The sequence below is a fragment of the Thamnophis elegans genome, chromosome 8, assembly GCF_009769535.1.
Source record: "Thamnophis elegans isolate rThaEle1 chromosome 8, rThaEle1.pri, whole genome shotgun sequence".
In the NCBI taxonomy this organism is placed as follows: Eukaryota; Metazoa; Chordata; class Lepidosauria; order Squamata; family Colubridae; genus Thamnophis; species Thamnophis elegans.
Window position 1 is genome coordinate 1,065,315 of NC_045548.1, and position 121,896 is coordinate 1,187,210.

The 121,896-nt window shown below is 40.4% G+C and overlaps 1 protein-coding gene across 3 annotated transcripts; it reads left to right on the forward strand.

The window, feature by feature from the left end:
* Positions 1–40,076: 40,076 nt before the first annotated feature.
* LOC116512700 (cadherin-6) lies at positions 40,077–121,588 on the forward strand. Of its 3 annotated transcripts, XM_032223311.1 has the most exons (12): positions 40,077–40,304; positions 80,489–80,783; positions 84,410–84,529; positions 86,525–86,692; positions 89,079–89,266; positions 95,196–95,449; positions 102,050–102,186; positions 111,177–111,311; positions 112,012–112,019; positions 113,676–113,784; positions 114,629–114,880; positions 119,387–121,588. In XM_032223311.1, the coding sequence occupies exons 1-12, from the start codon at positions 40,077–40,079 to the stop codon at positions 119,875–119,877; spliced, it is 2,385 nt and encodes a 794-aa protein (XP_032079202.1). In that variant the 3' UTR covers positions 119,878–121,588. The 3 variants fall into 3 exon arrangements, with proteins under 3 accessions (XP_032079202.1, XP_032079201.1, XP_032079203.1); XM_032223310.1 differs by lacking the exon at positions 112,012–112,019 and having other exon boundaries at positions 111,177–111,298; positions 113,667–113,784; XM_032223312.1 differs by lacking the exons at positions 40,077–40,304; positions 80,489–80,783; positions 112,012–112,019 and having other exon boundaries at positions 84,516–84,766; positions 111,177–111,298; positions 113,667–113,784.
* Positions 121,589–121,896: the final 308 nt, after the last annotated feature.

A 121,896-nucleotide genomic window follows, 5' to 3' on the forward strand; every position in this document is an offset into this window, starting at 1 on the left:
TGACAGGAAACAAGTAGCAGCTTTACCAGCGTGGAAGTAGAAGTGTTGATGATAAATCAAGCTTGTACCAATCAAATTCTTCTTGGGAACCATTTTTCCATTTATATTAACTCCAGGAAAAGTGCACAGTTAAACATTAGTCACAGGAAAGCATTTTGGTATCCATTTTCAGTGTGTTTTTTTTCAAAAAAATCATTCCATGTTAAGTTTCTCTTTCACTTGTGTCCTTACTGAAGATCTGTCATTCTACCAATATTTGTGGAATTATTTTTCTCTATTAGTTTTTTTTATTGTGCCTTCTCCATTTTCAGCTTCACATCTCTTAACAATTATTGTATCAATAAATCTTTGAGATCCTTTACTTTCCGCTTCCCACCCTGAGTTCTTTCCTTAATTACTTTTCCTCCTACAACATTTTCATCCTCTTTCTCCAGGTATTAAGTATCTTCCTACTCTGTTGCCTTTTTAACTCATCTACCATCCCTTTTTCGTTTTACCGACATCTCTTTGCACCCAAATTCTTTTTTTTTTTGTTGTTGTTCTTTCTTCATTTTCACACTGAAATCACTGGGTATCCTTTACACCCTTTCACCCATTTGTTCATACAGTTGTTGGAAGGAATATCCTTCTGGATTCAGATCCAAGTGGGGGGAAAAGGCACCGGAAACATGGAGGCTGTTTGGAAAGATGATTGTAATGGTAGACAGGAACACATGCTTCAAGAAGGAAAAAAGGGAAGAGATGCTGAGAGTGCCTGAGTTTTATACCCTCTCTGAGCTTTTGAATTTGAGCCTGTATTCTGATTGGTTGTCAGACTCCCATGGGGCCAAGCAGCGGCAACTCTGTAGGCTGTTCTGAGTCCCAAGCTTGGTTGGCTCTTGATGTGTGATGATGTAATGAAAGGGCTTTGGGCAATTCCTAGACTGGCTCAGGCTTTAATGGCCCCTTGACAAAGGATTTGGGGGGGGGGCTGAGTTTCTGCCTCCCTTTTAGGGGAAATATTCTGTCCTTTTAATATTTCCTAAAATATCTCATTTTCCTAGGAGACTGGTGGGTACTGACTTCCTAGGCAGTATTGAAACATTTCTTTCTGTGCCTCCAACCTCTGTTACTCTCATGTATTGGCAAATCACTCTCAGGAATACCATGTGAGGCAAGGACCGTGTACTGATCTTTCACCAGCAGTGCGTAGATTTTATTACTCACTATTATATTTGATTGGATTTGCCCAAGGTCGTGTCTCTTTTTACCCGCCTAGACTGAAGCTTGTTTCACCAGTTCCATGACTGGGTCCCTAAAGTTAGTTGCACTGCTTTGAACGACTCTGCCTGGACTGTTTTAATCATTATTAGCGAACTTGTTAGGACTTCCTTGCTCAGTCATAACTTCAGACGATTTGTGAAGAAAAGCAAAACGCATCTGTAGAAGAGTCGAGAACTGCCTACTAGTCCATATCCATAAAACTCGTCCTGATGGACCGGCCTCCTAATTCAGAGTTAGAGTTCAGAGGGTCCTCGATTCACGACCACAATTCAGTCCAAAATTTCTCTTGCTCATTGACCCATTTGTTAAGTTTAGTCCCAATTTATGGCCTTCCATAACAGTGTTGCTAAGTGTTGTCAAGTGAATCACTGCAGTTGTTAAGTTGGTAACGTGCTCATGAAGTGAATCGGGCTTCCCCTTGCTGGTCAGACGGTCGCAAAAGGGGATCCCTGGGAACTGTGACTGTCATAAGTATGAGCTAGTGGTCAAGCATCTGAATTTTGATCACATGACCCTGGGGATGCTGCGAGGGTCGTAAGTGTGAAAAAAACAGTCATAAGTCACTTTTTTTCAGTGCTGCTGTAACTTTGAATGGTCTCTAAATAAACTGTTGTTAAGTCAAAGACCATCTTTGAGATGAGGTGGCGCAGTGGTTAAATGCAGCACTGCAGGCTACTTCAGCTGACTGCAGTTCTGCAGTTTGGCTGTTCAAATCTCACCGGCTCAGGGTTGACTCAGCCTTCCATCCTTCCCAGGTGGGTAAAATGAGGACCCAGACTATGGGGGCAATACGCTGACTCTGTAAACCGCTTAGAGGGGGCTGAAAGCCCTATGAAGCGGTATATAAGTCTAACTGCTATTGCTATCTGTAGTGTAGGGCTAAGATGGCTGTCATGTGCTAATGTCATATGATATTTATTTGTTCAATTTCTACGGCCATTCATCTCCCTTGCAAGCAGCTCCCACACAGAACCTGCCAGGTAGATCGGATGGGATTTGAAAGTCTGGCCAGCCCTGAGTTATGGGAGTGATAATCTTTCACTTCCCAAACAGCGACTGGTCAGGGAAGGCTAAGCTAGGTGATCTGGGAGTTATGGCGTCCTTCATTCAACACAGTCTCCTGCCATGAACTTCAACTGAGAACAAGTACAGAGAACTATTTTCAAAAAAGCTACCTGGTGGATTTTCTGGCTCAGGGATACTTTTTAGAAAGGTAAAATATAATCATGTACTTAAGTAAAACAATTCTGCTTCAAAGCTGTATAATTGCTACCTTCCTCGTTTGCTTCTCTCTTTTTTTTTAATTTTCGAGACTTGAACAAGTAGGAAAATTAGCAATAAACACGAGGCGGATGCACAGTTGAGCACACACAGGCGGCTGCAGAATAACTCTCCTCCTCAGCATCTCTGCCTCGTTGGCTCCAATTGACCTGAGTATTATTTTTTTATAGGTTGCCACTAGCTGCAATCAGTCATGTTTTCCTCAGTTGGAACTAATAATAATAATAATAATAAAATCCATCATTATTGTAACTTCGCATAAACATATACATTATTTTCCTTTCTTCCTGAAGTATTTTAAACTTCACCAATGAGAAACTGCGAAGAGAATAGCTCAATTTTCTCTCACGTTCGCTTAATCCTTCAGTGTGATCGGGGGGGGGGGGGGGCAGGCAAGTTCATGAACTGTAGCTGTGTTTGTCCCTGTATGAAACCGCCTGCTTCCACTGCCATTAAGGACTCGGCAGCTTCCCTCCTCTTTGTCCCACTGCTTTTAATCTCCCGGAGCACTTCAGGAGCTGTGCTCCACTTGTGGACGTCTTTCAGAGATTACTGCTTTCCAGAGGACCAGTCAACCTGCAGCCACCATTGTTTAGAAGGCCCAGCAGGGCTCAGCTTTAACGCTTTCGGAGCAAACTCCTGCCTCAAGTAAACCAGGATGGCAATCTAACAAATAGCTTCACCCTTCATCCCTTTCTTGTCACAGCTTTGTTGGCTTTTAATGGGTTGCAAATTACATAAATAAGCAAAAAATACCCCAAAGAGTAGAAGTTTACTACTTACCAAAAAGATTGGTGTAATACCTTCTTTGCACAGATATACGTGGCAGGTATACATCTTGGCATACGGAGTATTATTTATTGTTGTTGTTAGTTATGAAGTGTCCGACCCATCACAACCCCCATGGAGTATTACAATGAGAGGTAAAAGATCTCTTCAGGGCCCAAACTCCATCGGTCCTTCCTGAATCCTGCAAGCCTTTCTGCGGAGAATATTAGAGGCGTGTTGTTGCAGTGTTTAGAATGCAACATTGCAGGCTAACTCTGCTCGTACTGCCAGGAGTTCAATTCCTTCAATCCTGACCAGCTCAAGGTTGACTCAGCCTTCCATCCATTCGAGGTTGTTAAAATCAAGACCCAGATTGTTGAGGTCATTACGCTGACTCTGTAAATAAAGGGAGACTAGTATAGATCTATTTCAAGCTATTTAGCTCTCATCAGCTAGCCATACCCTTACTGGGATTCAAACCTGGGCTGTATTACATATTAGGCAGATGTGTTAACCACTAAGCCACATGGTTCCCCTCCTTTATCAGCTGAGCCAGGGAAATAGGTATGTATTTAGTGTCACAACCCCTGGTATGCCCAAATATGCCCAAATAATTTATTAATATATAAGATATAATGTACATTAAGTGCAATTGCTAATATTGCACTGAAAAACAGAATTGCGTTTGGTACGTGACACAACAGCTGTCTTATGTTCCAAAATGAAGCATTTGATCACTGAAGAAATGATCCGAGGTATTCATCCATATTTAAATAAAATGCAACAGCAAGATTCAACTAATCCAGTTGGTTCCCATCTTTAGAAATGGATGATTGCTGTCCTGTCCATCTTAGCATGAAAATGTCTAGAGCTGACCCCGTTAATGTAGACTTACTTTGAAATATTCACCTCTACTTTACACAAAAGATAACCAGTTGGCAGGATGAACTTAGTGTTAAGTCTGACATTGTACCTGCCACTGACGCTCTTAGCACATAATAATTCCCAGGTGAATGTGTAAAGTGCTTATACAGAAAAGCCATTGCCTTTGAAGTAATGACAGTTGATATGAAATGTCTGTACATAATATGATTTGTGAATCGTATCTATTACTGAAATTTGGATGGCTCTGAATTCTACTTTAGAGAAGAATCCTTCAGCTTTCACTGAAAGGCTGCCAGGCTATAATCCTCTATGTGAAGATGTCCTATATTTAAAGCGTTGTCTAGTCCAATCCAGTTTTTAAAAGTTTTTTTTTTAAGGCAGAAAGAAGTCTTGAAGTTTTCCACTAACAACTAACTAAGTAACTAACACAGTGTTTCTCAACCTTGGCAACTTGAAGATGTCCGGACTTCAACTCCCAGAATTCCCCAGCCAGCGAATGCTGGCTGGGGAATTCTGGGAGTTGAAGTCCGGACATCTTCAAGTTGCCAAGGTTGAGAAACACTGAACTAACATCAACTGTTGTGTCCAACAACAGACACATAAACAGGAATAAATTTCATCTGGGCATAACAAACCATGATGAGATATGTTGCATTTCTATTAGAGAGAGAGCTTCTACATTTATATCTAGATAATCAATCAGTTTAGAAAACTGTTGCACACAGAGGATGATTAAGACACAAAAATAAATATGCCAATTTTGCTAATTTTCACCTTTTAAAAATGGTTTTTTCCCATGGAAAAAGTTGTACATATGTATTAAGCATTCTCGTTTCTTAACAAAGAAAGAAAGAAAGAAAAAGTAATTCTCAGTTATTTGCACCAGCCAAATTCAGTAAGTATTTTCAGTGGGAAACAAGCCGTACCTGTCATCCCTTAAGCTTTTAACAATAAGGGGGGGGGGGAATGTGGAAGAGGGGAATAAAAGCTGGTAACTCTAATTCAACATCACAAGCATCACAAAACATATATTCAAATCCAGAATTTAAAAGCTCAGGATACAAGCTTTATCTTAATTGGATGGATCAGTTTTTCTTTGTTCCATTGATTTTTTGAGGGGGAGAAGGAAAGAGAGAGAGAGAGAGAGAAAGTTCTTTGAGTATTTCCATAGATCTTGAGAATCTATCTCCAGTTGTTGATCATTAAAGACAAAGAAACCACTTTTGAAACAGTGCATTGATTTCTTTTTGATTCTTTGTAACTGGCTATCTTATTAATAGGGATTTTATTAATTGGGATCTTATTAATAGCGATCTCATTAATAGGGGCCTTATTAATACCACTGTGGTGGCTCAGTGGCTAAGATACTGAGCTCGTTAATCAGAAGGTCAACAGTTTAGCTAGTTGAATCCCTAGCGCCGTGTAATGGAGTGAGCTCCCGTTACTTGTCCCAGCTTCTGCCAACCTAGCTGTTCGAAAGCAAGTAGAAAAATAGGAACCACCTTTGGTGGGAAGATAGTAGCATTCTGTGTGCCTTTGGTGTTTAGTCATGCCAACCGTATGACCACGGAGACATCTTTGGACAGCACTGGCTCTTCGGCTTTGAAACGGAGATGAGCACCACCCTCTGGAGTTGGGAAAGACTAGCGCATATGTGCAAGGGAATTTTTACCTTTACCTATCTTATTAATGGACATTAATAGGCTTAAATTCACCAGTTAAATTCACCAGATACAGTAGGGTGCTGCGATTGAAAAGACAACTTAGATTTTGTCTCTTCCGTTTCAAAGTATACCCATCCAAGTGCACCCATATCCATCAGTGGCATTTTGCTCAGTTCTTTAAAATGATAAAAACCACCTGGGTCTTCCTGGTTTCACTTTCCATAAGTGTGAGACCAAAGTGAGTTCTGAATAGCTCTCAAGGAAGGCCTGATGGTCCTGGCTGTCTCAGTGTTGTATCTGCAACATAATTAAGAGATCATTTGCCTTTGAGTGTAAACCTAGTCGAGATCAAATCAGTTAGGGAAGTGAGATTCCCAACTTGATTTGAAGGAAAGGGAACTGTACTAGTTTTAAGAAATAAGAATTTTTGAAAACATTTTGTGAAAAGATGTCAGCCTCTCCCACCCTCTTAGGTTCTGGCTTCCATTTCATAAGAGGAAGGAATATGGAATGAATTATTTAACTGACACATCTCCTTTTGAAAGAGAAATATGTACTACGAGGCTTTGAGGTGCTCAAGGCTTCTCCTGTGGCAGAAGGAAAAAGCTCCTGACAACTGCAAGGGAGATGTAACCAAAGAGCTTCTCTTTTTTTTTTAAAGTGGAGTGACTGTTTCTGTCAATTGTTTTTCATGAAGCGTCAACAGGTTTCTTTTCCTCCAACTGCAGATCACAATCCCCACATTTAAAGCAATTTGGATGAGTGACAAATTTGGAGAGTAACGCCACCTTCTATTTTTTTCAGAGGTTTTTACAGCAGATCTGTACAGGGAACAGAAAATACCTGGGTAAACAGAAAATAAAAGGTGAGAAGGTGAATTGCAGAGGCATATCTATGCAGCATCTGGTGACAGCCCATATTCTCCTACGGAATTGTGCATTTGATTTCGTGTCAATGCATCAAGATAGTTGACGGGTGAATCGATTGTATTCTATTCTATACATTTTTCTCTTCTCTATTATTGAAGTGTCTGCATGTAACAAACACTAATAGTAAACTATAGCAGTGTAACCACTGCAGATCCAATAGGTCTCAACTGTAATCTTCAATCACACAACGTAGAAGCTTGCTTTTGGTGGCAATAGAAACCACTTAAAGAAATAATGTAAAGCTTCAGAGGATTTACTCAACCTTGCCCGCAAAGCTCGGATTTTTCACATTCAGCCCATACTTTGGGATTTAATTTTAATTTCAGTTTAAAGAGGAGACAATACAAGGTTGGTGAAATGCTACTGTAGCTAAAGAAAATAACAATAGCACTTAGACTTATACACCGCTTCACAGTGCTTTACAGCCCTCTCTAAGTGGTTTACAGAGTCAGCATATTGCCCCCAACAACAATCTGAGTCCTTATTTTACCGACCTCGGAAGGACGGAAGGCTGAGTCAACCTTGGCAGTCAGCAATCAGCAGAATTAGCCTGCAATACTGCATTCCAACCACTGCACCATCATGGCTCTTAGATGGTGGATGGATGGCTAGTCAAGTTTGAGTGATCCATTTCCAATTGTTGGCTTCAAAAATTTAGACAGCCACTAGATGGTAGCAGAGAGGCAGACTTTTAGCCATCTGTTTGCTGCCATCTGATGATCATTCAGATTTTTGCTGGGCAACTCTGGTAACTCTAATGAATTCCATGTTAAGGAACCGATATCCAAGTTTAATGCAGTAAATGCTAATATTTTCTTAATTTTACCAGGTTGGTTCTTTATTAGAATCACTTTCTATACTGACAGGTGCTGCATCTGTACAAATGTACCATATAAGTAAAATATACCACATTATAATCTATTGCTATTAAGACAATATCACTTGGCTCTGGGTGTGCTGGAACACATCCCATGCCATCCCTCCTGGCAACTTATATCTGGTTTTCCTTGCAATATTCTTTCCACCCTGTTGGTGTTGTCACCCTCAAGTTTCCCTTGCTCCTTACTCTTCGGCTGGCAATCCTCAATATCAGTGACTTCTCAGTCTGCCCTTGCCTCTGTGTCCCTGAAAATACACAGTGGCTACACCCTCCTTGTGCCACTGAAGAAAAATTAGTTAGAAAAGGATACATTCAGGGGTGGGATCCTACCGGTTTAACAACCGGCACACGAGCTGCACCGTCTGAGCACTTTACAGAAAACTCCTTGTGACCCTGTAGATTTTCTCCATGGCTTTCTGTTAACAGTCCACCTAACCCAGACATGGATGTAATGGAGCCAATGTCCTTTGCTGCTCTTTGTCCTTTTCTTCTCTTTCCTTCTTCCTTTCTTAGCGTTAGAGCTGTTGCCAGAGATTCACACCAGACGCTTTTAAGCTATACTAATAAACTTGATTATTCTGCTTTAAATTGTCATCATTAAACAACCAAAACAGTATTTCAGCAAAAGGAGCGTGTATTTCTAAATTGTTAACTACAAATGTCTTCTTTTTTTTTAAGTAAAAAAATTAAATAGGCAATTTCAGCTAAGTCATATCTTGGGTGAGTTATGCAGCTAATGAAGTTTTCTTTGCCCATCTGTTTATGTAGTCATTGGGAGGGGGGGATGCAAGCTTCCTTGCTTTTAAGTGCCCAAATTCTTTCTCAGTTTAGAATAAATTACACTAAATAATGGGGAGGGGGTTGAAATGTCTCTCTGTACCTGAAGAAGAATCTAATGCCATCTGACGCTGAATTGTGACTTAAGTAGCTTTTGAATTTAAATGCTTTGAGATATTCCTAGCTTTTGTAATTGTATATATTTATATATCATATAGTCAACCAACATAACCCAATCAGTCAATTCCAAAAATTAAATTATGTTGAAATACCATAAACATTATAAAGTCATGAATCAATACATAACCACATAGTAAAAATAAATAAATAAATTCTGGTGTCAGCACTGAAAGGTCAGATAATTAATTACAATGAAGCCCTTGTGGTAGAACAGAAAGTTTCTGAATTCTTCTAATTAATCAATAAATCTAAGAGTAAGATATTTGGAGAAGGGGATCCCAATAGATTTTATCTTCTAATCTAATGATCAGTGTAGAGCACTCCAACTAAGTTCCTCAGAATGGCACAAATATGTTGCACTCATTTTTTATTCCTTTATCCTTTTCCCAGGTGCCCAATCAATTGAACCACTTTCTTCTTCCTTGTATTTATTCCATCCTACACATCCTGTATTTGTTGGCCTTCAACTTTTAGCCAGAGAAGTTAAGAGATCAACTAGATATGAAGGTGGGTCTGAAGCTCCCCTACCTATTCCTATTAGCTTGTAAACATGGGGCATCTAATGTAGCAGAGTTGGAAGGGATCGTAGAGGTCTTCTAGTCCAACACCCTGTTGAAGCAGGAGACCCAATACCATTTCAGACAAATCACTGTCCAATTTGCTTCTTAAATATAATTGTGCACCCACAACTTCTGGAGGCAAGTCGTTCCACTGTTTAATTGTTCTTAATGTCTGGAAATTTCTCCTTAGCTCTAAGTTGACTCACTCCTTGATTAGTTTCCACCCATTGCTTTTTGTTCTACCTTCAGACGCTTTGGAGAAAAGGTTGACCAGTTCTTCTTCATGGCAGCCCCTTAAATATTGGAACACTGCAATCATGTTACCCCCTCACCCTTCTTTTCATTCAACTAGAAATGGTTGAATTAGAAATCGAAATGGATGGTAACTTTCAGCAGTAGCTGCTATGAAGCCTTTAATGCTAAAGTCCCTTCCTCCTGTTCTCCAGATGAATTCCTGCTTCCCAATTATGACAACAACAACCCAATTCATTTTTTCTGCTCAAGCCAATATTTATTCCCAAAGACAACTTTGTACTACATTCAAAAATACTGGATCACAACAGAGGGTGCCTCTCCTGGAAAGGCACATATTCTTACAGTATGTGTGATTTCCTTCACCGCTTTGCCCAAATAAATGTCCTTATGCTGGAAATACATATCAAGGCAGCCTCACATTCCCACTTCTTTCCATGACCTCTGTCCTCCTTGCCCTCCTTTGGGGCGGGCAGCTGAAGGAATTACCCCTACATGCAGACTTTACCCCTTTTGGCAGTTTTTAAAAAAATAAGCAATCAGATTTGCCTTGATTCTATTATATGCCAATGACAGCCAAATACTTGCATTCTAAGCATTAATTCAGAATTCTTTGTGAAGAAGCAAAGCCACAGAGAGGAATAGGATTAGAGCACAGGTACATAAATGTGTATGATGAAGTGGCAGTTTATCACTGAGGAGCATCTCATTTATGCCTTAACTGTCAACAGATTAAAGGTAGTTTAGTCAATTAAGTAACTTTTAAAAATAGATTAATCAAATACAGAACTGAGAAAATAAATATTGCAGCGGCATTAGCGCATGATATACAGTGCTTTGAGATTAATAGAGGCAATTTTTAGTCATAGTTAATGTGGGTAGATCAGTTGTCAAGAATTTTTTTTTCTTAAAAACATATCAAGAGTTACACTTTTATCTGCATGTGAATAAGGTGTATTTTGCATATAAAAAGAGAGCAAATAGGGTTGTTAAAAATATTCAGTCTTTGACTTACAACCATTTAGTCTTACAACCACTGAAGTTAACAGTGGCATGGGAAACAGTGGCTTACAGCTAACCCTTGCACTTATGACCATCACAGATCTCCATGGTCATGTGATCAAAATTCATTTTGATAAGAGCCGAGGTGGCGCAGTGGTTAAATGCAGCACTGCAGGCTACTTCAGCTGACTGCAGTTCTGCAGTTCGGCTGTTCAAATCTCACCGGCTCAGGGTTGACTCAGCCTTCCATCCTTCCGAGGTGGATGAAATGAGGACCCAGACTGTGGGAGAAATATATGCTGACTCTGTAAACCGCTTAGAGAGGGCTGAAAGCCCCATGAAGCGGTATATAAGTCTAACTGCTATTACTATTGCTATTTGCATGGCAACTGGCATATATAGTTGCAGCCTCCTGAGGTCATGTGATCACCATTTGCCACCTTCCCTGATAGTTTCTGACATGCAAAGTCAATGGGGAAACCTAGATTCATTTAATAACAGATTCACTCAACTGTGAAAAAGAAATAGTTGTAAAATTGGGAGTGACTCGTTTAAAACCTCCTTGCTTAGTAGTGGAAATTCTGGTTCCAATTGTGGTAAGTTGAGTACCATGGTTAATTTTGATGTATTAATTAGGTGGTGTGATTTTGCATAAAATGATTGCTGTAAATAGCTTTTTCATTCAACCATTCTATTATGGGCTACCCTAGTCATACTAAAGATCATATGATCAGATAAGAATTGTGGCAATGTGGAATGTTCTTGAATGATCACATCACACAGACAACAAGTCTATCATAATGTTTTAGTTCGATTTCTATGAAATAAAGGTGAAGAATTGCATTAGAAGCATCTGGCTTTAAAGCCTCACATTAGGCAGAGCCAAAATAAGATTCATTTTAATTCCGGTAAACCTCATTTGTGAATATAGATTTCTAAAATGTGTCTTCATATTACCTTTTTAGCAAGTCATTATTGCATGTTCCACAAAACCTATTTAAACAGAGCCATACATAAAGAGGAAGAATGGTCTCATTTGTAGCCCTTGGACCTTTTGCTAATGATACTTCTGAGTGTTATGAGATCTGAAATTCTGAATTCTAAGAAGCATGTACGAAAAGCTTAACATACAGTTAACCATAGCAATATCAGCAAAATCTGGATTGGACAGAGATCCCCAAATCCCTAGACTTATCTCTCCCTCCCTACTTTTGTTTATAAAAGATACTGGGGGAGCTTTGGCAAATTTTGTATATTTTTTAATTATGCAGAAGTTCTTCAGAGGTTTAGCTACCAACTCTTGAAGAAGGTACAATATCACAGCAAACTGTGGGAGGTCACATCCTCAGTAAAGTTGTTTCAGATTACATATATGAAGTCATATGTAAAATAGCATGTGTGTGTATTTCAGTTTCTAGAAGACCTGAGTGGAATTTTCAGTTTCAGATACTTTATACTTTTGCATTAAACCAAATGTTTATGTCACTGAATACCAGTGGTGGGTTGCAATAGCAATAGCAGTAGACTTATATACCGCTTCATAGGGCTTTCAGCCCTCTCTAAGCGGTTTACAGAGAGTCAGCATATCGCCCCCAACAATCTGGGTCCTCATTTTACCCACCTCGGAAGGATGGAAGGCTGAGTCAACCCTGAGCCGGTGAGATTTGAACCGCTGACCTGCTGATCTAGCAGTAGCCTGCAGTGCTGCATTTAACCACTGCGCCACCTCGGCTCTACTGCTGCAGGCAGTACACCTTGGTATGGGCGTTCTGGAGCCTGTTCCAGTACGGTGCTCTGGAGGGCCCACCCACCTGCCCGAGCTCCTTACCTGTCCTTTAAAGCCTTTGGTGCTTCCGCGCATGTGCATGGCGCATACAGTGCCTGCGTAATGCTCTGCCGAGCAGCTGGAGCATCACCGAGGCTCGTGGAAGCGTCGCAGGCAAGTACGACGCATGTGTGCACCGTGCACGTCCATGTGGGTGACGCCGGGCCCGTTCCAACCGGACCAGTTGGAAGAGGATCTGGAACCCACCACTGCTGAATACAGATAAAGATAAAGATTTGTTCCAAACTTTGTGAGTTCTTATTTTTAATATATCTCAAGCTTCACATTACAGAGAAAATTGAATTGCAAATAACTTGATTGATGTTTGCCCCATCATCAACATACACACACGTTTGTGCCTGTGTGATAGCTGGATAGAAACCTTTTCATATCTCCACTGCGGGTGGATTTTTGGGTTTTGTAACGTCAGGAGTTTTCATATCATAATCCAATTGGAAGAAGAGATGCAAAGGTTTAACTCTGAAAATTTCATCAGTTACCTAATCACTTGAGCCTTATCATATCCATGCTATGCCATCTTAACCGCAATCCACTTGTGCCGCCTTTCTCTTTAAATGAATGATTTATCAGTTCCTAGAAGCAAAGTTGGTGAAGAGGCAACCCTTGTTTTTATATTTCAATTATTCTTCAGTTCAATTGTCTTTCACAGCTTTCGTTCCGGTCTCTCTTTCTTTCCACTGATCTTTGATCCACTTTGATGCTGGATTTGTTCTCCCATAAAATTGGATTTGATTAATGAATGGCAGTATAATCATAGGAATTGGAGGAGATGATGTAAAAGAAAATGTTGAAATGGCAGTCAGAGCATCACGGTTTAAGCCCTGCCACATTTAAACATACTTGTGATGCAGGTACAAGGGTGAGCCTTGCCTGGCATCTTGCTGGTTTTGACGCACCCCTTCAACCCAATGTCCCACAGCATAAAAATGTGTAATGGTGAATCAATGGATTTAAATCCTCCTTTTCTGAATTATTAATTATATCTCATTATTGAAACTTCACACTCAAGAATGGGTTTGGAATGGAGTCATTCAGCTCCTTATTTCCCTATCGCTCTTTAGCATGAAATGAATTTCAATTTCAATTTTAATGGATTTGTATGCCGCCCAATCCCGGAGGACTCCGGGAGGCTTACATAAAAACAGTTTAAAAGAGAAGATATTAAAAATTTAAAATATAAGACAGAACGAATTAAAAAAGGACACAACATGCACTCGATCTTAGTGGTGCTGAAGGTCAATCAAGATCAGCAGCCCCAGGCCTGCTGGAACAACCAGGTCTTAACAGACTTTCGAAAGGCCGAGAGAATGGGGAGGGTCTGGATTTCAGGGGGGAGGTCGTTCCAGAAGGCCGGGAATGCTGATACAGGCTAGTAATCTTTTGAAATATGCAAAATTTCCAATGACCTTGAAGAAAAACCAACCCTGCCTTTCTGCACACTTGAACCTCGACAACCCTTCGGCCTGCCTCTGTATGTATCTTTAAAGTCTAACCAAGAGTGACGTTATGCTTCTAGAATTCAGAAGCTCTCCGTGTCAGGAGTGGTTCTTTATTTCCTGGTTCATTCCGAATTGCATTTGCCTCCCACGGCTTCTGTTAATTGAATCAAATGCAGAGGATAACAATAAGTACAACGATGTTAAGGTGGGGTGAAGACTTAAGGGACAACATGAAATACAATTAATTGAAAGGGAATATATGACTCATCTTCTCCGTAGCCTCTGAATTGAAGTGTGACCATGCCAGCTCACTGGTACAAGATACACAGGAAAGAATTGTTTCCCTTGAAGCTCCTTAAATTCCTGCTATATTTCTGTTTATGGAAGAAAAAAAAGGTAGCAAACAGTTGGGTCCATGTTGAGCAGGCTTTGATGTCCCTTCTTCCCCCACGTTTGAGATGCTTTCCTTTCTCATTTGAGATTTTCCAAATCTCCTAACAATCATTCCTACAGCGGGGACATTATTCTCAGCTGGAAGGCTGGCATGTGTGGCTCAACATTCCCTTGAAAACCAAGCCCTTTTAACTGTAACCTTTTATTTTTGAAACTTTGTTACTGAATAAATAATCTACAAAATCCTTTGATAAGAACATGAAAAGGGCTCGATTGCAGCAGATCAAACATCCTCTCCTCCAAAGTGTCCAACAAATATCTCTGGGGAAGAGACGGGTGCAATAACCCCTTGTAGTATCTCAGCAATTAGTACAGAGAGCCACACTTGCAGACATCTATAACCACTGTGCCCACCTGTGAATCTGTCTAATCCCTTCTTAAAACCTCAAAGAAACTGGGGGTCACCATCACCTTTTTCAGAACCAAATTTAATTTGGTTTTGCCCTATGATAAATGTAAACATTGTCTGATCTTCCCATTGTCTTTTGGCTACACAGGGCTTTGATTTATGAATGGTTTATCGTGGAGTGGTTCTGATTCTCAGCTTGTGTGTTATTAGGATCTGGGCATGTAAAACACGTTACATGGGTATATTCTTCACATGCAAGAGGCTATTCTATTTTTGTTTATTTTGGAGCGGAAAGGCTAAATAAACAGAATTAATTTTCTTTCAGGATTGATCTTGCTGCTCAGATGCAAAGGATGGAGGGTTCCTTCTTTTAGGAAATAAGACTTGTAAGAATTATATTGCTGGTAGAATGCAATTAATCGAGGTCCTTGGATCATAATGACCTTTGTTGATTTGCGTTTATGTCCAAACAGTACAATATTTTAGTCTGGAATATGGGAAGTCTAATTTGGCCACAGTGATTTACCGTTCCAAAAATGCCTTCCTTTTTTATGAAGTGCAATTGTTTTCCTCATGTAACTTGTTACCCCAGCAGTTTCTGCAGGCATTCATCTTGCACACCTAAAAAGTGTAGCAGTGACACACTGGTTTCTGGTGTCTCACACTCCCTGCTCCTATGCTGTGTTTTACGATGAGTCTTGCTTGGCAACCGCAATTCCCAGCATTTCATTTCTTTTCTGTTCCTGCAAAGGTGGAGGGGGGGGGGGGGCGGTGCTGGATTTCTTCTGGCTCACATCTTATGAAAGACATTGGTTAAACCATAAAAATGACCTAAGATATTTCAAAACATTTTACACTCATGCTGGGAAGAGTCATTTATGCAAACCGAATAATTTAAGAACCACTTTCCAGCGAGCACATCTGTCTTTCAGTGGGTAGACCTAATTTTAATACTAATTAATTTTGGAATTTTGTTCCATTTGAAATATTCCCCCTATTAATAAGTTCTTGGTGACTACAAAATACCATATTGCCTCTATTGTTTTAATTGTTTTAAGTTTAAGCATCCCCGTTGCAGCTGATTATATGACCTCAGATAAACTTGTTTGTTTGCTGACTAAATATTAGTTCAGATACTGATAGCAGTTCAATAACCGCTCACATTAATTGAGCCAGGAGATGCATTTCATCCCCCAAACCGACTGCATGAACATTATTGTTTAATTGATTTTCTGAGGGAGGTAAGAAGGAGGGAGGGAGAGAGGAGGGAAGGAGGAAGGAAGGGAGGGAGGGAGGGAGGGAAGGAGGAAGGAAGGAAGGAAGGAAGGAAGGAAGGAAGGAAATTTTAATCACCTACCTAATGCTAAAATAAGAATGCAGAAACAATATAGAAATGGTTCAATCCCCAGAAAGATGTTGGTTGTAGTCAGTGGTGGGATTCAAAAATTTTTACTACCAGTTCTGTGGATGTGGCATGCCTTGGTGGGCATGGCAGGGGAAGAATACTGTAAAATCTCCATTCCCTTCCCACTCCAGGGGAAGGTTACTGCAAAATCCCCTTTCCCTCCTGATCAGCTGGGACTCCGGAGGCAGAGAATAGATGGAGGCAGGGCCAGTCAGAGGTGGTTTTTTCCAATTCTCTGAAGTACTCAAAATTTCCTCTACTGGTTCTGCTGAATACTATGCATGGTTGTAGTACAGAAAGTGCCAGGGAAGGTGGGAGGGGGTGTCTCCACCCTCTTCCCCAACCCCCTCTGGTCCTTGTGGCCAATATGTTGACAGCAAAGTGACCAACCAATGGTTGCTTTGGGAAGAAGGCCAACATTTGAAATCTCTTTAACAGCTGGTGAAAGAAGGATAAGGGGGAAACTTGCCTGCCTCTCAGTGAAGTAGGGTTGGCTGGGAGGTGTTGCCAGTCAATGAGGAAATCTAGCTTATATAGGAAAAAAAGGTGTCTAGTTTTTCCTAAGACTGAACCTCCATTCTGCTTAATGCAAAAAAAAAAAATAATAATCTTAGTTTCTTTTGACATTCCTCCCTTCATTTCAAAATGTGCCAACATCCCTTTAGCTGAAGTGGTAAAGATTGCAGAAATGATATATTGAGGATAAACTATTCATCTGACAGTCAGCTTGATATAGTAGTTTTCAGGCTAAAAGACGGAAGACCCGGAGTTCTACTCCAACCTTAGGCATGAAAGCTGATTGTGTGACTTTGTGGCAGTTATTTTCTCTCTCAGCCCAACCTCACAGGGTTGTTGTTCTGCAGAAAGTAGGAAGAGGAAGGAGAAGTAGGGATAGCACTTACCAATAGCACTTAGACTTATATACTGCTTTACGGCCCTCTCTAAGCGGTTTACAGAGTCAGCCTCTTGCCCCCAACAATTTGGCTCCACATTCTACCCACCTTGGAAGGATAGAGTCAACCTTGATCCTGGTGAGATTTGAACTGCCAAATTGCAGGCAGCTGGCAGCCGATGGGAGCCGGCAATCAGCACTCTAACCACTGCACCACCGAGGCTCATGTAGTTGGGGTGTTCACTGCCTTGAGTTATTTATAAAAATAATAAAGGTGGGATATAAATAAATAAACAATTTGTGTAACCAAGGAAATTACATCACAAATCAAAACTCTGTCTATATAACACAATGGCTTTTCAGAGTATCCGGCTGATGAAATTCTTAATGACAAATTAAATATTTTGGACCCTTTTAAATGAAGTGACCAAGATTAGTTTGGGACTTTCTCCAGACAACTTGAGTGGGGTTCGTAGCTGAGTGGTGACCTCTTTTTCATTCAGAAAGTCTGATTTATCCAGTTGTGTTGTGTTTGGGTACAATAAAATGAAGCAAGCAACGGGTGTTTATTTAGATTTATAGCCTGCCTTGGCCCCAAGGGCTCAAAGCAAGTTATTGCTGACATCTATCATATATAGATTGAATTTCACAGCATAAAAACATTAGGCCTTCCATCTCTCATGTAGCCCTCCTCTTCCACATGCATATTGGAAGGGCAGAAGGCAGCTCCATCCCTTCAAAGGTTTAAATCATAGGCGCTGAAGAGAATTATCTTGTCAATTCTCATCTATTTCTTATTTACCAAGATTGACCTTGACCAAGATTACCAACCATCCTCCAGCATCATCACCCTGTAAGTCTAATAATACTTTAGTGTTGGGAGAAACATTCTGTTTTGTCCCAGACATTTGTGCAGTAAGAAGAAGATGGTTAAATGTAACATACTGATAATAAGAAAGTAAGTGAGCACATTCACACCAAGCCAGAATACCTAGTTTGATTTTTTTCCTTTTAAGAGATAAGAAATATGTGTATTAATGACGCAAAAGCAGATATACAGGTTAGTATCTTTTCATCCTTTCTCTTTTCTGCAGATTTAACTCAATTTTTCTGCCCTATGATATTAAGAGTTGTTTACAGTAATTAATAATAGTGACATTTAGAATTAAAACAAAATAAATTGATAATTTTAAGCTTTGAAACATATTTTAAATAGCCCTCTCTATATAGAAGAATGGCAGAAATTTGGGAGAATGGGTAATCAGTTTTGAATCATCTTCTGAAATGCTGACAGCTTCAACTGGAAGAGCCAACTGGGAAAGCAAATGAGATGCCATTTTCTAGAAGATTCACCTAAAGCTTTCAGGATAGGCTTTCAAAATTGGAGGCAAGTTAAGTTTACTAAGGACCAATATTGACAAATTGCGCACTAAACTCTGGTAATTGAAATAGTCTGTTATTGTCCTTTGGTTCAGATCCTGTTAAATTTTGTGTCTTTTTATGGATCTGGGGAGAAAGTACAGTGTGAAAATGTATATACAATTGTCAAGTCTGAACCTTGAAGTCACGCTCACAAACGTATGTTCTAGTGGGGAATTAAGCTCATTTCTGTAGAAATGTGTACTTCGTGTGTTACATGAAGAAAGCCAATGATTTAAATGGCAAATAAGTAATTTAAAACCCCCATATATGTTAACTCCAGATGACCAGCAGATGGCAGCAAAATTATTGAAAGCACTAATGTTCTTCTGCCATCTGCTGGTCATCCGGATTTTGGAACACCCAACATTTTAGGTTTAGATGTAAGACTCAAGATTGTTTCAGTGGAACTTATGTTGAAGACGTTTTCTTTAGAATGTATATTTTCTTTATTTATTGGTTTAGGAAAACAATAATAAAAGTATCTGGAATTATGTACTGGTTTCGCTAGTCATATTTTAAAGAATGAGAAGAGAAAATGATCTGATGGCAGTTTGTTCCATCTCATTCCTGACACCTGAAATTGTCTCAAGTGAGGAGGAAGGGCCTGGTCTAACCAGTGGTCACAGCCTCCATAGCCAGCAAGGGATTTCTCACCTGAAGCAGAAATAAGCAGGTGGAACAGACTGAGAGAAGGAGGGGAAAGATCCCAGGACCTGCCCAGGAGGCACCAGGAACTTTGAAGGGCAAAACGAAGGCAATATGCTCAGCTACATGGCAAGCAAGAGTGACAGCACACGCAAGGGAGTCATCCCCTTATCCATTTACTTTGCTGACCATTGGAAACAATTCTCCCACCTGGCGGCTACTTTGATGTCTCCTTGCTCTGTCTCAGGTTCCAGGATTCGCAGCTCCTGTCAGCTTGTCCCACCCCTTTTTCCTGAACTCGCATGCCATTGGATAGCTGCCCTTCCCACGTGCTTCTTGTTTCTTATGGCTACCTCTGGACTGGACTTTGGAAACCTCTGGATCTTTCAAGTCTCAACTTTAGCCCTGTTGATGCTGCACCTTGGCTACCAAGCAAGATGTCACCTTCTTTGTTTTCCTCCTGAAAGCTGAACATGACAGCTTCCTACCTGTCTCCTTAGTTGAATTTCAATCCTATCCAGTTATAAATTGCCACAGTGTGATTGCTCAATGCATCCAAGAACATTGTTTATTTATTTACTTACTTGTATCCAGCGTGTCATTCGACATGAGATGGGTGGCAAACACGTAAACAAACAAATCAATAAATACTGCCCTTAATATTTATCATTATTATCACAATTCTTGGCAGTGCTATCGTCTGTTATTCTCCGGGGGTGGGGAGTGGCTATGCTACCTCCACAGTTCAATAGCAATAGCAATAGCAGTTAGACTTATATACCGCTTCATAGGGCTTTCAGCCCTCTCTAAGCGGCTTACAGAGTCAGCATATCGCCCCCAACAACAATCCAGGTCCTCATTTTACCCACCTCGGATGGATGGAAGGCTGAGTCAACCTTGAGCCGGTGAGATTTGAACCGCCGAACTGCAGATAGCAGCCAGCTGAAGTGGCCTGCAGTGCTGCACCCTAACCACTGCGCCACCTCGGCTCATCAATCCTTGGTGCACCCTTGAAGGGACTGTCTGGTGCCCCTTCACCCCTGCCATGCTTTGAGAAACTGGAGCTGATGTGCTGATCTACTGCTGCACATGACTGAATGAGGCAGTCTTTTATTCCGTCTCCCCAAATCATTGCACTTTCTTGTACCTTTTGTTTAATGAAGAAGGTGTAAATTTCAGCTTACTTACGACATAGAGCATTTAGGCAGTAAACATTGCAGTTAAGGTGTCAGAGATCAGGCGGTTTCAGATTGAAAAGTGGTCATGGGCTGTGGGATGACTGTGGGGCCCTCCCTTCCTTAGCTCAAGCTATTTCACAGCCTATTGCAGGGATAAAATGAGGCAAAACCAGATTCTACCAAATCTGGGCCGTATAAATTCAGATGAGCACTAAATAGCAGCGAAGAGCTGTAAAAACATTACATCTCCACCAGAGGAGGTATCCAGCCAGTTCTGACAGGTTCTGGAGAACCGGTAGCTGAAAATTTGAGTGGTCAGAGAACCGACAAATAGGCTGGCCCAGTCCCCGCTGCCCCCCAGCTGATCTTCTTTTGTTGCCTTGAACAGGAGAACAGAAAGCAGGTTAGTGGGGTGAGGAGGGGATAGGAATTTTGCACTATCCTGTCCCTGCCACGCCCACAAAGCCATGCCCACAAAGCCACGCCCACAGAACTGGCAGTAAAATTTTTGAATCCCACCACTGATCCTCCCCTCTTATCTCACATTCGCTTGGATTTTTGCAGCCCTGATTTGATAGTTCTACAAAAGAATGCCACGAACCTCGTCCCCTTGAGTTCGTAAAAGAAAGGCAAGACCCTGCACAGGTAGTCCTCGACTTACGACCATAAGAGAGCTCAAAATTTCTGTTTGTGAGTGAGACATTTGTTAAGGGGCTCTTGCCCCGTTTTACGAGCTTTCTTGTCATAGTTGTTAAGTGAATCACTGCAGTTAAGAAGCCAGTGACATGGATGTGAAGGGAATCTGGCTTCCTCCATTGACTTTGTTGGTTAGAAGGTTGCAAAAGGAGATAACGCGACCTCGGGACACAGCAACGGTCGTAAGTATGAACCAAGCCTCTGAATTTGTTGCCAAGCCTCTGAATTTTGATCACCTGATCATGGGAATGCGGCAAAGGCCGTAACTGTGAAAAACTGTCATAAGTCACTTTTCTCAGTGCCGTTGTTACTTTCAACGGTCACTAAATGAACTGCTTTAAGTTGAGGATTACCTCTATACATAGTTATCTTGCCTTTAACAATCTTGGCCAAAGAAGACAGCAAACAGAATGACACTCTCACATCTCCTAGGGCAGCGATGGCTATGAACCTGTTTGTCGTTGCGTGACAAAAGCATGCACACGCACACCCATGATGCAATGTGCATGCTACCCCCCCCATGCCCCCTGCATGTGCTCCACCCTCCCTGCATGCATGTGTGACCGCCACATGGTCCCACCCCCAGTGCATGCGCAGCCGGCTGGTGGGAGGCATGCAAGCATGCCTGATGGAGCTGAGCTAGGGCAATGACTCGCCCGCCCGCAGGGAAGGCTCTGCGTACCCCCTGTGGCACAGGAGCCATAGGCTCAGCCTCACAGAACCTCACATAAATAGAGTGTGGCTCCTGAGGGGGGGGGGAATTGCGGCCAACACTTTTGTAAAGTGAAGTAAGAACAGGTTGTAGCTGGAGGTCCGAAATAGAGAAGTTCCGAACAGAATCATTCTCTGCTGATCCTTCCGAAAGGTGACTTGATGTTGAATGTTGATTTTATTTATTTATTTTATTTATTTTATTTGGGTTACTTTTCCTCTGACCAAATAGTTCTATGTCTGTGAATACCTTATGATGATACAAGGCGTATTTCTCCTCCCGCTGCAGCTCCTGCGTTGAATTTCATGTGCCGTTGGGTTTGGGAAATTTGCATATATAGCTTGAATCTAATTACAGAAATAAATAAAAAAACCTGAACCCTCTGGAAACATATATAAAATCAATCCCGTGCCAGAAAACAACCATCATCCAAAGTGTGTCAGGGGGTGGAGGGGAATAGAAATCGCAAAGAGTAATATGCTGGTAGCAGCATATTTGCTCCAACCTTTCTGCTAAAGATTTTCTCATTATACTTTAATGAGGTTTGGTGGAAGAAACAAAAGATCAATCCTATAAATTAAAGGCTTAAAAGCTAGTTTAAGGAGGGAGGAGAAGGAGTCGCCGTCTATTGCAATTTGTTTTGGAGGGGTAGAGTGGGTTGCCATTTCCATTCCACTGTCAACCTTCTCCCTCCCAAAAATGGAGCCAGAGCAGGCAGGAGGGGAAAGGGTTCAAAGGGGATTAACTTTGATCTCAAGGGAAGGAGTGACAATACTAAATTATGGCTGACAAGGCTGTGGTAATAAGGAGAGATGTGGTACTTGAAATTTAACTCTTATCACACCACAGGTCACTTAGGGTAGGTAGTGAGAATCTTCCATGGCCAAGTGATTAAAATTCAGAGGCTTGGCAACTGACTCATATTTATGACAATTGCAGTATTGCAGGGTCAGGCAATCTTTTGTGACTGGACGGACGGACGGACGGATAATAGATAGATAGATAGATAGATAGATAGATAGATAGATAGATAGATAGATAGATAGATAGATAGATAGATAGATATTTTGCTCCTGGAAATCAAGGGTTCCAGTGGATGACACATGGATAGTGCATGTTTTTTTCCTATTTCTCTCATTCCATGAGTCCTGGGCATAAAAGATAGTTTGCACATATCTTGTAGTACCTTCCAGATTACCTGGGCTACAAATAGTAGGCTGTAACTCGTGCTGTTTTCCGTTGAACAAAAGAGATATTCTCTTGAAATGCCACATGCCATTTTTAGAAAAGAACTCCCAGTAATAGCATAGTAGAAGCAGAATGAATCAAAGGCCTGATGAGATTTGGAACAATAAATAAGTTGATAACTCCTTGTTGAGGCCTTCCACCTCCATATCCCTAACTTTAATGCATCCTACTGCTAAAAGGGGGGTGGGATTCATATGTCAGTTATCTGTCTGATTGTCATCCCACGCGCCAAACAAAACTAGCAAATTACACGCTAGCTGCAGTCACAAATCTCCACACCTTTGATAATAACATCTCTATATTTAAGTGGATTTGAAGTTCTTAAGCAGGATATTAGCCTCAATCTTTTGAGCTTACTGTAGCTCTTGAGTTATGGCTGGGGAATATTAGCTTATTCAGTAAATCCTAAAGCCCCTGAAATGGTAGACTAGTAAAAAGTGGTATTAAGAAAGCTTCACGATTTTAATATAGAAGAATGGAGCAAAACAGTCAAGATGGTTGAAGGTGGGAGGGAAGGAGGGAGGAAGGGAGGGAGGGAGACTAACTAGAGGGGAGTAAAATTTTGAAAATGATAATGTTCTTTAGATAGTTCACTAGTGAAATGAAAGATGTGATCAGGACCTTTGGCATATCAACAATCTGTCTATGAGAAAAAGTAAGCTCAGTTTCAAATGCCAAAGAAATTAGTGTGGCTTTTAAAACTTTCCTTTCATGAACAACTTGCTGAAGTTAAAAGAAAACCCGAAGACTCTTTATGAGATAGCAAGTGCAGGATACTCGATCCTGCACTTGCTATGATTAGAGCCATGATTGTTTGCATTCATCCTGAACGTGATCTTTTCAAACTTACTTGGCCTCTCCAGCTCAAAATAGCATATTTGCAATCCACTGACCCTTTCAGTTTTATATGTGTTAATATAAACGCGTGGGACACACATATTGGAGAGGTTTCCTTGCTTCCAGGTAGCTGACGCACGCACACAACAGAAAAAGAAGAAATAATATTGTGTTTTCTAGTAATGGAGGTTTTTTTTTTTTACTCTTTTCAATGTTGATTAGTTGTGGATGATTTCTGAAACAAAGTAAGCACACAAGGAAGTTTAAGACTCCCCAGAACACGTGGGTCAGAGCCTGATAGAGAAGTTTAAAAAGAAGTCCATGTCTAATATTGAACAAAATGTGAGATTTGAAGTTCTTATAATTTTAATTCTAAAGAAAATCAACCCTGATTGTTCTTCGAAAGGACAGATTCTGAACCTTGAAGCTCAAATGAGAAGAGAGGATTCATTGGAAAAGGCCCTGAGGTTGGGAAAGACTCAGGGGTGGGTTTCAGGTGGTTCGCGGCGGTCCCTGCGAACCGGTTGGTCGGCGAACCCGGAAGTAAGTAACTTCCGGGAACGCCGAAGGATCCACCCGCCCGCCCGCGTTTCTTACCCGGTTTTGACGAGTTCTGCGCTTCCACGCATGCACAGAATGCATACAGCGCCTGCGCGATCCTCCAGGAGCAGCTGGAGCATCGCACAGGCGCTAGTACGCATCCGTGCACTGTGCGCATGCACGAGGACACCGCCGGCCCCGTTCTAACCGAACCGGTTGGAACGGAGCAAGAAACCCACCCCTGGAAAGACTGAAGGCAAAAGCAGAAGGAAATGGCAGATAAATGGTTAGGCAGTGTCACTGGCACAATGAACATGGATTTGGGCAACTCTGGGAGATGGTAGAGGATAGGGGTGCCTGGCATCCTATCAGTGGTGGGCTTCCATTTTTTTTTATTACCGGTTCGCTCGTGTGTGCATGAGGCTTCTGCGCATGCACAGAAGCATCCGGGCAGGTGGGCAGAGCCTCCCACCACTGCCACTACTGGTTCGCCCGATCCGGGGCCAAACCGGAAGCAACCCACCTCTGCATGCTATGCTCCATGAGATCACAAAGAATCAGACACGATTAGTGGCTGAATAACAACAGCCAAAGTTCTTAGAACTATGCTATAGGGGAGTTTAAGAACATAATGTGGATTTCAATGTGTGCTAAACTACGAGAGGGGAAAGTTCAGTAATAATCAAAAGTCTACACCATCCTGAACAAGCGAATAGGTCCATTGTTTCAAGCCCTCAAGAGAATCAAAGTGCCGGGTATGTATTTTAAAAGTCAATATCCTGTACAAAACAGGAATAAAATACCCCTAATTGTATTTCTCTTCCAGTCCGGCTTTTGGCAACTACCCAGAATGATTGCTGCATTTTGCAGTGGTAAAACAGTCATTACCAGCACAATAAGTGAAAATGTGATTTATAAATTGGAATTCTCTGATTGCTAAGTGCCAGGCTCATTTTCTGTATTTTCAAATAGTTCCTTTAAATGACATATTTATGGGGCTTTGGAAATATTTGAATTTGACTAGGAATCATGCATAGGAAATGATTCATATGCATAGAATTCACTCCAGCAATAACTTCTTATATTTTGCCATTTGCACTGCTGTATTTCACTCACACTTAAATTGCGAATGGGCATCTCCTTTACTGCCTTGGTGTGAGGAACCTCTTAGCTTCATCCAGAGTTCAGACCACATTATCTTGCTCACACCGGGGATTATGAGTTCAGCAACTTTGGATGTGTAGGGGGTTATTGCAGGGCAGAATCGGAGGCGTGTGGAAAAAAACAAACCTTGAAAAATGCCTTTTGTAGATTTCCCCCCACCCTACAGCTTTCATAAGATGTTTTACATTCTACCTTCTCATCTTGAATGAACTGGTTGACACAGATGTCTATAACTAAAGAAGGGTTGGGTAGGAGTAAGAGGCTTCAACCTTTTTACTTGAGAGAAAATCCCAGATTCTCAAATCTTGCTTTTCCAACAATTACATAAAATAACCTTTCCAGAGAAATTAGACTCCAGTTCCTAGAAGTCACAGCTGTTTAAACTGCCTAAAGTATGGTGGTGAAATATTAAAGCAATAGAAGAAATAGCTTAACAACTAGGAAACCAAGCACACAAATATTGGGGGGGGGATAAAAATTAATGTCCTTCCGGGCGAGGGAACCTGAGATACCTGTAGCAGGGGGTCCCCAACCTCTGGGCTGCAGCCTGGTAGCAACCCACGGCCCTTTTGGAATTAGGCTGTGCAAGCAATGGGCGAGTAAGCTTGTGCACACAGCTCTACTTGTGCAAGCAGCAGGGGCACCCACTTCCATGCAAAGTTCCATTTGTGCGAGTGGCGGATATGTGTGCCTGACGCTCACACAAATGAGTGTGCACGCCCACTCCCTGCCCCAGAACCATCCCTTCTTTCCCACTCCCGGTCCACAAAACCGGAAAGGTTGGGAACCGCTGACCTGTAGGACAGGAGATCATTCCAGAAAGTTAAGATTTGAGATAATGCTTTGCTACCTTTAAATGAATCTGAGACTTGTTGATAGTTAGCCTCCTAAAGGAAGATGGAGTATTGTTTAGGCTACATGTAGTCTTCGATTTATGACCACGGTCGGGAATAGAACTTCTATTATTAAGCAAGCCAGTTGTTAAGTGAGTCATGCCCAATTTTAGACCCTGGGGAACTTATCAAATTTGCAGATGATAGTAACCTGGTAGTAGTAACAGCCAACCCCAGACTTGAACACTGGGGCCTAATTAACAAAATGAAATTCAATGTAGAGAAAAGTAAAGTGCTACACTTAGGCAAGAAAAGCCAAAAGTAGACATATAGATTGGGAGAAACCAGGCTTAATATCAGTAACTGTGAGAGGGATCTTGGTTCTTAGTGAACAACCAATTCAATATGAGCCAACAAAGGGGCTAAAGAGCTGTTGCCCCTGTCTCGAAAGGTATGACTGTTGTGAGTTTTTAAATTATATATTGTTATGTTTCTTTTTAAATTTTTGTCTGTATCCCCCTTCCCCGGTTCGAGTTGTGAGCCGCCCTGAGTCCCCCTTCGGGGGAAAAGGGCGGCATACAAATACAATAAACTGAAACTGAACTGAACAATGTGCATCGGCAGCCAGAAAAGCCAGCGCAATCCTAAATTGCATTAACAGGGTGATTCAATCAAGATCATGGAAGGTACTAATACCACTCTCTCAGCGGTGGGTTTCATTTTTTTTAGAACCTACTCTGTAGGTGTGGCCTGTTTTGTGGGAGTGGCTTAGTGGTCATGTGACTGGGTGGGAGTGGCCAAGTCGATGTCACTAAATTCTTTGCCCCAAAGAATGACCTACAAAAAGAAGATATGAAAAAAGGAAATTTATTATTTTTTTGTGCACTTACTACTTAAAATAAGAATGAAATAAGTACACAAAATAATAAAACAGCTACTTATAGAGGAAATATGGCTGTCCTTGCTGGTCTTCAACATTACTGACCACCTTACACACACACTTCCAGCCCCTCTGCCTCTTCCCTCTTCCTGGATTCACTCAGATGTTTTTAAAACTCACAGCCTGTGCACACGGACACACTTCCAGCCCCTCTTCTTGGATTCACTCAGACGTTTTAAAAACCCGCAGCCTGTGCACACACTCTTTTAGCAGCCCCCAACATCCCCCTACCCCCACCTCGGCCACTCACAAGTTCTTTCTTCTTCTGGTTCTTCTTCTGAGATGTTTCCGGCAGCATGGTGAGGATGGGCGGGGCGAGTGAAAGAGCGAATGAGGGGAGGGAGCATTCCGGTATGGGGCCTCCTGACTAACGGGTACAGGAAAGCATGCTAAATTTCACCATCCGGTACGGCTGTACTGGTCCGTGTCAGTTGAAACCCACCCCTGCACTCTATAAAGCCCTAGTAAGTAAGACCACACCTGGAATACAGCATCTAGTTTTGGTCACCACACTATTAAAAAATGTTGAGACTCTAGAAAGGGTGCAGAGAAGAACAACAAAGATGATTAGGGGACTGGAAGCTAAAACATATGAAAAATGGTTACAGGAACTGGGCATGGGTAGTCTAGTGAAGAGAAGAACCAGGGGAGACATGATAGCAGTGTTGCAATATTTGAGGGGCTGTCACAGAGAGGAGGGGGTCAACCTATTTTCCAAAGCACCTGAAGGCCAGACAAGGAATAATGGATGGAAACTGATCAAGGAGAGATTCAACCTAGAAATAAGGAGGAATTTTCTGACAGTGAGAACAATCAACCAATGGAACAGTTTGCCTTCAGAAGTTGTGGGAGCCTCATCACTGGAAGCTTTCAAGAAGATACTGGATTGCTATCAGTCAGAAATGGTTTGGGGTCTCCTCCTTGAGCACGGGGTTAACTAGATAACCCCCAGGTTCCCTTCTAATTCTGTTATTCTATTCTGTTCTGGCCATACATTCATATCTTTTATAAAGTAAAAATTTTTAAGTGTTTTTAGTGCAAGACTGAAAAACATGAGGTAGCAATTATTTTAACATGTACAATAAACAGAGTACCTGTAGCTAGTGCCTTTCCTCACAGTCTGAAAATCCTAAACCAATTATTTTCTCTGCAGTAACTGCCTAATTAAAAGGGATTTAAGGTATGCAGTGTAGCCCCCCCCCCCTCAACACGTTTCTTAAGAATTTACAATTGTTCAGTCATTAGTATTATTGGATATGTGAAGTGTCTAAGATCCAAAGAACCTCTCCTGGTGCTTTCTAGATAGTTTGAGTTAACAATTCTACACTCTGACGTGGTGCAAGAGCATGGAAACGGATGAGTGTATTCTTGAATTGGAAAATTGATTCAAGAATTCTCATATAAGTTACCTATGTAGTCTAATACTTTCTGTAACATTTTTCCTATTTATTTACCAAAGAAGACAACAGTATTAGTCTGTAAATATAATTTCACAAATGCATGATAACTGAAATTATAATGGAAGGTTAACATCACACTTACAAACACAATTGCATCCACTAAATCCTGTTTGTTAAATAATTTTCAAATCCTTATGAACTTGATGTGAGTATAATCAATCTTTGATCCCCACAAATAATTTGCAAAAGAAAGAAAAGAAAAGAACAATCTGGTAAAAATAAAAATTGGACTGTTCTCTCAGAAAAACAAATGATCTAATTACCCTTATAAAAGGTAAAGGTTCCTCTTGCACATATGTGCTAGTTGTTCCTGACTTTAAGGGGCAGTGCTCATCTCTGTTTCAAAGCCGAAGAGCCAGCGCTGTCCGAAGATGTCTCTGTGGTCATGTGGCTGGCATGACTAAACACCAAAGGGACACGGAACACAGTTACCTTCCCACCAAGGTTCTCCCTATTTTTCTACTTGCATTTTTACATCTTTCAAACTGCTAGGTTGGCAGAAGCTGGGACAAGTAACGGGAGCTCACTCCATTATGCAAGACTAGGGATTCGAACCACCAAACTGCCGACCTTCTGATCAACAAGCTCAGCATCGTAGTCACCAAGCCTTATACCTAGATTTAAAACAAAACAAAAAATGTTGATCCAATAACATCTAAGTTTGATCAAGGTATATTTCAGTTTTCAAATGAGAGAAAATTGTTTTATTTACTGTAATAAAAAGTAATGGTAAATCCCAAATAGAAGCGGATTGTGTCCTACAAGAAAGTGCCAGAATTAATCTTTAAAACCAGGACTTTCTAGATATTTTGCTTCTAGCTGCCACAGTCTTTGCTTGCAGAGATCATGCCACCAGAAACTGGTGGGTGTTCAAGTGTAAAACTTCTAGAGGGCATCAGATGCTCACCCTTGTTTTAACATTTGTTTTAAAAAGCTTCCAAATCTTCCATTTTCCTCAAACCTCTGAACCATAAAAAATGTGAACTAAAATCTTCCCCTCAAATAATTCCAATGCTGGAGGCAAGAAGTGACCTGCTCTAGTTTACACACAGACACAGACACACACAGACAGAATAGATAGATAGATAGATAGATAGATAGATAGATGGATGGATGGATGGATGGATGGATGGATGGATGGATGGATGGATGGATGGATGGATAGATAGATAGATAGATAGAGATAGAGATAGAGATAGAGATAGAGATAGAGATAGAGATAGAGATAGAGATAGAGATAGAGATAGAGAGAGATAGAGATAGAGATAGAGATAGAGATAGAGATAGAGATAGAGATAGAGATAGATAGATATGGAGATATGGAGATATGGAGATACGGAGATATGTATTTAGTGTCACAACCCCTGGTATGCCCCAATTATGGGAGGAAGCTAACTGCTTCCATTCTCTGTCCATCGGCTCGTCACAAGAGACCATCCCGACAGAAACACAATATTTTTACTGTTGCCTTTGTTACACATTTGTGTTGTATTTGTGCTGATAAATAAATCAAGGGAGACTAGTATAGATCTATTTCAAGCTATTTAGCTCTCATCAGCTAGCCATACCCTTACTGGGATTAGAACCTGTGCTGTATTGCATCTTAGGCAGATGTGTTAACCATTAAGCCACAAGGTTCTTCTCCTAATCAGCTGAGCCAGGGAGAAAGGTATATATTTAAAGTCACAACTCCTGGTATGCCCAAATATGGGAGGAAGCTAACTGCTTCCATTCTCTGTCCTTCGGCTCGTCATAAGAGACGATCCAGACAGAAACCCAATATTTTTACTGTTGCCTTTGTTACATTTGTGTTGTATTTGTGCTGATAAATAGTAGTAGTAGTTTGGCGACCTGATTCGTTGGAACCAGCGGCAACACAAGCCTGCCATGCCCCTGAACCGGTTCTCTGGGTGCCACCATCTTGTTTTTTTTTGCTTCTGCGCATGCACAGAACAATTTTTGTTATACTATGCATGGGCATGCGCACGCATGTGGCCACCCATGAGCAAACCGGCAGTAGTGACTGCTGGAATCTACCCGTAATACATACATATAGTCCACTTGATAATCCAATACCTTTTACAAACTTTCTTTGCCAGAGAAATAAGATCTCATAAGGTCCAGTAAGTTGACATTGGCATAGGAAAATGTGTGTGTGTGTGTGCGTGTATAATGAAGTTATTTTTTGATCCATATATTCAATATGATTGAACTTCCAATTGTTCTTTTTTCCCCCCTTCCTTTCTGGAAATAGCTTTTTCTGTATATGTGGCTATAATTTAGAAAGGGCTGATCCATGGAGAAGAGGATGACGAAGAAAAGAGGTTTGGAATCTAATTTATAACGCAGAAAATGAAAGAAAGCTTTCAGGGTAATGCTTGTAAGAAACATAATTTGAAAGCTGCCTTGGAGCTGCTTATTTGCTATTTTAAATCAAGTTCATTATGAATGGCTCTGCAGTGCTATGCATCACCAGGAATGGGAACATAAGCATTATTCAAGCTATCCTGTAAAGCGCTGTATCTTCATATTTAAGTAAACAGAATTGGAGGTTTCTGGTTCATTCTTTTCCTGTATCAGGCTTCTATCCTTCCAGTTCATGCTATGTTCTTCATTTTCTATTTTAACTATATTAAGTGCTCCCAGGCAATTCAATGAATCCAACTGCAATATTTATTGCATGTACCCTGCACAATAACTCACCCCAAACGTTATTCAGTGTTGGCAAGCTGAGTGAAGCAACTGAACAGGGACAAATTAGGAACTGCTATAGTGATAGCAATCTATCTATATATATATATATATATATATATATATATATATATATATATATATATATATATATATATATATATATATATATATATATATATATCTCTTCCTTCTCTATCTGAGTGTGTTTGTCTATGTGCAGGAATGGCTTTTCCCTTTTATGACTGGCCTTCCATTTTGCTTATGCTTGACCCCAACATACAACGGCCCCATTATTTTTTTAGCATCTCTGTGATATCCATTGGTGCCCATTGAATAACTTTGAAACTATGGAGGGAGGTAAGAAATAGATCTTACAAATAAAGATTTGTACATGGGACAATTATGTAGTTATGCATTTATATATGCATGTTTTTTTTCTCTTGTTGATTGAAACAATAAATCTATCCTACTGAACACCTGAGTGTGGAATTGTACAACTTGATCAAAGCAAATGATGGTTTGAGCATAATCCTATTAACAGGAGAAAGGGCTTCTGAGACTGTATGGAAGCTTCTTGGGAGATTAACTGGGGCTTTTGAATACTTCTTGTCCAGTTGATTATTGTGTTTGCTCTGAAATAGAAAGTATCACTGACTTCTTTAATTACTCCAAGATCTGAATTAGTACTTGGGTACAGTAGCCAGGGACTATGATGCCCTATTACATTTATTGTAAACTTGCTATCTTGGTTTTCAGAGGGTTTTCGGATTTAGTTGATCCAGTTATAGAAGTGTATATATAATCTCACTTAATTTGGAATCTGAAGTGGAACAAGGCTCTCCGCTAGAGTTAAAGTGTTCTGATGTTTCTTCTCACTGGTAAGCATATATTACAGCTTACAGTTAAAGACCTATATGTTTACTATACAGTACTATACAATACACTCTCTTTCTTTCCAACTTGCTCCTCTGTGCTTTATCTTTTGCTTGAGGAAAGTGAGAATATATGTTAATATGGACTATGGGGAATCTGAAAAAAATGTACTCTCCCTTTGTAAAATATTGAAATGTCACATACTACCTAAATACTCTTCCGAGTTCTTCAGACTGTTTTATTTTTAGTAAAAAGCTGGGCTTAAATAAGTAGTAAGCTTAGTAAGCACTTCTGAATTAATGAATACTGATATCGTTAATTATTGGGTTGATTGGTATAATGGGCACATTAGAGATGTAAAGACAAGTTTCAATTCCCAAAAATAAGATAGGAGGTTTTGAGCTGAATTACTGTATCTAGGTTACGTTTTCTTGCATATACTTATCTTAATTCTTGGCCCTATCTAAGAAGCTCATAATGTTTGTCGTTGCTTTCTATAATACTGATGGTAGGAGCCCAAATTCATTAATCTAATTCTGCACAAAGTTTGGTATCTTGCCCTTCTTTTTCTTTGATGTATCATATATCACCGTATTGTCCATGAAGACAATTATTCAGTTTTATTCCATTAAAGAATGCTGTCACTTTCCACTGAAACGTTTCAGAAGTATCTATAATTCCAGAATGCAAATAATAAAAATAAAACCTTTCTAAAGGGCAGAATTAATGTGGTTTCTTCTGCTCTCTGGATTTAAAGGTTTTTGAGAGAAATTATTTATAAATATTAGATTTAGAAATCAGTTTAATTGATGTTAAGTTTGAGGAAAAAACTTTCTGAGCCACCGCATCCACATACCTACATACATAATACATACATACCAGTGGTGGGTTCCGGATTTAATTCCAACCAGTACGGTTGGAATGGCCCTGGTATTACCCACAGGCACACGTGTGTTGTGCGTGCACACCCATGCATTGCGCGCATGCGTCCTACATGTCAGCGAGGCTTCCGCAAGCCTTTGCGACACTCCAGCTGCTCACCGGAGTGTCGTGCAGATGCCGTACATGCCATGTGCATGCACGGAAGCGCGGAAGCCTTAAAAGACAGGTAAGGAGCTCTGGTGGGAGAGTGGGCCCTCCAGAGCACCGGAATGCTATCCGGTGCTCTGGGCTGACTCCAGTACGTCTGTACTGGGGCGTACCGCCTGCAACCTACTACTGATACATATATACATACATACATTTGAACAAATTGACAACTCTATAGCTTAGACATGACAGACAGACTGATGATAGATAGATAGATAGATAGATAGATAGATAGATAGATAGATAGATAGATAGATAGATAGATGATAGATGATAGATGATAGATGATAGATGATAGATGATAGATGATAGATGATAGATGATAGATGATAGATGATAGATGATAGATGATAGATGATTGATAGATGATAGATAGATGATAGATAGATAGATAGATAGATGATTGATAGATAGATAGATAGATAGATAGATGATAGATAGATGATAGATAGATAGATAGATGATTGATAGATAGATAGATAGATAGATAGATAGATAGATAGATAGATAGATAGATAGATAGATAGATAGATAGATAGATGATAGATGATAGATGATAGATGATAGATGATAGATGATAGATGATAGATGATTGATAGATGATAGATAGATGATAGATAGATAGTTAGATAGATAGATGATAGATAGATAGATAGATAGATGATAGATAGATGATAGATAGATAGATAGATAGATAGATAGATAGATAGATGATAGATAGATAGATAGATAGATAGATAGATAGATAGATAGATAGATAGATAGATAGATAGATAGATAGACGGATAGATTTAAATTACCAAATGAGTTATGTCTCACTAGAACACAGTGGGCCCTTAGGACAGGACTTAGCACTCATGGTGCAGATTGCCTTCATTTAAAAATGGAATCTATTGGGAGTCCCAGAAATGCTTCTTCTCGGTTATAATGGCTGCCCTTTGGGATGTGGTTGCCCCTTGAGATCTGGATGGCCCCCGTCCTTCTGGTACTTTGAAGGGCCCTAATGCCATGGCTCTTTGCCCAGCTTTTGGTGAGGTTCATTGAAGCCCCCTATGGGTTGGGGGTGTTTGTTACTTTTGTCCATTCCAGTCTGGTTTCTGTCACCTTTGCTATCTTTTATTCTTTATTCATGTTTTTATTGTATTTGTACAAACAGTTTTACTTTACTACCCAGAATCATTGGGTAGTGCCGTACAAATTTAATTAATTATTGACAGACAACAGAAAAAGAACAAACAGCCAGGAAGACCTCAATAACTAATTTCACTAATTGCTTCTTCAAAAAAATGGCATTTTGGAAATACATCACTCTGCAGGAATGAGAACAAGCTAAATCTACCAGGCACCCTCCCAACCTTTGGTGTCCTATGGCATTTTGCCCCCCCCCCTTTCCATGCAGAATATTTTGTTCACCGCATATACAAATTCCTCCATTTTCTCTTTTGCTAGGGATCCAATCTGGTCAAATGGCCCAGAATTGCAGATTCATTTCTTTTTATTATTTCCCTGAGCTGAATTATATAGCCACATGATGCTGAATAAAGGGAGAGAAAAGGCACCATGTTTTATTTAATATGCGGTGCTAATGTAAATCTTGATTTGTAAGGATGTGCTCGGATATGTGATTTTTGTCAGATAAAGGTTTCATGCGAAAATAAGTTAAGTAAGATCTTTTACGATTAACTCCCTGCTATGGAGTAGCATATTCTAGCCAGGGAGACATTAAAACATCACATTTAACAGCTGTGGTATCTTCCTTGGAAGCCATATTTCATCCAGGACTGCTCTAATAACCTCTTCCTCCATATCAACACAGTGAAAAACGACCAATCTGAAGTGGAGGAAAGTCCTCTCCCAGGAGCCATCGCTCCCTGGCAATTGACATTTGGAGGGCTGCTTCTTTAAACGGCCGGCCTCTCCATCCTCCGTGGCTCTTCCCAGCTTGACTGAAAGAATAATGGCTCACCGCTGGTTTCCTCTATGGGGGGTAATGAAAAGAAAAGGGGGAGATGCCTCAAACAGGGTGAGCTCCACTGCCCCCTCTCCATGCCATCCAGCTTGGACTAATGACAGAATCACCAGTAGGTTTTCGGATGCTCAGCTCCATACATGCCAACAGAAACTTTCATTCCTGGGAAGAAAAATCCAGGAACCTGGAGTGGAAACAAAACTCATCATCAGTCACTTTCCTTCTCTACTCAGAGCAAGCCGGGTGACAAGCCTGCTGTTTTCTGGCTGCCCAGCAGGAGTTCAACCCGTGGCTGCCCTAATTAACTCACCTGTGGGATGCCTCTTTCCCAGCCCCAGGTGGGGAAGGAGCGTCCATCCAGCCTGCCCTAATAGAGAGGAGGAGTTCCCTACGCCCTATGAAGTTACCTTGCCTGGGTTTAAATCCCTCTCCCACGCAAGTGTGAAAAAGAATCTATCCAAAAAAAAAAACACCCCTCTCGTAAGGAAGTGGAGGTTCATTTTGAAAATAGCTGAATAAATCAGAAGGCTGATTAGTAGCATTGTGGGCATCAGGGCCGCCTTCCTCCACTGCCATTATGCCTACTTGTTTTCCCAGGCACATATATGCACATTGACTGCTGTGAGTTGATTGATAAACAGCACTTTTCTGGGATAGAGTGAGTCACTCGTCCAAAGGATATTTGATAAATTTGGGGTCTTATTTATTTGACATTTGGAAAAATAATCCACACATGCAGGCAAGAAAGAAAGAAAGAAAGAAAGAAAGAAAGAAAGAAAGAAAGAAAGAAAGAAAGAAAGAAAGAAAGAAAGAAAGAAGAAAAAAGAAAAGACCAGGTTCTTTTGAATATTGTTCCATTACTTGGTTCAGAGTTACATGATCAGTAGCAGTTTTTCTAATCTCAGTTTTATCTCTGGTTTATTCCTGTTCCATTAATATTTATTTACAGGTAGTCCTTGACTTATGAGCCCAAAATTTCTGTTGCTAAGTGAGACATTTGTTAAGTGAGTTTAGCTCCATTTTATGACCCTTCTTATAACAGTTGTTAAGTGAATAACTGCCATTGTTAAGTTAGTAACACGATTGTAATAAATATGAGTCAGTTGCCAAAAGTCTGAATTTTTATCATGTGACCGTGGGGATGTCGCAAGGATCATAAGTGTGAAAAAAGGTCATGAGTCTCAGTGCTGTTGTAACTTTAAACAATTACTAATATGGACTGTTGTAAGTCAAGGACTAACAAGTGACTTTGAGCAGTGAACAATCACAAAACAATTAAAAACAGTTACAACACAGTATAAAATTAAATATCTATGGCAGCTGAGAAAAAAAATAAAATAAACGTAGATGTCACCACAGCCAGGAAACACGTCCCAGATCTTCAAGGCCTTGTGAAAGGCCAACAGGATTAAAGTCATCCTCATCTCTCAAGTCAGAACAATATGAGATAATATTAATTTATCAAACTTGTGTGCCACCCTCCTCAGGGTGGCTCACAGCAATGAAGGAAATTACAATAAAATCTACAAAAGATTTGTTTTATTGTTGTGTGTATTTCACATGTACTATGTTGCGCATATTTTTTTTAAATCCAGAGAACGCCTGTGCAGCCATACCTATGTCTAAAATATAAGAGATTTGCTTTCATCTTCATTATCTATCAAACTTTCTGTAACCATTCGTCTATATTTGAAAGTGAATTATTTTTCCAGTAGGACCGTAGCCATAAGCAATATGCTTTCAACCAGTTCTCGGTGACACATTTATCCATTGATATCCAAATGAGATTTGAAATGGAGTCAGTGCTCAGAAACAATTTAGTAGTGTGGGGAAAACACTATTGCCAGTCCTTTATTTTGTACTGATAAAAATTAAAATTTCAGATAATAAAACTTCCAGAATTTTTCAGAGGCATCAGCCGTTGTGCCGTCTGATGGACCTCAAAAGCTGCAGAAGAGAAATTGGTAGCATTTATCTCCTTCTGTCTCAGTTTCACAGCTTCCCTGTTTGCTATCTAACTTATTGCTGCAAGAAAATAGAATTCTTCTACCCAAATAATGTATTTGAAAGGATAGCCATCAGATTATCTTTGTTGGAGAAGTAAAACAAAATGTGAGTTTAATGGAACCATTAATATCTTTTTGCAATAGCATTTTAGTATTCTTTAACTGGATTCACAGCGGAATCCTTAAATGTTACTGATGCTGACTTATTTCTCAAAACTTTTTTACTCTGTCTTTGAAGAAACGATTATTGTATGAGGCATGGGTGGTTGTCAGAAGAATTTTTCTGAGAAATGGAAAAGTGATATTATTTCAGACATTAAAGATTGGGGTTTTTTTGGAAATAAGTTATCCTTTTTGGAAAAGGCAGTGTTATAACTGATGAGAAAATGAATCAACATGTTTTTCTTTGGCATAATTTTTCATGATATTGTACAATGTACAATAGCATTTTTAAATAACTTTTTAAAAACTTTTTTCTATGTGTCAATATTATAGCATTATAAGGTACTTTATGCAGGTCACCATCCCCACTGGTGGAGAGAAGAGAAAGAAACTGAAGTAGGACATGGTTTTGGATCTGGGCAGGGCCAAGCTAAAATATATGATTCATTGGAAGGGTTTTCTCAAGCGCTAGAGAAATCAGGAGGTTCAAGCAGTTCAAATGAGTATAAAGATTTATTGCAAGCTTAAGCTCTCTACAAAAATCTGACCTATTAACAATCAAGGGAAATGAACGGGAATAAAAAGGCATTCAATTGGGCTGGGCTTAGATGGGCACTTAGGAACTCATGACTTATGACACCTTATATACCGCTTCATAGGGCTTTCAGCCCTCTCTAAGCGGTTTACAGAGTCAGCATATCTCCCCCACAATCTGGGTCCTCATTTCACCCACTTCGGAAGGATGGAAGGCTGAGTCAACCTTGAGCCGGTGAGATTAGAACTGCTGAACTGCGGATAACAGTCAGCTGAAGTGTCCTGCAGTACTGCACTCTAACCACTGCGCCACCTCTCTCAGACTCTGCCTGATCTTTTCCTACAGACTTCCTGTTACTGAACATTTGTAACAAATGAAAGTAGTATTATTACACTCTTATTTTACACTACATTTATTCTGTGTCCTTCAAGATAAGAGATAATTTGATCCTCACATTCTATGTCCTATTATTAGCTTCTGCTGGTATGAATTGAATGTGACAGATAAAACAAAACATGATTTATGAAGACATGAGAAAAATGAAATTCTTCAAATATATAACACCCCCCCCCCCCCAAAAAAAAAAAGAAATTCCTTTCCTAGAAATGCACTGCTCAATCATTAAAAGTATGAGGAGATGAATCAATATTTTTAAGAAAAACCTTCAGGACAAATACTGGAACTAAAAATGCACCACCAAAATACCCAGGGTTCTAAATTATTTTTTCAGTACTATTCATTAATACAAACAGGCAGAAAGCTCCCTAGGGAACACGGATTAGACTATGCTCCACCTCATTATCTACGGCTAATCAAGAAATGTACAAATGATACAGTGCATGGTTTACACATCTGGAGGAAGTCTTCACTTATGCCAGATGGTTCTCAATTAGCACCAATTGAAAACCAACTTTTTTGTGTTAAAATAAATAGGGTTATCATGAACCATGTAAAAGACATAATCAAATTGCCAAAAATAATATATTTCAAGTAAGTAGAACAGCAAACAAAATAAATTACACAATTATTCCTCCTACTCAACAGAGAGGTTGCATTCGCTTTATGTAAATGGCAATCTGCAACTATTTGTATTTGTATTTGTATTTATTTGTCTTGTATGCCGCCCACTCCCAAAGGACTCTGGGCGGCTCACAATAGACAAGGGAAGGGGGAAGACTAGACAAAGACAACACTTTAAAAACAAAACCGCAACATTCACAGATGTTTCACAGGCCCCCTGGCCTGCTGGAGCAGCCAGGACTTGGTGGCTTTGAGGAAAGCCGGGAGGGTCGTAAGGGTCCAGATCTCGACAGGGAGCTCATTCTAGAGGGCCGGAGCTGCAACAGAGAAGGCTCTCCCCTGGGGGGGTCGCCAGCCGACATTGGCTGGCGGATGGAATCCGGAGGAGACCTAACCTGTAAGATCTGATCGGTCTATGGGAGGTAATCGGCAGGAGGTGGTCTGTCAGGTACCCAGGTCTGATGCCATGTAGGGCTTTATAGGTAGCGACCAGCACCTTGAAGTGGATTCAGAGACTAATGGGTAGCCAGTGCAGCTCACGGAGGATAGGTGTGACGTGGGTGTACCTGGGTGCACCCACAATCGCTCGCACGGCTGCGTTCTGGACTAACTGAAGTCTTCGAACACTCTTCAAGGGCAGCCCCATGTAGAGCGCATTACAATAATCCAGTCTTGAGGTCACAAGGGCATGAGTGACTGTCTGAAGGGCCTCCCGATCCAGGTAGAGTCGCAATTGGTGCACCAGGCGAACCTGGGCAAAGGTCCCCCTGGTCACAGCCGACAAATGGTGTTCTAAAGTCAGCTGGGGATCCAGGAGGACTCCCAAATTGCGAACCCTTTCTGAGGGGCGTATAATTTCACCCCCCAGCCTGAGAGATGGAATAGTTGGCCAATCTTTGGGAGGGAACATCAGAAGCCACTCGGTCTTGTCTGGATTGAGTGCCAACTTGTTTGCTCCCATCCAGACCCTAACTAAGAGCCATATAATATTCTCTTTGTAGCCATGGCATCTACCTCTTCGTCATCTCTGCTATTGCACTGAGTGCTAAATAGCCTTCTCTAAACTCTGGATAAGTTGTCATTTCTTTCTCTTTCAGAGTTCCTCCGAGACTTGAAGAAAACACATTAAGGAACAAAGAAGGAATGTGATTGGCCTCAGCACAGAGAACTAGCTTACATTCCAGGTTGGGGAGAAACCATCACTTCAGCATCATTCTGTGCTGCCACCATGAGAACTTACCATTACTTTTGGTTCCTGGTTTGGTTTGGTCCTCTTCACCAAAGTTATTCTATACCATTATCCAAAAAGACTACTGGCTTTCCAGAAAACCCCAAAGTTTTGGATTTATCTAGAAACAGCAGGAAAGAGCTCAGTCGTTCCAAAAGAAGCTGGATGTGGAATCAGTTCTTCCTTCTGGAGGAATACACAGGTTCTGATTATCAGTACGTTGGCAAGGTAGGATGTTTCAATTCTTTCCTAACAGTTAAAACAAAGTGGCATGGGACATTGTGCCACCTCAATCCATGTCTTTTGGGGTTAGGGCTGAAAAAGATGAAAGAAATAGTGATATCTACATAAACAACCATACATGGTTAGAACAAAATCTGCAATTTGATTGTTAAAAAAAAACATTTCAGAAATTATACATTGCTGAGTTCCAGCACAGGAAATTAAAACTTTCCCTTTTAATTTCAGCAGAGGGATATTGGCTTAATACTATTCAAGGACCTATTAAAATGTATTTTAGTAGAACTTCTTCCTTCATGAAGATACATGTAAATATTCCTGCTTTGACATACAAGTGAGTTAGAAATACATGTAAGGTTGCCACCATTGATCGTTAAATTAGCTGCTTGTAAATCTGGGGAAAAGGTTTTTGGAAGATTAATTCTCCCCCATTACTAATGTATATAATATCTTCTAGAGTCATCCAAATATCACTGAGCTAAAAGAAAAATAAAATAACAAATTTCATTCACCCTCATTTGCAGGAGAGAAAAGGGGGTTAAGTGACGATATATATCAAAATCTCACAAAGCAAACCAAATGGCTTACATGTTTATATCTAATACCAGCATGCAAATACAAAAAGAGATGGTTTGCCTTATGATGATGCGATGATGATAATTGCTTTTTTTTCATTTTGGGTTATTACAATTGATTCTACACGCCTATGACTTCATATCACTTCAGTGATGGCTAGGGAAGGCCATGAACAAAAGCCATTGGGAGGAAACAGCCTTAGAATACATGATATTCGTATATATTGGCATGTTTGAGGATATGAGTATCATATCCAGTAACACTGATTTTTGGTTGAGCTTTCTTGACTTCAATTTCAGAAGTGTTTTTTTTTTTAATCCTGTTTGTAAATTTTCAATTTCCGGTGAAATCTTGAGGATCTTACGAAAGCTGGCTATGGGTGTAACTTACCAAACTTTCCTAGTTTGAAACTGGCATCTCTCCAGCTTTCTCTGTCTGGTACTTTATGGGACGATTTGCCACGGCCAACTCACAAGTCGCTGAGGGATAACTCGCTGAAGGACAATTTGAGAATTCAATTTAATGATTTAAACTATTTTTAAAAATATTTTAATTTTTGACATTCACATGTCATTTTTGCCATTTTGTTCTTTCTTTGGCATCCTTTCTTTAATTATTATATTCCACCATTTCTTCAATATTAGTGTAACTCTTGTCATCCCATGATGAATTGTCCCACAATGACTTGGCCATGGTGAGTTCCTAGACCCCTTTATAGAAGTATGCATTAACTCCAAGAAAGCCATCTGTGGGAAGCATTGGCTGTTTTTGATCATATGTTGTATGACTTATTTTGTTCTGAAATAATTAACATAAAAGGTAAATGCAAAGGTTCCCCTCACACATATGTGCTAGTCATTCCTGACTCTAGGGGTTGGTACTCATCTCCGTTTCAAAGCCAAAAAGCCAGTGCTGTCTGAAAATGTGTCCATGGTCATGTGGCCAGCATGACTAAATGCCGAAGGCACACAGAACACTGTTCCCTTCCCACCAAAGGTGGTTCCTATTTTTCTACTTGCATTTTTACATGCTTTTGAACTGCTAGGTTGGCAGAAGCTGGGCAAGTAATGGGAGCTCAATCCATTACGCAGCACTAGGGATTCGAACCACTGAACTGCCAACCTTTCTGATCAACAAGCTTAGCGGCTTAGCCACTGAGCCACCATCTCAGTATGTGCAAGTGGAACCTTTACCTTTATAATTAACATACACACTGACTATTATTACTCTTGTTAACTGGTTTTATGAAGTTTTTTATGGTGAATCATCAAAAATGTTTCTATGGAAAGACAACTGTATTCACTTGTTGTTTTCATATTTTTCATTTATTATGTGAACAATAACAAAGATCTCAAGCACGGGTTTCTGGATTTGTGTATCCCTGTAGAATGAATGAAACTGTCCTTGGAAGCAAAATGCAGAGTATTTCCCAAGACATAGTTAGAAAGCTTCGCATTGTTGGGATCATGCTTTGCATCGCAATATTGCAAAATACAGAAGGGAAGGGAAAAAAATCCCATATCATGTCGCTTCCCCAATTTGAGAGTAGTTAATTTGATAAATCATAATTTTCCTGCTTGTTTGAGAGCTCATTATATAATAAGAGCTAGCTGCTTCAGCACGTTTGTGACAGAACCTCAAGAGAAACGTTGCTTCATTTACCAAAATGTACAGGATTTTTTTTTAATGGATTGGGCAATATGGTGTAGATATATAAGCTGAGCATCCTTTGTCTCCCAAAAAGGCTCAGAAAATGCTCCTGCAATCCTAACATGTCCATCAGAACCTTAGTCATTTAAAAAAAATAATCATCTTTAATCTAATGCAGTGTTTCTCAACCTTGGCAACTTGAAGATGTCCGGACTTCAACTCCCAGAATTCCCCAGCCAGCATTCGCTGGCTGGGGAATTCTGGGAGTTGAAGTCCGGACATCTTCAAGTTGCCAAGGTTGAGAAACACTGGTCTAATGTGTCTCTTTGGAACAAAGGTCTTAAAACACTTCATCATTTTGTTTCCAAAATGATTGCAATTCAATTATTAATTATGCTCATAAAATTACAAGGAAACCTTGTTAATTAAAATATGGACAATAAAACCCAAGACTGAGTTTGGAAGCAAAGCAAAGGAAATGACATAAGTGTAAAGCTAGAAACAGAAAGAAAGTTATGTAAGTGGGATTAATGCCATGGCCATCGGCCCTTCACAGTTGGCCTTTCATGCGTTTTTGGGTGCCTGAGCAATTCATGGCTTAATAATTGAACAGTTAGCCATGAGGCATGAATGGGAAATATGTGGAATATGAAGACTAAATCTAAGTGTTCCCGTGATTTAAAGCAAAGTCCATAGAAGTGCAGTGGTGAAATTCAATTTTTTTACTACCGGTTCTGTGGGCGTGGCTTGGTGGGCATGGCAGAGGAAGGATTCTGCAAAACCCCATCCCCTCCCCACTCTTGGGGGAAGGATATTACAATATTTCCATTCCCACCCCACTCTGGGGCCAGCCAGAGGTGGTATTTGCCAATTCTCTGAACTACTCAAAATTTCCGCTACCAGTTCTCCAGAACCTGTCAGAACCTGCAGAATTTCACCCCTGTACAAGTGTGCATTTTAGTCGATAGCTAAATGTGGAAGGAGCTTATATTGTTTATGTTTACAGCTACTTTTTAAACTAAGAGATATTCTGAAGAGTTTCCTTGAAGTTAGAAACAGTTCTCAGCCTTTGTAAGATCTTTTAGTTAATGCTCTGATGAGATTACTTAAGAACGGTAGTCCCCGCTGGACTGATGTGTTATGTGGGAATTAATATGCAATTGAGATCTTCTAACTAAAGAGTGTTTTAAAAGAATAAATTCCAAATTTTAAAGGAGTAGAAGGAAGACAAGCATACCTTCCTTGGGATTTAGTGGCAAATATTCAGAGAAAAAAGAAAATGAGAAACTTTTCCACATGTAAACACAAATTGTAGATCGAGGGAGGTGGTAGATGTTTGATGGCAGAAAGACCTCCCAGGAATTTGAAGATGGAGAGAAATTAAGAGGAGGTGGGGTGTGTCCTACTGCTGGCCGGTGCTGTTTGTGTGAATCAGCTTAGCAAACTCTTTGGAATTCTGAATTTACAATCCGCTGTTGCTGAGGTTTCACTCTGGTTCAGCCAGTCACAGCTGATAACTCTTCGAAGTAGACCAGGTCAGGAAACAGATTCCAGGAATGCTACTTGGCTGTGGTGGGTGTGATAACAGGATTTTGAAAGCCTGTCAGAATTGAAAATTCCACTGGATTTTAGTGCCTGTTGGGAAAGCCAATTTGAATCCAACTCTTTGTTCTGAAAGAATATTTCCAAAAGAAGGAAATGCAAGCTAGCTACGCTTGAGTTATAAGTGTAAAGACAGAGGTGCTGACTTGACTCCTTCTCAATTCAATGAGCCTTGTTCCTTCCTGCTGATTTATCAAGTCCCCTCATTCAAAACAACAGAAAAAAGTCTTCTCCCTTGAATCTTTAGCACTCAGACACATTTTTCTGCGCAAATTCTTTTCACTCATTAAATCTTAGTCCTTTCTAACTCTCTCCCAGGTGAAAATGCCCATCTCTTCACCTGCTATCCAATTCACAGCCAGCCTTTTTTCATAGAATTCTAATTTTTTTTTCCCTAGCCCTTTTTCCTGTAGATACACCCACTTGATTTATCTCCTTGTTCCATCCTCAGTTACTGACATGAATAAAAATTCATTCCATCAATCCATAACAATGCATTGAAATCATAGGCAGCCACAATGTTTGTGGATACGAAGAGAGGGAAAAAGGGTTTCATAAAGAAGATAAACATTTGGTTTTGTATTCACAAACCCAAACAAAGACCCTCAGACGTAGAAGAGGAGCATAAAAATAGAAGTTGAAAAATGGATCAAACCTCATTTCTTCATATTAGATGTGTAGCTCCTTAATATTGATCTGTTTCTTTGGAACTCTCTAGGCAACCTAGAAGAGTTCATTAACCCAACCATCATTCAAGTAACAAGCATCTCATTACACCATCTCTCTTCATTCTCTTCTGTCAAGTGTTCCTCTGAATCCTCCTGCCAGCAAAGACAAGGCTGGTTGAATTCCAAGTTTTAACTTAAAAAAACAACAAAAAATGTAAAATGTTGTACCAGGAAACTTTGCATTTGGCAGAGGTAATGAAATGTGTGAAATATAATACACAGTGATTCTAAAAAGGGCCAGATTCAATTTTCTAATAAATCACGTTTAACAAAATCAAATCCACATTAGCTGCTATTTATTCTTTGTTCCCGTTTTGAGCCTTGGTAAGCTCTTTTGAAGTCGTGAAGGAAAGTATATAAGCCATATGATATTTACTATTGATCCGTGTTAAGTTAATAAAACACTCCAAGAACAAATCAGTGCAAGGAAAGCAGAGGTTGTCCCTCAAGAATAAGAGGGGCGGAAATGAAGCTGGCAAGAAGCTTACATCTCATTCTTAACAGCAGATAAATCCTTGGGCTCAACCTCCAGCATCTCACAGGTTCATTCTTGCAACCTTCTCATTCTCAGATGACAGAATCAATCTGCCTATCGTCATGCACAAATGGCCTGTTCCAGCCATACAGCTGAAAGTATGGAAAGTTCATACTGAATAAAGAACAGAGTGATATAGGCTTCCTCCACTCCCTCCTTCTGCACTGGAGGAAGGAGCAACCCTATTCCCAATCCTTACGTTGGTCCACCAAATTACCATAGTTGATGGTACTGAAGATTTTTGAGAGCAAAGCTGGATGTACCATGCCCATCCTAGTCCCCTTGAAGATCAACAAGTGTGATCAATGTTGTACTATAGCTGTCTATAAAACCCAACTGAAAGAAATTCAAATAATTTGCTTTGTCCACAGCCTTTTGAAGCTCAATCTTAATCAGCTTGGAGGAAAGGGAAGGTTGGAAATAGGACAAAAGGTTTTCCAGTACCGTTGGATACAGCTACAGCTTCTTGAGGAGGGGATGCACCACTCCCTTTTTAAGAACTGGCAGGACCACTTTCCCCTCAAGGACAAATTTATTGTTGCCCAGTTCTAACAACATGTAGTTTTCCAGGAATCCTTGACCATCCAGGCACATGGGCATAATACACTAATGATCACACTTACAGCCTGAAGGACCATGTCCATTTCATCAGGATCAACAAGATCAAAACCTTCCTAGATAGCCAAGACTGTACTTTTGTCAACTTCACAGGATCTTACAAGCTTGACCCCAGCTCACAGCAGATACAGGCAGTTTTATCTGACATGCGTTCAGGGCCGGATTTAGATGAAAAGAGGCCCTAGGCTATTCCACTTATGAGGCCCTTTCACCTCCATCATTACTGTGATATATATCAATATATATCAATATATATCAATATATATATAGCTGGCCTCCCGACGGAGGGCGGCTCTGCTCTGCGGCAAAGGCAGCGAGGCCAGCCGCCTCCCCTGCTGCGCTCAGCTACCCGGCTCGGCCCTCTCGCCCTCACCTGCCTGGCCGCTGGTGGGCTCCGCGTCGAAGGGGCAGCTACTGGGAGCGGCCGTGCCTCTTGCCCGACCGCCGGTGCCGGGAATGTGGGTGGGCTCCCCAACTGTCGCGGCGCTGGAACGATCTTAACCAATACATTTTTATGTTTGTTTATTAGTCATATGCGTAGAATTTCTCCTTATTTTCGGTTCAGTGTTTTAGTGTTCACTGTTTTTAGAATAGTATAATTTTAATTTTGCTAACAATTTGAATGTAGGCCCCTCTTGATCTTGAGGCCTACATCCTATAGGGTAACTAGGCTGAAGCCTAGTTACCCTATAGGAAAATCCGGCACTGTATGCGTTGAATAATCCTCACAGTGGCCTTTTAAATGTTCTTTTTGCCCCTCTTTACAATGAAGAGACCAGTGGTCTTGAACAGGTCCACCAATTGGCTATCTGAAACTATGGTAAGAACAGAAAATAGTTATGTTTTCATTGCCACAAGTTAAGTCTTAATAAAGGATCACATCCACACTTTGTTGAGTTTACTTTTCATTTTCCTCCAGCCACACGCTCTCTCTTCTGTTTCCACGGTTTCCATGATAACCATTCATTCTCAAATGACCTCTAACTAGGTCCACCCAGGGAAGGTGGATTTAAGGTAGATAATACCATATGTCTGAGGAACACCACTGCCAATGTAGTTACAATACTGAGTAGCTCTGACAACTGCCTCCTGCCCCCATCATCCATACAAACACTACATTACACTCCAGCTCACACCCACTCTCACCTGGACAACATGTGATAAAAATCAGCACCAAGTTTGTTTGTTTTTAAAAAAACCAGGCAAACTAAGAGTCATCATTTCTAACTGTTCCATCTTGGTTGCCACCCATCTCTTCACACCATCCACCAAAAGGGTCTCTGTTGATCGTAAGTCTGCTCTGGTTTACAAACCAATTCTTTAGATAGCAGAGATGGAAGCCTGCAGGAGTATTTACCAACAAATGAAATTGACAAAAATATTCTTCTAGTCTCACAACCACATAATCAAGGGGACAACTTGACTTCTACTGAGAGTGGAAGTCTGTCAACAACTATAGGATGCAGATTGGTCCTCCAGAAGATCATTACCCTCCTACCAGTGGGTGCTGTCACCTAAGTGCCTGGACTTTCCAAACACTGTGGTTGAGCATCCGTGGGTTGCTATCGCTGTCAACACTTTGCAGATGATTGGCCTTTGCTGAACATACTGCTAGCACCATTACCTGGTCAGTGATCACCACCAGCTCTTTTGCCTCTGCTGCACCACCTGTTCTTCAACATCTGTGCTGAAGGGCATTTAACCTACCATGTTGTGATGCTACTACCAGTCTCCTTTATGAGCTCTCCATGTAACCTGGCCAGTTCTAGTTGAACGCTGTTGGATGAACACAATATCTTCCTTGGTCACTCAGGAAGCTTTGCTTTTGCCATTTCCTACACCAGAGGTGGGTTGCTCTCGCTTAGGCTCCAATCGGGCAAACCGGCAATGGTGGCGGCGGGAGGATGGCTGCAGAAGCACTGCGCACGTGCGCGCAGAAACTAGCTGGTAGTAAAAATAATGGAGACCCACCACTGTCCTACACCACCATGAATTTTTATCTCAGGGGTATTTGAAGGCCCCTCTAGGTCTCTCTCACAGCATACACAAAGTACCAGTGATGGAATTTTTAAAAAAATTACTATCGGTTCTGTGGGTGTGGCTTGGTGGGCGTGGCAGGGGAAGATTACTGCAAAATCTCCATTTCCTCCTGATCACCTAGGATTCGGGAGGCAGAGAATAGATGGGGTGGGGCCAGTCAGAGGTGGTATTTACCAGTTCTCCGAACTACTCAAAATGTCCACTACCGGTTCTCAGGAACTGGTCAGAACATGCTGAATACCAACGCTGCAAAGCACCAGCAATATGTTTCCTCAATAACTTAACAGAATAATAGAGTTGGAAGGGACCTTGGAGGTCTTCTAGTCCAACACCCTGCTTAGGCAGAAAACTGTATACCTTTTCAGACAAATGGTTGTTCAATCTCTTTTTAAAAACTTCCATGGTTGAAGCATTCACAACTTCTGGAAGCAAAGAGTTCCACTGGTTGATTGTTCTATCAGGAAAATTGTCCTTAGTTTTAAGTTGATTAATTTCCATCTCCTGCTTCCAGATGTCCCATATTTAATATTCACCTTGTCTTGGCACCATTGCCCCCCCCTTTTCTCCCTCTCTAGGAAATAAAATAGTATCTTCTTTAACATCTAATTGAATGCTTAATCGTGCTATATGTGTAGCATCGTTTGGAACACCTGAAACTGACCCGTAGAAGGCATTTTAGAGACTAGGGCTTAGAAGAAAATGTGTACTGTTTTTTTTCTGTGCTTGTTTAATTGAGTAGGGATTGACAAAAGGTACAGAGGTAGGAATCTATTAGTTGATCTCCAGCTCTCTACAGCATCACGATAGAAAGTCAGACTAACTCTGCCTCATGGCTGGCCATGGACTAATCCCTCACTTCCCAGCCAGAGTTTCAGGTTAGAATTCTTGAGTTGTAGCAATTTAGATAGATTTTTACTTGCTTGGGCAGGTCAACAATAGTGATGGGGCTCAGGGAGTCCACTCTGGTTACTGGCTCTGCTTCCTACAGTACCATTTTGCCTTTGCCTTTGTGTTTACTTATTTAGTTCTGCAATTTATATGCAGCTCAGTTCCAATAAGGCTCCAAAGAGCTCACAATAATACAAAAGTAAAAGAGAAAAAATTAAAAGGAGGAAAAAAAAACCATGGACACACCAAGGCCAACAATGCTAACAGCAATAGTTGCCTCCTGTTGAAAGGAGACTCATAAAACTTCCAAAAACATTCTGGAGAATTTCCTGAATAGCAACATAGTTGGTGCTGATTTGGTCTTTCATTGAGCACCAAAGAAGGGAGACCACTAGAGAAAAAATATGTCCCCTTTTATAAAAAAAGGTGATCTGTTAAAACTGGTACTCAAAAGGTGCTTTTCCTACTAGATCTTATTGGACAGGCAGACGTATCCGGTAGAAGATACTCTAGAAGATTCTCAGCAATGAATGATACCTTTAGTAACCTAAAAAAAACCTGAATACGGTCAACCTATTATCCAAAGCACCTGAAGGCAGGACAAGAAGCAATAGATGGAAACTAATCACGGAGAGAAGCAACCTAGAACTAAGGAGAAATTTCCTGACAAGCTAGAACAATTAATCAGTGGAACAGAAGTTGCCTCCAGAGGTAGTCAGTATGTTTAACCTCCAGAACAACTATTTGTCTGAAATGGTATAGAGGGTTTCCTGCTCGAGCAAGAGTCCCTCCTTCCCACTCTGTTATTCTGTAATGGAGGAGGAGGCAGAAAACCAGCCATTGATTTCCCTGCTTGGGCTGCTCCAGTTGCTGAGCAAATAGATACTGGTGGTGACCCAGGAAACATGGTGGTCAACTCCATTTATCTCAGCAATGTCAGGAAAGAGCAGGGAGAAGCATGGGGCCTTTATTGTTCCTGCCCTGTTCCCCTCATGTCACAGACCTTGAATTTGTAACCTCCATTTCAATACAGCAAATGTTATCCTGAAAGAAGGCACCATGCACACTCCTAAGAAAACCTATGTACATCAATGCAAGCTCATTGAAGGACATCTTTGACTGTAGGAACCTCGAGATCCCTAGAAGTGCAAAAATGAAGGAAGAAGAGGAGAAGTGAGCATGCATTGAGCCAAAGAATAATTATTGGAAGGAGAGGTGGAGACTAGGATATGCTATTTTTGGGGGGGTGGGGAAGCACATACGATAGGAACATTCTGCGCCACTCCATTTGCTGCAGATGCAAAGAGTGCATTTTGGATGGTCTTTCTACAGTGTGCTCTGCAACCATCTGCTGTCCTCTGTGTAATGCACATTATTATAAGTCGTCCTCCGAGCCCAAGTGCACGAACGTTTTGCCAACTTGGCTTGCAAGGTTTACAGCGCCGTGTCAGAGTCCGTGGACTCTTTGTGTCTTATAAGCCTCACTGGGCAAATGGTGGCAATAACGCTAAAATTTTGGGACCCCTGCTGGTTGTGATTCACTGGTTTAAAAGGCCCTCTGCAGCCCTGTACTTACGTAATGAAATTCAGGCGGAGAATAAACTTTCCTTACTTTCTCAGAGAACGCCTAAGCTATGTGCTTAATTTCCTCTCCTCCAGGTAGCCCCACGCTCAGGACGGATACAGTCGTGGAACTTCAGGCGCTGATCGTTTCAGGATTCGAACTCTATTTGATTTTTCATTGCCCTGCCATCAGGGAGGAGGCCTCATTAAGCCTTGTCTCTAATAATCAAATTAGCATCATGCAGAGGATATTTCTCATGGGGCGGCATTAGAACAAAATGCAATATTCGCTTCACAATTTCACCATTTCATCCTTCACAGCATCATCACCCGCTTTAAAAATTAACAGTCTGCAGCTTCCTGTGGCAGATAGATTCCCACTGCATAGAAACCTCTGATAATTCCTATCTGTTGTGGTCTTAGCAATACAGCATATCTCTCTCTTGTGCAGGCATATCTGCAGAGCAGGCCGAATTTCCCATTTTGGATCCGAAAGGTGATAGAGGATTGCTTAGGGCTCTGGCGTCCTTCTCCTTTGTTCTCAGCACACCTCCTCCCCCTCTTCCCCCTCCTCCTCCTCCCTTATTCTCAGCATATGACTAATGTATATGTCTACAGAGTGGCCAGCATTGAATGCTCAGCTTCCACTGGGTCACCTTTGTCAATAAGAAAAAGATGAGATTTTCTTTCAAGTGCATCCATCATCTAGTAAGAAGCTGTAACCTGCTGCTGAAGGAAAGAGATGTTTTATTCATTTGCTTCCGGTAAAACATTTGTGGCCTTTTTTTTTTTTTTTTTTTAAATGTACTTTTACCTCCTGAATTCAGATGTCCACTATGGCAGCCTGTGTAATGTAGACAGCATTAGGCACACTCTCTGTAGGGAAACATTCTATGGGGACCAACCTCTCACTAGGTACAAGTAAATGATCTTCTCGTATCAATAGATACCGTATTTTTCAGAGTATAAGACACACCTTTTCCCCTCAAAAAAGAGGGTGAAAATCTGGATGCGTTTTATACACTGAATACAGCATTTTGGCCTCCAAAAACCCTGCCCCTTCACCAAAATGGTCATGGATAGCCTTTAGGAGGCTTTCAGAGTGCTCCCGGGGTCTGCGGAGGGCAAAAACGAGCGAAAAAATGGGTCATTTTGTGCTCATTTTTGTACACACCCCAGGAGCACTCAAGACGCCTCCTAAAGGCTGTGCATGCTCTTTTTTGACAAAAAACAGGTCCATTTTCACGAAAAATGGGCCATTTTTGGGAGGTCTGCAGAGTGCAAAAACTTTTTAAAAAAGTTTGCCTCTTCAAAATCTTGGTGCGTCTTATATTCCAGTGCATCTTATACTCCAAAAAATATGGTAATCCTGCTGATGAAGTAGTTAGAAGAGCAACCCCTTTCTTCATACTCACCCATCCAGTCTGAAAATGAACCAGCTAAAACTTGTATGGTCATCAGTGGACAGAAATGGGACAAGGAAGTTCATATTGCTACCAAATTTGGACTGATTTGATTTGGAATACATAGAAGGAAGAACCCTAACCCTAACCCATAAGTCCATTGCATAAGCAAAGTTATTCTTGACTATGATGTAATATCCAAGATCTTTGTAGCGCTTCTAAGAAAATCTTTTCCCTCTCACTTGGCCATTCTCCAAACTTCAAGGTTTTTTTTTTTTTGTCCTACATTGGTAGTATATAAAATATGGTGTGCCAATAAATTAATATTTCTGACAGAAAGAAAAATCAACAGCATATATTGGTCACCAAGTAATATAATAGAAGGATATTTTTGAGAATTTACAGCCCTTCGGTTTTCAAAACTGTGGAGTAGAGTGGTCGTTTTCTTTCTTCTGTTCATACGTGTAATCTGATATTGACAATACTTAACTCTAATTATGCATTCATTCCGTGATTTTTTAGATTTTAGATTTTATTGGGAATTTATATGCCGCCCTTTTCCCTGAGGGAACACTTCTTCATGATGAATTTGAACTTACAGAATAAAATTCAGAATAACAGAGTTTGGAAGGGGCTTTGGAGGTCTTCTAGTCCAACTCCCTGCCCAGGCAGGAAATCCTAAACCATTTCAGAGGAATGGTTGTCCAATTTCTTTAAAATCTCCAATGTTGGAGCACTGCAACTTTTTGAGGCAAGTCATTCAATTGATTAATTATTCTAACTGTCATGACATTTCTCCTTAGTTCTAGGTTGCTTCTCTCCTTGATTAGTTTCCACCCATTGCTTCTTGTCCTACCCTCAGGACAGGTGCTTTGGAGAATAGCTTGACTCCCTCTTCTTTATGGCAACCCCTGAGATTTTGGAACACTGCTATCATGTCTCCCCTCGTCCTTCTTTTTATTTAACTAGGCATGTCCAATTTCTGCAATTGTTCTTCATATGTTTTAGCCTCCAGTTCCCTCATCATTTCTGTTGCTCTTCTCTGTACCCTTTCTAGAATCTCAACATCTTTTTTATATCATGGCAACCAAAACTATATGCAGTATTCCACGTGTAGTCTTGGTTCTGGTCCTGTGGCTGAAACTCCTTTTGTAACTTTTTTTCCCCTTCCATTTTTTTTAATAGCAATAGCAATAGCAATAGCAGTTAGACTTATATACCGCTTCATAGGGCTTTCAGCCCTCTCTAAGCGGTTTACAGAGTCAGCATATCGCCCCCAACAACAATCCAGGTCCTCATTTTACCCACCTCGGAAGGATGGAAGGCTGAGTCAACCTTGAGCCGGTGAGATTAGAACCACTGAACTGCAGATAACAGTCAGCTGAAGTGGCCTGCAGTACTGCACCCTAACCACTGCGCCACCTCGGCTCTTAAAATGTACGATTAAGAGTTTAAAAATTTTTTGGGGGGGAGGCGACTTTTCCATTGATTTTCACAAAGACATCACTCAGCTATGGATTTTGAATACTTTCTTCATGACCCAACATGACTATGATTGTTTTCTAAGCAAGTAAAATAATAGATTCTTTTTCTTCCCCAGAGTCTCTCTGAAGAAAACGCATTAATTTGGAACTGATAACTAGCTATTTAAATCTACAAGACAGGCAGCTAATGAAAAGAACTTTCATAGAGTTGAAAAAATTAAGGTGAATGGGTTCTATGCAAAAGTCTTAGAAAGAAAAAAGTGAAATCTTTGTTTCATTCATTTTACTGTCTACTTGGTGGTCTGTTCTTGTTTATAATCTGATGGAGATTACACGAATATGCCAATTTTCCTACAAGTATCTCATTATTTGTATTACCCTATAAGGGTATCATTATACATATAATTCTACAAGTGTATCATTATGTGAAAATACCAATTGTCCTAAAAGTATATCATCAATATGTATATGCATAAAATGGTATTTGAACATAGATCTTTTTAACATTTATATTTTATTAATCTATTTGAAATGTTAGTATATATTGCTAGTCCACGTATGATACCATACACTATATATATATATATATATATATATATATATATATATATATATATATATATATATATATATATATATATATATATATATATATATATATATATATATGTGCCCAGTCATAAGAATCTGGAAGCTTATATACATATGTGAAATCTTCATAAAACTAAAAATCATCATTGATCCATTCAACAATAGAAAGCCCTTAAGATTCAGATGTTTAGCAAAAGAGGGTTACGGCTTCCTTATTTTCATCTCTCTCTTAAAGGTTAACAGGGAGGGAGTTTTCTTTACATTATAGGAAAAATAGAAGTCTGGGAAAACATGGCAAAAACAGGTTTCCTAATTCTTGTCCTTAGCTTCATGGATAACTTGATTACGAAGCTACCAACCTGTTCTATATACAACATGTGTAACAATCAGCAAGGGTAACAAATAATCCATTCTTCCATTGCGTAACAAAATAAAGAGTGAAAAATGGAGGAATATATAATTGTATTAATAATTTGATATGCCACTCTTCCCGTAAACATTGGCCTTATACATGCCTATAAACATCTCATCTATAATATTGAGTACAGATAGTTTTCAATTTACAACAGTTCATTTTGTAAATGTTCAAAATTACAATGGCGCTGAAAAAAGGGACTTATGGCAGATTTCCACACTTATTACCACTGCAGCATCCCCATGGTTACATGACCAAAATTCAGATGCTTGGCAACTGATTTCATAGCTATAGAATATAGAATAGAATATAGAATAACAGAATTGGAAGGCACCTTGGAGGTCTTCTAGTCCAATCCCCCTGCTTAGGCAGAAAACCCGACACCACTTCAGACTAATGGTTATCCAACATCTTCTTAAAAACCTCCAGTGTTGGAGCATTCACAACTTCTATGTGATGACGTTGTGACAGTTGTAGTGTCCCAGAGTCATGTGATTCCCTTTTTTGTGACCTTCTGAGAAGCAAAGTCAATCGGGAATCCAGATTCACTTAACAACTATGTCTCTGACTTAACAACTGCAGTGATTCACTTAACAACTGTGGCAAGAAACATCATAAAATGGGGCAATATTCACTTAACAAGTGTTTCAATTAGCAACAGAAATCTTGGGCTCAACTGTGGTTGGGCTATCTGTACAAACAGAATGGAAGGCCAGTATTACTGTAGAAATCATAAAGGAACGCCAACCAATGTACACAGTAAAACATGAATTCTTACACACACACACACACCCTCCCCTCAAAATCACATTATATTTACAGGGAGAAACAGCTTCTCTGCTTAGAGTTCCATTCTCTACCATACATACCATCAAACTTATTTTTGAGGTTATGTGTAAATTATTCCAAACTAGAAGAATGAAATACTGTATTACTTACCCAAACTGCCTCTCAAGGCAAAAATGAAATGGCATATGCATCGAAAGCACTATATGCCACATCACTCTGCCTCTTCATTGACTCCAAAGGAAAGCTATGGTTTTAAAATATTTCTCTTAAAAATGATAATCACCTAATACATGGTTTAACTCCCAATCTTCTACATTAGGATCAGCAGTGGGATTCACTTATCTTCCCTACCAGTTCGCAAATGTGAGTATGTGTGATCGCTTATCTCGCACATGCCGTGTCTGCGCATGCGTACCACTTTCTGTGCATGCGCAGTGTTCTCACATTACGTCAGGCGGGTGGGCAGAGCCTCCCTCAGCAGCCCCTACTGGTTCACCAGAACCAGAGATAGCCAGCTGAATACCACCTCTGATTAGGATGTTCTCCCTCATTAGTTAAAATCTGCGTTAAGAAAAATGTAAGGACCATAGATAGCGTATTGAGAGCAGCATCCCTTTTTTTTGTCCTGTAAGAGTGTTCCTGCTTCTTTATTCACTCTTTATCCTTCAAGGATAATATTATCTCTACAGTATTTTACCTGCACGGGTCTCTCTCTATCATAACTCTTAGAGCATCAGATTTAAAAATTTTCTACTTATCTCAATTTATATTGGCCATAAACCAAAAAAGTATTTTCCTTTTGTTATTAATGCCCCACTCTTCTAGCTACCATTGTTCGCAGGAGTGTGATAGCCATTTTTTAAATGAATAGTCAGAGGATGGTAACATTTTGCTATTGAGTCAAGAGAAGTGGGGACATTATTTCCTTTCTGAATTACAGGTAATAGCGGATTTATAGAGTTTCCCCTTTACGTAAAGCACTTGACTGAGAAGTTCAAAGAGAGTTGCTAGTTTGATTCCAGAGGATCTTTTCATACAGTCTTTTTTCAGCCATAGCCGAAAAATCTTAGAGTGAATAAAAGTGAAGTTCCTCTAAGGAATGGCTTAATGGAAGAGATTTGATTTCTTCTTCTTCAGTTGTGTTTTGAACGCATTTCCACCAGCTGTTTACTTATTACATTACCACATTGTACCACTGTTTAATTCTTGTAGTGAATGCAGGCAAAGACAAGGTTCTTCTTCTTCCTCCTCTTCCTCTTCTTCTTCCTCTTCTTCTTGTTCTTCTTTTTCAGCCCTACATTACCTTTTTTATGTTTCCTGGGCAAAGCTCCAGAGAAATCCCTTTGCCACTGATGTTCCAGGAGAAAGGAAATGCTCAGCTTGTTCCATCAGTAAGACACTAATGCTGGCTTAGGGATTCTTGGAGTTGAAGTGCTTGCTTTTAAAGTTGTTAAGGACAACCATCATTGATATATAGCCAGGTTAGGAAGCTAGAAAGAAGCCAAAAGGAAACGGATTCTGAGGAGTTGAATCTCAACCATTATCAGTTCAAAGACCAGCTGCTCTTCAATCCCAAGATCTAAAGTAAATGCTATACATTTGCACAATATGGGTTTCATTCTATAAAATAACATTTATAGAGCAACTGGCTTTACTAGATCGATCTTGCTGTCCAAATGACTAAACTCAAACTTGGTTGTTGTTGGCTAGCCCTTTGCCTTTATCCTACTTTTAACCAGGATCAGTCAAAAATACTCAAAACCCCACCCCCCCAAAAGCAAAAACAAGATGAAAGCTTCGCTCTCTTATTTTAAATATCCATCTAACTGGTAAAGTAATCTTTCTGATTTTGATTCTTGCATTTGGTTTTCTCAATTTTGATGGTCATGCCCAATAGTTGGATGGACAGGTTAGATAATTTCCCTTTAGCTGGAAAGGGGGCTGGACTGTTTGAAGTAGAATTATTCCCCATTCCCTGCAGAAGAAAGCAACAGAGGGAAAAGCCAGTTGAGTGTATGTAGACTTTGCCCATCTGTGCATTTAGGAAATAACATCTGGTTAGAAGTTGGGTAATACAACAGCCTCAAAGAAAATTGGTTATATTTTCTAGGTTTCTAGAGAAAGCCTTATTCTGTTTGGTGTTGAAATATTTTTCAACATCTGTACTATTTAAGTTACCCTTGACCATTAGATAGATAGATATAGATATAGATGATATAGATATAGATATAGATATAGATATAGATATAGATATAGATAGAGATAGAGATAGAGATAGAGATAGAGATAGAGATAGAGATAGAGATAGAGATAGATAGAGATAGAGATAGAGATAGAGATAGATAGATATATAGATATAGAGATAGAGATAGAGATAGAGAGAGAGATAGAGATAGAGATAGAGATAGAGATAGAGATAGAGATAGAGATAGAGATAGAGATAGAGATAGAGATAGAGATGATAGAGATGATATAGATATAGATATAGATATAGATATAGATATAGATAGAGATAGAGATAGAGATAGAGATAGATAGATAGATAGAGATAGAGATAGAGATAGAGATAGAGATAGAGATAGAGATAGAGATAGATAGATATAGATATAGATATAGAGATAGAGATAGAGATAGAGATAGAGATAGAGATAGATATAGATATAGATATAGATATAGATATAGATATAGATAGAGATAGAGATAGATATAGATATAGATAGAGATAGAGATAGAGATACATACACATATAAAGGTAAATATATAAAATACATTGATCATAATCCTTTAATTATTTTCGATTATTACTTTAATAATTAATAACTTCAAATAATAAAGCAAAATTCATTATTTTTTAAAATAAAAAGCGCAAACCATTTCTTCTCTGGAAATCACCTCTTCAACCTATTTTGATGAACTATGCAGCATGAAAATAATATCTTTAATATGGCCTTAATCTGCTACCATTTCAGTTTCATTTAATGGTTTGGGGTTCTTGTATTACATAAGAAAATGTTGGAAGGAAAATCCATCTGCTTCAGTTCCAAGCTGGGAGAAAGACACTGGAAACAACGTGGAGGATGGAGGCTGATTGGAAAGAAGGTCCATTTATTGGTGAACGGAACCACAAACCACATGTGATTCTGGGACAGTTGTCAAAACGGAGTTTGGAGTGGGTGGGTTTTTATACCTTCTGGATTTCTATGGGGTCATGTAGGGGTCACGGCTGGCTCTATAGGCAAAAGGGGAAATGCAAATCATACGTGTTTGTCTGAGCTAATTTTGTCAACCTTTGGCTTAATTGTGTTGCTTATTATTTTGCTTACCTGAAGTTCCTGCCTGATCCAGTCTTTCTGAATGGATTGCCAAATCTGCATTTCTAAAAGCAGGCCTCCTCAGTTTATGCTTGGGGCAGGGAGACTGAGGCTGGTTTCTGCCTCCCTTAAGGTTTTTCCCCCCCCATTTATCCTTTAGAGGAAATATTCTATCCTGCCTTTTTAATATTCCTCAAAAATATTTCATTCTTGGGGCGGGGGGCTTCCCACAATTGGAAAAGCCTCTCTCTGATCATTCTCCAATATACATAATTTTATTAACCAGTATCAAATCTCCACCCCAATTAGATCTTGAGGAATTTTTCAATACTGTATTCAGATTTGTATATTCCTTATTGATTACTGAAGTGTATTTACTGAAATACCTTCTTTCTCACTACTTGCTCTTGCGGGAAACAGAGAATTCCCAGAGTTGTTTCTTATTGTTGATGTCATGTTTTCAAATTCCAGCTGTGTGGTAAAGCATTGCTTTGAAAATTAGTATGTGAACTTCAGGTGGCGAGGATCTGTATTTATATTATGAGAAGTCAAGCAAGGGCATACAGAGAACATGTTCTCCATTTATTAACTTAGTCTCGGGCTATGAAGTAAAGGAAAATCATTATGTGAACTTTTATTTCAGATGTTTAGATCTATGAGAAATGAAAGGGGATCAGGCAAGGTTGATATTCTTGGATATCTTCAGAAATAATCAGCACAGGGTTTATTTTTCTTAACCAGATTGGCTATGCTAACTTCAGCATGGTTAACTAATACGATGCCAAAATGACAAAAATTGCATCAAAACGGAAGGGCCAGCCTTTCGCACTTGCTTTGCAACATCCCATCCAGGTTCAAAAGGAGCAGAACTTGTGCCTTAATACCTATTTTACCAAGTGCCTCCCCACAGACACCTGTGTATGTTAATTTTCCCCTGTCGGAATGCAGTGGGTACAAGCAGAGAGCAGTTTAATTCAGTATTTCAGTCTTTGCTACAGATAAACATCTTCCCCTTCCCAATCATTGTGATGGGAGAATCCCTGGTGAGCATCTTCAGATGAAAATGAATGTACCGGTATTCGTTCCGTGATGTAGTCAGTCATTTGATTTTTATTCTTTGGTATTACTTCACTTCTCTCCTTTTCTCTGGGAAAAAATACATCTATTACTTTTTGCAGGCAAAATGCCTTCCTCTTTTGCAGTTGTCCTTAGTTCATTTCAGAAACACCCTGTTTTTCCAATCAGAATCACAAAAATCAATGCAGCACAGCCCAATCCACATAGGCTTCTGAGATTCATCTTAATTCTATCTATAATCCTATTTACGTACCTATATTTCTCACACTACATAGACACCTATCAGTTATTTTAAAAAGTGTATGCAAAATTATGGGGTTTTTTCCCCCTAAAACAAGGGGAATTATTAAGATATACAACTAACAGATAAATCATCCCATTGAGTTCAGTGGAGCTTAATCTCTTTAAGAAATATGCTTTAGGAATATGGCATAAGCATATATAAGAAAAGGAAGAGCCATTCTGATGTAGCAGTTAACGCATCAAGAGAAAAAGTGGGAGGCTGTGAGATCATAAGTTCCAACCCCACCTTAGGCACAAAGCCTGCTGGGTGACCTTGGACCAGTAACTTTTTCTCTGGAAAGGACACAATGGCACAATGGCAAACCTGAAATTTTGCCAAGAAAACTGCAGGGGCCTATTCGGTTAATCGCCATATGTAACCAAGTAAGATAGATAGATAGATAGATAGATAGATAGATAGATAGATAGATAGATAGATAGATAGATAGAATGGATGGATGGATAATGGATAAGGGAGAGAGAGAGAGAGAGAGAGAGATGATGGGTGGATGGATGGATGGATGGATGGATAAGGTAGGTGGGTAGGTGGGTAGGTAGGTAGGTAGGTAGGTAGGTAGGTAGATATAATGATGGATGGATGGATGGATAAGATAGGTAGGTAGGTAGGTAGATAGATAGATAGATAGATAGATAGATAGATAGATAGATAGATAGATAGATAGATAGAATGGATGGATAATGGATAAGGGAGAGAGAGAGAGAGAGAGAGATGATGGGTGGATGGATGGATGGATGGATGGATGGATGGATAAGGTAGGTGGGTAGGTAGGTAGGTAGGTAGGTAGATATAATGATGGATGGATGGATAAGGTAGGTAGGTAGGTAGGTAGGTAGGTAGATAGATAGATAGATAGATAGATAGATAGATAGATAGATAGATAGATAGATAGATAGATAGATAGATAGATAGAATGGATGGATGATGAATAAGGGAGAGAGAGAGAGAGAGATGATGGGTGGATGGATGGATGGATGGATGGATGGATGGATAAGGTAGGTGGGTAGGTAGGTAGGTAGGTAGGTAGGTAGGTAGATATAATGATGGATGGATGGATGGATAAGATAGGTAGGTAGGTAGATAGATAGATAGATAAATAGATAGAAAGATAGATGATAGAAAGATAGAATGGATGGATGGATGATGGATAAGGGAGAGAGAGAGACAGAGACAGAGATGATTGGTGGATGATGGATGCATGGATGGATGGATGGATAAGGTAGGTAGGTAGGTAGGTAGGTAGGTAGATATAATGATGGATGGATGGATGGATAAGATAGGTAGGTAGGTAGGTAGGTAGATAGATAAATAGATAGAAAGATAGATGATAGATAGATGAATGGATGGATGGATGGATGGATGGATGGATGGATGGATGGATGGATGGATATAATGATGGATGGACGGACAGATGGATGGAGGGACGGATGGATGGACGGACAGACAGAATCAGTTAGCAGTCAATGAAGAAAAAATAATGATCACATTATCAATATGAATAACAGGTTAATGGCCCAGAACATTCTTAAGACATAAAGGAGTTCTTTTAGCCTTCTTGCTTCACAAAGTGGAGTCATTTGCTCATCTACAGGTAGTTCTCGAGTTACAACTACAATTAAGCCCAACACTTAACGCGGCTAAGTGAAACATTTGTTAAGTGAGTTTTGCTTTATTTTTACGACTTTTCTTGCCACAGTTGTTAAGTGAATCATTGTATTGGTTAAGTTAGCAATATGGTTCTTAAATGAATCTGGCTTCCCCCTTGACTTTGCTTGTCAGGAGGTCAGATAATGACCAGTTGCCAAGCGTCTGAATTTTGATCATGTAACCATGGGGATGTGGGGAAAACAGACATCTCACTTTTTTCAGTGCTGTTGTAACTTTGAACAGTCACTAAGCGAACTGTTGTAAGTCAAAGTTTACCTGTATCTCACTTTCAGCCACAGCTCTTGGATTCGTAACTCATCAGCTGACTTTAACTTCCATTTCACATCCTTTGGTCAGGCATTTCATGGTGCCTTGCAGCCAAAATGGTACAATTCAAAATACTGAAAGTACGTCCTAAGAATTAGACTTTTCCCAAGAAGGAGAGGCATTCCCTTACTTCTGTCCCGAGAATCTAAGCATCGCTCCAATCATCCTTTTGCACATTTTCAGGACTCGGATGGCTGCTTAAGTCATCCCTAATTAGTCAAAGAACTTAAGTCCTTTGTCCTGACCTTGATGTGTGACTGATCATTTTTCCTGGATTCATCATGAATTTTCCATGACTTCCCCCTGGTTCATCCTGAAAAGATTCTGGTTATAACTATGCTGCTTAGTCCATATTGATAAAAGGATTCAAGGGCTCCTCCTATTTTTTATCAATCTTTTGATAAAAGATGGATAAAAGATAAAAAGATAAAGAATTCCTTTTGGCTCTTCTGTTAAACTATGCAAATTATTCTCAATCCCAGCTTCCATAATTGCAATTAAACTCAAATTAAATAACAAGTAAATTATGCGACTATGGCCTGCTAATCTAATATCTCCACTGAACCAGTGATGAGATTCAAAAATTTTTACTACCTGTTCTGTGGGCATGGTTGGTGGGCATGGCATGGCTTGGTGGGCGTGGCAGGGGAACGATACTGCAAAATCCCCATTTCCTCCCAATCATCTGGGACTCAGGAGGCAGAGAATAGATGGGGCCGGGCCAATCAGAGATGGTATTTACCGGTTCTCCAAAATACTCAAAATTTCCGTTATTGGTTCTCCAGAACTGGTCAGAATCTGCCAAATACCACCTCTGCACTAAACCCATGTTCTAATACTTCAGGTACTAGTCCTATAATTCAGAGGAAGTCTCTAAACTAGGCGTGTCCAAACCATGGCCCACAGATCCCATGGGGTCCTGGACAGCTAGTAATACAGCCCCAAAAGATCATAATAAAAATATTAAAAATTAAAGGAAATTTGTTATTTACACACATTAACTACTTTATATATTTTATATGAAGTTCATGGCAAATTTCTGTCCATTCAGTATATCCAAGGCAAGCCAAATGGTTATACACGCTTGCTCTAAACAATGTTACCAATATTCATAGTATTTGCATTGCACATAATGCAGAGATTTTGAGTGCAGCATTTTAATTATTGCTGCAGTTCTTCGCTCTTTTTTAAAAAAAGAAATACAACTTAAAACTTTGCTAAATAGTTCTGCAGTGCAGTGCAAAGCAATGTCGCATATGCTGAAGCTTCTTGTGTCCACTGTGATTCCTTCTGTTCAAGAGATCAATGGTAGCAATCTTCCACACTAGGAGCAGCATATTTAGATAAGGTTAAGGAGAGACAGAGAGCAATTGGCACATGCTCTGAATCAATAACTTGTAACTATACATGTTTAGTCCCTCAAGGTTAATACCTTTCAAATGGTTGGAAATTGATTTAAGTCTTTTCTCAACTAGGGTCAAGTCTCTTTAGTGTACATTTGCATGTATCTTTGAAGAAAAATATACTTTCCTGATTGGTATTAGACCTATAAATATTCAAGTCTTAGTGTTGTCCAAATAGTGAGTTTAATTTATCTTAGACCATTTTTTTTAAAAAAAGGAATTGAGCAAAATCGCTGTCTGTGATATATATTGTTGGATAATGACAAGGGCAGCTTAAGGACTAAGAACACTGGATGATTTTTTTAAGTTAAAAATTGGACAACTTGGCAGAATAACTTTTTAAAGATAAAACAGGCTTGATGTGCAGCATCTGGGATCCTGAAATGTTTGTCTGACCTTGCTCCTTAATATGTAATTCCTCCCCCGGGGACTCCCACAGCAGCGACCCCAACCCTTTGGGCACAGTGACTCGCTCCGCGAACCGGAGAGAGCGTGGTTTTGCATGCTGCCTGCAACCCGCAAATGGGGCTTTGCTTCTTTCTGCCGCCCAGTTGCTAGCATGCCACGGACCGGTGCCAGTTCACAGACCAGTGTTGAGGAGCCCATCCCATAATATCCCTAGTACTTCTCTTAGTCCTCCCTGGCAAGATGATGGACTTATTCAGGTGGCAGGTCTTTAGAGAGTTACTTGTTAGATAAAATGGACCAATGTAGGTCATAATGTGGAATCCATTTGATATATGCAACCATTACACCTCTATGGGATCTTGTCACCTCAAGGCTGGATTATTGCAATGTGCTCTACATGGGGCTACCCCTGAAAAGCGTTCGGAGACTACAGCTAGTCCAGAATGCAGCCGCACGAGCGATATTGGGTGTACCGAGATACACCCATATTACACCCGTCCTCCGCGAGCTGCACTGGCTGCCAGTTGGTCTCCGGATGCAATTCAAGGTGTTGGTCATTACCTTTAAAGCCCTACATGGCTCAGGACCAGCCTATCTGCGAGACCGCCTACTGCCATAGACCTCCCAATGGCTGATAAGATCACACAGGGTGGGCCTCCTTAGGGTGCCGTCAGCCGGACAGTGTTGGCTGGCGGGGCCTCGGAGGAGGGCCTTTTCTGTGGCCGCTCTGCCTGTGGAATCAGCTGCCCCCAGAGGTCCGGACCTCACCCACCCTCATGGCCTTCAGAAAAGCTGTTAAAACCTGGCTGTTCCAGCAGGCCTGGGGCTGTTGACCTTATCATGTAGGGTCCAGCCCCAATGTGAATGTATGTGTGTTGGAGAATTTTAATCTTTATTTTTATTTTTGTTTTTTTTTCTTTTCTTGTTCTGTGTAAGCCACCCAGAATCCTCCGGGATTGGGCGGCCTATAAATCTAATAAATTAAATTAAATTAATTAATTTTACTTTGCAAAACAATACAGACTAATAAACTACCTTTCCCACTCCCCACCCAGTGAATCAGAAATGCCTTCTCCCTCTCCATGTCATTTACCTTTATCTTCCCTAATTTCAACCACTTCAGCGGTATTCATATAACCCGCATTTACCAGAGAAGGAGGCTTATAAAGCCATGTTGGAAGGAAAATCCATCTGGCTCAGATCCAATCCGGGAGAAAGACACTTGAAACAAAATGGAGGCTGGAGGCTGATTGGAAAGAAGGTGCATTTACTGGTGAACAGAACCACCAGGATTTGTGCTTCTGGGGCAGCTGACAAAATGGAGTTTAGAGTGGGTGGGTCTTTATACCTTCTGGATTCCTACGGGGTCATGTAGGGTTCATGGCTGGCTCTATAGGCAAAAGGGAAAATGCAAATCATACGTGTTTGTTTGAGCTAATTTTGTCAACCTTTGGCTTAATTGTGTTGCTTATTAGTTTGCTTATCTGAAGTTCCTGCCTGAGCCACTCTTTCTTAATGGATTAGCAAATCTGCATTTCTAAAAACTGGCCTCCTCAGTTTCTGCTTGGGGCAGGGAGACTGAGGCTGGTTTCTGTCTCCCTCTCTCCCTTTGGAAAAACATAATATCTGCCTTTTTAATATTCCTCAAAATATCTCATTCTTCTGAGTGGGGGGGGGGGGTTGATTCTCACAGCCATTTGGTATCAATGTGGTTATGTCACATGTCATGAAAGATGGGAATGAAGGCTAGATAGCTTTTGCATAAGGCTCAATAACTGATACCAAGAAGAAAGCACAAATAGGCAGGGAAGTTTGATTTGGGAAGTCAAACACGTTAACTACTTGTACAGAAGAGAGTTTACTCTCATGACTGTTCGTCAGCCTCAACTGTCAATTTTCAGTCTCCCCGGAACAAAGAGATTATGTTTACATCGATGGCTTGAATACAACTTGTCCATTGGGAGGCACACATGCAGACTGGCATTCAAAATGACATGCAATCACACAAATTGCCTTATTTACCTGTACAGGGTAAATGATCTGGAAAATCCACATCAGATGGAAAAAATTTTTTTTGACATGTTTCTCTCACAAAGATTGAGGGTTTTGCATTACAGCAAGAAGTTTCAGAGAGATCTGTCTAAAATATGCAGGAAAACCCGACATGGTTGGAATAAACTGCAAAAAGCACAATTTACGGAGTTTTATCGAAGCTGTGATAAACTGACAGTTAACAGCATTTGTATCAAGTGGGGGTTGAAAGACATCATGCTATTCATAGTTGAAAGCTCAGGTACTGGAGGAGGTGCATCTCAGAACAGTAAAGTGCGACGCAGTTCACAGGGATAATGGTAGTAGTGAGCAGTTTGCAAAGTTTCTCAGGTTGTGAGCAGGTCCCCAAACACCAAAAAACCTGCACTACTTCAGGTTACTACAAGGATTGATCTGTCTTGCAAACAATTCATGAAGGTTTTGCAAGATTAATATACTGATGTAGCCTTTCGTGGACAGTATCTCACAAGAAATGTTGGGCTCTGGGATATAATGACCATGATTTGAAGAACAGGTTGTTCGATGTTTTGCTGGCAACTGTGTTTTGCATCTTAAGAGCCGAGGTGGCACAGTGGTTAAATGCAGCACTGCAGGCTATTCAGCTGACTGCAGTTCTGCAGTTCGGCTGTTCAAATCTCACTGGCTCAGGGTTGACTCAGCCTTCCATCCTTCCGAGGTGGGTGAAATGAGGACCCGGATTGTGGGGGCGATATGCTGACTCTGTAAACCGCTTAGAGAGGGCTGAAAGCCCTATGAAGCGGTATATAAGTCTAACTGCTATTGCTATTGCTATCTTTAGAGGCAAAGGGGTTTCCTACACAGAATTGTTGGCAGGCTTATTATGATCACAATCTTCTTAGTTGTGGTGGAAATATATACAAAATGACAAGAGACGTTTTCCAGCATAGGCACACATATTATCATTTGAAATAATTTTTTGGAAGTGCAGATGTTCCACAACTACCTGTGAATGGCAAAGGATCACAGTCTGAAGTGGAAAAGTTTTGGAACTTCCTGAAAAAAGACTAGGATCATGCATGTAACAGCACCTTATCATCCAACTATGAATTGATTGGATGAAATGTTTCTTCAAAGTTTTAATAATGCTTTGTGAACGATGAAAACATCATACTGAATCAAATTATTGCAATGCAGTGCACACAACATAACTCGAACTGCAGTAATGTTATTCTTGGGATTTACTTTGCGTACAAAGTTGGATCTTCCCAAACCTAATTTGACAAGAAATGTTTGGGACAATCATCTGAAGCTGAACAGTCATCTTACGCTGAAATAATAAGGAGTAACCCACTGAGGAGAACTTAGACATACACAAAACAGTTGTGGACACTCAACTGAAATGAGTTACTATCAAATTAACTGTACGCCAATTGCCAGTATCAGACAAATCAATCATTCCTGTTTATTTGTTTTTGTCACTATTGGCACCATCCCATTAACATTTGAAAGAAAAATAGAACTCTTGTCTAGTTTTTAAATGCAATACAGTCTGTATCTTGATGGAACAATTTTTGCAATTTTTACCGACTCCCTGGGATTAGCGTGTCTAGATGTTTTAATAAAAGAAGCAGCAGGAAAACAGAACTTTAATGTCTTTTGTTTTATCAGAGGAAAAAATAAACATTTTTTAAAGTAAAAAGGATATTTTAACATGAAAGAAAAACTAGGTGTAAGCTGACAATTTCATCTATCCAATATTGTTCAGTCTTGATATGATATACCTAGCTGAACTATTTCCTTTGTACACAACAAACTGTTTGCTGCCACAGAAATCTTAGACTTAAAATGAGCATTTTGGAGAAGTAGCAATGCAAATGAAATCAGCGCCTGCCATGTGAAAAAACCAGTAGTTTAGCTTGACAGCAAATCACCTACATCTCCTATTCAGGGTTTGAAATACTTTGTTCTGCATGTTGTTGGTACCAGCAAATCATAAATCTGATCACCACGGAAACAAGAAAACATCCTTAGTATAAATAAGCTGTAAACCGTGACAGATCACATATAGGTTTTGTGGCAATTCTAAAATGCTTGCCTGCTGTGCAACCTCCTGAGTTTTATCATTTTCAAGCCGTCAGTCATCAATGAGCATAAATTTGCCCTCTCCATCCCACTTACGTTTGAAAAAAGACAAAATGTGCCTAGATTTTAAATATAATATAGTCAGTATTTTGGTGGAGAGAGAGGTTTCTGCAATTTTTTTACAGAAGCCACATTCACAGATAATGCTAAGGCATATTATTTGTAACAATTGTTAATACATCTGATAGCTCTTACAGATAATACAATAATGAATTAAACCATTGCATCCTCTCTCTCATCAGGATTTAGGATTCCTTTGATGCTCACCAGCCACTTTAGCTTCAATTTTGTATTTGAGTGTAAACTCTGTTTAAATGTCCCAAAGGTGTTTTTTTTTCAAGGGGCAACTAGACTTTCACTTCTCATCCAAGAAGCTTCTTCAGCTCTGACTGGATGGTGAGAAATGGAAGGATTTATACTCTTTGTAGACAGCTGGTGATTTGCATTCTTTTAGAAAGTCATTGAGGCCACTTGGGGATTTATCTGTGTCTTCGGTATCATCCGAGTAGTGCAAATGGATGTGGAGCCTTCTTGGAACTGCTGAAAGGACATTGTTGTAGACAGGAGATAGATGATGTTGCATCCCTCCTGCTCTGTTGAAAGAGGGCAGTTCGATTTTGACAATAGCAATAGCACTTAGACTTGTATACTAGTTCATAACGCTTTTACAGCCCTTTCTAAGCACTTTACAGAGTTAACATATTGCCCCCAACAATCCGGGTCCTCATTTTACCAACCTGGATGGAAGGCTGAATCAACCTTGAGCCTGTGGGACTTGAACTGCCGAACTGCTGGTGACCCGACCTCTCTTTCAAACCAGCAATCTTCTCTGTCCAAAAAGTGGACTTTTCTGCCTTCAAAGGATTGGCATTTGTCTTTTAAATGCAGATGCTGAATCTTGTCCTGGTGGGTTTGTTCTCCTTTGTTTTTCCATGTGTTCATGAAGTGGCTGTTTGTTTCCCCAATGTACAGATCTGCTTATGGCTCACAGCATTGCATACACCACTGAGCAAGTAGACTGGTTGCCATCTTCTCCTAAAGTGAGATTAATGATATTCTCTTTAAATTATGACAATGACTTCTAAATTTACCTAAAGGCATATAAGCATACCTCTGCAATTTGTATCCTCTTTTGCCTTTTCTTTGTAATGCATTTCTTCTATTTTAGCAGCATCGAAGTGCTAACATGGTACAAAGAGATTATAGATTGCAACGCTGTATTTGGGAATAGCTGCCAATAGAGCTGGATCTTTATCTGCTCCTTGCACTGAATTGCTTCTTCTAGTCAGTGTAGCTTTCTCATTTAGTTAACAGACATGGGAAACGAAAGAAAAAGATCAATTTAAACATCACCTGTGAACAGAATAATTTAGTTCATGGAGAGCTCATTTGTAGCTTTCCGAGTTGGCATATAACTTAACTTTTCCATCCACGGTGAGTAATACAATTCAGCCCAAATTTTTTTGTTGTTAAGTGAGATTTTGTTAAGCGGGTTTTGCTCCATCTTGCCACAGTTGTTAAGTGAATCACTGCCGTTGATAAGTTAGTAACCTGGCTGTTAAGTGAATCTGGTTTCCCCATTGACTTTGATTGTCAGAAGGCTGCAAAAGGGGATAACATGATCCTGGGACATTGCAATGGGTAGAAGTATAAACCAGTTGCCAAGCATCTGAATTTTGACCACATGTTTATGCTACGAAGGTTTCGACTGAAAAATGATCCCAAGTCACTTTTTTCAGTTTCGTTGTAACTTTGAACAGTCCCTAAATGAACTGTTGTAAGTCAAGGACTACCTGTATGTGACTGGAGTAGGCAAGGGAAATGCAGTGATCATGAAATGGTAAGAGCTTCTTAATGTTTCAATGAATTAATCAAAACCGTCTTCGGGGCTATTAATAAATTTCAACCTGATCTTTTTCTTTGGAATAATTTAGGACAGTGTTTCTCAACCTTGTCAACTTGAAGATGTCTGGACTTCAACTCCTAGAATTCCCCAGCCAGCGAATGCTGGCTGGGGAATTCTGGGAGTTGAAGTCCAGACATCTTCAAGTTGACAAGGTTGAGAAACACTGATTTAGGAGAAAGATATACAGGGGAAAGGAGAATCATATACAAACAGCTGAAAATATATGCCAATGTTCATTTGCCACACATGTGCCATGAAACTTTAGCAGCATCTGGATGTAGGAAAATAATAATTCATCACCACCCTTCTGAAACTTTGTCTAACATTTAAAGAGAAAGCGAGTGGGGGAAATAGATTTTTAACAATGAATTAAAGTGATCGATCACATCCTTGGATGAAATGGATTTTGCACACCTTTTCAATCAGGCTTTAGACCTGGATTTGGCACTGAAGTTCTCTAGTCCCCCATTGAACAATTAGTTGTCAAGAAAGAAAAACGGGGAAAGCAACTTTTGGGATGTTTTGGATCTCTCGCTGGTTTTCAATATTGTGACATTCTTCTGGGGCCTGAGTAGTTAACTTTGAAATGCTTCTGTTCCAATATCCAAAAGAAAGTTCTTGAGAATTTTTTTCTTATAATTTTTATATGATGGGATTCTGTACGGTTTCATTTTCTCCCCATGTTGTTCAATCCTTGCAAGAAAGAGAGAGGGGGGAGAGAGAGATAGAGAGACAGAGACAGAGACAGACACACACACACACACACAGAGAGAGAGAGAGAGAGAGAGAGAGAGAGAGAGAGAGAGAGAGAGAGAGAGAGAGAGAGACCATTTAGAGATTAGCAATACAATGTTATACGATACAGGTGAGACATCAGAACTGTTCAACTGGTGCCTGGCTGCTGTAATGGGCTGGATTCCGAACAAAATCCTGAAGCTCATTCCAGAGAAGATAGAAGTGCTAATGAAGGATGGATTCTCTCTCCATTTTTGTGTAATCCAGCTTGTTCTGAATGATGTTAAATTTCCTCTAAAGTTTATCGTTTGGGCAGCTTCTGTGTCCATTTTTGTATGTAGTGGCCGAAGGGTGTTCTATCTGTAGAACATAGCACCTTTCACCATTTCACAATCTATAGTAATCCATAAACTAACAACTTCCTTTTTAGATTACTGTAAAGTATGGAGCTGACTTTGACAATGGTTCGTCATTTTCTACAAAATTCTATGCCTTCAAATGCTCAGAAGTGGCACTTTTTCAACGACATTCCCTAGCAAAGTGGAGTTTGAAAAAACTAATTTTTGGCCAGGGAAAAATGTGTCCATTTCACAAAGTCTTTTAATGATGTGTTAATGCAGCTGTTCAATATTATAAGTATAGTGCTTGCTTTTCATTTTGTTCTATAGTTAATAAAAAGTCTCAATGAAGGTTTTCACTCATTGTTGTAACTGATTGTTTTACATAAAAACTTAAAACTTTTTTTAACGAGAATATAGCTAGCCCCCTCCTTGCTTTTTTTTTTAATTGTTAAAAAGTGAAATACTTCAGAGGACTCTCTCCTACTTTTATGTATGACTCATTTTTTAAATCCGTTTCACCCATTTTTGTAGCCTGCGTTTATGACTTTTGAATAGCTTCTCTTGCTGTTTTATTCAGACTGGATGTTTTAATTTGTGTTATATTCTATGCAATCCATTGAGAGTCATTTGATTGGTTAGGGAAATAGGCCGATAGAGGTAGCCTGTTTGCAATGCCACATCTAACTTTGCACAGTTTATTGTATAGTATGCTAATACCAGATTATATTAATATGAGAAGTGGAAATTGCACATTCTATTCTTATAGAAATTTAACCTTAACCATGGCAAGAATATGACCCAGGAACTATTTTTGACCCTTAGTCCTTAAATTGATGTTATCTCTTCCCCTGTTCATAGCTGAGACAAATTAAAAACGGGTGTTTCAAGAGCATTTACTATTTTTTCCCCAATACAGTTACTGTACTAACATGGACAGAGCATCTGGCATGCTTCATCAAAGATTTGGTTGTAGACAGGGTCAGGAGTTGGGATATGGCCATTCCTATTGGTCATTTCAGGCTTTAGTCGCCATGCCCTTTTTTCTCGAGTCACTGGGCAATGCCCCCCATAATCATATTGTTTGTGTTGCAAGGAAGACTGAACATCTGGCCTCCACTGGTTCCATTGCCCTTGTCCAATTTCATGGCCATTCCCTTATGCACAGTTTTGCTGATATTTTGAACAAGCTTTAGACTTTCTCCAGAGAAAGGTAATCCTGTACTGCATCGAAAAACAATTAAAACCTGGAGATCCAGCTTCTGCCAGATGACACTAATGATTGCATTATAGGTTTTGGTTGCTTTTTTTCACATGAACCACACCATTGCTTTAAGTGGGGGAGGGGTGGGAGTCCATTTTTCCAGATCCAGCCACTTACAACAGCTCCAGAGGTGGGTTGCTCCTGGTTCAGCCTGGATTGGGCAAACCAGTAGCAGCAGTGGTGGGAGGCTCCGCCCACCTGCCCAGAAGCTTCTGTGCATGCGCAGAAGCTTCTCTGCACGCGTAGAAACATTGCATGTGCGCACGAGCGTGCACACATGAGCAAACTGGTAGTTAAAAAAATGGAAACCCACCACTGAACAGCTCCCTTCCCTTCTTCACCAAGGATGATGCTCACGCATTATCAATTCCTCCCAATCCATTTCACCTTGAGACTTTCCTCCACGTCTATGACCTATCATCATGGTTAGTTCTGCATTCTTTCAGAAGAACACTAGACCCAGATTCAGAAATAGCCTGGCTGACTCCATTTCTGCAACCTGCCACCTTGACAGCTGGCCAAGCCACCAATTCTAAGCATTCATCTATATTCACCTCCATACTCCAAGCTCATGAACTGGAGCCAAGCAGTTTAACCTGACCATCTGGCTGTGCCCAACACGAGATCTCAACATTAGATCTTGTTGCTTTTTTCCATGGGTTATTGAAATAAAACATTCCTAACATGACCAAAGTTTTTTATATGGAGATTTTATTTTCTCCTTCAGTGAATCTCCTAAACTTAGGGGGGAAAAAATGGAAAAAGCATGGGAAAATGCAGGTCACAAGTGGAAGATACTGTAATTATTCTGGACACCAACATTCCCCTTCTAAAAAAATTAATAAATGAAGCAAGGTGATTGCACAATAAAAGCTTGAATTGGAAATACCTTAGAAGAAGTTGCCACTACAAAAGTATTAAATGACCAAAACACACTATGCTTATTTATTTAATTTAGTACTGACTTTTAATTGATATTGGCTTAATTTGAAAAGTGGATGTGCCATTTCATGAAACCACAAGAAATCTTGGAATAAAGGCTGAGTATTTTGGTTTACAATACTCATGTGTCTGTGTGTGTCTGTGTGTTCTAGAAATGCTATAATGTAGTATGCTAATGCATCACATAAGTAAAGCAGCATCCCATGGTGATTGTGGGGAAAGACATTAATCCACGTATTTATGTTTAGTTTTATCACATATATTCCTCATATCTAAAGTGGGTTATCTTCTATAGAACATGAAGGTGACATATATATTCCATTTCATTTTACAAAAACCAGAGAGAGTTGTTATGAGCAGATTTACTTCACAGCTGGCTAGAATTTTAACTTTGTCTCCTTGCTTCAAGTGAAAGATCTCTCTTTGTGCTTTAGATTTTAATTGCAAGGAAATGTATAACAATTATTCTGGAAGATTGCAATGAATATGATGGCTTTACAGCTCTGCCAAATGAGCTCTGCACAATGTGAAATACATAATTCATCAGGATGGTGTGTGGATTTTAATTGACTCCACAGATTTTTTTACACGTAAAACACCATATTATGGACATAATTATAATAATGCTATAAATAGAGTAATTTAATAATTATGACATCAGCATCCACAGCAAGCTACAGTCATCCAAAAAAATGCCAACATATGCGTGGTGATGTCATGATGCAAATCCCATCCTTATACCCCATGTCTGAAGCCAGTGCATAAGCTACCGTACTTGGAAGTTGAATATATGTAACTCAAAAGGGCCTATCCAGAACAAATGCAATTTCCTACTGCACAAATTTGACGCAAACGATAAATATATTGTTACTGTTATTTTCCATAATTATGTTGTCTAAAAAGATACTACTTGTCCCATCTCTTAGCCTCAGCAGAGAGAGGCCTCCCAGTTCAGCGGTGGGATTCACTTACCTTCCCTACAGGTTCGCAAATGTGAGCTGGTAGAGACACCACTCACACATTACGTCCGGGCGGGTGGGCGGAGCCTCCCAGAGCCGCCGCTAGCAGCAAAATGGCCTCTCCCAATATCCCATATTTTATATCATAACTCAGCCTGGAGTTCATCAGTTCTAAACATAAACATCTTTTTTTTTAATCCCATCTTTTGTTTTATTATTTCAACATCAAGGGCTACCCATCAGTGTTGTATCTCAGGCATTTACTTTGGTCTTATTATAATCACCTTGAGTTCACTTTTTCTTCTTACATGTAGAATGTTTTTTTATTGCTATTTTCTTGAGAAGTTTTTCATTTGGTAGACTAAAATAGGAGAAAACAAGGGCTAAACTCTTGGTTTAATCTGCCATCCTTAAAATTGTACATCAGGAAAAAAAAAGCAGGTACCTTCAGTAATTCCTTGTTAGCACTCTAAATGAGGTATGAAATAATATTCTTATTTTTGCCTCTATAGCATAACTACTTCATAAGGCTATTTACATTCATATATAAAATGATTAAAAATGTCTGTCTACTACTAGCATTCAAGATTATGTATTTGCTCTAGGAGTAAATGCATTGAAGTAAGCACACAACATTTAAAATCAGAGATAAATTGGCATATTTAGCATATCTTCATGTTTAGCATGCTAGATTTTAAGGGAATTTTTTCCCCCTAATACATATAGTGGCGTCTTAGGAGGGGACAATTATTGGGGTTATAGCAAGTAAAAAGAGACAATTGAAATGTTTCTTTCATGAAGAAAGTCTGAAGAAAACATCTAATCTGAAATTGGTATTTACACTGGAAAGAAACCATCCCAATTTGGAATTCCAAACAAAATGCCAATAATTGGGAACTTCACTTTTATGCCAGTGTCAATGCCATCTCTGAAAGAGGGTTTTCCTAACAAACACATTTCTTGTTTAATTTGCTTTTTGAGTCAATTTGGGGTTATGGCATCAAGCTAGAAAGCAGGACATCATGAATTCTAGTCCCGCTTTAGGCACTTAGCCAGTTAGGTGACCTTGGGTGAGGTCCTGTCTCTTTCTCAACCCTAGAAAAATTTCTCCACCCTAGAAAACAGGCCAGAGCAAAATACTTCTGCATTTCGCCAAGAAAACTGCAAAAACCTGTCCAGGCAGCTGCCAGGAGTCAATACTGACTCAAAAGTACTGACACACACAAATTGTTATTTAATGGCTGCTTTGGTCCCAGCCATTATTATATTCATGAATATATTATCCTGATGATTGATTGATTATGAGCCATCAAGTTGATGTCGACTCTTAGCGACCGCATAGATTGATTTTCTCCAGAAATATATGATTATAGTCACAATCATTTTTATACCTATTGATGTTATTGGCACTTTGACAAGCCTATATATGAAATGAAGAGCCATATTATGTGGTCCACATAATTGGATACTGAAAGAAATTAAGTTTCTCGGCATCCCAAGTACAGAGTTGCCCATTTGAATGGCTGCTATGTAGTAAAATTAAACTTTAGCAAGCGCTATCACCATCCAAACTTTTCACAGTGTCTAAACTGTTTTACAATAATCCCTCTCCTTTTTAAAATAGTTGTTATTATTATTATTATTGTACAATTGTATCACAGCGGCCAGTTGTTTCGCCGGATTTGGCATTGGTTACTAGTCGGGCCCCACCCAGGGGCCTAGGACGTCGTAACATATTTTCGTAATATGCGTGCAGATCCAAGCAGTGCGGCTTTTTGCATTTGACTGATGGTGATTTTGTCAATTTTTAACTGTTTTAAATGTAATTCCAGTGCTTTTGGAATAGCACCCAGTGTGCCAATTACCACTGGAATTACCACTGCTGGTTTGTGCCATAGTCGTTGAATTTCGATTTTTAAGTCCTGGTATCTTGCGATTTTTTCATGTTCCTTCTCGGCGACCCTGCTATCACCTGGTATTGCGATGTCTATGATTGTGACCTTATTTTTCTCAACCAGTGTGATGTCTGGTGTATTATGCGCCAGTATTTTGTCGGTTTGTATACGGAAATCCCACAAGATCTTGACCATCTGATTTTCTGTGACTTTTTCAGGCTGATGTTCCCACCAGTTTGTTGCTGTTTTAATATTATAATTTTTGCACAAATTCCAATGGATCATTTGTGCTACTGAATTGTGCCGCAATTTATAATCAGTCTGCGCGATTTTTTTACAGCAGCTGAGAATGTGATCAACAGTTTCGTCAGCTTCTTTGCAAAGTCTGCATTTGGCATCATCAGAGGATTTTTCGATTTTGGCCTTAATGGCATTTGTGCGGATAGCTTGTTCTTGCGCAGCCAGGATTAGTGACTCTGTTTCTTTCTTTAATGTACCTGTTTTTAACCATAACCAAGTTTGTTCCCTGTCCACTTTATCTTTTATTTTTTCCAGAAATTGACCATGCAGTGCTTTGTTCTGCCAACTCTCCATTCTTGATTTTATCACATCTTTTCTGTATTCTTGTTTTGTCTGTTGGGCCTTCAGTAGATTTTTGTTCTTTACTTCGATTAATAGATGTTCTTGACTTTCTTTTAAATAATCAGCCAGTGCATGTTTTTCTTCTTCAACTGTTTGCTTCACTTGTAATAATCCTCTGCCACCTGATTTTCGGGGCAGATATAGTCTATCAGTATCATCACGTGGATGTAAACTGTAGTGCATTGTCATTAGTTTCCTGGTTTTTCGGTCCAAAAGGTCCAAATCAGTTTGTGTCCAGTTAACTATGCCAGCTGTGTATCTTATAACTGGTATTGCCCAGGTATTTATGGCCTTGATTGTATTTCCACCATTCAATTTAGATTTCAAAATTTTCCTAACTCTGTTGGTGTACTCTCGTCTGACAATAGTTTTTACTTCTCCATGCTTGATGTTATCCAACTGCAGAATGCCTAAGTATTTGTAGGCTTCATTTTCTTTGCATTTAATTAGTTGGCCATTGGGCATTTCAATTCCCTCAGATGCAGTGATTTTGCCTCTTTTTATGGATACAGTGGCGCATTTTTCCATGCCAAACTGCATTGAAATATCGGTGCTGAATACTCGGACTGTGTTTGTCAATGATTGGATTTCTATTTCTGACTTTCCATAGAGTTTCAAATCATCCATATATAGTAAATGCGAAATTTTTTCAGCTTTTTTGGCTGTTTGGTAGCCTAATTTCATTTTTTTTAAGATTACTGATAGTGGGATCATTGCGATGATGAAGAGAAGAGGTGAAAGTGAATCACCCTGGAAAATTCCTCGCTTGATATTAACCATTCCGTAGCTCTCATTCCCTACTGCCAACTCAGTTCTCCATTGTTTCATTGCCTTTTCAGTAAAGGATGTAATATTTTTGCTAATGCCAGTTGTTTCTAAGCATTTTATGATCCAACTATGTGGCAGTGAGTCAAATGCCTTTTTGTAATCAATCCAGACCATATTCAAGTTCGTTTTTCTGTTCTTACAATTTTCTAATATCATTTTATCAATTAGAAGCTGATCTTTTGTGCCCCTGCTCCTTCTTTTGTTGCCTTTTTGCTCTACTGGCAAGATGTTGTTTGTTTCCAAATAATCCATCATGTTATCTGCAATAATGCCTTTGAGTAATTTGAAGGTTGTTGGCAAGCATGTTATTGGTCTGTAGTTTTCAGGTGTTGTTCCTTTAGTTGGATCTTTCTGAATCAAGTATGTTTTTCCAGTTGTCAACCATTCATCAATTTGGCCCTTTTGTAAAATTTCATTCAGTTGCCTGGCCAATATTGCATGTAAACTGGTCAGATATTTGAGCCAGAAACCATGTAATTGGTCCTTTCCAGGTGATGTCCAATTCTTTACCTTTTTAACTCGATTTTTGACCATCTCAGTTGTTATTTCTAATACTTGCATTTGTTTGTTGCCAATGCTTTTCTCAAAGTCATGTATCCACTTTGCTTCCTTGTTGTAGTCCTTTGCATTTTCCCACAATTCTTTCCAGAATTCAACTGTGGCCTGTTTTTCTGGTTTTTCACTTTTGGTGTCACCATTTACATTAAGACTTTGATAAAAACGCCGTTGGTCTGATCGAAATTGCTGATTTTGTTTATATTGGATGATTCGTGCCTCATATCTTTCAATTTTTCTAGCTGTTGCTGTTATCTGCTGTTTTACAATCTCTACAGCTTCATTGATGTTTCTTGTATCCAATCTATATCTCCTGATTAGCCGATCTATGATTTTGTTGTTTTTAAGCCGTTGCTCATGCATGTTCTTTAAGTTACTAGCATCTGCCCTTAATTTTTTTTATTTTTTGTTCTAAACGGATTTTCCACTTTGGCTTTGATGCTTTTTCTGTTGTATGACTAGGTACTTTAATTTTAATGCCTAGTTCATTAGTGACTATTACAGCTGCGCTGTAATACCATTAACTGGTTTGTTTCCAAGATGGATCCCGGTTCAATTGTTGAAAACACTGCATTAACCATTTTCATGATAGGGGCCAAAATTTTCTTCGGCACAGTTTTTAGTGATGGTAAACGTTGCCTTTCCTCATTAAGCAGAAAATGCTCCATGATCTTATCCTTCAATTCTTTTTGTTTTTGAGTTAGTTCATCAGTTGGTTCAGTGATAACTGGTTCTAGTGGTGGTGATGTTATTTCCTCCCCAAGAGCTTCTTCTGGGAGTTCTACTATAATGTCTTTAGTTGTGTCTTGAATATCAGTTCTTTCCGCTTGTGATATTGTTTTTTGGGTTTTGCAATTTGCCTGAATTTCCTCATGTTCAACTTCACTAAACACTTTATTCCGTATAATAAATCGCCTTTGATCTGCTAGTCGTTGTTCACTAACATTTGAATCTGGATATTGTTGTTTCCATAATTCATACATTCGCTTTAAATAGCCTCTTTTTTCTGGCTCTGAGTTGTAGTAACAGGCCATTATGGCACGGTTTTCATCTGCACTATATTTTTGTCGTTTTGTTGGCTGGTCCACTTGTAGCCCACTTGTCGACGGATGTCCAGGGGCCCCAACATCCGCCGCGGCCCTTGTTAACCCGCGCGACGACCGATGCGGTATGGAATTCTTATTTGTTTTTTTCACCATATTGTATGGGTTGGCGGGGGTTTTTTTACGGGACCAGATGCCAACCTGATCCCAACCTTCCTTCTTTCTCATCCGGGCTTGGGACCGGCAATGGCGGAGTTATTATTATTATTATTATTATTATTATTATTATTATTATTATACAATTGTATCACAGCGGCCAGTTGTTTCGCCGGATTTGGCATTGGTTACTAGTCGGGCCCCACCCAGGGGCCTAGGACGTCGTAACGTATTTTCGTAATATGCGTGCAGATCCAAGCAGTGCGGCTTTTTGCATTTGACTGATGGTGATTTTGTCAATTTTTAACTGTTTTAAATGTAATTCCAGTGCTTTCGGAATAGCACCCAGTGTGCCAATTACCACTGGAATTACCACTGCTGGTTTGTGCCACAGTCGTTGAATTTCGATTTTTAAGTCCTGGTATCTTGCGATTTTTTCATGTTCCTTCTCGGCGACCCTGCTATCACCTGGTATTGCAATGTCTATGATTGTGACCTTATTTTTCTCAACCAGTGTGATGTCTGGTGTATTATGCGCCAGTATTTTGTCGGTTTGTATACGGAAATCCCACAAGATCTTGACCATCTGATTTTCGGTGACTTTTTCAGGCTGATGTTCCCACCAGTTTGTTGCTGTTTTAATATTATAATTTTTGCACAAATTGCAATGGATCATTTGTGCTACTGAATTGTGCCGCAATTTATAATCAGTCTGCGCGATTTTTTTACAGCAGCTGAGAATGTGATCAACAGTTTCGTCAGCTTCTTTGCAAAGTCTGCATTTGGCATCATCAGAGGATTTTTCGATTTTGGCCTTAATGGCATTTGTGCGGCAATGGCGGAGTTATTATTATTATTATTATTATTATTATTATTATTGTTGTTGTTGTTGTTGTACAATTGTATCACAGCGGCCATTTTATGATCCAACTATGTGGCAGTGAGTCAAATGCCTTTTTGTAATCAAATTATTATTATTATTATTATTATTATTATTATTATTATTATTATTATTATTATTATATAATTAAAAATTGACAAAATCACCATCAGTCAAATGCAAAAAGCCGCACTCCTTGGATCTGCACACATATTACAAAAATACGTTACAACGTCCTAGGCCCCTGGGTGGGGCCCGACTAGTAACCAATGCCAAATCCGGCGAAACAACTGGCCGCTGTGATAGAATTCTGTTGTTGCGAATAATAATAATAATTGTGTTCATAAGATTAAAATGACTGGAATTAGCTCATTATAGAAATATTCTAGAGTGGAATGAGATGTACAATATAATAATCTCCCTGACTTACTCTAGCCATAAATCTTGGTTGACAGAGGTGAAGCTTCAGAAGAATTTCCCAGATGTGCTTTTGTTTAAAATTCTTGTTTCTCTCACAGCTTCATTCTGACCAGGATAAAGGAGATGGTTCACTCAAGTACATCCTTTCTGGAGATGGAGCAGGGGACCTGTTCATCATCAATGAAAACACTGGAGACATCCAGGCCACAAGAAGACTCGATAGAGAAGAGAAACCTGTTTACATCCTTCGTGCTCAGGCGATCGTGAAAAAGACCGGGCGGCCTGTGGAACCAGAATCAGAGTTTATCATTAAGATCCACGATATCAATGACAATGAGCCCCTGTTTACAAAGGACATTTACAATGCCAGCGTTCCAGAAATGTCTGATGTAGGTAGGTGTCACATCACTCAACCCTGCGGGGATTAGTTTTCATTAGCTAGTCAAACAGCAGCTCTAAAGTTGGGATTATGAAGATCAAAGCAATGAGAATTAGCATGTCCAGCTGTGCATTTTTCTTCTCTACAGTAAGAGTGTGGGGGGGAGATAAAGACAGAGGATCTGCATTAATAGCAATAGCCATAGCAGTTAGACTTATATACCGCTTCATAGGGCTTTCAGCCCTCTCTAAGCGGTTTACAGAGTTAGCATATCGCTCCCACAGTCTGGGTCCTCATTTCACCCACCTCGGAAGGATGGAAGGCTGAGTCAACCTTGAGCTGGTGAGATTTGAACCGCTAAACTGCAGCTAACAGAAGTGGCTGCAGTGCTGCATTTAACCACTGCGCCACCTCGGCTCGATTAAGTCACTTGTGTTGGAAGAAAGATGACAGAGAAAAGTGATTTGTAGACGGAGATAAGCATCTGGCATCACTGTAGCATCCATTTGATAAAATGGTGGCTTAGTAAGATTAGATTATGCAGCAACACATCGTCCTAAGAGAAAGGTGGAGGACAATTCAAAATTGTCCTTACTGCATAGAAAGTATATTCTGTAAAACCAGGTCCTCTAATAGTTAATTTGCAGATTAGGCTAAATTGTAATAAACATGTATTTACTGCCATGTGTTCAGCAACTCTTTTCACATATGCCCTTCTACAAATATTACTAGATATTAGTATTACTTAGTAATTTCTAGAAACTACTATGTAATTTCTACTAAGTAATTGCTGATAGATTTGTAGTTGGAACTAAGATTGTATTGCAATACATGAAGGTCCCATTTGAATTAGAACTGACTTGCACAACTTTGTCTGTGTAGGTAAAGGGGGGGGGACACACTTGTGTTGTTTTTTGTTAACTGGAAAATTATTCACAAATCCATGCTATTTTTTCCCCTTTGGTTTTCTCAGTATTTCCACTTAAATCAAAATTCAGTAGCATCAATCATAGTATACACATATATTGGAATGTTTTTGCCTTGAATGAAGATAAACTATAAACTAGAGAGAATTCAGCCAGGCACATTAGCATCTGATAAAGTTCATGAACTGATTTTCATGTGTCATCTAAGTTTATGCAGCTACTTTATTGTAGCATTCCCACACACCAGCGTTAGGATCCATCTATCTTCTATCAGCCCAGCAGATGGGGAACACTTTTCCGACTTCGACTGAGCTTAGAAAACTAATCAGGCATGAACCTTGTTTAATAGTTGGATGAAAGACCACAAGGAAATTGCAGGGCTGTAAGCTACTCTGGGAAATTTAAAAACTATACCCAGTAGGAAGCAGGGGCAAACCAATTCCACATTGCACATGGATGTGTCCATAGAGTTGATCACATTGGATCACATTGTCCTGGTTTTCACCCATCAAATCTACGTTTTGCTGACTATTTCAATATTCTGATGGACTTAAGAGATTCTTTCACAATCGCATTTGGAGGATTGGGGAAGGGCTGCTATGAGAAGGTAAAATCGAGACAGATCAGAGCAAGAAAGGTTAGGAATCCTTAGGAATGGCTTTGAAGGTACAGAAAACTACAGTTAAAAACACGTGTGTGTGTGTGTGTGTGTGTGTGTGTGTGTGTGTGTGTATTTATTTGTATTTATTTGTCTTGTATGCCGCCCACTCCCGAAGGACTCCGGGCGGCTCACAATAGACAAGGGAAGGGGGAAGACAAAGACAACACTTTAAAAACAAAACCACAACATTCACAATTTCCGTGGGGCTGGATGTTTCACAGTGTGTGTGTGTGTGTGTACCCATCCATGTCCCTTTCCCTTTAATCTTCTTAATATTATCCAATCAGTATTTCTTTTGTATAAATATAAAATCCAATCAGTATTTTTTTAAAGAACTGCATTGTTTTATCTTAGAAAATAATATATAAAACAGTAAAACAAACAAACAAAATGAAGCAAAACAAAAACATACCTTCAACCCTAACAACTATAACAACAACAACAACAAAAACAGAGTACAAACAAGTGGGGGGAGTGGCCAATTACACTTAACACGTAGCATGTAGGATCCACCCTGGCTGGGTACTGAAAGAAAGGGAAAAAACAATAAATAAATTCTCCTCCCCTTTTACATATATATGGCAAATATAATCAAAGCAGTTAATTTCTCCATCTCTGGCAATTCAGTCAATTTCAAAATCCATTCTTGGATCTCTTTTTCCTTCCAATGCTTGGCAAGAACATGCAGACGTCACCATGTGAAGGGATAGTACTCCAAATTGTCTTTCAATTGACTTGTTCATCATACCTAAAAGAAAAGCTCCAGATTTCATTAGTATTTGTCTCTTAAATATTTGTGCCTTATCATTCTTATGTTTATCCAGTATGTTTGGATTGGATACAAGTTGCATTAATTATTTTTTCCCCCAGACTCACAAAGGTGTCTGAAAAAATGTAGGTTGCTTTAATGAAATGGAGGCAGGTGTTATGCTTCCAAGACACCATCCAGGGTCACTCTGGAAAGTGTGACAGATGGAATATAAATGGAATATAAATGGAATAAGTAAATACATTTTTTCATTCATTTTTAAGCATCCATCACAGGATGCACTTTATGGTTCCCAGACAGGAGGAAGAAATCCAGAGTGCCCACTTCTATAGGACGCTGCATTGAGAAAGAATGTGCACGTGTATACTATATGAATAAATAATTGTTGGAGTATTTATAAAATCATTTTCAAATCAAGCCAGGCTTGTGCTGATCTATATAGATACTACCATGCAGTTTTCTTAGTGTCACGCCCAAAAAGTATTTGCTGTCTTTTCTAGCATCGATATTTGATGTTTTGATATTTGATTTTTGCCTACACATCTGGATTTTCTTGGGGACCCTCAACCAATCTTCTCACTCTGTTTTGCTTTTTAGATTAGCAAAATGCTATCAGTTACTTGGGAGATGGTTCTCTGGGCTTGTTCTTCAGAGCACTCTCTTTTTGCTATTAACCCAGAAGCAATTTTCTCATATCAGAAAAAAAAAATCCACATTGGCTTGCCTGTTCTTTACATTGTTTGATCTCTCAAGAATAGCCAAATGGGGAGGAGACGGAGAGAGAGAAAGAACCATGATAAGCAGAAATTCCCTTTCTCCTCCTGTGGCTGGTTGGAATTGCCCTTCTTCCATTGTTTCCAACGGGAGAATAATAGCCTTTTATTCCAAATAGCAGGCACAAGCGTGAATGGATTCCATTAAAGACCATAGAAAGCCCCTTGCTTCGTGCAGGTTAAATCTCCTTTTCAGCTTGATAACTGCTATTTGTAAAATAAATGTCAATGAACTGATAAACGAATGACACAATGCCATCGTGTGCAGTTTGATTCCCTTGAGCCATTTGCAAAACATCAGAACAACTCCATCTATCGGAGCAGGATGGGCTTGCTTATATTTACAGCTAATTTTCATGAAATTAGTCGAGCCAATGCTTCAAGGCCAGACCTTCAAAAATTTGTGGCATCTGAAATCTATTCTCAAACCCAAATTCTGTTAACTCTTAGCAGCAGTTGGAATGGCATCCTTTGATACACCGCTTTATAACTCTGTATTTCATTGTCACAGGTACATTTGTCATGCAAGTCACTGCAACAGATGCCGATGACCCCACCTATGGGAACAGCGCTCGAGTTGTCTACAGCATTCTCCAGGGACAGCCATATTTTTCTGTTGAGTCTGAGTCAGGTCAGAGGACTTTAATCTGTCATTCTCCGATAACCTCCGTGATTTAAAACGACTTGTTAAGTCAAGCTAGGGTGTCATTAGGCAAACTCTTCAAAGAAATCTATTTGACTCGATGCAGGCTTTGCGAGTTCCAACAGAGCGATACGTCTATAAGCACGACGCATTTTTTAAAATCAGAATATCTTAACCTAATAAGCAGAACTTAGCCTGGATGCAAATCCATTTAGCAAACATTGGGTATGTAGATGCTTCCATTAAAGCTGTCATTTGACTTTGAATGTGGGAGGAAAAGAAAAGGAAATTATAGGCAGGAAAAAGATCTTGCTAATAGATTTAAAATGAAACAGTGGTGGGTTCTTACTGGCATTACTACCAGTTCGGTGAGTGTGTGCCAGACGTGCGCTGTGCGTGTCTGCACAATTGAACAAAAAATACTGAGGAAAAAAGGAAAACAGCTGAAGAGCGGCAATTCAAGCTGCTGCCCTGGATTAGCTGGGCTTCAGAAGCTAAAATAAAGGTAATTATAACCCAGGGGCGGGGAGGGGCACTCTCAAGGGAACAGAGAACCGGTTCACTCTCTGTTTGAAGGCAGCACTATCGATTTGGGAGAACCGGTCCGAACTAGTAGGAACCCACCACGGAAATGGAACTAGACTTAACCGAACTTCTCCTCCTGTTTAGTTTGATAACCAACTTTTCATCACGCATTCAAAGTGGCTTTGTGGCACTCTCTCCTCCAATTTTTCCTAACACAACCTTGTGAGCCTGATTGTGACAATGACTGGTTGAAAGTCACCTAGTGCTTTCCCAACATTTAACAAGGATTTCTGACTGGGTCTGACTGGTTCTAGATCAATATTGCAGCACACTAGCTCATATGGAAGAAATGAGAGAGAGGGGGGGGAGAGAGAGGGGGGAGAGAAGAGAGGAGAAGAGAGAGAGAGAGGAGAGAGAGAAAGAGAGAGAGAGAGAGGGAGAGAAAGAGAGAGAGGAGAGAGAGGAGGAGAGAGAGAGGGAGAGAAAAAAGAGAAGAAGAGGAGAGAGAGAGAGAGAGAGGAGAGAGAGAGCAGGGAGAGAGAAAGAGGGAGAGGAGAGGGAAGAGAAAAAGAGGAGAGAGAGGGAGAGAAGAGAGAGAGGAGAGAAGAGAGAAGGTAGAGAGAGGGAGAGAAGAGAGAGAGAGGAGAGAGAGAAGAGAGAGAAAAGAGAGAGAGGGAGAGAGAAGAGAAAGAGAAGAGAGAGAGAAGGGAGAGGGAGGGAGAGAAGAGAGTGAGGAGAGAGAGAGAGAGAAGAGAGAGACAGGGAGAGGAGAAGAGAGAAGAAAGAAAGAAAGATATGCTAAAATTCATATTAGAATATGGTGTTTTTTTCCCATTTCGAAGTATTTGAGTTACTCTATTAAGTAGAAGGGGCATCAAAGCATTAAATATAAAAATTACTGAGATCATTTACGGAAATATTTGGTGCACAGTAGATACTGTCATAATAAGATTAAGCATAGCTATTGTTCCAGCAATTCACAGCTGGCTCATACTGGGAGGTATGTAGGAGAGGCATTGTATTATCTTTGTCGCCATCTCTATCTCTATCCAACCTCTATTTATTTTCTATCTCTGTATCTCTATCTAATCTCATCTTAGAGGTACTGCATTCTGACTTCTGAAGTATTGCTTAGAACAGGGGTGTCAAACTCAAGGCCCAGGGGCTGGATCCGGCCCACGGGGTCCTTGATTTGGGTGGCCCTGAGCTCCATTTTCATTGGAAATGAAAACCGCAGCTGAAAATGGAGCTCTGGGGAGTGTTTTCGCTGGCAGAGCACATGGGCCACCACAGGCGTCCTCCTCGACACCAGTGAGGTCAAGCTGACCAGACCCACCGCAGCCATGGCCTCCCCTGCCCCTGAAGTCAAACACAACCCTGGTGTGAAATCAAGTTTGACACCCCTGACTTAGAATAACATATTTAAACAATCTTTCCCCCCCCCCCCCACATTCCTAGGTATCATCAAAACAGCTTTGCTGAACATGGATCGAGAAAACCGAGAGCAATACCAAGTCGTCATCCAAGCCAAGGATATGGGAGGCCAGATGGGTGGATTATCAGGAACCACCACGGTGAACATCACCTTGACTGATGTCAATGACAATCCACCCCGCTTCCCCCAGAGTATGTGAAAAATACTTTTTTTCCTTATTTAGTTTCACCCATAGAAGATTTTGCCAATCGAATGACAGGAACTTTATGCACAAGTAGAGGCATGGACAATTCAATGGACCTAGCTGAGGGGAAAGGAATGCCTTTTTACAATTTATTCTGAACATTAGGCTAAAGATCTCTGGCAAGCACAAAAAACCCAGCCAGAGCTCTATTTCATAATGTATTCTTTGAATTCACATCTTTCATTAAAAAGGAAATTTAGACCTTATAATTGCCAACATGCCATTAAGATGTTAAGTAACTAGCTACCCTAATGTTAGAATTGTATTCCCTCTTTGCATTGTGGGAAAGCTTTTTTCCTCTATGTTTCAGTTTATTTCTGTTTTCTTAAAAAGATAACTTTCTATTTTTCTTGTTATTCAAGGCCCAGATTAGTTCACAACTTAACTACTGGCAATTACTCATAAGAGTTTTCTTTGCAGCTATTCTGGTGTTGTAATGTACCATTTTAAAGGATCAAAAGAAATCACTTAGAACCAATTCAAATATAATAGGGAAAATTAGTCCAATTGTTAATCCATGTCTACATCTTTTATTTTTGTCTCCCCTTTTCACTAGTTAAATCACCTACATAAGGTGCATTTTTGGGCTCTTATTTTTGCCAAATGCTGTGAAAATCGCATACAGATCCATCAATAATAGATCACCTACCCATTTGGGAAAAGGTTGGATTAGAATCCTTTGGCCTGACATATTTGCTTTCCAGAGGCAAGGAATTTTCCATGCATTGCAAAGCAGTACTGCCCAAGTGGGCATTCTCAAGTTCTTTTTTCTACAAGGAAAAAAAAATTCAGGAGAGAAACGTATGAGAAATGAATTTATTCATTTTTTCCCCTGCTGAAAAAATATTCATAATATAGGGCAAATATCAGCCTGTGGCTACGGGGAACAGGAAATTCCTGTTGACATGAGCTCTTTGTAATGTGAGATGTTCTGATGATGCCCCAAGCTTTGCAGATACCGTAAAACAACAATACAGAGGCACAATAACAAAACAGCCCCCATCAAAGTATCTGTGGGTCATTTGCAGTGCAGCACATCAGTGGTGATCAGTTTTGGATTACTGAAATGTATTGCATGTTTTTATTTGATATTGTAAATATTTCTAGCTTCTTCTATTGCTAAAAATGGCTCCTGATGTTGTGCTAAGAAGGAATGATGAAATTGGCTTTAAAGAAAAGATAATAGCTATAGATAAATACACTCATCCATGTTGAATTGCGCACACTTCTGTATCCTAAAAGGTTTGGTCACCTAAAGGTTCCTGAATATTTGGCTGTCTGGCAAGCTTGTAAAAAATAAAATAAGTTAAAATAGTTCCCTTTAAGTATAAAAAAACTTAATCTCCTCCGACTGAAAGAATAAATTGAGCCAGATTCGGGTTTCTTCTTTGTGTCACTGATCCATGCTAAATTAGTAGATGTAGTACCATTTCCCTGCCACAAGTAGTGCTGTCGAGTGGCAGGATTCAAAAGCAAGAGCGGTCTCTTTAATCTCTTTAGCTGCCGCTAAATTTCTCAGAGTAAAGAACCGTGTATCATAGTCACTGGTTTGATAATCCTCATGCATCATATTACTGCAATTAAAGAATTTTTCAGCCACTTGTATTTATAGTGCCCTTTTCGGTTTGCATAACTAATCATGGCGCTTGCTTGGCAGAGAGATAATGGTGAGGAGAAAGACCCTTTTGATCACATGATTTGCATGAGGATGATCCCAGATTTGATACCCCCTAAATAGGTAGAGGATAGATAGTTTCACAGACTAAAGAGCCACCTGGAAGAGACAAATAATTAGGGTGAGTTATTTGTATGGTGAAGATTTGTTTAGCCACAAACAAATTTGTAGCCATTTGAGGTTAAGACTAAGAATGTCTAGTTAACTATATGGGTTAATGGCATATAACACTCACAAAATATTAAAACTCAGCCCTACCTAATTCTTTGAAGCCTGTCATATGAACCTAGACACTGATTTGCATGAAGAAAGTCTTCCCTATTTTTAAAGGAGCTGCAATTTAGTAGTAACTATTGATGTGTATACAGACAGCTAACAGGTATAATAAGAAAATTTAAAGAGATTGTTGAAAAATGCTGAAATATTGTAATTTTATCATATTTTATTTATATATGAAATTAATGTATTTTATTCCAATTTCATTTTAAGTTGTATTTTACCCAGTTCCATTTTAAATTGTTTTTACCAGGTTTTAGTAATAATTTCTGTCTGGGACTCTGCACTTTGATAAGGACCAAGGGCTAATCAATAAAGTAAACTAAACTAAGCTGAAATAATGTTAATTGTGTCTGGTGGAATTTTCCATCTCTACCTTCAGGTGCCTATCAATTCAAAATAGGAGAATCTGCACCCCTTAATTCACCAATTGGACGGATAAAGGCTAATGATGCAGATGTGGGTCCAAATGCTGAGATGGAATATAGCATTCTTGAAGGGGATGGCTCAGAAATGTTTGGGATTACAACAGACAAGGAAACACAAGAAGGCATTGTAATTGTAAAAAAGGTGGGTATGCTAAGATGCTTCATTCCAGATTTTTTTTGTGACATGCAAAATGAAGTTTTCAAGATGTTCTTAAACAAAAGTTCTACTGGATTCAGAAATCAAATAAGTAATACAGATAGGATTCCTACAGTTGTATGGTCTCAGGCAAGGTACACATGGGTGGGAGCCTTTAAGTTTTATAGTGCAGTCCTTACGCATGGTTTGAATACCTTGATATGGTCTCTGAAAACAATTTCAGCTAAACCTGATCGAATGATTTCTGGGATATGGGTCGTTTCAAAATTGCACACTTCAGATGTATGCAATGAATATGTTTACATTCAGTTATTATATTCATTCTCATTGTTTCTGCCATTTTGCATTTGTTTTTCGAATACAAAGTAATGTTTAGACAATCCCCAATATATTCTAACTTCATGGGAATGTTGTAGAAAAAAAAACAGGTACTCAGGGAATAGGTGCAAGTGGAAAGATTCACACTTGATAAAACATCTGCAATCTGCACACAAATAAAATTAAAGAGGCAAAACAAAGTATATTAAACATAAAAGGGATTTGGCGACTACGGCAGTAAAAGGATTGTATGTCTTATCCAGAAAGATATTCTCATTTTTAATGTGTCTTCTGGGTAAAATCCTTCATATATAAAAGATCTTTGGTGACAGTTCTAATTCCACAAGGATAAAGTCATCCATTAAACAGAATCTTGTTGAATCAATCAATTAACAATTCAGAGTGCAGCACATTAAAAATAAGTGAACATAAAATACCCTCCTGTATTTAAACAGTTGATGTGTGCAAATGCAGAGCTTTATCTGTTCCATAATTTAAAAGTTATTTAAGGGTAAAGAAGAACAAGGCTTACCAGCTGCAGCTCTCCTATTTTGTAAATTTAGCTCTATTAATCTCTACATAAAAGAGAGGAAAACCTTCTTTAGGCTGTAATTACTCAAAACCTCAGGAGAGAAATACAGTATTTTTTTTCCTATATCCCAGATTCAAACTCTGATTTAAAAAAAAAAGAGGAAAAAACTAAACCCTGAAAGCAATAAATAAATATAACAAGGAGCAGTAGTAGAAAAAAATGAAAAATGAACTATCATTTCAAGCATTTCATTTAACGGATCATAGATTCGCTTCCAGTCTTATACTGGCATTTCTCATAAGGGTGGTATACCTTAAATTTTTCACTATAAACTAATTAGATCCCTTCCAGTTATACACTGAATCTGGAAATCCATATGAGAACGCCAAAGGTAAATTAAAAGCTTCAGTTATAAAGCTGAAGAGGAGAATGCCACCAACGGGGGGGGGGGGGGAGAGAACCTTGAGATGGCTTGATGACAAAACCATAATTTGCATCTGAATACTCAAGTATTTTTTATGGGTGACTTGTTCTTATTTCATTATCATTTAAAACTAATTACACCTTTTATGTCCTTTTGAACAATCACCAAGCCCTTTGGCATTGTACACTATGATACAGAATAAAATTATATTATGGCCTTAGAGTTGACTAGAAAGACCACATTAGCATTATATTTATAATTTCAGCAAGCTTTCAATCCTAATTGAATATTACTGGCATCTGTCCTGGGCAAGCTGGTCTATTCTAATTGATTTAGCTTTTTATATATGTTTTACCCTCTTGTGACTTGTCTAAAGTCTTTTGATTGGGTTGAGCCATAAAAATTGTATCAGAAATAAACAATGTTATAAGAAAGTTAATAGATAATAAGCCATGTCCTGCCTACTTTTTTTTTTTTAAAGGTATTCTGTAACTCTCTTCTTGATAAAGATATGGCCATGGAATTTCTCTGACATATTTTTCAGAGAACATCTATTGTGGCAGCTAACTTCAAGGCCCAGGAGATGCAACAAAATTAATTTAGCTAATATATTTCCACCCTGCCCTATCAATTGTTGAATGTCCCCAATGGAGACTCTCCAGAATCCATTCTAGTATTGAAATCCTCAGCCGTATGGATATTCATTTTCATAACATATAACCACATGTATACTATTACATAGTGAACATCATATTGTATGTTTACATTAATTCATCCTACCATCAACTCCCAAAACGATTATTGGCTCTTCTGCTCTCCATACAACATATTTCTACCTTATCCATCACTTTCTTCTCCCTCTCTCCTCCTCCTTCTCCCTACCTCCTTTCTTCCCTCTGTCACCCTTTTCTTCTCTACTTCCCCCCTCTCCCCTTTCCACTCCTCCTTTCTCTCCTCCTCTTCCCCTCTCCTGCCCTCTCTCCTATACCTCTCTTCTTCACTTACTTCTATCCTCTACTTCACACTCTTCTCATTTACTTAGTGTATTTCAGCTTCTGAGTGAGCTCCATTTGATGTTGATGGTATTTATAATTCCTTTTCAATATACATATTTAATTTTAACATATATCTTCCTCCTTCTTTTTTAAAGAAACAACAAAAAACTATACATATATAGTCATTGTTCTTTTAAACACCCCCCTCTTACCTGAATGCGTGAGGGTAAGAACTGAGCAATGGATACTTATGTACGTCCCATTCCCTTCACCTATCTTTTAATTCCTATTTTTATACTTTCATTGTTGATGTTTTATTGTTTCATCACTTTGCATTTGTTATGTTTACATTTTTTTTAAAAAATCATTTCTCTTTTCCGCTTTAACTGCTGTAAGCTGCTCAGAGCAGCCCCATCACGAGATGGGAGACCAATAAATTTAACAAATAACAAATATTCCCACCGTCTCCAGGCGCATGGGCACTTCCAAGATCTAAGGCTAAAGACTGAGAAAGACTGACGGGTGTTTTTGGCTGATAGAAAAAGGGTCTCAAGTGTTGTTGTCTGATAAGGAGAGATTCAGAGTCACGGGATGATTTGTCAGCATCTATGTTTTACCAACCTTTTCCAAACCTTCGCACAAACACACAGGCATATTTAAAAGTGGCCTTTCAGCCTTCAAATAAGCAAGTGGAACGGGATAACAAGAGGAACAAGCAGTGCTTAGGACTAATAATGATGTCCCTCTCATGGTTACCATAAGAATTACCAAAAGAGTTTTTAAAAAAAGTCCATGTACCTTATCTGAATGTTTAACATAATTAAACAAGCTGGCAAAATACCACTTCCCTGAGAAGACATAAGGTCAGGGGTGGGATTCAGCCGGTTCCTACTGGTTCAGGCCAACCGGATGTTAATTTTACATCTGGCTCACTGAACCAGTAGTTGCAAGGACTGACTGACCCCACCTGCCTTGCCCCTCCCTTCCCAGGAGTCTCCAGGTGCCCCGTTCAATATGCCAGGTAAGTGCATGGAGGCTCTGGGAGGGCCAAAATGGGTATCCCGGAAGTCCGGAAATGAGCCCGTTTCTGGCCTCAGGAGAGCCTCTGGAGCCTGGGGGAGGCCATTTTTGTCTTCCTGGAGGCTTAAGGAAGGGCTATGTAGCCTGGGGAGGGTGAAAAACAGGCTTACCGGAAGTAAAGGAGCCAAGGTGGCACAGTGGGTAGAGTGCAGTACTGCAGGCCACTTCAGCTGTCTGCTAGTTCAGCTGTTCAAATCTCACCGGCTCAAGGTTGACTCAGCCTTCCATCCTTCCGAGGTGGGTAAAATGAGGACCCGGATTGTTGTTGGGGGCGATATGCTGACTCTGTAAACCGCTTAGAGAGGGCTGAAAGCCCTATGAAGCGGTATATAAGTCTAACTGCTATTGCTATTGTATCAGAAGTCCGAAAATGGGCCTGTTTCTGGCCTTCGAGAACCTCCAGAGTCTGCCTCCCAGAGGCTCAAAAAAAGACTCCGGAGCCTGGAGAGGGTGAAGACGACCCCCTCCCTGGTGCGTGGCCCCCATGGCCATGCCCACCGAGCAACAGTGCAGAGAACCTGTTGCTAACATTTTTCAATAACACCCCTGCATAAGGTGTACATAATATTTTCTGAAAATAAGAATTTTATATATTTGTTATCATGTGCAGGCGGTAGTTGTCTAATTACACCGAGTCACACACTTATTTCCACTTCCAGGCACAGTAGGACCTTGAAGAGGCATCTCTATTGTTACTTTGTTCATTCAAACAATTTTTCCATCTTTATTTACACTCACTGTTTGTTTGTTTGTTTGTTTGTTTGTTTCATTTGTATGCCGCCCTTTTCCCCAAGGGGACTCAGGGCGGCTCACAACTCAAACAAGGGAAAGGGGATACAGACAATTTGACAACAACACAAAACAATACATAATTTAAAAGCGCAACAATCATACCATTTGAGATAGGGGCACTGAATACTCTGAGCTGGTCGTTTTCCCGCAGATGTTTCGTTACCAAAATTAGGTAACATGATTAGTGCACTGTTGATGTTACCTAGTTTGGGTAACGAAACATCTGCGAGAAAACAAGCAAGCTCAGAGAGCACCCGTGGCCCCTCATTTGAACCCTAAACCACAAATATCCTCTTTTATCAGTATCAGTATCACGGAACAGATAAAGTTCAGTTGAGAAACATAAAGACTTTTAAAGACGTTTACAAAAATTTGCCTGTAGCACATCGGTTTACCAAAATCTGCTGAGACTTTCATGTTGATCTCCTTGGTTCCTGTTTTTCTACTCTGATTCTCTTCTCTTCACTTCAAGTATAAAACTCCGAAATAGTGCTTTTCACTGATGGTCCTATAACGACTATCTACTACCGAGCATACGGTTCATCCAGAAACCTAGTAGATGCCATTAAGGCTGATGCACAATAATCTTGTGGACAGCAAAATCCATTAAGGCAAATTCCTTCAGCTCCTTCTAGAAACATTAATTCACCATCAGCACTTGTTAGTAAGCAATCACATGATGGTGATCATTTTGCTTGCTGATAGCATTTCTGCTGCACCAATTTACTGAATATTACACTTGATTGCTTTTGACTGCAGAGTGTGCCATTTGGGGGCATCGGCTTTTAAGGAAAAGAAAGGGCAATTCCAAACCAACGCTGTGTTTTCTATTTGTGAGGGAAATATCCCGTTATGGCAAGGAAGCTGATAAGAGTTTTGCAAGCCTATTTGGGAATGCTCCTTTCAGAAAAGTTGGGAAAGTGCGAATTTGAACTCCTGCCAGCATACACTCTTGACCTACTGTAAATTAAGCGTGTCAACATATTCTGTTGACTTAAACAAAGCTGATGCCATTAACACCTTGCTAAAAGTCAAATGGTGTTTGTGCTTGTGATAAGAAGCTGAATATCTCACCATTTTGCATCACATCCCAGCAGATTCTGGATGCTGAAAATCTTTGCCACAGATAGGATTATAGTTGTCATGAGTAATGGACCATTTTTTTTCTTTCAAAATCTTAATACAAGAAGGATAGTTTCTCCATTTCAAGTGGAGATGTTTTAACAATTAAATATTTTTGCTTATGGAGAGTGGGAGAAGTCAGAGATGAAGATCACCTTTATCTTAAATCAGAGTTTTCAGAGGGTGGGGAATTACAGATGTACTGTAGGTGTTTGCATATACTTGCACAATTCATGAAATACTGAATAGAAATGGAAATAATCAGCAGTGCAGCTTGGCCCATCAGGTGTTCAATTACACCTTTATACTGCTTGCTAGTGATTACAAAAGCAAGATATTTAAGTCTGATTAGCCTTAGGCATCTCTTTATTTCCAAATTGAGCCTGCACATCCATCAATTTATACTGACAAAGAGATGGTTGGTAGGGAATGGTCATTAAAGTCCTCTTTGACTATAGTCAAAACAAACAATTATGTTTTCTGTTGTATTCAAGGGATGTTCATTCTGAATTGGACTGTAAAACTTGAGTTTAAATTATTCAGCCTAAACTCATTCATTGCAACTTGATGTTTCTCTAATTGACAGGTCTTTCTGAATGCTTTCTCAAAATTCCTCTTAATATATACATATATATATATTTCTCTTTTTAGGCTTTGGATTTTGAAAAGCGGAAACAGTTTACTCTGAAAGTGGAAGCTAGCAATCCTCACGTGGATCCCAGATTCCTCTATCTGGGACCCTTCAAGGACATTACTACTGTCAGAATTCAAGTAGAGGACGTAGATGAACCTCCAATCTTCAGCAGACCAGCTTATATATTAGAAGTAAAGGAAGATGTCCTGATAAATACCGTCATTGGAGCCGTAACAGCCCGGGATCCTGACAGTGCGAAGAACCCCATCAAGTAAGCATACAGACCAGAGGTCTCCAACTGGCAAGGCTCCGTTGGGAAGGCAGCGGTACATAAACACGATGAGAAAACTTTATTGTAGTAAGGAGAGAGAAGAAACAGGTGCCAGGTTACACAGAGTCCCCGGTTAAATGAGTTAGTGGACGTACAAAACGTGAACTGGATTCTCCTCCTCCTTTCAATATATGTGAGAATATAAAGTGAGACAAAACACTAAAGTCACTCTATGGTATTGCAAAAGTGCTGTAAAAGTGGAAGTTCCTTCCACTCTTTCCTCCCTTCCTTTTTTTCTTCCTTCCTTCCACATCCTTCTACCCTTCCTCCCTTTTTTCCTTTTTTCTTTCTTTCCTTCCTTCCTTCCTTCCTTCCTTCCATCCATTCCTCTTTTCCGTGGCTTACCATCTTGGGAAGCAAACAAGAAGTTAAATTACAGGTAGTCCTCGACTTACAATCACAATTGAGCCCCAAATTTTGGTTTACTAAGTGAGACATTTGCTGAGCCCCGTTTTACAACATTTCTTGGCACAGTTATTAAGCGAATCACTTGAGCTGTTAAATTAATAACACGGTTGCTAAGTGAATCTGGCTTCCCCATGGGCTTTGCTTGTCAGAAGGTGGCAAAAGGGGATGACATGAGCCTGGGACACTGCGCCTGTCATAAACATGAGACCGTTGCCAAGCGCCTGGATTTTGACCCCATGGGGATTCTGCAATGACTGTAAGTGTGAAAAATGGCCATGTCACTTTTTTCAGTGCCGTTGTAACTTTGAACTGTTAGCAAATGAACTGTTGTAAGTTGAGGACTACCTGTATAGTTTCCCCTCAATAAGCACACACACAACATTGTCCACGGTGCCTGGGAAAGAAGGCAGTTGTAGCCCAACGACTATCAGATCTACCTAGTTGAAGAAAGTTAGCATAGTTATCCTTTTGTTAATAAACCTGGAGAGGGGAATGATGGGTGGTGGGAAAGCATGGAAAAATCAGGAAGGAATAGGATGTTTGGATTTCCTTCTCCCCCAATAAAATTCTGTGAACGACATTAAGAGTTGGAGTTGGAGTTGGAGTTTATTCAATTTGTAGGCCGCCCTATTCCCCGAAGGGACTCAGGGCGGCTGAACAAAAGCCAAGGGAGGGGAAATTACAAAAAGTAAGACAAAAACAATCGGACAATACGAACAATTCAAAAGCACAACAGACACAGCAAATTCGAGTAGGGGGGGGGGGACTCAACCCCAGGCTTGCTGGGACAGCCAGGTCTTCACGGCCGTCCGGAAGGCCCGAAGGGTGGGCGAGGGTCCGAATCTCCATGGGGAGCTCGTTCCAAAGGGCCGGGGCAGCCACAGAGAAGACATTGCTCAATGAAAGAAACTCCTGGCTGTGGGCCATTATTGGAATTAAAAAAAAAAATTAAAAAAAGAGATGCCACCGAGGTCATTAAAAAGATAAGGATGAAAATGGAGAGATACGTATAAAAATAGACTCAGATGAAACAAAGTTAGGGACAAACAAAGAAAAAAAATATGCTAAAAGAGAGATGAAGGAAACGGGTGATGCTTCCGTGCAAGATCCATGCCTGTGATAAAATGTGATCTAAAAGGACCTTTTTGTGCAATGTTTTTTTTGTGCCTTCCGAGACCTATAAAGGCTGCTCTGTGCTAACAATACCCCCATCTCCCCCCCACCCACCAGCGCAGACCCTATTTCAAGTGTAAATGCTAGCTCTAACTTTTCCTCTCAGCTTGAGGGAGGACGCAATTAGACCATTATATGTAGTACTTGTCACTTATTTGTCAGTTTCCTTTGACAGTTAGGAATAAAACCTTCAGACGCGCCGGGTGTTACGTTGAAAACCCTCAATTTTTCCCCCTCTTAACTGTAGCTTTAAAAAGAAAACCTAATCACGGAGCACTGTCAGTTTGAAAGTCCTTTGATCTCCCATTAAAGAATGTTTCATAATGGCATTATGAAAATGCTTAGTGAAAAGGAAGGGGGAAAAAAAACCCCGCCACTCACATACGTATCTTCTCAACCCAGAAATCTATTCAACTTGCAAGTCGCATTAAACACGAGGATGTTGTATTTAAGAAAGCAATTAAGAGAAGATCTCCAAGGAATCACATTTGTAAAAACCTGCCTTTGGCAGGAAGAGATTTGAGTGACATGTACGTTTGTCAATAGAATAGCATTTTAGTTGCCATCTCCCCCATCTACTTGGCTGCTGAATGTTTCTTTCAGGCATAAATAGCATGATGTACTATTAGAAATGACAGTTTCTAGCCATAGCTACAACAAGCTCCTTGTCCTTTGGCTGAATCACTATGAAAGAAAAAGACTGATTGACAATATTTTACTCCATTTATCAAGGAGCTCATAGAAGGCAGGCACAAGGCAGCAATCGGAGCTTGGATAAACTGCCCAATATAACTATATGCAACAGACATAGTGGTAGCCCTTGCTTACCGACTGCCTTGTTTAGTGACAGTTCTGAGATGTAACAGTGTCAAAAAAAAAAGACAGTTCTGTGTGGCCAATCCTTGCATTTACAACTCTTGCAGCATCCCAATCATAATCAGCACACAACTAGCAGAATTAAAAGAGATCATGGAAGCACAGGAAGTCCTCGACTTACAGCCACAGTGGAGCCCAGAATTTATGTTACTACTACCATGTAATACACGTAATTCAATAATGATTGATAGAACGAAAGTATGATTCAGGCTTCAACTTTGGTCTACTTTTTTACCTGCTTGCTAGCTATAGCCGAGATGCTGCTTGATTTGGTTAAGACGAAAAACTTACTTTAAAAGGAGGGAGAAAATATTTTAAGAACATTTACGTCATAAAGTATAAGTGAACCAAAACAATGACAATGATACTCAAGAAGTAGCCACAACCCCTGAACCATAGCAGGAGAGTCACTTTCATTATTAGTTTATTCACCATGACTAAGTTGTTGTTTTTTTTAAAAAAAATGAATAGGGTGAGGATTAATCTCAATACAGGAAAAAATGTTGCTCCACATATTTTTGGCCAAAATCAAAGCCAACATTTAACTAGTCACCGCTCCGAGTGAGATGTGAACTTCATCATAGTCATTTACAATGGAATCTATGACTGAAAGGAAATCTCAATCAGAATAAAAATGTGAAGATAAGAACCAGCTCAAGTGAAATTTATCCCTTCCGATGTGATCAAAAATGTCTCTCCAGCATCGTGGAAAAAAAATGTAATTGAAACACTGAAACAAGGATAAGAAGATGATAATCAGCAAATAAATTAATGGCTGTTCCTGAAATTTACTGACCAGATGCTGCCTCAACATTCTCCGATCATTTGTCTTGTCTGCGCACACCAAGTACAGCAAAGCTTTGAGCCATTGCAGATTATTTCTTCCAATTTAACCATTTCCCAGGATTTAAAAAGAATAGAATTCTACCGTCTATCAGACACACATAGCAATTTATAAAATGTGCAAACAAGTTTGATATTGTCAGCTTAATTCTTAATAGGCTACGATCTTTTCAGTCACAGTCACCAACAGCTCAACCAAATTAGCAGTCTTTGACCAAAAGAGATCTAGGATTCTTTAAAGAGGATGAAATTAGTGGCAGGATAGCGGATTAAATGTATCCTTTAGATCAGGGGTCCCCAACCCCCAGTCCGTGAACCAGCACCGGGCCATGACATGACGGAAACCATCTGCAGGATGCAGGCAGCACATGAAACCACAGCTTTCTGGTCCATGGGAAAACCTCTCTCCATGGAACCAGTCCCTGGTGCCCAAAAGGTTTGGGATCGCTGCACCAGATCAGGATCTACAATATGATTGGAATATATATTTAATTATTGAAAATCTGCTTTTTCTTCTTTTTCCATCTCTTAATGTAAAAAACAACAACACACACACAAAACCAATATTTTCTCAAACCCACCCATATAGTTTTTTTCTATAGTAATTCTAAATCTTTAAATTCTGTGCCTCGTGATGGTTTCTTTTAATCATCATTAATGTAAAAGGAAGGGGAGTATAGGAGAAAAATAAGACCGCACCTTTCTTAGAGGCGAGGTGGCGCAGTGGTTAAATGCAGCACAACAGAAAGAGCTCTTTGATAGGGATGCCATAGTATAAGATCAACTGAGTGAAAGATGGTTTGGACTAGCAGTGACTCAGCTGCAGAACGCTCTATAAAGCCACCATCATCAATCTAGTGATCCTGAGCAGCTAGCAATGCGTAAAATATTAAAAAGGGGAGAAATGAAAGAAATAGAATAGGCTTCAACGCAGTTAAGGGCCGCAGGCAAAATTCTCCCATAACAAATTGTAAAAATTTGCATCGTGGTTTCCATGACCATCCTAACCCCAGAACCCAAGGGAAAAACTAGGACTTCCTTCCAAAAAGCTAGCAGGGTAAAAGCTCTCTGAACCTCAGGGGAAAGACTGATGCAGCTGACAAGGCAAATGAAGCAGAGCAAGCACTGCGTACGCTGACAGCCATAAAATCCAGGTATCCCTCGACTTACAACCACAATTGAGGCCAAAATGTCCGCCCTTAAGTGAGATATTTGCTAAGTGAGTTTTGCCCCCTTTCCTTGCCACAGCTGTTAAGTGAATCGCTGCACTCGTTGAGATAGGAACAAGAGGGTTGACTGAATCTGGCTTCCCCATTGACTTTGCTTGCCAGATGGTCGCAAAAGCAGATCATGTGACCCCGGAGACACTGCAACTGTCATAAATATGAGTTAGTTGCCCAGCATCTGAATGTTGATCGCGTGATCATGGAGATGGGGCCAGGGTTGTAAGTGTGAAAAATGGTTCTCATTTTTTCAGTGCTGTTATAACTTTGAATGGTCACTGAATGAATTGTTGTACGTTGAGGACTACCTGTACTGCTTTTGATCTAGCGCAAGAGGGAGAAAAGTCTTCATGGTGGGTTTGAGGGCTGGTTAAGAATGATATTGGCTATTCCTGCCCTCAGACCTAGCTAGTGCACCACAGCATGAATGAATGAATGAATGAATGAATGAATGAATGAATGAATGAATATATGAGTAAGCCTTGAAGCTCCTTTCCCTTGATCTTAAAAATAATCATCTCATGATATTTATCACTTTAAGCTTTCTGAAAGCTTCACTGTTTCCCTTAAAGAATGGAACCAGCCTCCTGTGATTGCCGAAATACTTTAAAATTCTTATTAAAATGAGCTCTATTTAGCAGTATTACATTTGAAAGTGTTTTGGTCTGATTCATGGAGAGAGGGGTAACTTTATTTTCCTCCTTATGGATTATTGTGAGCTGCCTAGAAGTCAGAATGAATGAATGAATGAATGAATGAATGAATGAATGAATGAATGAATGAATGAATGGTGTTGGTGAGCTTAATGAGAGTTTATAAATTTGTAGTGCCTGCAATCCAGCAACGCCTTCCTGAATAGCCATCACCTGCCACATAATCATTATGAATTTCTGGAATATCATATGGAATAAGGGCTCCTGAAACATGACCCAGCCTCACATGTTCCCATTGCTGCAAAGTCTGGCACATTTGTATTACAGATTCACCCCCTGTTATGCCCACCCTCCTTCCGCAATTAATTTCCTAATGAAATGCAAAATAGTTGGATTGCTACTTTTAATTTATTGTAATTGGTATTGCTGTAGATTTGTAATCACTGTACGATCTTGTAATTCCTATCAATTGGAGAATTTTCAAAGCAACAACGTCGTGACCTTTCCTTTCCTCTCTCCAGGCCTTCCGAAATGCCGTTAAAACCTGGCTGTGTCGGCAGGCCTGGGGTCGATGAGTTCCCTTCCCCTCTCGAATCGTGTGGCTGTTGGTTGTATTTTTAAATGCCCTGTACTTTGTAGTTTTGGTGTTTTTCCCTTCCCCTCCGTCGGGTTTGTGCGGTGCCCTGAGTCCCGTCGGGAATAGGGCGGCATATAAATAAAATGAAACTCAAACTCAAACTCAATTTATCTTGGACCTAGGAGCTGAGAAAATACTTTAGAAGCCAGGAATTAGTGCTTATCCATCATTTCTGCTTTTTTGGGGGGTAACATGTCAGGCAACTAATTTTTGAGGGGGGAGGTTACATTTCAATCCAACCATAAATGTACAGGCAAACATAGATTGATTTATTTTTTTAGAATAAGGATCCCTCCCCATTTCTGAAGCTGTAGTGTCATGCATAGGCTTCAGCCCTAAACACATTATGGATCTCTGTGTTATACTTCATCATGCGATAAATATGGGAAGCATGACTTTGTATTCAGTGACATCAGCTGCAATTGTATGTGCTTAAAAATAAAGTCTATTAAAATTGAATGCAGCTCTAGTAACATAAGTCTGTACTTTTTAGCTTATTGACCACTAGAGACAAAATAGTGTATAAACAGACTAAATAGTTATGTTCCAATACATTTTCCAAAAGCCAACAGAACAGGAATTAGAATGAGACTTTGGTACAGGATTAAGCTGAAAAATAGATCAAGTTTATTGGTTTTTCCCTACCAAGGTTTAGAAAGCAATGGGAATTGAAAAGAACTATGAAATGGAAATGGTTCTCATTTCTTATCTGTCTTTCTATTTGTAGATATTCTGTGGATCGGCACACTGATATGGACAGAATATTCAACATCGATTCGGGAAATGGATCGATATTTACTTCCAAACCTCTCGACCGAGAAATGTTATTGTGGCATAACATTACAGTAATAGCTGCTGAAATCAGTAAGTTGTGTATAAACACACACACACACACACACACACACACACACACACACCATTGCTCTAACAAGCATGGCTAAAGGAAAGTCAGGTCTTTATGCTTTGGTTGCTTGGCATTATTTAAAGACATAAACCTAAAAACTTTATTTTTTTCTCATATTTCCCTTAGCAATAGTTTATGAAGAGGCAACTGAATGCTTGAACAGAAAGAAAATGGAGAGGCTCCTCCTCATTTCATATCACAAGCCAGAAGAATTCTTCTGGTTATTGACTATCCGTCAGCAGTTGCCGATTTGCAAAGAAGTTATATAGATTAAAAAAGATGCAGATATATAATGTCAGGGAGGAGAATGAAAATCCTGTGTGTTTTTCATTCCTGGGAATTTCAGTCCTACAGCGTTGACCAAAATGAAAGAATGAAATTTAAAAGCCCCTTACTTCTGCCGAAAGCCTGCTAATTTAATTAGGATCAGGATTAATTAGGAGAAATAAAAACCAGCTCATCACTCTTAAATCCATGTATGCAAAAGTTTTTATTGATGGGACTAACTTTCAAGTAGATGTGCTTCAAGAGGCAGCCTCAAGGCAATTAGATTGCAGTGAGAGCAAAATGCATGTTTTGTCCTCTTTGAAAAGCCTGTCAGCCCCATGTCCACTTTTGTCCAAGTGAAGGTGATGGAGGAAGGATACGATAAGGGCAATTCGATCAATCAATCAATCAATCAATCAATCAATCAGAATAGAGCTGGAAGGGACCTTGGAGGTGTTCTAGTCCAACCCCCTGCTCAAGCAGGAGAGCCTACACCAGCGAATGCTGGCTGGGGAATTCTGGGAGTTGAAATCCGGACATCTTCAAGTTTCCAAGGTTGAGAAACACTGGCCTACACCATTTCAGCCTTTTCTTTAAAACCTCCAGTGATGAAGGACCTACAATTTCTGAGAAGGCAAGCTGTTTCACCGGTTAATTGTCATAACTGTTAGGAATTTTATCCTTAATTCCATGTTGCTTTTCTCCTTGATTAGTTTCCATCCATTGTTTCTTGCTTTTACTTTGGAAAATAGGTTGACCCCTTCTTCGTTGTGGTAGGTCCTCAAATACTGGAATGCTGCTATCATGTTATCCCTAGTCCTTCTTTTTTCTCTAGACTGGCCATATCCAATTCCTGCAACGGTTGATATGTTTTTGCGTTCAGGTTCTTAATTATCTTATTTTCTCTTATTTGCACTTTTTTTCCAAAGTCTCAACATCTTTTTTGTAATGTGCTGACCAAACCCGGATGCAGTATTCCAGGCGTGGTCTTACTAAGGATTTATAAAACAGTGCTAATATGATATTGACTCTATGCCTCGGTTTACCAAGCATTATATTGGTTTTTTTGGCGGCGGCTGCACACCCCTGGCTCATGTTTAAGTGATCGTCCACTAGGACTCCAAGGTCCCTTTTGCATCTCGGAGCGAAGGGAGAGGACACGACAAGAGCTGTAGCAAAGCAGTAACCTTTATTCAAAGCATAGTAACTACGATTCAACGTGGCGTGGTTCGCGCCAAACATTTATACCCCCAAGTTTGAACAATGAGCCAATAGGGCGTCGAGTAGCTCAACCAATCGAAGAGAGGATTAAACCGGCTCCGCCCAAGAACCAATCAGAAAGGGAGACCTTACTTCCCGCACTAGTATTCAACACCCCTCCCCCCCTAGTCAAGGTACCCTTAAGAAGGGCAAACATAGTCTTGTAGATAGGTGGGGCGGTGGCGCTCTCGTCCCGACCTTCGTAATTCCCCAGTGGTTTTCGTCGGGGGGGAAACCACCGGCGGAGGCATGTCCGTAGCGGGGCAATGCGTCTGCGGTGCGGCCCCAAGAGATGGTGCTGGCCCGGGGCCCCGTGCCCAGTGTCCATTTGTCCTAGGTGGCGTCTCCATGGCAACAAAAGTGTCCGACAGTGGCCCCCTGCAATCTGGTTGGAATGTAGATTCAGAGTCTCGATGAGGGCTTCGCGGGAAGGAATAACCGGATGAGGCACGTCTGTCCGAGAAGTCGGCTTGTCCCCCGTTCCCCGAATGGAGACTGTCCGTTGGGGAAAGGGTCATCAAGGGTAGCTCACGCTGAGAACGAGTGTCCGAGGAGCTCGGGCCGTCTACTTCCGCGGGGAGGCGTCGCCTTAACTGGTCCAGGTGGCGCCTCCATTGTGTTCCGTCGGCCAGACCGGCCCTAAAGGAGCAGGGGCCAGTCAGAGCTGTGATGGTCGCGGGAACCCACCGTGGATCCCCAGAAAAGGAACGGGCCCATACGGGATCCCCTAACTTAAACGTATGGGAAGGAAGGGCCCCTAGGTTGCTCGGCAGATCCCCTGCGTAAAGTGGATGTAGCCTATCTAGGGGGGTTCGCAATCTCCTTCCCATCAAGAGCTCCGCAGGACTTTTATTAGTTGTTGGGCAGGGTGTAGAGTGCTGGCTCAGGAGATACGCCGCCACTCTTTCCTGCCAGTCGCCCTGGTCCATGCGGCCCAAGGCTTCTTTGGCTGAGCGAACTGCACGCTCCGCCCGGCCGTTACTAGCTGGGTGATAAGGGGCTATGGCAGCGTGTCTGATTCCTTGTTCGGCCAGGAATTCTTGGAACGTGGTGGAGGTAAACTGGGGCCCATTATCTGAGACTATCACATCCGGTAGCCCATGTGTGGCGAACATCTTACGAAGGGCCCTCACTGTACTCTCTGCTGTAGTGGAGGTCATGGTTACCAGCTCCACCCACTTTGAGTAAGCATCAACGACTATCATAAAAGTTCGGCCATGGAAAGGGCCAGCGAAGTCAATGTGTAAACGGGACCATGGGCCTCTAGGAATTTCCCACTCCCGGGGGGCGGCTGTGGGAGGATTCGGCCTAGAGTTTTGACATATCCTGCATCGACCTACATAATCTGCAATTTCCGAATCTAGCAAGGGCCACCACACATAGCTGCGGGCTAAAGCTTTCATTCGCGCTATGCCGGGATGGTTTTTATGAAGTGCAGGCAGGATTCGTGCCCGCAGGGCTGTGGGGACCACCACCCTATCCCCCCAGACAAGACAACCCCCATGAAGGGCAAGTTCGGCTTGTCGTGCTTTAAACGGTCGAAATCCTTCCGCTACCTTTTCCGCGGGCCAACCCCTCAAAACCCATGAAGCTACTTGGGATAAGACCGGGTCAGCCTTTGTACAAGCTGCGACATCCGCAGCAGAGACGGGGAGGTCAGATTCAGCAATGGACAAAATAGAGAGAGAAGGCACGTGGGCTGTGTCCGTCTGTGGCAAGGGGCAACGGCTCAGGGCGTCTGCGTGCCCTAGCTGCTTACCCGGACGGTATAACAGCGTATACGCATATGCCGTTAAAAACTCAGTCCAGCGTGTCATGCGGGGAGACAAAATGGGGGGAGTTGGCTTGTCGCCTGCTAGTAGCCCCAGGAGCGGCTTGTGATCCGTAACAAGGGTGAAATTCCTACCATAACGGTAGTCATGGAATCGCTTAATGCCGGACACTGCAGCCAAAGCTTCTTTATCGATTTGGCTGTAGTTCCGCTCCGTTGAAGAAAGTGTCCGGGAGTAGAATGCTATGGGGGCCTCTGAGCCATTCGGGAGAGCATGGCTCAGGACCGCCCCTATACCATAGGGAGAGGCGTCGCATGTCAAGACTAGGGGCATCTTATCGCTGTATTGAATCAGGACTGCCGACGAAGTTAAAATGTCTTTTATAGCCGCGAATGCATGCGCTTCACGGCTACCCCATTTCCAGGCCGCTGACCGGTCAAGCAGTCGATGTAACGGTTCAGCTAACGAGGCCTTGTGGGGAATAAAAGGGGCATAAAAATTTAACAGCCCCAGGAACGCCTGCAATTCCGACCTAGAGGTGGGTGCAGGTGCGTTTTTAATGGCAGCAACTTTGGAGGGAGTGGGGTGAATGCCTTGTGCATCGATGAGAAATCCCAAAAATTCTACTTGGGGAACAGCAATTTCGCATTTGCTGCGCTTTAGTTTCAGTCCTGCCTCCCTAAAACGTGTAAGAACCTCCCGTAGTATTTTCAGGAGTTCCGAGTGGCTAGGGGCTGCGACCAGGACGTCGTCAAAATAGGGAACGACGCCGGGGAGCCCGTGGAGCAACCGCTCCATAAGGCTCTGAAAAATCCCTGGGGCAACCGAAACGCCGAATTGGAGACGGCGGCAACGGAAAGCCCCGCGGTGGGTGACGATGGTCTGGGCTGTAGCCGCGTCATCATCTACGGGGAGCTGCTGGTAGGCCTGTGCCATATCTAGCTTGGCGAAAATACGGCCTTGCCCTAAGGAGTGGAGTAGATGTTGCACTACGGGAACGGGATATGGATTTGCCTGCAGGGCCAAATTGATGGTCGACTTATAGTCGGCACATATCCTCACCGATCCATCAGGTTTGACCGGGAGTACTATGGGAGTTTCCCAACGGGCATGATCTACGGGCTCGATTACCCCCTGCTCTATAAGCTTATCAAGTTCAGCATCTACCTTTGCTCTCAATGCGAGGGGGACCCTGCGTGCCTTCAGCCTAATGGGCGCGACCTGGGGATCGAGGCAAAGGGAAATGGGGGTGCCCTTATAACAGCCCAATCTCCCATCGAACACATCTGCAAACTCGTCTAACACACTATCTACGGTGCGGGGAACTACCCTGTGCACCCCTTCTATAGTGAGACCCAAAGCGGGGAACCAATCCAACCCAAGGAGAGCGGGCAGGTCATTCCTAACAATTAAAACTGGAAGTTTTCCTTTAAAATCTCCGTATTCCACCCGGATGTGGAATATTCCTGCCGTGGGAATCCCATTTCCCTGGTAATCTAGAAGGGAAACCCCAGCAGGGCGCAACTTACTCTGGGGAACCCTGGGGCAAAGGCGGGAAAACAAAGCCCAAGATAGAAGGGAACGGGAAGACCCAGAGTCCACCTCCATTCGGCAAGGCTGACCTTCGAGACGGACGACGGTACTAATTTTGCGATGGCCGGCGGGAACGTTAGAAGCCTGGTAGACCACGCAGTCGGCGTTAGAGGGCTGATAGGTTGAATGGCAGTCCTCAGCTCGCCTCGCAGAACGTGATTGTTGGCGGCCTTTCGGTGGCTGGCGCTGGTCGCTGGGCTGCATAAACGAGGGAGCTGGCACAAGAGCCCGGCAGACCCTGGCGAGGTGTCCTTCTCCTCGGCAACGGCGGCAGACAGCAGAACGAAACGGGCAGGATGCGCGGCTATGGCGACCGCCGCATCCGCGGCAAGGAGCGTTTGATGCTGGCTGAGCGGGCGTCGGTGGTTGCTGGTGTGGCCTCCGCTTTAGATGAGTCCTCATTTGTCCGACGGTTTCCTCCTCCTCATCTTCCGAAGGAGAGGGGTCGTCGACGAGGTTCGTCTGGGCGGAAGGCGCTGCAGCAGTTTGCGCGGGGGTTTTCAGCTGGAGACGTTCGATGTCGGCCGTGGATTGTTCGGAGAGCTCTGCTGCTCGTGCGGTCTCCACGGCTTGCAGCAAGGTAATTTTGTGGTTCCGGAGCATACGGCTGCGCAATTGCACGTCGCGGACCCCGCATACAAACTGCTCCACGAGGTTCTCCTCCAGGTCTGCAAAATCGCACTGAGCGGCCACTGTGCGCAAAGCCTCTAGAAACTGGCTGATAGATTCGTTGGGCTTCTGCACTCGGCGGCGAAAAGTAAAACGACGTGCGATCAGAGAAGGTGAGGGGGCGTAATGATCCCTCAGCCTGGACATCAGCTCGTCCCACCCAAGTTTGTAGGCTGGCCTCGGGGCGGCCAAAGCTCTCGCAGAGGCAAACATGGAAGGCTCACAGCAGGACAAGAAAAAGCTGCATTTCTCCTCGTCAGTCTGTGCCTGGTTCTTCGATGCAATTAGATAACATTCAAAACGCTCCATGAAACCGTCCCATGATTCTCCGGCAGATCCAAAAGGCGCGAAAGGAGGAAGCGATGATGCCATTGTGGTATGAAGCCAGAGAGGGAAAAGACGGCAAGAAAAAAAAAAAACCCTTACGTTCGCTGCCGGAGTTCTCCACCTAAGGAGCGAATTCGTGCTGCTTCAAACGCGGTGGCAAGCTGGCTTGTTCTCCTCCATGGTCGCGGGGATCTTATCCCACCTTCGTCGCCAGTTTTGCATCTCGGAGCGAAGGGAGAGGACACGACAAGAGCTGTAGCAAAGCAGTAACCTTTATTCAAAGCATAGTAACTACGATTCAACGTGGCGTGGTTCGCGCCAAACATTTATACCCCCAAGTTTGAACAATGAGCCAATAGGGCGTCGAGTAGCTCAACCAATCGAAGAGAGGATTAAACCGGCTCCGCCCAAGAACCAATCAGAAAGGGAGACCTTACTTCCCGCACTAGTATTCAACAGTCCCTCTCACAGTTACTGTTTTGGAGCCAGGTTTCACCTCATCTGTAGGTGTACTATTGGCTTTCTCCTGCCTTGATGTAAAACCTTCCTTTTCGCCACATTAAATTTCATGCTGTTGAATAGGGTCCATTGTTCAAATCTGTCTTTTTGAATCCTGAGCTTATCTTCTGGGGTTCTGGCTATTCCTGTCAGCTTAGAGAACTTAAGAGCCGAGGTGGCGCAGTGGTTAAATGCAGCACTGCAGGCTACTTCAGCTGACTGCAGTTCTGCAGTTCAGCGGTTCAAATCTCACCGGCTCAGGGTTGACTCAGCCTTCCATCCTTCCGAGGTGGGTAAAATGAGGACCCGGATTGTTGTTGGGGGCAATATGCTGACTCTGTAAACCGCTTAGAGAGGGCTGAAAGCCCTATGAAGTGGTATATAAGTCTAACTGCTATTGCTATTGCTATTGCTTAGTGTCATCTGAAAATTTGATGAGTTTCCTTTCTATTCCCTCATCTAAGTCATTTATGAACATATTGAAAAGTAAATTTGATGAAAAGCAGAGCCTTGTGGTACATTAAAGAGTAACATATTCATTACTGCACAATTATAAGTTTCCATGGTTCTTAGGATCAGAACAACTGAAGATAAATGTGGCATTGAAGTAAATTAAGCCATCTTTTTTTCCCTATATAATATAAAGCTATTATATCTGGGCTACAAAATTCTAAAGCAGTGTTTCTCAACCTTAGCAACTTGAAGATGTCTGGACTTCAACTCCCAGAATTCCCCAGCCAGCGAATGCTGAGTTTAAGTCCGGACATCTTCAAGTTGACAAGGTCGAGAAACACTGTTCTAAAGGATGATGAGATGACAGTAAATAGAGACATCTTCATCTCTTGATTTGCTACCATTGCCCTTCCCCCAGATTTTATAGCTCAGATACGGTATGACCATTAAAGGTAACTACACATAAAAGCTACTCATCACTTACAAATAATAATAATCATAAATAGCAATAGTAATAAGACCCACTGTAATAATAAATATGGGTAGCAAATTGTAAATTCCAGTACACTTCTTTTTTCCACAAAATCCCTTTTGCCTTCCCAGCTGCCTGTTCTTACTATGTCTTTCTCTGTGAGGAGCACTTCCTGATAAAGTACTTAAATTAAGCCATTATGATAGTTAAGCTCTGTGCAATAAGTATTTCTACATTTTAGGTGAGATTACTAGGAATTGCAATAGAAAATGTCTGTAGATTACCAGGATATCGTATTCAAATTTATCTATTAAAAATGGGAATTGGGGCAAGAGCTATGGTGGCACAGTGGTTAGAATGCGTATTGCAGGCTAACTCTGCCGCAAGCCAAGAGTTCGAACCTGACCAGTTCAAGGTTGACTCAGCCTTCCATCCTTCTGAGGTGGGTAAAATGAGGACCCAAAATGTTGGGGGGCAATATGCTGACTCTGTAAACTGCTTAGAGGGGGCTGAAAAGCACTAGGAAGCAGCATATAAGTCTAAGTGCTTTTGCGATTGTTACTGCTAAGGTGAATGAGAAAATGGAGCGAAAGTTAGGAAATTTGCCTTTAACAGGCACTGTGGCTTCTAGGAAAACTTAAAACAGGACTTCTGTTAAGATACAGATAGGTTAGAAGGCCGAGACTAAAAATAAAGAAAAGTGAATAGGGAAATGAAAAGCTAAAATTTCATTATAGTAAAGTGGACCAAAGCATTTTGGATTGCCCATGATGAAAAGATGAACCTGCCACTATGAAGTGGATATTATATCAATGCTTCCCTTGAAGTTCATCTTTGGAAAAAGAGTTGCAAGCAACAGCAGCTCAGATCTCTGTTTATGTTAGCACAGATAAGAAGCATAAAAGCAGGTAAAGTTTGTCTTTGAATTTTACTCAGTTCAAAATGAAAATTCTAATAGTAAATCCTCCCCCACTTTGCCCCCTTTCCTTAAACCCTTGGGGATCACTGACTCACCTTCCCACTTTAGCTGTTTATGTTAATCAACCACATATGTGCAAATAGTAGCATCTTAAGAATTACAAGAAGGGCTGTTCTTTAACATTGCAATTTTTTCTTCCTCCTTTTTTTCCTTTGTAGTAGTAGCAATAGAAGTCATACAGATGAGGGGAAGATAGTGTGGAAAGGAATCCTGTGGATCCTTGTGGCGATCTCTTTGGTGACATTATATCAGAGGATTATACAGATGGGAAGGGAAATCATGAGATGGAATTTGAACAGTCATATTATTATAAAGAAGGAGGCAGCTATCTCAAGGAGCAGATGCCAGAAAGGTGGAGAGATAGGCCTTAACCACTCTCATTCTCCGAAGGACAGGATTGTATGCCATGCCACACTTAGGTGCAGTAAATAACACACTATCCATTCATCTGCTAGTCTATTCTGCTTCTGTTATTCCTCAGACAATAAATTGCCGGTCCTGGGTATTTCTGCTACTCTCAGTAAAAGAATGTTATCACTCATTGCTTGAACTCACTTCACGAATGTGAAAAGCAGAAAAGAGAGAGAAAAAAACCATCACAAACAAGCAAACCTCTTTGTCCTCCTGTTTAAAAAAAACCTTCCCGTTGTGTTATTACAGACAACCCCAAAGAAAGCAGCCAAGTCCCAGTATTTATTAAAGTCCTGGATGTGAACGACAACGCCCCAGAGTTTGTCATGTTTTATGAGACCTTCGTCTGCGAAAATGCAAAAGCTGAGCAGGTTAGCAGTTTGCGTTTTGAACATATAAATAAATAAATATCTGGTGTTCTGTGCCTTTTGTGTTGCAAGGAGCTGTCAGTAAACGAAATCGACTTATCAGTTCTTGGCCCAAACTCTAACTGGCATTTTGTATGGTTTTGATGTCTCTTTCTGCACTTCGTTTCGCTATCTGCAATTCTGCCCTTCTCCTGTTCCTTTTGACAGAAAATCCTCTTCCTTTGGATAAACGGTGAGTATATAGAGAGCAGTGTTTCTCAACCTTGGCTACTTGAAGATGTCTGGACTTGAATGCTGGCTGGGGAATTCTGGGAGTTGAAGTCCGGACATCTTCAAGTTGCCAAGGTTGAGAAACACTGATATAGAGAATCTGCAACCTTAATAGAACAAATATCATTAGATACAAACTCTGGTTATTCAGCAATCCAAACAACTATTTAGCATTATTTTACGTGTAATCTGTTTGATTCGTAAACAGAGACTAGCAAAAACATAATAATTCAAGTCCTAACCAAGGATATACGACTTATGACCACACTGAAGCCCAAAATCTCTGTTTTAAGTGAGACATTTGTTGAGTGAGTTTTGCCCCGGTTGTTAAGTGAATCACTTCAGTTGACAAGTTGATTAACATGGTTGTTAAGTGAATCTGGCTTCCCCGTTGACTTCGATTGTCAGAAGGTCACAAAAGGTGAGGACATGGCCTTGGGACATAGCAACCGTCGTAAGTATACACCGGTTGCCAAGCATCCGAAATTTTTATCACATAATTATGGGGATGCTGCAAAAGTTGTAAGTGTGAAAAACGGTCATAAGTCACTTTTTTTCATTGCTGTTGCAACTTTGAACAGTCACTCAATGAACTGTTGCAAGTCAAGAACTACCTGTGGACAATTCTAAGCAGGGTATTGTGTGTGTGTGTGTGTGTGTGTGTGTAATATAAGGATGTTCAGACCTGATCAATATTTCCAAATATCGAGGGTATCCTTTAGATATTGCTGCCAGCCAGGACTCCAATCGTGATTGGTATAACAATGGCTTTTCCTCCCCATAAGTGTTCAATTTATGGAAAATCTGCAAGTCCTTGTATTTTGCAGTGGGGGAGGGATTGTTTTTCCTAAATCCTACTCATGATGTGGCGTTTGTGTGTGTGTCTGTGTGCATGCGTGCACACATATACATGTGTGTGCATAATATTTTCAGAGAAATAAACATATAACAAGAGCCAGACTGGTATAGTGCTCAAGAATATAAAGTGCTGTGCGTGCCAGTGGCCAGCAAAGCTGGCAGTAGATTCGAACAGTGAGGAGGTTGGGGAGGAACATGGGACAGTCCTGGAGTCTGGGGAAGGCTCTGTGTCGGAGGCAGAGAGGGGGCCAGGGCCGTATGCCAGCTATTAGCTGCCATTGGAGTCAGACATCAGGGAGGCGGAGGAACAGCTGGAGCCTGTTCCCAGTGTGCGCATGTGCAGAGTTGCCAGATGAAGGGAACAGCTAAAGAACAGGTATCAAAGCCACAGGTGGACGATGAATGGCCCCTCCCAGAGGAAATAAAAGAGGAGGGAAAAGGGAGTGGAGTTTGCAGGAGACAATTAGTTCGCTTAATTAGTTTGTGACTCTCCAAGACTCCTTGCCAAGTTTTGAAGATATTAGCCGGCAGCTCTCCGAGCCAGATAAGGTCTGTGACTATAAATCCTCCCCTGAAAGACTTTGTTGGATGTGAATGAGAAGAATTCACAGTAAGTTAATAAAAGGGTTTTGTGTCAGGACAAGGAGTTTGCTCATGTTCTTGAGAAGCCTAGGTTAGGACATAAACTAGAAACCATTCTATTCTGTCCTTAAGAACAAAGCCAGCCAGGTGCCCTTGAGCCAGTCTTTCTCGCTCAGCCCTAGGATGCAGGAAATGGCAAACCACTTCTGAAAAAAAGCCTTGTTAAGAAAGTTAAGGAACTAGTCCAGGCAGCTTCTGAGCAACAGACATTATTGAATGGAAGAAAAAGAGGCATGTCAGAGTAGGTAACAAAATCATCTGCCTGAGACAGATATGTTAATCTACGACCTTCAGTGATGCCTAAAACATGCGAGGATGTTGGGGGGTTAATAAATCCCTCTCTCATTATATTACCAATCTAAAAGCAACGATGAAAGCCTCTTTTCCCCAAGTTCCCAGTTTTCATTGGAAAAATGTGCTATTCAGAAGAAAGATTAGTATGCAATGAAAAAAAATCCTTATCAATCACTATTTGTTATCTTGCTTGTTGTTCTTAATTGATTGCTTTCAGCCTATTTATTATTTCTGATGAATAAGAAGGTGTAAATATTGGTCTGTGTGCCAATAAGTAAAGATAAAATAACAATAATTACTTTTCTAGCTCATCCAGACCTTAAGTGCAGTTGACAAAGACGATGCTTTCGGTGGGCACAAATTCTCATTCTCTTTGGCCCCAGAAGTAGCCAGTAGCTCCAATTTCACCCTTCACGACAACAAAGGTATTTATTTATTTATTTTAAAAAGCTGCATACCGTCTCACTTTCTTTTTTTTTTTATAAATTTTTATTTTAAACACATAAGCACATCAACAAAAACAAACACATAACTTAAAAACAACATAGGAACAATAAGTTCCATCGTATATCATACCGCAGTTCCGAATTGGTTTTTTTGCAGTTAGTGTTTTCCCTACTATACATTTCTATCTTTCATTCATTATTCGTTATCCATTTTTATGTACATTTCTTTACTTATTTAAACTTAGCTACTTATGACCAAATATTATTTACCTATATTATGCTATATATTTTTACTGTCATTTATTATCTTACATACAGATTATAGATATACATTCACATAATTATTCTTTTTCTTTGCCATTCTTATATTATTATTATTCCATTTGGAAGGTTATAAGGTATAGTTTAAAATGCTTTGTTTACCATCCTTCGCACCTGCTAAGACACCACCTTGTTTTCTCTTTCTTTTCTTTTCTCCCTCCCTTCCTTCTCTACTTCCTTCCTTCCTCCTCTCCATTCGCTTCTTCTTTCCCTTACCTCTTCCCTACTCCTACCCTTTTTCTTCCTTCCTACCTTCTCTCCTACTCTTTCTTTCTCTTCCTCCCTCCTCTTCTTCTTTTTCTCTCCCTTCCACCCACCTTCCCTTACCTCTTTCTTCTTCCCTTACCTCTCCTCCACACTTCTTCTTCCTCTCCTACTATCTCTCTTTCTCTTCCTCTCTCTTCTACCCTCCACTCCTTTCCTTTCCTTCGTCTGCCTCTCTTTCATATTTGGCTTTTAACATTCAGAAAGAACTCACTTCTTACCCCTCTTTTTCTTTCAGATAATACAGCTGGAATCTACACAAAGAAAATGAGATATAACCGCCATGAAATGAACATGTACCTCCTACCAGTGATTATCTCAGACAACGAATATCCAGTTCAGAGCAGCACCGAGACGGTGACAATTCAAGTCTGTGCCTGTGACCAAAGAGGCAAAATGCTCTCCTGCAATGCCGAAGCACTGATCCACCCAACGGGCCTCAGCACAGGCGCACTGATCGCAATTCTCCTTTGCATAATTATATTGTTAGGTAAAGGACTTTGCATGAACTCAAGGGCTATGGGGAGTAGGATGGAGAACATAAATTGGGCTAAGGGACAAATGAAGCATATTACACACGAATATAACTATGAAATATTATTAGTAGAGTCATCTTTTAGACAGAATTAACCCATGATACATTTTACTTTCTCAGATTTCTGATTATTATATCAATAGTGATACCCAATACATTGAGTGTAGTAAATAGAAAACCACCAAGTATCTCCATAGTCATGCCATCTTTCCTATTTCTACACCTCAATCAAATATCGCAAATTTATTTTGCTAACTTGTTAGTTACAGTGGGTTTGCTATCTAATCTTACAACTTACTTACAATTAAGTACTAGTAAGACAAAGGAGATGGTGCTAGATTTCCGGAAGGACAGAGGGGAGCCTGCCCCACTGTATATCGAGGGGGGCTGTGTGGAGTGGGTTTCCTCTTTTGAATTCTTGGGAGTGCTTATTAGTCAAGATCCTCACCTGGAAAAACAACACGTCTCTGGTGATTGGAAAGGCCCAACAGAGGCTTCATTTCCTTAGAGTCCTGCAAATAAAATCAGGTGGAACAACGGCCGATGACCTCTTTCTATCGGTCCACCATAGAAAGTGTCCTCACATATTGCGTTACAGTATGGTATGATGGTTTAACAGCTGTGGACAAGAAAGCCCTACAGAAAGTGATCAATTTGGCACAAGAAACCATTGGTTGCCCTCTGACACCACTGGATGACATCGCCAGATCTCGCTGCTTTAGCAGAGTAAGGAAGATACTCAGAGATGATTCACACCCTGGTCAGCGTCTCTTTGCACTTCTACCATCAGGCAAAAGACATCAAAGTATAGCCAGCCGGACAAACAGGTTTAAAGATAGTTTCTATCCTTGGGCTGTGAGTCTTTTAAATACAACCACAATCACTCCATGCACACACTAGTTTTTTTTCTTTTTCTTTCTTTTTTCGTTTCTGCTATAATTTTGCACCAGTGAGGGTAAAACCAATTTCGTTGTATTTAAGTACAATGACAATAAAGATTATACTTATACTTATATACTTATAATCAACAAACTCAAGTATATACCCTCCATAAACAGTTCAGAATTATTAATCCTAACCATGTTCTGCAGTTATAATTATTGAGAAACTCACAAAGATCAATTCAAATACATATAATTTAAAGTTCACCCACTAAGAAGCTGTGGGCATACTAATTCCTTAAATGCAGCTGCCACAAATATCCTTCTACTTCCAATCAGGACATTATTATTCCCATCATTCCCCAGCTTGATAGAGGCAATGCTGGGTCAAAATGCTAACCAGCATAACAAGAAAACTAGACTCTCATAATTTTTGCTGTATCTATTTCTCATCTTTCTTTACCTCTGCTTAAAGTCATAGCAGGTAATCATACAACAACAACAAAATGTTGTCATGACGTGTTTGGTAGATGCAGGTGGGAAAGGTTCATCAACTGGAATTCTAAAGTGCTTTCAAAAAATTCACCACGGGGATTGATCTGTGGATGCTCTCTGAGCTAAATTGCCTGTCTGCAGACATTTCATTATGCAACTAGATAACTTCATTTGTGAGAAGGAGTGTTGGGTTTTCTACCTCTTTGGATATAAAAGCTTATCTTGTCAGTTTTGGGGGAAAGGGTGTCTCCTTGACAGTTTCTTGATTTTCTCCCTATTACTCTCTAGGAATCAATAAATTATGCTGTCTGGATGGGATTTAAAATAAAAATTATTGGGATTGCGGTCCTATAGCCTGCAGTGAAATTCAATTAATAGCTGATATCACCTTTTTTTCTTTCTCTTTGGTCTGCAATACAATATTAATGCCAGGTAGTTAACCAAAAACAGCAGAATAATTAAACTACAAATTCTATCTTTAAGAGTAACAAAGCAGACGATTTGATCATTAATTTGCTTTTGGTTATATATTTTAGTTTCAATCTTAGCAGACCTAGTGTTAATGCTAAGAATTGCTGAAGACCCAGAAGAGAAGCAGCGTCTCAGCTTTGCTTTTAACGTGTTTTTTTTTTTTTGCCATTAAGAAGACCTATTCTACAAGTTCACATTCAAATGAAAAAAAAAACAGCTTGAACACTGAGAACACAATTATATTTTGAGCTGAATTACTTAGTAATTTGCACAAATTCAATTTGCATATTTATTTCTTTGAATGAAATCTCATTTCTGGTGATATTAGAGTACCAGACTAAAAATAAATTTAAAAATGCAAATTAGCTCTGTATTTTTACCCTGCTTGGTAAAAGTATTAGACGATATAGAGCACAAATGACTATTTGGACTGAGACAGAATTTATATGGCACAGAGATAAATGTATTGATCAAAGGACGAGATAAACTCCAGAGATAGTTGTTAAGGCTATGCAACTTTTGCATGATCCTTTCCATATCTTCCCATTTTCAAACAGTTATTTTTGTTGTTCTTGGTTGCGAAGTCGTGTCCGACCCATCGCGATGCCATGGACAACATTCCTCCAGGCCTTCCTGTCCTCTCCCATCCTCTGGAGTCCATTGAAATTCAGGCCTACTGCTTCGGTGACTCCATCCAGCCACCTCATTCTCTGCCGTCCCCTTCTTCTTCTTTTGCCCTCCATCGTTCCCAGCATGAGGCTCTTCTCCAGTGAGCCCTTCCTTCTCATTAGGTGGCAATTATTTTAGGGATACCTTATTTGCATATTCAGCACCATAGGATTTGCCCATGTGATCTGCATTTAAGAGGAAAAAACTATTCCTGAGAAGCTCTGCTAGCCAAAAAAGACAGTTCTAGGTTGGATGGATAAGCAGTCTCATTTGTGTAAGACTCTCTATTTTTCTTCATTTATAATTTCTATGCTAAGAGACTCAGTTAAGTTGTCTTCCTTGAGGATCTTCTGAAAATCATGAAGTAGGTCCGTTAACAGCTTGAATATTTTTGTAAGAAGACTGAAAAAACATAATAATTTAATTATTTCTATCAATAAGAAAACTGGCATTTTTTAAATTTCCACAGTCAAGTATTTTAGTTAAGTTGGGGAAAGAATGGGTCAGTCAGCTTGAAAATGTAGCTAAGTGACTATTTTAATTTTATGCCAATCATCTATGAATTTGGAGTATGGTGAGAATTATCTAATGAATGTTCCAAACTAAATTATTTGGATGAGTTATTCTTTAAACTAAAAGAACCTAAGTTTTATCTAAGGCAGGAAAGACCTTCTTAAGAGTATCATTGAGGACTTTGGTGGTTGTATGTTTGAAGCTTTATGCCAGCACTCACATCCAAATATTGTATTTCCTGAATGGTTGGAGGTAAGTCCACATTTCAAACCAGAGTTCCCAAACCCCTGGTCCATGGACTGGGCCACAGCATGTGAGAACACGCAAACAAGCCAAGACCCATCTGTGGGATGCAGGCAGCTTGTGAAATCATGGCCCTTCTGGTACCTCTTTCCATGGACCAATCCATGGGGCCCAAAAGATTGGGGCAGTGGTGGGATTCAAATTTTTTTACTACAAGTTCTGTGGACATGGCTTGGTGGGCATGGCTTGGTGGTTGTGGCTTGGTGGGGGTGGCAGTGGAAGGATACTGTAAAATCTCCATTCCCACCCCACTCCAGGGAAAGGATACTGCAAAATCCCCATTTCCTCCCAATCATCTGGGACTCAGGAGGCAGAGAATAGATGGGGACGGGGCCAGTCAGAGGTGGTATTTACCGGTTCTCCAAACCACTCAAAATTTCTGCTACCGGTTCTCCAGAACTGGTCAGAACCTGCTGAATACCACCTCTGGGTTGGGGGCTACTGTTTTAAACCACCGGTTATAAATAATAGTTCATAATTTTTAAACTTGGATTTTGGCAATTGGCCATTTGAGAGCCAAATCTGGGCTCCCAAATTTTTTAAAGTGTCAAATATAGCACCAGAGGCAACTGGAAAAATACTCAGAATTGCCTATTTTTAAATAGCAGAGATGAAACAGAGAATTATAATACACCTTCAAAAAATATTTTAAAGGAAGACATTTTTAAAGTGTTACTATAAGTTTTTCCTTGTATAATATTGATAGTGTCTCACTTTTAAAAAAAAATCCTTTGAGGACAAAATTCAAATAATTTCAGCAGTTCATCATCAACATTTGATGTAACTGAATTTTCTTGTTCTTTTGCCTCTCCTCAAAATAGTCACTTCTCTGACTTTAAAAGGATTGCACTGTTGCAACATGAAAACCAACTGAAGTTCATCTACGTTTTAGCTTGAACCCATTTGCATTTCACCCAACCTTTTCCTGCACTTCGCAGCCCCTAAAATGATGAGCCCCAAAGTGAGGATGAGGTTATGGATTGCACTGTTTTGCAAAAGAAAACAAAAGAAGTTCCAAAGAATACAAATTTCATGGTAGCTTGCTTTTGTTTTAATTAGCTGGAGAATTAATGTCCCTCTCAACTCAGCCTGACTTTCGCTCAAGTTATTTATTTGTTTTCCTTACCAGTTACCGTGGTGCTGTTTGCCGCACTGAGACGGCAAAGGAAGAAAGAGCCTTTGATCATCTCTAAAGAGGACATCCGAGATAACATTGTCAGTTACAATGACGAAGGCGGCGGCGAGGAGGACACTCAAGCCTTTGATATTGGCACGCTGCGGAATCCTGAAGCCATAGAGGACAATAAATTGCGCCGAGACATTGTGCCAGAAACGCTGTTCATGCCACGCCGGACTCCAGTGGCACGAGACAACACTGACGTCAGAGATTTTATTAGCCAAAGGTTAAAGGAGAATGATACAGATCCAACTGCACCCCCTTATGACTCCCTAGCCACATATGCATATGAAGGCAGTGGCTCAGTGGCGGACTCTCTTAGCTCTCTGGAGTCGGTGACCACGGATGGAGACCAGGACTACGATTACCTCAGCGACTGGGGGCCTCGTTTTAGGAAGTTGGCCGATATGTATGGTGGCGAAGACAGTGATAAAGACTCCTAATTATGTTGCCTTTTCCTTTTTCAAGAAACAGCAGTGAAATGTGTGATGTCGATACTTCTTTCTATATATCAACCGTTCTCGGAAAGGGTTCTCTAAACCTACTGGTTTGAATTGTTTCTTGACTGCAGTCTTTGTGGATCTAATGCCATTCCCACTGTAATTTCAGCTTCCGAGAGAGGAAGAAAACCCCACAAAAACCTTTGTTATTTTTTCCAATCACGTTTCTATTTAGGCAGTTCAACGGCCAAGCGGCGAAGCGATTGAGGGAAACCCCCCCCCCCCAAAACAGATATGGAACACTAGTTTTAATATGTTTCTGCTAATTTTGTAAATGGGATTATCTTAATGTTATAGCTCACCAAATAACCTATATTTTAATTATTCACCCAAGACACATTTTTATGCAAATTATATAATGAGCACCCTATTTTAAGGAAATGGTATGGCTTATCATATATTATAGAAAAAGAGTGTAGGTCTCTTAAAAGCTACAAGGGAGCTACAGGTTGTTCTCACTTAACAAACACTTGTTCAGTGGCATTTGAAGTTACAATGACACTGAACGAGGGGGTTTATGGCCAGTCCAAGCCTTGGAGTTGGGCCATAATAGCATCCCTATGATCACTTGATCTCAATTTGGGCCTGTTGCAGCATCCCATAATCATGTGACCATCATTTTCAACCTTCACTCTGGCTTCCCACAAACAAAATCGATAGACTTGCAACAGTAAATTGAAAGTAACATTTGGCTTAATGACCACGTGGGATTCATTTAACAACACAGCTGGAAGTGCTGGAACTGCCATGTTAAGTTGGCCTGGTCAATGTGATGATTGGCTTTACCACTGCCTCACTTAACGATGGGCTTGTTGGTTCCATTTATCGTCATTAAGTGACAACTACCTGTAGGATACTTTTAAAGAAATTCAATGGTCTTTTGAATGCTAGGGTTAATTTTGAATTGGTCACTTTCCTCAAACTATCAAAACTTAATAATAATGGACAATCAGAAGTTAGAAGAAAGGAGAGAGATGTTTGTGTATATATATGTGCCTGGTAAGTGGTCCTAGCCAATTGGGTACGAGGGCTACAGTAATGTACTTTAAGAGATATTCTATTCCTGGAAAGTAGTCTGTTAGATAAGGTAATGTATAGGGATTGTAACAACGTGTATCAAGAAAACTGAGTATTGCTGAAAATACGTATTTATTTCAAGTAAACCAACTTAATAATAATTAGAGTAGAATAATTGAAATCAATGAATTTCAAGTTAGAAATATCTAAATTAATTCCCACTGATTTTAGTCACTCTGTTTTCAGCAGGAGTAAGTCTGAGTCCGATCTATAATATATAAAGAGGGTTCCTAATCTGTATTTTGTGAGCTCAATCCATATTAATTATTGCTCAATACCACTCATATCAGCAAAACAAAGGCTGTTATGTTCTCTTTATCATTCGCCACTTGCTCAGCTGGTGGATTGCTGTTATTTCTACCTCCTGCTTCTTAACAAAATACTCTGGTACTAGAGCCTAGGATTAAGCTGACAGTAGGTACTATATTGTGCAGCAAGAAAAAGACATGGGAGAAATAAGGAACTAGTCCCAAGGGAATGCCTGGCTAAGCAAGCAGCCAGAAGTTGCATTTGATGCAACCTCACCTTCCAATAATAATCCAGTTGAGGACTGGTTCATGCTGCGAGGTGGCGCAGTGGTTAAATGCAGCACTACAGGCTACTTCAGCTGACTGCAGTTCTGCAGTTCGGCTGTTCAAATCTCACCGGCTCAGGGTTGACTCAGCCTTCCATCCTTCCGAGGTGGGTGAAATGAGGACCCAGATTGTTGGGGGCGATATGCTGACTCTGTAAGCCGCTTAGAGAGGGCTGAAAGCCCTATGAAGCGGTATATAAGTCTAACTGCTATTGCTATTGCTATTACTAAACCACTGCTGAGCAAAGGGTTTCAACCACACCAATTAACAAGAATTTGCATTGGCCATGAGGTGCATCCGAGGTGGCTCT

Bases quoted from the DNA above. Each gene is read 5' to 3' on its own strand.
- LOC116512700 (XM_032223311.1), top strand. From the start codon at position 40,077: ATGAGAACTTACCATTACTTTTGGTTCCTGGTTTGGTTTGGTCCTCTT. The intron at 89,267-95,195 runs GTGGGTATGCTA...TTCTCTTTTTAG, and splicing joins GCATTGTAATTGTAAAAAAG to GCTTTGGATTTTGAAAAGCG. The intron at 114,881-119,386 runs GTAAAGGACTTT...TTTCCTTACCAG, and splicing joins TTGCATAATTATATTGTTAG to TTACCGTGGTGCTGTTTGCC.